The 118,009-nt window shown below is 45.6% G+C and overlaps 3 protein-coding genes across 10 annotated transcripts in view; 2 read left to right on the top strand and 1 right to left on the bottom strand.

Annotated features, from left to right (window-relative positions):
- ZCCHC7 (zinc finger CCHC-type containing 7) overlaps window positions 1-31,195 on the top strand; it is a 249,919-nt gene extending 218,724 nt beyond the window's left edge. For 3 of the 4 annotated variants that reach the window (XM_044265339.1, XM_044265340.1, XM_044265341.1), the window contains exons 6-9: window positions 2,130-2,165; window positions 23,128-23,223; window positions 27,955-28,072; window positions 29,862-31,195. In XM_044265339.1, coding sequence (XP_044121274.1) covers window positions 2,130-2,165; window positions 23,128-23,223; window positions 27,955-28,072; window positions 29,862-30,301 — 690 coding nt within the window. In that variant the 3' untranslated portion in view covers window positions 30,302-31,195. The remainder of the gene's footprint in view (window positions 1-2,129; window positions 2,166-23,127; window positions 23,224-27,954; window positions 28,073-29,861) is intronic. The other variant, XM_044265342.1, reaches the window with a different exon arrangement.
- A 25,657-nt stretch (window positions 31,196-56,852) lies between these two features.
- On the top strand, window positions 56,853-101,504 carry GRHPR (glyoxylate and hydroxypyruvate reductase). 4 transcript variants are annotated; one of them, XM_044265335.1, is made up of 11 exons: window positions 56,853-56,887; window positions 81,723-81,831; window positions 90,891-90,969; window positions 93,726-93,856; window positions 94,858-94,930; window positions 95,457-95,588; window positions 96,816-96,904; window positions 98,046-98,150; window positions 98,838-98,973; window positions 100,239-100,369; window positions 101,165-101,504. In XM_044265335.1, the coding sequence occupies exons 5-11, from the start codon at window positions 94,884-94,886 to the stop codon at window positions 101,284-101,286; spliced, it is 762 nt and encodes a 253-aa protein (XP_044121270.1). In that variant the 5' UTR covers window positions 56,853-56,887; window positions 81,723-81,831; window positions 90,891-90,969; window positions 93,726-93,856; window positions 94,858-94,883; the 3' UTR covers window positions 101,287-101,504. The 4 variants fall into 4 exon arrangements, with proteins under 4 accessions (XP_044121270.1, XP_044121271.1, XP_044121273.1 ...); XM_044265336.1 differs by having other exon boundaries at window positions 56,860-56,887; window positions 81,696-81,831; XM_044265338.1 differs by lacking the exons at window positions 56,853-56,887; window positions 81,723-81,831; window positions 90,891-90,969 and adding an exon at window positions 91,945-92,088 and having other exon boundaries at window positions 95,472-95,588.
- A 1,081-nt stretch (window positions 101,505-102,585) lies between these two features.
- ZBTB5 (zinc finger and BTB domain containing 5) lies at window positions 102,586-116,537 on the bottom strand. Of its 2 annotated transcripts, none has more exons than XM_044265332.1 (2): window positions 116,356-116,537; window positions 102,586-107,053 (listed from the first exon to the last, which is right to left on the bottom strand). In XM_044265332.1, the coding sequence occupies exon 2, from the start codon at window positions 107,047-107,049 to the stop codon at window positions 105,016-105,018; it is 2,034 nt and encodes a 677-aa protein (XP_044121267.1). In that variant the 5' UTR covers window positions 107,050-107,053; window positions 116,356-116,537; the 3' UTR covers window positions 102,586-105,015. The 2 variants fall into 2 exon arrangements, with proteins under 2 accessions (XP_044121267.1, XP_044121269.1); XM_044265334.1 differs by lacking the exon at window positions 116,356-116,537 and adding an exon at window positions 114,973-116,193.
- Window positions 116,538-118,009: the final 1,472 nt, after the last annotated feature.

The raw sequence follows: 118,009 nt of genomic DNA, 5'->3' as shown, positions 1-118,009 counted from the left end.
GACACCATTTTGAGGTGAAAACAATTTCTTCCTTTTAAGCTTACATAGACATATATTAGATAGAAATTAGTAAAGTGAAACTGTCAGTGGGAATGTTGTGTAAAAGTACTTATATGAGTTAAGATAGGGTTTTTTAAAATTGTAATACTATTGTCTAATAAGAAAAGTTTCATGTCTCTCCCTATTAATTTTCTATATCAAGCATCATCTTCATGTACAGAGCAATCAGATGATTGTTCAAAAACCAAGTAATTCTTTCTTTTATTACTAAATTGCTGCAACACAAGAAAAGGTCACATGGTAGAGTGGCATTCTGCCAGTGTATGACAACTCAGTGATTGCGATTTTTCAACCGTATTATTCTGAGGACATTGTGGTAATCAAGAACTATCCATAACTAATGTATAAATAACTGCTTGCTTATCTCTACAGTAATCCAACTCAAATTATATATACACAGCAAAAAGCTTATGATAGAAGATAGGAAATGAATATTTAAAGGTATATTTACATTAGATCTTTGTGTGTAAATATGTTTATTAAAACAAATATGTATGTACAAAAATATGTTTTATTGAGAACGTTTGTAGCCTACAAGTTTGTGGCTATTACTTGATACCTAACATAATCTTTGTCTTCTGAAGCTACTTTTTACTTCTTAAAATAGTTTCCTTTTGATCAGTGTTGGTCATCCAGAAATCACTGTATACAAGTGGCTTTTTTTAGTTAGACACTTTAGTTTGCATGGATATGACATTTCAGTTGGAAAGCTAACCACTAAATAGTCTAATTTACACACCTTTAGATGTAGGATAGTTAAGCTTCAAATACATAAGGGATAAAATCTTCAGCATAGTTAGAACTAGCTACTCTTTTTTTGTCTAATCAGTTATGATGATATAATCAGTAGAGGTTTTCCCACTCAAAAACTATTTTCTGTTATTACCATACCCATATCTTTAGATTGTATGAATTATCTTTGTTAGCTTTGTCACTACCTTGAAAAATAAAGAGGAATAACAAATCAGGTAAAGAATTGTTTCAAAGTGTATGTCAAGGATAATAAAGGTTTGAAAAAGATTCAGTTCATTCCAGTTTTAGGCATGTGTGTGTGTGTACATATATGTATGTATACACACATTTTTAAACAAAAGCTATACATTCACATTTACTTTAGGAACTGCCATTTGCTTAGCTTGGTTTAATATATTTTAGTTACTGCTATAATATAATTATAAAAAATACTTTCTGTCATCAACTGTTCTTTTCCTCAGAAGATGGCAGATCAATAAAACGTAAGAACTTGGTTAGAAAGTGTTTCCCTAACAGAGTCCTAATTTAAGTATAAGAAAAGAAGATTTATTATTTGTATCCACAAGGAATTATCTCCTGTTTTTTGTTTGTTTGTTTTTGCTGCTGTTGTTTGTTGCTTGTGTGTGTTTGTTACCTATTCTAGCTTCAGTAAATCCATATTTTACAAAATCACTGAGATTTTTTTTAAGTTATTTGCCTATAAATGTACAGATAGAGAAGGCACCTTTTAAGGGAAAAGATGTGGACTTCAGATTCTTGAAGCTGTTTTTGTTTTAATTCTCTTTTTACTCTATTTCACAGAGGATTGAAGGTTAGCAGCAAGTGATTTGGTAAAGGATGGCAACAGACATCAGAAATATATAACCACAGTGAAGTCTTCTTTAAAGCTATTAAATTGGTTTTTGTTTGTTTTTGTTTTTGTTTTTTTTATCATACTAGCAAGGTTCAAAATGTTCTTTTTAAAAGGTGTACTTATTGAGTCTTATTGATTTTGACCACTGCTGTTCATTTATCAGTTTAACTGAGTTATGGCTCTTAATCACATCTTAGTGCCCCAAAACTTCTAACCTGAAAAGAAAAAAAGAGAGAGAAAACTTTGTTACTGGCTTTCTGACAATGGCAGGGAGTGTGTTAAACCAGTGTAAAATTCAATTAAACTGTCTAGCCAGGTTTTTGAAGCTGAAATGCAGACCCTTTCTGTTAAGCTTCTTATTTTCCTGTGACCGACACCGGTGGATGCTGGGTTATGCCAAAACCAACAGGCTGTAAAGTACCTTGTTTCATGCTCCCAGCTGATCAATATTTTTATTTTCCAGGCTTGCCCAGAAATCTGGAGGCAGTATCACCTAACGGTGAGTAGAAACACCTTTTTTATTTTCCCAAGACCTAGCCTATTTATCCTTCTCTGAACTGCTGACCATAAAATATAGACAAGCATCTTCTACTGGAAGATAATAAACATCTGAAGAGTTTTTGCACTGAGAAAGCAATAATATACTTTTCCTCTTCTCCCCTGCCCACCAGTCTGTTCTCTATCTTCCTGTTCTGAAAAGATTTTGATTGTTTTTTTTATTACTCACGTCATTTAATGATTACATCATGGTATCTCAGTCTTCCTGGACTACATTCATTAAATTAAAGGGGAAAAGTATGCTGGGAGCCATAGAAAAAATAATAGTAATCAAGTATCTTTAAACTGTTATATTATCTACAGTCCATAAGCACACAATCCATAATATCTTCCATAATCATTTTTCTGGCTTTACTGAAATTTTTAGCACATTTTTTAATGAAACTAAAAAAAGCTCAATGTATCTTTCATATAGAACAATTCAACTGTCATATCCTTAAGTTCCTCTTAACTTACTCAGAGTATATAAACATCTGCTTAATATCATTCAGGTTATTCAATTATCTGGGTTCTTCTTACTCTGAATTTAGGCTAAATAGAAGTAGAAAACATAATTTACTATGGAATCAGTTGACTAGTGCTCAGTGTTACGAAGCTGGTTTTTAATATTCAACTTAAATAATTTCAGTAATTCACCATAGCCCTGGTAGTCATTTTTTCATATAATAAATGTGCTACACTGAGTAAAACACAATAATAAAAACATTGTTCTTATAGTTACACAGTTATAACAGTGTTATAAAAGCTGTTCCTTAAGGTTAACATATCAAAAAGGTTTTGGTTATAGGAATCCAAGTGGCAAAAATAGAAAGACATGTCCTCTTACTGCTCTCCTCCTGTAGCAATAAAAAGTAAACCGTGACTCAAACTACCAATATGTCTATCACAGGCCCAGGACGCAAGGAATAATACATGTTTTCATGAGGAATATGTTTTCATATTCTGTTATCACTGTTAAATCTATGTAAAAATTCTCAATGGAAAGCTATGGTTCCTTCAGTCCCAAATTGGGTTTTGTTAAAATATTTAGTGTTATACCAAAACACACATGAACATGCCCCTGTGTATGTTAAGACACATATCTTACAGATATAACCCATATGGATATATCATGTTTATACTTATGTAGCAGATTTTTTGTCCTCACATGCTGGGGTGAAATCATTGTAGCCTAAACTTGATTGAAATCCAATCATATATTTTTCAACATCATAGTCACTTTTTATAACTACATAGCAGTTTTCTTCATCAGTATTTTTATTAATAGCCTAATGATTTGGCAATTTCATTTCTTTTCCCTTTTCCCCTAAGTTAGAGAATTCCAGCCTTGAAAACTTGAAGTGTGGGAAGTATTGCTCTAAAGACACTCTTTTCATTACTTGCACCTATTTTCTTTTATATAACTATCATAGAAGGATAGAAATCGGTGTTTAGTATAACAGAATTATTGAAGGGTTGTTTGATATTATAGCTTTTGAAAAACATTTTAAAAAGAATAGTTGGGAAAAAACAAGTGAAAACAGAATGAATTTGTCTCTGGGGGAGTTACAATATATTCTGCTTATAAGTATAACATAATCATTTTGAAAGTCTGTTTTTCTGATTAATTTTTCAAAATAATGCTGTAGGTAACTATCATGATTTCTAATTGTCAAGTTTAAATTAATACTTAGTAATTCAGAATTAGTTTACTATGCAAATATAAATGGTAAACTAGTACAGTTACAACGTGTGTCTATGTATCAGTCCGTCTAAAATAAAATCAGTAAATAATTAGGTATATGCAAATCCAAATGTTTGTAATTAAGCAATATTTAATCTTGAATAAAAGCAAGATGCATGGTGAGTTTCATCATCTTCAGCCCTTTTACTAGGCGATGGACTGCCATCTATTGACTTATAGTAGCCCTCACATGTGAATGTGCCATCACTCCGCAATGACCAAGCAATGAAACCTAAGTTAGAATTGCCACTGTATATTCCTTTAAACCAGTCTTCTTAAAACTCTGGAAATTTCCGCATTTAATCATTGATTAATTTTCTTTTACTTGGAAAGGGTCCATTTCTTACCCAAAATGAACTGTGCTTTTGGGGGAATAAGTTGATTAGTGTTTATCCAGTTTGGAAATGCCTACATTGAGAACTTCTCAGTTGCTTTTATCTGCTTTTTATCAGTAAGACCAGAAGGACAGTTAAACAGCTTAAAGTTTGACAACAACTACAATTTAAGGTCTGTTTAGGAATTGCTTTCTTTCTTTAAAATAAAAAGTCTGTAGATTAAATAGAGCATTATTTCTCATATACACAAGAAAGATGGTGAAGTTGATTGGTATAAGTGGACTTGTAAAATGTTCCAAATCAAAAATTTCTTAAGACACATTCTAAAGTAAGAAAATTAAAGAAGGGAAATGTTCATTGTTTTCAGCAGTTAAGTGAGATAAAAATAAAGTCTTCTTAACAGCTTGTATCTGAATACAACCTAAAATAGAACAGCTTCTTAACCAAACTTGACTGGACTTCATTAAAAATAACTAAGACCATCATTCTAAAGGGTACATGCCAATAAAACTCTGATAAAAAGATACTTCATGTATATCTACATAGATTCATATGCATATTATGTATGCATGTTAGAACAACTAATTTAGCTATGTCATTTTTCTAGTATATTTTTCTGGTATATTTTAATGACTATAAACTTGTGCCATATAATTCAATGAATTTAGACAATCACTTTGGAGCCCTGCATGGGAAAAAGAAAAATATATTATTTTTACTTAGCAATTAAGTAATTTCCCCAAATAGTTTATGTATCTACTCCTCCAGAAACGTTTGTAAAGTTTTTTAAATCTTCAATACTATACCACTGTTCTTGTATTTTAATTTCTGTTATATTTTCAGATTTTGGTAGCCTGACTTTGAATATTCTTTTTCATCTTTCAGATAACTCAGTCTAGATAAAATTTTCCCTCTTGAACTATTCAAGAAGGAAAGTCCCTTCCCCCATTCCCTGTCATTTCTAGTCTCATTTATATTAAAAATCCTAGGCCAAAATGGCCACCAACAGAGTTTTACAATCAACAGAATTTTTAACTAGTAAAGGCTATAATTTGACATGCTTTGGACATTTTGTTAATCTTGTTTTTAATCTACTTACTTTAAAAAAAGTAACTAGGAGTTTGCTATTTGGGGGCTGTGTGTGTTAAGAATCAAAAAGGACAATACATCTTTTATGTTTAATTTTGCGCCTGGATTTCTTTGTGTGCTTTGTTAAAATATGTTACAACCTACTATCTTTATAGCTAACAATTTAAATAGAAAGAAAATGTAACTTTTTTGGAAGAATTACCTTTTAAATGTTTCTTTTTATATGGTGTTTGGAATGCCTAGAATTCACACTTAAAAAGTAAAATACTTGCTGTCAGGGAAATGAGGAGAAGTAGGATTTCTTTGCCTTCTTGTCTAGCCTAGTAAAAAGCTGGTGACCGGAATTCAGTAGTAATCCACAATGTCTTACCTGAGCTAGTTGAATGCCAGAGTGTATTTTATGGACCATAATTAACAGTTTCGTTTCCTTTTGCTCCTCAGTTTTTCTCTGCTTACTTGGGAACATCAATCTAGAAATGTGTTTTCTGGGTTTTCACAGTATGGAAATGAGGGTTTTACACTAAAGGAGAATGTTACTCTAAAGCATCCTATGCCATGCCACACAGAAGGTAACCCTAAATGGGAACAGATTTAAATTGAACTCCAGAGCTATGCTCTAGTCCAAAAGGGAGGAATAACAAAGTGGAATTTGGTTGTGAGGCAAAAGGTATCCAAAAGTTTTTATCCTGGAATTGTGATGTAAAATAGTATGGGTAATAGTTTTCTAACTGCCTAACCCTGGAGTGGATTTTTAAAAAATAACTTAAATGAAAAATTGAGTTTCCAGAAGTCAGCCCAAGCCAGAATCTTTTCTTTTTTGCGGGGGAGGGGGTGGAGAACACCTCATTCTCTCTTAATTGAATACGTATTGGGAATCCTAAATCTTTTTCTGAGAGCTCTTTGACTACATAAGCAGAACTGCAAAACCCATAAGAACCCATCCACAAAAGATACGATATGTCCTTTTCCATGGGTGTGTTTAAGAAAATAGAACTGGTTACATACTGTTTTTAAAGTGTTCTATAACTCCAGAATCAAGTGAGAACTAGGCCTCATTCTATTTTGGAACATTTAAATCAACTTTTTGGAGGGTACCTTATCTTGAGGCCTGGCATACAGATTATCATATACAAATTCATCTCAGAGGCTCATATTTTGGTAGTTCAGTTCACTTTGCGGACTTCCTCAAGAACCAGGAATACTCTTGTTTCAACTGTAGGGGTTTTCCCCCCACACAGGATCTGGTATTGCTGCTTCAATGTTTTGATGGGTTAAAAGTTGCTATTGAGATTTTATATCTGTCAATTTTCAGAGATTTAGTTTTCACAATAAATATGCCCTTACTGCTGAAATACTACTAAGGTGAGTGTAATCATGCTGTGATGATTCAGAAGGCACTCAGCTATTTTGTAGTACCTCAAGGCTGTCTTCCCATTGTACTACAAGGTAAATAGGAAAATGCTTTGTTTCAAGTTACTTGGTGTCTGACTAAAAACAATTTCTGAATGAGCACTGATGACTATTTTCTGTTACTCCATGTTCAACATAGATAGAAAAGACATTTGGATAGTGACTAAAACTTTAAAATATTTTTTGGATGGAAAATTTATGTGAATGCTTATATATATATTTAAATACTCACCTTGTTCTTAAAGTGTGTAATGTCAATATTTTGCTAGCAATTTTTACTTCAATCTCACCATGTTTAGAATTTAGTATAAAATGTACTTACTACATTTACAGAGTAGGTCAACTGAGCTTCCTTTCCTTTTTTTTTTTTAATAAATCTTTATTTCACTGGCATGTTGGACCACATTTTTCTAGAACTTATCATTGGAAGCAATTGGAAAATGCAATTTCAGAGCAAATGAAACCTGGAATTATCAATCTCAATAAATGAGATTCATTTAAAAATAAATACAGTTTTCCAAATCATCCAAAAGCCATTTTCTAAAGCTTCTGTGAAAGAAAGAGGAAAAAATGAACATTGTGAATTATAAATGCACATGTTATTTTTCCCCTCACAGTGTTCCTCAGAAATTTAGACATTGTATGTATACAAACTTATTAATGAATGGGAGTAGAATAAAATTTAGATTTGTATAGAATTTATTATTTATTTAGTGACACACATAGGAGAGCCTTCATATATTCTTCTTTTCTACGAAATACTGAGCTGTCATTGCCTTCAGAGAGAATTTCCAACTTTTTGACTTTCAGTATTTTGATGCGAAAATTAATTTGTTTTAAATGAGAAATCAATATGGCATATTTTGAGTAGATTTTTTCTTGTGTTAAGATATTTAATATCAATGCTTTATGACATTAATTCTCTTATAAATTTAAGTATTTCAGATAATCAAACAATGAAAATTATGCAGCAGTCACACAATTTATGAAAGATTCATTATAAATGGTTTGACCTGGGTGCAGCTGTGTTTTTCCCATCTTCTAAATATCTGAAGATGTGTCCTAGTCACTGATCATCGTGTCATTTTTTAGGTAGCGCATGTTGTTCAGTAATAAATTAATTGAACCTAAAGCTCTACTATAAACAGTTAACTTTTTTTATTTGACAAAAAAGTCCCTGTGCCTTTTTGTCTGCCCCTTAGTAGCTGGGGACAAATACCATTGCATTTAGGACTTCCATATTTACTATAGGGGGTTCAGGTTTTACTTCTATTTTAAAAATTTAAGGGAATACTTATTGTGGACTTTTTTTTTTTTCCCCTGTTGGCAAAGATTTCTCCTGAGGTTGATAGAAGGATGCAAATTAATTTGAACTTTTCAGAGCCCTTTCATGTTCCCTAGGTGTAGTCACCTTTACTTACAAAGGAATTATAGTTAGTCATTATAGGGGCAATAGCTTCTTAATACTTACATTCTGTGGTAATAAAATTTTATTTCTAAGTATTTGTAATTTTAATATATAACATTTTTAAAGTATTTTATTCTCCTTAAGAAACACATACATTCTTCACATAATTGCAAATAAAACTACATTTTTTTTTTACTTAAAACTCTACATTTTGAAATAGGACTCTCATTATAACAAAAATCAATATAAACGGGTAGCCTGAGAATGTTCGAAATCCAGTTTAACACTTCATGATGTTATGTAATAAATTATAGTTTAAAAATCTGAAATGCTGAATGATGCCTATTCTTTGTCATGTTAACCATGCATAAAGAGAATAGAAGTATTATGTAGAATAATTTTAGCATATTTAAGTGGTTATCTTTCATATGTATTTTGAACAGGTGATTCATGCCATTCCTTAAATAAATATATTCCACCTGATTGAACTTGTCATAATCTTCCCTGGACATTTTAGTGCAAGAGTAAAAGTAGATAAAGTATACTGGACCAATGATACTTGTATTAAACATCCCTTTTTAGTAGTCATGCATGTAAATGACATGGTAGATTACAGTAATTCCTAACAGGTCTTAAGTATTTAGGAATCACTTAGTTACTCACAGTCATGATCAACCATAACCTTTAAGGGTTTTGGTCAGTCATTTGAATAATCTGCAGGGAAAGACTCCTGAAAGAACCCCTTGACTTGTTGACATGAACAGTCTCTCTGAACTAGTGTTATATTTTCTGTTACGGTGTAAACTGTATTAGTAATCTTAAATTGAATTAAGTTCAAGATTTTAAAAGCCAAATCTCTTAAATGACTAAAAGTTAATGAATCATTAATAAAATCAATCAGATTTTAGACTTGAAGTTCATTTGCCATTTGATCCCCACATATAAGAAAGTCATAAGAGTTATGTTTTTGTACATTTGAAATTATTTTCTTTCAACTACCTTGAACTCAGCAATGGTCATCCAAAACTAATATCCTTGGGGTTTTTTTAAATATCAAAAATATTATATGAGGAAAAATGCTACATATTTAGAGACCATTTAACCAAAATAAATAAATAAATAAAATTTAATACCCTTGGAATTAAAATAGACCTTTGCCTTATCTGGTGTACCAATACACCAATGTAGATCACATTTCAAAACAAGAGTTTCTCCATGGGAATGTTCAGAAACCCATATTAGCTTTGTAAAAAGAATTGATGTGTATAAATCAGTTGGTAATAAAGGTACCACATTATTTTCATGCCTTTTTTCAAAATTCATATGAAGTCAAATCTATTAGATTAATTATAAAATCATCTTTATAACTTTGTAATGTATCTGTGTCTATAAATACTGATATTATGTAAATATTGTTTACATGTATTTGTGGATTACCTCACATTTCTTTTCAGTTAGAGTAACTAAATTTTGGATTGTTCATTAGCTTTGTTTATACAATAAAACCTCAGTTTGTCTTTCTTGGATCTCTCCTGTTTCCTTTTTTTATAGTTACACCTCCTCATATAGTTATTCCTCCTCATTTTACTGAAGTCCTTAAAAAACATGCTATAAAATTGATTTAAAGGGGCAGACTTATTTCTGAGAAAATTACTAGGGAATGTTGTTCTTATTATAATAGAGAAAGGAATGCCAGCTTTGGGATCAGACATTGGCTTATATTCTGGATCTTAAATATACTTAGATGGTCAAACCTAGTTAAAATATTTGACTTCTAAGATCCTTGGTTTCTTCATCTGAAAAATGGGGATAGTGCTTTCTTGTTTTAAGTATGCAATGAGATAATGTAAAGTACTTGGCATAATACCTAGCACCTAGCTCATATTCAACACTGTGTGAGCTCCAATAAAGCAAGCCCATACACACCTCACACCTATACAGATGGCCTCTTGACTAATAGCCCCAACTCAGATTACCAGATTATTATAATGTCTTTTGAAAAGACTGTTAATTTGCCTAAGATGAGGAGATTCATAATGACCTCTTTACTTTCTGTCTCCTAAAAATGTTTCCTTATAGTTACTGAAATCAAAATACTCACAAACACTGTCTTCTGTTAACAAAAGTATTTACCTCACTTTTCATTTACTTACTATTTATGTCTTTTCTAGAAATGTAGGTAACTTTTAAGTACAGCAAATTTAAATTATTTTCTTAATTTGATTTGTCTAAAAATCATAAAGACATTTAAGAAGTAGATCACAAAAATATTTGGGCTACTTTTTCTCCTAATGTACCATATAAAGATACAATGATACCATTTTGAAAATATATACATAATATAATTAATATGTTATAAACATTCGGTTCTTAAGTGGCAACTTCAGTATCATCTGAATATAGTTATCAGGAGCAAATGAAATTACATAAATCTTGAGAATAATGTGAAACTGAACAATTCTCACACACACACACACCAATTATTATACTTTCTGCTAGGGGTAGAGGGTTTATGTTAATCAGATGAGAAAGGAAACAAAATAGCGTATCAGTTTTTTTGTACTTCAGATGAAACTGCTTCATGCCTTCACATGACTGATGCCAGAAACCAGCTTGATTTCACAGCAAGATGCTGAGGTGTAAGAGCTTGGTCACTCTTACAGACTTCCGCTTGTATCCTCTTATATGTCCAGCAAAAAAGGCAACACAAAATTAAGCATTTTCTCAGTGCCTGTGATTTGTATTCTTCCAAAGAGCATTACTATTCCATATTGGTTCTTTATTTTAAGAAAAGCCGGAGCTAGGATAAGGCGTATTGTAAAAGCAAAAAAAAAAAGCATTACTCTCCCCTCTTTAGACAGGCCCTTAGAGCTGTGGAATTCCCTGCCTTTGTGACTGTTGGTTAAGACCATTTCAGGCGAATCAGCACGCTTGCTTGGGGAGGGTGGGGGTATGCTGTGTGTTGTAAGTCAGGTGGAGTTATGGTAAAAATGAAAATCTTGGTGTTTATTTGAATCCTCTGTGTTTTAGCTAATAAATAGAATAGAGCCACAGCTCTGTTATCTTCAGTTTTTCACAGATGGTTTCTATACAGTTGTATGCAAAATATTTAAGCAAATTTGAGTATGTTAAGTACTTCGTACAGTTGGAAGACGTATATTAATGTGGCTTCTCTGTTTTATAGTCCACCCAAATAAACATTCAGATATCCACGGATTCACACATGTACGTATTCTTTTCGGTCCCTTCCCCCCACATCCTGTCTTCACTCCCTTCTTATCCCTCCACCCTGCTTCAAAGCTTGTGGTCCTTTTCCATCCATGTACTAAAAGGTTCTTTGTAAACCAGGCCATTTGTCCATTATTGTTTGGGGTCCAAACAGTGGTAAGATACCCTGTCACCGATCCCGCGTGCTATGAATGGCAGCTCCTCTCCGGACAATTGGCGGAGGGGCCGAGAAATATTCCTGAGAGGATTATTTAACCTTTCAATTTAGAGGGCACAAAGCCTGGCTGATTAATGAACTTTCTGATGGGCGCTGATAAGCGGATCTATTTCTTTATTTCCTCTAAAAGTGATTCCTTCTCCTGTCCATATTACTATAATCTTAAACATAAAATGTGGCAAATAGATTAAAAAACAGCACTAAAGAGTTTATCTGGCTGGCAAACTGAAGGAGCTAAATTAAAATTGGTAATGACAGCAGTGGCTCAGCCTCATATGTGGTTTTTAAATGCACTGTGTATTTTGAAGAGACTTATTCTCCAGCGCGCCTGGTAATGACTGCTTTTGGTGCACAGTCTGGGGCTGGCTTCTGTTATCCCCACCCCAACCCCCCCCCCAAAAAATGAGTTGTGTTATCTGGATGGCTGCAGACACATACGCATCCCCCTTTCTCACTGCATGGGCAGACAAGGTCGATAGCATTACAAGGTATTTGTGGCAGTGCTTGTTTCAGTTTTCAGAGCTGCCAGTTTCCAGGCGGATTTGAATTACAAAAGAAGAAGCTGGCATGAAAATTGAAAGGTTTTATCGGCTGGTCTGAAGCCTCATAGCACATTGCTTATTTATGCAGTCCATTTGCACCAGGAAATATAAAAAGGAAATACATTTTTAAAATAAGGCCATAAAGACCCAGATATGTTTAAGATGGCAAATAAAATATAGATACCTATAATATCTTTCCAGGAAACGATTTTCACTTAATGTTGCACATTACTTCAGAAGGGCATTTATGTTGCTGTCATAAATTTGTGCGTTTGTGTCACTATGTAGGTAGTCTCTGGGGATTAAGAAGGAAGCCTTTGCTAACTTACTTTAAAATTAAAATAGACGGAGGGATAGCTCTGCAGTTCGAGAGCTACATTGGAAATATTTAAATAGGGTGGTAAATTAAACTTAAACTAACATTTTTGCATTCCATGTAAAATTAGCTATGGCCCAGTGAATAAATGCCACTACCTTTGGAGAAAATTGGGATGCTTTTTAAGCCATGAAGATTTGGAGCATTCAGGGAGTGAATTACTGTGATCCTTACTGTCTTGCATATGTTCATTGTTCTCTGCTTACTGAGGTTTTCTTTATTTGTTGGTGGGTTTTTGGGGGGGGCAGGGATGGAGGGTAGGATCTCATTTACAAAAAGAAAAGTCATAAATTAATAAGCTTAATAGCTTCTTTAATGAGACCTGTGCTTCATTTATTTTAGTCTTCAAATATATCATTTTTGAGATTTTTTGCCTAATGCTTAATGTTGTGAATATATAATCTTTTCACTGTTGGGAGTTATACCAACAGTTTACCTCTCTTCGTATTACTTTAGTGTAATCTCAACTTAATAAAAAAGATACACTCATGCAGCCCCTTATACTCTTGGTTACATAAAATGAAGATATACGCATACAAACACACAGTACCAAAAGACCTTGAATAATTAATGGTCTTACCACTGGTCATTTGCAACCTTCAACCCATTGGTTTGTAAAACTTATGAGTATCCAAAAAAGGGATTAAGGAAGAAGTTAGGTGTGTGTAGGAAATATCAAATCAATAAAGCAACACTTTTTATTCTGCTGTAGTTCAAATGAACACTGTTTTAGAATCCATTTTCCAATAAAGCAAATTACTCTCAGCTAAACCATGAGAGATGCAATTTTTTTGCAATTTTCATTTTCACCAGTGTCTGGTACCTTTCTCATGTTTTCATGACCTGGACTAATTATTTCATGTAGTTTTTTTTTTTTTTTTTACCAGAGAAAATATCAAAAGCATACACGTCTGCTGCATGCTAATGATGTGCTGTACATTTTTTCATGAATTTTCATAAGGATTTTTTTCTACGTAGCATGTGTGGCTTAATGATGTAATCACCCGATAGACTAGAAAATGCTCCAAAGGAGACGTTCCGGTCTGTTGTGTACATAATACATGTTTCAAAAATCTGCCTAATTAAGGAATTACCCAATGGATTGGGGGTCTGTTGGGTACATGACATAGTTTTTTAACACATAAAAGATACAGGTATATCATTATATATGGTGCTTTCAATGGCATTTTTGGAATGGGAATTAGTAGCAATGTCTTCTGGAATAGTATTGAATTCTTTTTTTTTTTTTTTTCTACTGAAAAAAATGAAAGCTTAAAAATCTTTATGAAGGAAGCTTTGTTTTAAAATAATTTCAAAGCCATTAGTTTGGAGAGAAAATTCCTCCCAATATTCCTCAAAAGAAATAATACTGTGACTGTTGTCCAGAATGGTGCAAATGGAAGACTGTCCAAAACCATGGTTTGAACAGACCTGGCATCCAGGTCCACAAGTATGAGAACCTGTCACAGAAAAACCCGGGCAAGGGAGGACAGGACTATGGCCTTTTGATCTTGGGGCATATCTTGGTATCTTGGAATCATCATTTTTGTCTTGTCGTAGATTCAGCTTTAGTTCAGTTCACTGCAGAGCTGTTTGCCTAACTTTTAAATTTCTTCCTCTCTTTCCTTTAGGCCCCAGATTTGATTTTTCTTAAATCTGGACCAGTTACATTTTGTTGGCACTTATATTGTAAACAATACTAAAGGAAGGGCATTCATTCCCTCACCCCCCCACCCCCCCACCCCCATACCTTTCATCAAATGGAATGAATTACTTAAAAATCCCATCTGATCTCTAGAGTAAGCAGTAAAAATATCTTTAAAGAGTAAAAAGTATGTATTTTGCTTATTTATTTATTTTAATATGTATTTTAAATTGAAACTTTTTCTGTTCCAATGTTAAATTCTTGCCGTTTGTCACTTCAACCAATGGACTTTCACCATGATGACAAGCTTTTGGTTTGGGGTAACATTTTCTTGAGAAATCCTATTTGATACTTGGGATGGAATTTTTAAATACATAAATGTGGGGGGGAGGCATGTGCTATTAGTGAGTTTACTGAAAGAATAAATTGATTTGGAAATATTTTGAAAGAATAAGGTCCTTCTCAAGCATGAAAAGCATATTGATTTAAGAGGCGTATGAACAAATATGACTTGTTCAGAAAGACTGGTGCTAAGCTCAGTACTGAATGTTACATTTGGTCATGAATACATTCCCTCAAGTACTTAATATATTTGCCTTTTAATACATGTTCATGTAACAAATTGGATTAATAAAAACGTATAGTCTAGTCTTAAAGCTATGTGTGATTATAAAAATAAGTGCATTTTGCATTCACAAGAGTAGAAAATTCCCTTTAATTAGTGAAATTGATTGCTTATCCTATATAGTAATGAGCTTCAACTAGATGCAGACCCTCATTGGATCAAAGTCAGTTTAGATAAGGGCAGCTCAAGGTCACAGAGGGAGATGCCCAGCAGGTTCATTTGCATAAAAAATTACTGTTAGAAATAGGACACTGAGGCAGCTCTGGCGTTTTGATCTCTTGGCCTTTGTCATGGAGATTCCTAGTTGTGAAGGGAGTAAGGCCAGTGTCCCAGATAATGATTAACTGTTTTAATGGCATTCATTCATTCATTCCGCACTAACTACTCATGCAGAAAAAAGGGTTATGTAAAATGACATTAGAAGAAAATCATTTGTAATCGTTGCATCGGGCTGCACTTTGAGGAGACATTAGGAGTAAATCCGTGGCGTGGTAGGCTTATGCTTTATCTTCTGATATTTACTGAGTTTACTGGTGCATGAAAAGCTTTCAGCAAGAATAGCAGATGGGATGGACCTTTCATAGGTAATGCTATCTACCAGGTTATTACTTCTATATATTGATAGTAAAGTAATCTCCAAGATATCACCCTACAAATATAGATTATTTAAATGTCTGTAACCAAAAAAAAAAAAAAAGAAAAAAAAAACCTGCTTTCATAAATAGTTCACTTGGTAACCCATGGGTCAAAGTCTCTAGATAAATTTTTAACTTAAAAAAAAAAGTTCTAAAAGACTACATTCATTCCCTATTTAACTTTTTGTCCACAGCACAGACTGTATGACAGAACCCTGAACTTAGAGCTAGCTAATCAGTGACATATTCTGCTTTAAATTGGACCTTTACTGTTAATTAAAAATAAAGACATGCTCCAAGGCAGAAGTATTGAGTCACAAATTTATATTTCTAACATTTTAAATAGCTGTAAGATTTTTGTTAGATCATAGTATGAAGACTTGTCCACTGGAAATCATTATTGAGTTTTCAGTACTGTATTCTAATACAGAAATGTTCTCTAATTAGGTAAGATCTAGGCTGATTTCATTCCTATTAAGTCCTAGTACATGATAGTTTATTAAAATGAGAGTATGTAGATAGCGTTTGTCATGTCATTTACTAATTAATTATTGTGAAACAGTTTAGAATTTCATAGCACAATATAAATACTGTTGCTATTTTTATTAGTAATAATGGAAGTTTTTAACTGGTGACATTATTCAGATGAATGAACATCCAAATGTTTGCACTACATCCAGTGGCATAAATGAACAGTGGGGCTAAATTTGAGGCTCTTTGAATGAAATTACTATCAAAATAAAATAAGGGTCACCATGAAGCATGCTTTCAAAATCTTGATTAAGAAGGATCTCTTTATCCCTGGTACTATAAAACAGAATCCCTGTTCTCTTTGTATTACTAATTTCTTCCTGATTTTGCCAGAGTATATACCATACTCTCAATGTGAAGTAGGGGAGACACTTAGGAAGCTATATTAATTTATGCACTTTTTAATATGTCAGAGCATAATTTTATAGGTTATCCTCTAATGATACCAAGAAATTGATATCATCAGAGGATAACCTATAAAACCCAAAGCATCCAAATTATTAACAATAACTAAAATGTATTGAATGCTTACTGTGGGCCATGTGCTTTATATGTGGATTACCTCATTATGTTTTTTTTAAGGATTTTATTTATTTATTTGTCAGAGAGAGTTAGCACAGGCAGACAGAGAGGCAGGCAGAGGCAGAGGGAGAAGCAGGCTCCCCGCTGAGCAAGGAGCCCGACTTGGGACTCCATCCCAGGACGCCGAGATCATGACCTGAGCCGAAGGCAGCTGCTTAACCAACTGAGCCACCCAGGCGTCCCAGATTACCTCATTATTAATTTATTAATATTTTATGAACTCTTACTATATGCCTGGCCCTTTTTGGGGTCTGGGATATAGCAGTGAACAAAAACCAGACAAAAATCCCTGCCCTCACAGGGCTTGCTTCCTCCTTGCCTCAAAATGCAAGTGGAAGGACAGACAAACAAGCAAAATATATAGTATGTGAGATGTGAAAAGTGACATTGAGTTTTGTTTTGTTTTTAAGCAGTGAAGCAGGATAGGAAACACCAGCTGGATGGAGCTGTCAGTCTTTTAACAAAGTGATCAGGAAAGCCTTACTAATGTGACCTTTGAGCCAAGATTTGAAAGAGGTGAAGGAGTGCACCATGTTTTTCTGGGCAAAAAGTGATACTGGCAGTTGGAACAACACTAGGACTACCTGTAATTTCCTCAGACTTAGGCAATAAAATAATTTAGAGGAATTCCATAAAACTTTTGCTCTGCATCCTAATCCATAGCAGAGATTTTCAGTATTCAGATTTACTTTAAACACATCTGTTGGCCACATAACTCATTTCCACTCTATGAAATTTTGGAATCTTTAACATCTACTCATTCACCACCTCTTTATTGAGCACTTTGTATGTTCTCGCTTAGGCATTGGCAGACTTCTTCCGTAGAGGGCCAGATAGCAAATAGTTTAGCTTGGCAAGGCCATATGGTCTCTGTCATAACTCTACTCCTTACGGCATGAAAAGTTGCCGTACATAACTGGGTGGTAGGTAGTTCTGTTTTAAATCTTTGAGGAAGCTGCATACTGTTTTCCACATGGTTGCAGCAGTTTGTATTCCTACCAGCAGTGCAAGAGGGTTCCTTTTTCTCAGCATCCTTGCCAACACTTGTTTCTTGTGTTTTTCATTCTAGCCACTCTGAAAGGTGTGAAGTATTATCTCATTGTGGTTTTGATTTGCATTTCCCTGATGATGAGGGATGTTGAGCATCTTTTCCTGTGTCTGTTGGCGTTCTGGATATCTTCTTTGGAGAAATGTCTGATAAGCACTGGGTGATACATGGAATTGCTGAATCACTATATTATACCTGGGAAACTAATACAACACTCTATGTTAACTATACTAGTATTAAAGTAATACAAGAAAAGTAGCCGTAGATAATCTGTAAACAGATGTGCCTGGCTGTGTTCCAGTAAAACTTTATTTTCAGACACTGAATTTTGAATTTCATAGAATTTTCATGTGTTGCGAAATATCCTTTTTTTTCTTTTCTTTCTTTCTTTTTTTTTTATCCATTTAAATGTAAAAGCCATTCTCACCTGTGGGCTCTACAAAAACAGGCAGCAGGCTGGATTTGGCCTATCAACCATAGTTTCCCAATACTTACTCTAGATTCTTGACATAAGAATGCACAGTGGACTAAATAAAGATATCATACCTCATACACCTTACATTCTAGCAAGGGGGAAGCAGATAATAAACAAGAGAAATATGTGAGAAGGTGAGATAGGGAAAGGAAGATCAGGAGTACTGTGGCCTTTATTCTGAGAGTATGTGATGGGAACAAGCCAAGGAGAGTTGTACAGTAGTGTGGCTTTCCTGTGTTCTGCACTCTTAAGGAGAAGCCAATAGTGCCAGGGGGATACATACCATTGGCTCTCCTGTGAGGAAATCCCTATTTTCATCTGTACCAATCAAGGCAAAGTTCCAGTGTTTGGATATCCCTCTTAATTTGGTCCTTATTGGCTCCCCCTTGTCATTACTGCCTGATTTCATCTTGTCCTTTTGCATAGGATTTGAGCCAGTGGAGTTTCTTATTCCAGTGGAATAAACATAGTGAGCATATTTTCCTTCTCCTCAATGAAGCTGGGTATCTTGTCTCAGGGGTAAATTGCCATATATTTGCGTGCACGCGCACACACACACACACACACACACACAAATTTATAAACGTAACTTTTTCGAGAACATTTATTATTGGGGGGGTGGATAATTCTGTTTATCATCAGTTTTTCATTTACCAGCTAGTTACTGAGCACCTTCAATTAGCCTTAGACTAGATTTTCATGCCACTCACAATCTAGTGCCTTCCACTCTGATTGTTAAAGCCCTAAGTGATCTAGTCCTTCTCCATCTCTAGAATCTCCTCTTCTCCCACTCTTCCTTCACCTACTACACTTGCAAATTTACAGATACTTTTCAGATACTTGAATTTGGTAAACCTATGCCCACCTCAGGGGTTTGCATCCCCTGTGCCTCATGCCTTCGGCCTAGAATGCTGTCCCCATTCATTGCATACTTCCGGGAGATGGAAGTGGGACTGGTCACAAAAAATGACCCTCCCAGTGAGAGTTTCTCAAAAATTCAATCTTAAGTCACCACCAGCAACTCTCAATCATATAACTCTGTTTTCATTGCCTGTGTGATGTTTATTACTATCTGATGTTTTGTCAGTTTATCTGTCTTCCACCACGGGAGATGTGAGCAGTGATCTTTTTGTCTCACTTCTCGATTACCTGTTCTATTCTAAGATATCTAGCATGTATTAGGCACTCAGTAATTTTTTATTTAGTAAATCAGTGAAAGAATGCATGTATATGCTCATGCCATGTGCCCAGCACTCTGGTAAATATCACTGATGGGGGCGCCTGGGTGGCTCAGTGGGTTAAAGCCTCTGCCTTCAGCTCAGGTCATGATCCCAGGGTCCTGAGATTGAGGCCTGCATTGGGCTCTCTGTGCAGCAGGAAGTTTGCCTCCTCCTCTCTCTCTGCCTGCTTCTCTGACTACTTGTGATCTCCATCTGTCAAATAAATAAATAAAAATCTTTTAAAAAAAAAAATATCACTGATGGAGGCATCCTTGAACTTGTTCTGCTGTACTTGTCCCTTCCTTTCCCCCATACCCAAACTAGTCTCTTGAAAGTCATCAGCGTACTGTTCTATATTTCTTTCTACTTCTAATAAACCCATTACAATCTGGTTTGCACTTCTACCCCTCAAATAAACTGCTCACGACAGTTTCCAGTTGCCAGCTACTTCCCGATCGCTAATCCAGTGGATTTCATAGTCTTTATCTTATTTAACCCATCAGTAGCTTTTGACAACGTCTTCCGTCATGACACATTGTGTTCTGCCTTCACATCCATGACATATCTCTGGGTTTTATTTCTTTCTCTTAAACCACGTATATGCTCATGGTTGCAATTTTATGTCACATCAGGTTAATACAAAGATGGAAAAATAATTTCTGCTTAACAATTTCATGTCTTCCTGGAATTGTATACCTGAACAAATGTGTGAACCACTGCAGTAAGTGAGTGGTACATTGCTTGTTTGCATCCCTATCAAATCTGTGCTTGACGACCTTCAGCTTGTCTTCATTAATGAACCACATTTTTTTATTGGAGAATATAAGATCTTTTGCTGTGTGTTGTTTTTTTTTTAAGATTTTTATTTATTTATTTGACAGAGAGAGATCACAAGTAGGCAGAGAGGCAGGCAGAGAGAGAGAGAGGAGGAAGCAGGCTCCCTGCTGAGCAGAGAACCCGATGCGGGACTCAATCCCAGGACCCTGAGATCATGACCTGAGCCGAAGGCAGCGGCTTAACCCACTAAGCCACCCAGGTGCCCTGTGTTTTTTTTTTTATTATTATATCCCAATTGGTAAGAGCTGAGGTTGTGAATTCTAGTTTATGTAACCTATATAGTCATTTCCAGTAGAAAAGAACTTCTGGGTTACTTTTACCCTCCAGTTTTCCATTTTGGAAATAGAAACTGAAAGTAAAGTTGTTTGAAAACAGTTTTTATAACCTATAGATAATTTTCTGGTGTCAAGAAAGTAAAACCTCCACAGACCACCTGTTTGCCACCTTAAACAATAGTAACAAAATTAGTTGGCAGAACAGCACTCCTCGTTATTGCATTCCATTGAAGAATGTAAGCAGGGTACGCCTGGCTGGCTCTGTCTGCGGAGTCTGCAGTTCTTGACCTTGGGGTCATAAGTTCAAGCTCTGTGTTGGGTATACTGTTGACCTAAAAAAAAAAAGATAGAAAGAGAGAAAGGGAAAAAGAAAGAGAAAGAGAAAAGAAATAAACTTACCCAAGTTTATACCCCATCCTTAGCTTTCTTCCAGTATCCAAAAGGAGTGGAGTGGGAGGGCAATTAGGTTTTTCTCCTTCTGTTTAAAGCCCCCACTGCCTCAGGGGTTTTGCTCTGTTTTCACCCTTTTCTCTTGTTTTAAACTCCTCCATCTCTACTAGCTTTCTCGGGTGTTCAGATCTCCCTCTCTCTCTCATTCTAATAGCAAACTCCACCAAACCCCCTTCCTAGGTCTTGCTCAGTCTTCTTCTGCCCCTTGTCATTTAGCTTCTCGAAGTAATATATACCTTTTGTTTTATATTTTCAACCTCTGTTCAGTTTTTAAAAATATTTCCTACTGGGATGCCTGGGTGGTTCAGTTGGTTAAGCATCTACCTTTGGCTTAGGTCATGATCCCAGAGTCCTGGGATCAAGTTCCACATCTGGCTCCTTGCTCAGTGGGGAGCCTGCTGCTCCCTCTGCTCATGTTCTCTCTCTCTCTTTCTAATAAATAAATAAAATCTCTAAAAAAATTTTCTTATTGTTAAATGTAACATACATATTAAAAAGTGCATAAAACGTATACAGTTTAGTAAATGAGTTACATAACACACACAGAAGTTCTATAACACCACTGTGTTCAAGAAACAGAAAATTGTGGCTACCCAAAAAGCCTTTGTGAGTTGTTTTCTCCCCCCGGGAGTAACCACCATCCTGGCTTCTGTGGGTTATCATTTCTTGTTCTTCCTTACGGTTTTGTCACCTTTTTATTCACTGCTTCACTCTTCAACCTTTTTGCCTTCTACTCTTTTTTATCTTTCCACTAATTCCAAGATTCTCACACTAAGGTTATCGATGAAAGGTTGACAAATCTAACAGATGTTTCTCAGTTCTGATCTCAGTAAGCCTCTCCTATATTCAACACTGAAGCTCAGTTCATCCTTTTTGAAGCTATTCTCTAAGGTCTTTGACTGTATTCTCCTGTGGTTCTGCCTCCTTCAAAATGTCCTTCTCTGTCCCTTTCTCAGGCTCCTTTGTCTGCCCCTTAAGTGTTGTTGTTCCCGGGTTCTGTCCTACATCACTGCTGCTCATACTGGGTATGGTGATGATGTCCGCTCAGATCACCGTAGTCTCCACTACTATCCAGATTTCTTCCAGATAGACCTGGAAGCTCACACTTGTTCCTTAAGCTTTAATCTCACGTAGACACCTGCCTGGTGGACATCTCTACCAAAATACACAACATCCAAGTTAGACTTCATTATCTTTCCCTCTAATTTGGCTCTTTTTTCCCCCTGCCTTTTCTGAAACAAGTGTTGGTACTACTGCTAATTCACCCAACTTAGAAACCCGAAAAGTATTCCATTTCCTCCTTTCCTTCATTCTGTGTCTTTCCAGTGTTCAAGTGATACTGGTTTTATCACCTCATGGATTTGCCAAATCTGTTCCCTTTTTCCTATCTTGTACTTTACTCTTAGGACTTTAGGTCCTCATCACCTCGCTGACTTTCCTTACAGCCACCTTCTCACTGCATCCAACCTTCTCCTCTCGTACTCACTACCACCACTCCCCTCCACCCCTGCACAACTCCAAGCCCAAATGGTTTTCCAAAATAAAATTCTAACTGTTTGGCTCCTACATGTAAAACTACACTTAAAATGGAAAAGCCCAGATAAACCCCAAGCTCCTTAAGATAATTTATAAGGCCCTCCCTTCTTTGCCCTGCTTTCTCCAGCCTCATTTGTCAAGTTCACCTGGATGTGCGTGTTGTACGTTGTCAGCATGTATGTTCCTTCTCAGTTTCATGCCTTTGTTCATCCTGTCCCTTCTACCTAAGACTTTCCATTTGACTTCTACTTAATCCTTTGAGAGTAGACTTCAGTTTGACACTTCGAAGAAAGCTTTCCCTGACTTCTTCCACCCCATCCGATGATGGGTCTCTCTTGCCACTGCATTCATACCTTGTACATGTTTCTGTCACTGTGCTTATTACATCGTTCTGTCATTATTTATTTATATGTCTGTCACGTTCTACTCACCTCTTGTGCTTCTCTGAGAGACCTGGTACCGAGCACAGTCCTGGGCACAGTGCCGAATGGAATGAGGAGTGAAGGAGAGGAAAGAACACACTGATTTCAAGTCTGAAAGAACGTCTTGTTACACACTTTAACACAGACAACCATCTGGACATGAGGTCCTCACACAAAACTCTAGGAGGCCGTCTCTCTAAGGAGTCTCTTACCGAAAAGGAGCTCTTTGGGAAAGAATCAGGTTTCAATTTTCTTCTAACATGTAATAAACCCTCGCAAATACTCATGTTGCAGACCAAACCTGGACCACCCAAAAAGCCGAAGACCCCTTCTGGACAATCAGCCTTAGTGTATTGCTACAACTGTGGGCAAGAAGGCCATTATGGACACGTAAGTTTGAGTAGTGTTGGGGCATAAAGCATTCTGTTTTGCTGGGAGTGGTTGCCAAAAGATGAAACGAGTATAATTCTAAATGCTTACTTTTTTAATAAACTAACATCCTGAAGTAAGATTTTGTATATTTTCAGCCAGCTGACTTCTCCCATCCCTGCCAGAGTAATATCAGATATCAGAGATATCAGAGCATATTCTTCTAATTATTTTAAATATACAGGAACAAGTTAGGCTAAAACAAACACAGAAGCCATAAAATCAATCAGACAGATAGAAGTAGTCAGCAGAATGGTTACAGTTCTCATGAGTTTGTATATTTGCTATGACTTTGACACAGCCAGATCCTGATTTTAGATTTTCTGTGTAGTTCTCCAGTATCTCCAGTGTTCACACACAGTACCCTTAAATCTTTATCACGCACCTGTAAACCCCGATGCTGGTGAAAAGACAGAGGGGCTGCATCATTGACTAGCCTGCATGCCCCACAAACGTCCACATTCCCTATCCAAACTGCATGTTCCCAGCCCCAACTGAAAGGGCCAAATTATGTGTGTTTCAGGTATGGGGGTGTCAGAGCAGAAGAAACTGGTTGCCATGTGATGGGAGGGAGTCTCCTAGCCAGTTGTCTCACTAAGTGTGAAGCAGCAGCAGCTTATCTCAGAGACAGGCTGCAGTAAGAATCGACTCAGAGTTCTCTTGCATTCTGGGAATCCTGTGGCAGAGGAACAAAGGCGGTGGCACAAAAAGTAGAAAATCTGTATGGAGAAAGACATCCCTAGTCTCCGGGTGGGCTCCTAGCAGCCTAGAAACCAAAATAAACTAAAATCAGATCCAATCTGATGACAAGAGGTGGAAAGCATTCAGTGGGGACAGAGTCCTCAAAATGGGTAGGACTCTGAGCAGTAGGATGGGGGAGGACTGCCCTTTGTGACTTGAATTCTGACCATGCAGACCCTGGGGCTGGAGCTCCGTAGCCTAGGGAGAGAGCAGAATGGCTGGGAGAAGAAAAGGCCGGGGCACCGGGGCACAGTGCATAGGCAGATGAAGTTTTTCTTCTGTGTTGGGGCAGCAGGACCAGGGGGTGAAAGGAGAGAACAGGAAAGTAGGATGGAGCTCTGATCCCCAGTTCCAGTTTTTGCTCTGCTACTGACTTAACCGTGTGACTTGAACAACCGACATTTTCTCTCTGGCCCTCACTTTCTTTATCTACAAAGCAAAGAAGTTGTACAGGGAGATTTCTCAGTACTGACACGGGGATCCTGTTTCCAGTGTGAACAAACCCATAGTACGGTGAAAGGGTGGAGAGACCGTGCAGTGTACTTCCTTCATTTCCATAGAACTCACACTGAAAGCCTTATTAGAGAGCACTTCTTCTTACAAAATTATCATCTCGATCTTTTCCTGCTTTGTGCACTCCTCCTCATTGCCAAAACTCGGATGTTGCCAACACTGTTTAGGAAACCTCTCCACATAAGCATTCCACTGCCACACAGATCACATAGGTGTACAGTTCATGCTTGCTGACCTCTTTAAAGCAAAGGCGTGTGATTTTAGCATTTATGTTTGTTCAATTAAAGAAAAACAATTACAGTTGGACACATACTGGTTACTAGTCACTCCTGCTAATGTAGATAGGAAATATATTTTAAACGTTTGGAATTTATCCCTGAAATCTAGATTTAGATAGTTTCTAATTTACAATAAAGCAAATTTGGCCGCCTCGTCACTGCCATAGATGAAGAACTCTAGATTATTCACACTAATGAAGAAGATCAGTGGTGTGGCTAATCCAGAACAGTAGATAAATTATATAGCCAACTATCAATTGTCTGTGCTAATGGAGGGGACCAGCGATGTGGATAATCAAAATATAATTTACATTTAGCTTTGGAAAATATTTATGGTACTTATAGCTTTGTATAGTCACACCAGTCTAGACCATACAGGATCCAAATGGGAGACTATGCAGATGATTAAAGATGTCTGAGGACCCCTCCCCTTCAGTTTCAGAAATACTGCTCTACAGATGTTACCAAAGAGCCTCTTCCTGTGGAAGATATTCTGAGGTGAATGTGGCACCGCCCTGCCCTGACTCCACTCACTGTCTAGTTGGGGAGGCAGGGACCATCCCAGGCATCTCTGCGGCAGGCAGACTACCATAGGAAACAGTAGGAACTGTAGGCAGAGAGCCTACTCCATGAGCGTGTGAAAGTGTGAGTGGGCGCTGGGAGTGTGTCAGACCTTTAGTACCTCTTTGTAATTTTAATTATTTCTTAATATTTTATGGTTAGAGTCTCTCTTCGTCCATTTAGGCTGCTATAAACAAACTGCCATAGTCTGGGTGGTTTATAAACAACAGAAATTTTGTCTTGGAGTTCTAGAGGCTGGGAAGCCCAAGATCATGCAGAATCGATGTCTGGTGAGGGCTGCCTTCCTCATAGATGACACTTTCTTGTCATGTCCTCACAGGGTGGGACACGCTAGGGAGCTCTTGGCGGAAGGGGCCCTGTTTTATAAGAACAATTAATCCCATTTGTCAGAGCTCCACCGTCAGGACCTGATCACTGCCCAAAGGCTCTACCTCCTAACAGTGTCACATTGGGGGTAAATTTTGGTTGGGGGTGAAGGGAAGGGTACAAACATTCAGACTATAACAGAATCTTAGACCCAAGTCTTGCAAGGATGTCCTTTCTTCTGGGAACTTGGAGCCACCATGGATAGTGATTTATAAAAGTAGTTCTTTATGTTACCATACAGGTTTGCCTTATAACTTGCAGGATCCAAAAAAGCCCCCAAAGATCCAGAAAGTCAACAGCACAGTATCTCTAAAGGTAGTTGGAAGAAGGAAATAATAAAGACCCTAAATTATTAAAATAGAAAACAAAATTAATAACATCAACAAAACCAAAAGTTGGTTCTTTGAAAATATTTTCTTTTCAAAAGAAAAGACTTCTAGAAAAACTACTCAAAGAAAAGGAAAAGGTACAAATAGTGAATAAAAATTATAAATAGTTTAAAATTGTTTAATTATAAGAGAATACTATACAAACTTTATAAAGTTCAAAATTAAGTCTGAAAATACAGATAAAATAAGCAGTTCTACAAAAAAAAAATACTAATTAACCAAAATGACTGAAGAAAAATCTTACGTGGGCCACTAACACTAAAAAAATTAAATTAGTAATCAGAATTCTCTCCCCTGAAATATATCAGACCCAGAGAGTTTTACTTGTTTTACCAAACCTTTATTCAGAAACAGATAATCCAAGGGAACATCACCCAGTTTATTCTGTAAAGCTATTATAAACTAAAGTTCCTTCAAAATTTGTATAGAACGATACTGTTTTTATGAAGTCTGCACACTTCAAACTTACACCATTGTTTATTGTTTATTAGTTGTAAGAGTAAAACATATGAGAATGGCAGGCAGCAACTTTAAGACAGTGGCAGTTTCTGGAAAGGGAAAGAGAGGAATGAGGCATGGGAAAGAGGATTTCAATTGTATTATTAATGCTTTGCTCCTTGGGACAAAAATTGAGGTAAGTTAAGGTAAAATGTTATGATTTGATAAAGCCTAATAGTAGGTACAGATTTCCATTACTTTATACTAAAGTTTGTATTTCGAATGATTCATAATTTTTTTAAACTCTGCAAATTATGTTCCTAAGTGTGTGGCTACCAGCTTGGTCAGATGTCTTTGAATTATAAGTCCAATATATTATGCCAAAGTTACAATAAGTCAACTAAATGTTATGTGGCTGTTTCACATATTTTCTTCATATCTAAGAAGAATTAAACATTTATAAAATACATTTTAAGCAGTATGGCAGAGGACAGAAATGGGGAAGTTCCAAAGGGAAGCCTGTATCAGAGAAAAGAAAATGTGGTTCCAGACATATCAAATGAAAATATATCAATAGGTCATGATAAATAAAGCCTCGTGTATTGGATGTGGCTCAGGCCAAGAGTGTGATTTGGGAAATAGCAGCAGTGGAAAAGCAGCAGTCATGAGAGTGGGAAGCCAGCTTAGGGTAATGAGTGAGAGGCGTGATCTCATCTTGAGTGGGGGTAGTTAACAGAAGATTCCTTTGGGGTGTTTCAGAATTACCCAGTTTCAAGCTATATATAACCCTCCACTGCCATCCTGCTCCCCCCCATAAGAACCACCGCCCTTGTTAGCAGTGAGTGTTGGGTTTAGAAGAAGCCTGCAAACCATTTGTGTGAAGGGAAAAGAGCAAAGGGCTAAAAATGTACACCCACATTTAGGGTGTAAATGTGAAAGGAGAAGCACTTGATAGAAGGCTGTTTGTTGGGAGAGACAGACAAGCAAAGGTCTGAAGCAACATGAGGCCAAATAAAATAAACCCGCTAACAGAGGAACCAGGCAAGTGCAGTGGACATTCAGTCCCCGTTGCTGTCGACTCCGACTGGGGGCGGGGTTTGGCTGGGAAGGTTGAGAAAAGATAAGGATTTCATGGGTACAGAAGGAAAGAAAATCCAAGCCTCAAAGAAGCAAGTAAGCACGGTTGGGTGTGGTTGGGTGTTATTGGATGTGATCTTCCCAGCGTCCCAGTTAAGACTGCACCCTTAGCCAGGTATCCCTGGTGTGGGGCTCATCTCTAACTACAGTGGTTCGTAATCCTGCAGAAAGGTGGTCTGAGCAGTGCCCTGGTAACATCATAATCTCAAATTTGGTAATTTGAAATCATAATTTCAAACAACTTGCAGGAATGTACAGAAAGACGAATGTTTAACCAGACCTTTCCAACATCTCCGTTCATCTACTACTATGATGACAAATACGAAATTCGGGAGAGAGAACAGAGAATAAAACGAAAAGTGAAAGGTATGTTACTGACTTTTTGTGAGATCCACCTTTGCAGTAGTTCCTAAATACCTTCTTCTGCCCTGTCTTTCCCTGCTAAGGGGGTCGTTGGTTAACACAGAAAAGGTTTTTAAATAATTGCCAGAAAAACCAGAACTTTCTTGATCTCCAGAAATCAGGCACCCACCTCAGAAACTGTGTTATGTTCTATTCACAGTAAACATTTTTCTCGCATAATAACCAAAACGTCCAGAACATACTTCCAGCCATGTAGGTATTCAGAGTTTGTAAAGGCTCCTTTGAGATTTTTCTGTTTGGCAAGTAATTATTTTTTCCCTTTGTATATCCCTAATATTTTTCATGGAAAGAAAAGCTTTCTCTGCTAGGTGATTCCTGTTGATCCCTGGAGCTTCTCCAAAGAACTCTGTTCTTACTGACCATGATTACAGCAGAGCTTCCTGTCTACAGCCACCCTCTTGGGTTCCTTTTTTACCGTCACTAACGTAAAGTTCTTCTGTTTTATAATTTGAGCCTACTCTTTCGACTTCTTTCTTCCCATATCCTTCACAATGGTTCACCAAGTTACTTTTGTTGCTTTCAGGACAAAACAGTTCTATATTTTTCAAGTTCACCCATACATTATTAACTCTTTGCAACTTCTTGTTATTCTTTTCTCGACTTTCTCTGAGTTTGGGTCTTCTTCAAAAGGAACTACTTCTCTACTCCTGCATATTTTACATATGACATTTCGTATGAACTTTATCTCAACTATAGAGAGAGAAATTATAGTACATGAAGATATTGATTAGGGAACTAAATTTAAAAACTTAAAAGAAATGCACCAAAATGTCACATCTGAATTAAAAAGATTGTGGCTACTGTTTTATTTTTTATATACTTTTCTGTATTTCCCAGGTTTTCTATAATGAGTCTTGGTAACTTTTATAATGCTAGAAAAACCATTTGTTTTCCCTTTTAACTAGTTAGATTGACAACTCTGTGGCTACTTTGGGTTCTCTATGGTCTACTGGAATTTTTATTTTATGATAAAGTCTATAATTAATTACCTTTGCTCTGTATCCTAGAATTCATTATTTTTTGGTCCCCTAAATACTTGTATTTCCACCTGCTTTTTTATTGGCCACTTTTTTAATCTTTCAAGGTCTTGTTGGCATGCTCATTTTCATCCCTCACTGGAACCTCATCTCCTACTTACCAATTAGAATCACATCCATCAAACACTTAGAGTAAGGGTGCCAAGTCCCAGCAAAATTGAACAGCAGGTCCGGTCCAAAACCTCTAAGATAGCCATGTGTGTGTACTCTCCAGGCCAGTGATGTCCAGTCTGGAGGAAAAATCATCCACGTCTAAGCCCTGTGGCCAGACTTTATCTTCAGAGAGAATTGAAATGTCATATGAGTCTATCAAAAGACCATTTTATACATCTTGTTTCACTTTATCATCAAGGGCTGCTTTCTCACTGCGAGAATTTGAATTGGTCTTCACAAATCTAAGATGTTTACTGCTCTCACTAGTCTTCATCTCCATTGTTCAACCTAATTCAGCTGTATTGAATAGAATAAATATCATTGGATTTCTGGATATTTTCCATTTTTAGCAATCAGATGCAGAACTAGAACCATGCAGTTTTTGGTGAGTGGTTTTACCTTAGTGACGGCTACTTAGAATGTCATATCATAAACGTTGCATTATCTGGTTTCCGTCTCTGCTGAGTTATTTACAGGCCTGTGACAGCTGTGCATGGACTGTCTGGTTGCTGAAAATGCAGAAATACTTTTCTATTTTCCAGAACTTCAGAAGAATGGGGATTTCCCTAGGCAGTTCAAGAGACCTCACATGGAAGTGGCAGATACGCGGTCCCACCATAACAGGAGGAAGAGCCATGCCTCCCGTAAAAATAACAGGTGGCCTCAAGAAAAGAAGGAAACCCAAAAAGAGGCGAGCAGGAGCAATAAAGAGCGTGAGAAACACAGGAAGGTTGACAGGTGTCATGAAGCCGATGAGGACTTCCCCAGGGGCCCCAAACTCCACTCTTCTCCTGGCTCTTTCAAAACCCAGAAGGCTCCCAAGTCCTTCCACCACTCGTCACATTCCCACAAGCCAAGAGAAGACAAGCCGCCCAGAGAGGGCAAGCGGAACAAGCATAAGAAAAAGGAGAGTTACTTGGAGGCCGATGGCAATGATAATTTATTTCTCATTAAGCAGAGGAAAAAGAAGTCTAAGCTGTGAGACAGCTTGTGATTCAGCTTTCTGGTGTTTGTCCGGTCTTCATGCCTAGAACATCCCAGCAAGATCTTTATTATCTGTGATTAAATAAAGTGAATCTTTTGGTTTTGTTTGTCATCTCCTCCATACCTGGAGCTACTGAACAAAGACCATGGAGATCTCCAGTCTCTGTATCCAACAGGTTATTAGATGTAGGGAAAACAAACAAACAGATATACTCAGATTTCCCCTGTTCCTGTCCATCATTTTTACTCAGAATCCTAGGGTAAGAAGAAACAATCTTTTCAAGAAAAAAAAAATTTTTTTAATGTTCTGAAGAAATAAAAGCTCATCAAATATAATCCATCTGCAGTAGAAGTATGAAAATTAAATCCTTGCAGGAGGACAAATTAATTCCAGTATGAAAAATTCGTCAATCTTTTTCAGCATTACTTTTTTCTTTTTTAACATCGGGAAGAGTAAAAGCTATAAAATCTCAATCCAGCTGTTCTCACTCTTGAGGCTGGTGTCAAAATCTTCCAACGGTCAGAACATGAGGCTGAAAGATCCAGGATCAAGGTGTCATCATTGAAGCCCCAAAGAGGCGGAGAATTGGTCCATAGCAAAATACCGGCGCCAATGGCATGAGATAGATTTCCTGGGACAAGTGAAAAAGAGTCATAAAAAATTGTAACGTAATCACAGTGCAACAGTTCTCACCATTTTTACAGCCACACTTCAAGGAGACTGTCACTCAGATGTATAGAGATGGCTACTACTGGCAACTTAAAACACTGTTTTATTTTCACGGGTTTTTTTAACTACCACAAGGCTATACAGAAATTTTTGTACCTGTGAATTTTTTGTACTTATCAAAGCCTAATGTTAGAATCGGAAAAATAAAATGTCTGAAATAGAGTCTGAAATGTCTGTTATGTAACAAGGCAGTGTGAGTTTGGGGGACAAAGGGCATGGTTGGGTTAGACAAGGGACTGAAGTTATACAGGCTCCACGTACCGGGCTCCCAAGGCCCTTGTTGGCCAAGCACTAGCTCTACGCCAGAAGAGAATGAGATGGAGTCAGGTAACCAGGGCAGTTCTATAATGTCGCGTTCTTAGTTTGTGTTTTACTCTCTGTGAAGTACATGAATTGCTGTGTATCTGGTAGGATCCGCCCTCTTACCTTCTGCAGGGAAAGGGAGAGTGTCTCCCCCTAAAATAGCTTCAGCGTCAACTGAAGTCTTCAGCCCACCGCCCTCCTCGTGGCTACCCTGCTCTCAACTAAGTCTAAGTTGTTCTTTGTGTGTTGCTTCATGGCTTCCTAACCTCAGCTGGGCTTGTTTTGACCTTCAGGTAAGTGGCCAGAGTCTTTTACAACCCCACTAAAAGTGACAGTCATGAGAAATGGCTTCACACAGTGATAAATCTGAAATAATTCATGGTAGACCTCATTAAGACCTGGGACAGGCATGGCTTATTTTTGGTGTGGTGTGACTGTCATTGCTTCCACTACAAAGGCGTCTCCTTTCAGGGCAGAGGGGATTCCTTACGTTCTTTCATACATGGCAGATTGTTTGGAGAAAAGAAGAAAAAGGGCTTTTTTTTTTTTTTTTAATTCACTTATGCACATTAGCCTATACCGCCCCCCATTTATTTTTTTTATTTTTTAATTAGACAAGCTCTAGGATATATGCTCTAGGATATAATTTACCCTTCAGGTCCATGCATTTTTTTTTTTATTAAAGATTTTATTGATTTGACAGACAGAGATCACAGGTAGGCAGAGAGGCAGGCAGAGAGAGAGAGAGGAGGAAGCAGGCTCCTTGCTAAGCAGAGCCCAACGTGGGGCTCGATCCCAGGACCCTGAGATCATGACATGAGCTGAAGGCAGAGGCTTCAACCCACTGAGCCACCCAGGCGCCCCAGTCCATGCATTTTTATGCAGACAGGAAAGCAGCTGAGCTGGTTCTACTTGTGGGCTTTGGGGTGGTAGGAAAGAGAAAAACAGGAGCTTCTGCTCCCATTAACTCTTCGTTGCCTTGGCCCTGAGTCTTTCACCACGTGTTCAGTTAAAGTCATTCCATCAGGGACTCACACACTAATTTTCCTTACGAAAATGAGGAGTTAAAAATATAATCGAGATCCCACAATTGAGCAGATAATATTTTACTTGGATAAATACAATTGAGAAGAAGCAGATGACGCAAACAATAAGAATCTGTTCAGTTGCTAAGTTTGAGCAGGCTTGGAGCCTAAGTGAGTCCTTCCCTGGACGATAGCTTGCTTCGTGTGAATCGAATTCTTAGAATCGAATGGAGAGAAACTGCCTCCTGTTCTCTCAGTAGAAAGTCTTGTTTTCATGGTCCGTGCGATTTGCAGTCCCTATTATTCGATCTTTATTTTTGTTATACAAGGGTTACATGTTCATTTGAAGGAAGAAGAAAATTTTAAAAATCATACAGATTCTTACACCCAAAGATAGGTTAGAATTCTTAGTCGACTTTTTTCTATACGTATTTACGTTGTTTTGTAACCTGTTTTTTCAGTTAATGCATTGTAAAAATCTTTTTTTCCAATCCAATATGTGTGGGCATCATTATTTGTAATGGCTCCGGGATACCCCATTGTGTGGCTGCACCATAACTTACCTAACCAGCTTCCTGCTGTTGAACATTTTCGTTGTTTCTAATTTTCATTATCTTAAAAAATTCTATGCACATAGTATCTTCTCTGATTATTCTGTTGTGATAAAATAGAATTTGTGGGTCTAAAAAAATATGCATGTATTTCATGCGCCTTTTAACATATATTGCCAGATTCCATTCCCAAAAAGTCCTAATCCTCCCCAGTCATTTATGCATTCCTGGTAGTGTGTGAGAGAGTTTGTCTTCCCACTCCCACAATAATGGGTTATTGTCATTCCTTTTTCTCTTGGCCTTTCTGATGGGCAGTGAAACACTATTTGTTAGCGCTACAGTGAAAAGAGTGATGTGTGCTATGTGTAAAGAGGCAAGATTAATTGTATATCAATCTGTTGATAAAAGATACGGAGAGAAGCTTCTCATAGGAAATAACCAAAAAGTCCTCTGCCAACAAAAGATTACATACAAAATAAGAGACTTTCATTCCTGCATAGCTGTCTTGATCCCCTGATAGTACCATTTTTTATTTTCACAATTTAGAAGGTACTACTGGCATCTTATGACTAGAGGCCAGGGGTGCTGCTGGGCATCCTGTGTTACACAGGACAGCTCTTCACAACAAAGAAATACCAGCCCCAGATGTCTCACACCAGAAGTAATTCTGCCAGTGAGAAGGGGAGCACAGGTGTCCTGCTACATCCGAAAGTAAGAGCCAGTGTATCCTTCTCTTACAAGGCTTATTCTGTCATCAAACTGTGCTGATATTTGAGAGTTTGGTGTGACATGTCCCATTCATCTAAAATAAGGAGACCAGCTCCATGGCATGAAGGGCTACAGAATTTCTGGACCACTTTGTGGAAGGACAGGGCCACTGGAGATAGCCGGCTGAGGGGAGTTACTTACTGGTCTAACTGGGAAGCAAAAACACTAGGGCATCAAAAAGGGTGTAAGCCCCATTGAGATAAATAATCGTGGCATGAGAACTAAGGGAGTCAGCTGGTGGGGAAGGAAGGAGTTGGAGATTATAATCTAGTGGGACATTCAGTTGGTCAAGAATGTTAGGTTGTAGGAATCATCACTAGGACCCAGGACTAGCATAAGCCCTTAGGTTTTACACTTGGGGTTAACATTCAGAGAAGTATCATTTGTTGGAAGACATGCTCTATTACGCATGCCTTGCAAAGAATCACTTTGCCTGATGAAGCTGTTTCACTGTTGCTCTTTCCAGAGAGAACAACTTAAATTGCTGGTGCCTTTAATGCGTATGTGATGTATACAGTGGACGTTGTACACACCCATCCTAACAGCTTTGGAAATAAATCACTTCTTCTTCTTTTTTTTTTTTAAGATTTTATTTATTTGACAGAGACAGTGAGAGAGGGAACACAAGCAGGGGGAGTGGGAAAGGGAGAAGCAGGCTTCCCGCAAAGCAGGGAGCCCAATGTGGGGCTGATCCCAGGACCCTGAGACCATGACCAGAGCTGTGCCCCGGAAATAAGTCACTTCTTAAACCGCTATTAGGAAGTGTTTCCAGTTAAACTCGATAAGGGAGTGGGGAAGTGAGGCAGGAAAAAGAAGGAATCCAAGCCTTATCAAGTCAAGTCCTGTCCCCCCTATCTTTCCCCCCAAACTACCCCCCCACCAGGAGCATTGAAATCTAAAGGAGCACTAGAGATAGTGTAGGCCACACCTCAAGCTGCCCTATCAAGGGCAAAGGAGCAGAGTGTGTGTGTGTGTGTGTGTGTGTGTGTGATTTTTGTTTTGTTTTAAATCAGTCATTTGAGAGACGCCTGGGTGGCGCAGTTGGTTAAACGACTGCCTCCGGCTCAGGGCGTGATCCTGGAGTCCCGGATCCAGTCCCACATCGGGCTCCCAGCTCCATGGGGAGTCTGCTTCTCCCTCTGACCTTCTCCTCGCTCATTCTCTCTCTCACTGTCTCTCTCTCTCAAATAAATAAAATTAAAAAATAAAAAATAAATAAAAAATAAATAAATAAATCAGTCATTTGAGAGCTGTCCTCAGGAGCCTTTCTCTTAATCTATAGTGACCCTGGCTCGCTCTGCACCCAGGCAAAGTGGGTTCGGCAGCTCGCAGGCAACCTTTGGCAGAAACGCAGGGATGTGAACAAAACATCAGTATCCTCTGCTACAACCCTAATCTCAGAACAGTCCTTCCCACAAAAGGATGTCCACCAAAATAATTTGTTTAAAGACTTTATTTGAGAAAGAGAGAGCATAAGTGGGGTAGAGGGGCAGAGGGAGAGGGAGAAGCAGGCTCCCTGCTGAGCAGGGAGCCCAATGTGGGCTCCATCCCAGGAACTTGAGATCACGACCTAGGCTGAAGGTAGGCACTTAACCAACTAAACCACCCAGGCGCCCTATATTCACTAAAATAGTTTCTTAAGTTACTTTTGAATAGAGAAAAATGCAACCTTATATTTATTATATGTACCCATTTTCTCAATAAGTTTATGAGCATGAGATACCCATATATGACTGCAGCATAAAAGAGTTAGAAGACCAAATATATTGCATTTGTCAGTGTCATCAAAAGCAGTTTCAAGAATTACTACTTCCAGCCAAGATTATAGGGACCAGATTTACCCTCCATCCTGAAACCAGGTAAAAAATATATGAAGTAGTTTTCAAGACGCTGAATGTCAGGGTGCCTGGGTGGCTCAGTTATTAAGCAGCTGCCTTTTCAGCTCAGGTCATGATCCCAGGATCCTGGGATGGAGCCCAGTAGCAGGAAGCCTGCTTCTCTCTCTCCCACTCCCTCTGCTTGTGTTCCCTCTCTCACTGTGTCTCTCTGCCAAAAAAAATAAATAAATAAAACCTTAAAAAAAAAAAGACACTGAAAGCCAGACAAGGAAGTACAGTGAACATTGAGAATCGCCCGATAAGCGAGGTGCACTGTATGGTTGCCCCACCTGACTGCTGAGGGGTTTCCTATTGTGGAGCAAGAAGGGCAAACCCAGGAATAGCCTGGTGGTCCCCTGAGGTAAGGAAACAGAGCTCGGAGTCTGGAAAAGCCAAAGTGTCTTGACTACAGCTCTGATTACCAGAGAGGAAAGAGCTGCACAGAGAGAACCCAGAGATCTGCAGAGGGTCCCTCTCACGTCTTTGGGCTGAGTACTGGTTAGTGTACATATGTGAGGAAATCAACTAAAAGGATTAGAGGAAACTTTCTGGGCCTCATAATGGGCCACAAATTCATTTCTCTTCTCAACAGTCAGAGTGGAAAATCGCATGGTTGCTGTGGCACTGACCACAATACTGAGAAGAGTCTTTGCCTCGGTAATGGGGGAAATTTGCCCCGGTCTAAACTCCTCTGTGGTTCTGCCTAACTCACTTAAAAGCAAGATCTGAACGAATCGGACTGTTTCCAATAACAACCGATTCCAAGAATACAGCTCAAGAATATTTATAGGAATAAAAATATACAGTACTCAATAATTTAAAATTCATGGTGAAATATATGAAAAATGCAGATTAATCTAGTAACAGCAGATCCCTGGTTGCCTGGGAGGTGGGGATGCTTGGAAAGGATGGGAAATAAAGATCACAACGGGGCACAAGAAAACTTGGGGGTTAGTGAGTATGTTCATTATCTTGATTATGATGGTTTCATAAGTGTGTACATGTCAAAGCAAGAACTAGTTTCATAATCTACTGGGAACATTTTAATATTTTTTTCACTGAATTGGAAATAGTCTGAAATAACTGGGCAAGGCCAATGGTCAGTAATCCACAGACCATCTTGTTTTGTTTCCTGCTTTGCTCCTGGGGGGCTAAGAAGAAGAATGTGATCACAAGGCAAGTGTCCAACTGTAGATGCCTGGAGGAAGGTGGTAGTTCTCACATTAGGAATCATGGCTCAGAGGCTTAAGTCTAACTTCCTGGCCTAACATTCAAAGACTTTCAAGCTTCATTTTCTGCAGACTTCACTCCTTTTCCCTCTAGTCCCTTCACCCTTCCAGTCCCGTTGGATGGATGACCTGGCCCTGGACAGGTCATACTTTGCCTATTTTGTTGATTCTGCAGAGAATATCCCATTCCACCTTTATGACTACCTCAGACAACATTAATCCTCCTCTCTTTGGTATTCCTGTTGCCTCCCAAATTATTATTCAACAAATGTTTGCTGTTGACCTTTTCTGTTCCTGGTAGTATTCTTGCTTGAGGTTGACTTGATAGAAATCCCAAGCCTCAGGGGCTGACAAGCAATTAGAGAGACAAACACAAAATGAAGACTGTCATACAGGTAAGGAGTACTGGGATGGATATGTATTTGCCTTCTGGGAAAAGTCCAGAGTCTCTTCTGCCCAGGATCCCTGATCTCTTCTGCCCAGGATCTCCAATGAGTCTTCAGAGCAGAATAAAAATTTCTGGTTAACAGAAGGGGGAAGAGCTCTTCAAGGAGAAGGAACCATGTCATTGGAGGCATGGAGCTCTGAAAGAGCAAGGATGCACCCCTATTAGCTTCTTGGGGTTATGGTAACAAATCACCACAAACTAGATAGCCTAAAGCCATAGAATTTGTTCTCTCACACTTCTGGAAACCAGAAGTCCAAAATCAAGATAGCAGTAGGGTTGGTTCCTTTTGTGTGTGTGTGTGAGATTTTATTTATTTGAGAGAGCACAAGCTGGGGGAGAAAGAAGCAGGCTCCCCATTGAGCAGGGAGCCTGATGTGAGGCTTGATCCTGGGACCCTGAGGTCATGACCTGAGTCACCCAGGCACCCTGGGGGTTAGTTCCTTCTTAATGCTCTGGGGGAGAATCTATTCCTTGCCTCTTTATTACCTCCTGGTGGCAATTGGAATTCCTTGGCTTGTAGACCTATAACTCCAGTCTCTGCCTCCACCTTCTTGCACCCTCTTGGTCTCTGGGTATGTCGGCCTTAGGGCTCACCCTAAGTCCAAGATGATATTATCCCAAGATCCTTAATTATGTGTGCAGAGACTTCATCTCCAAGTAAAGTTTGCATCCATAGGAGCCAGGGTAAACACTTAGCTATCTTTTTGGGGAACATGATCCAAACCACTGCACGCACCAAGAACTGTAAGAAAAATTGTTTCTACCAAGTTGTACCTTGTTTTTATTCCCTGCCTTTTTTGGGGGGGGATGGGGGTGGATACAGTATTTCATCCATTATTTTTCTGTCTGATTTTCCATTCTAACTTATACTTTCCCTAAGACTATTTTAGTTATTCATAATCTCTCATCTTGCATTATCCTGATACCTCAATTCCTTTGTGAAATACGGGCAAGTAAACATGAACTGAAAAGCATCTATCAGATTTGGGGCCATGTGGCTCCTTGGAACATGCGAATGAGCCACCAGGAAGAGGAGAGAATGTATGCCTCTTTTTAAATCCTTGCATAGGAAAGGTTGACAGGACAGAGGATTCTGGCTGCAGTCAGGTTGCTGTTGACATGAAGGTGCTGAAAGAGAGGGGGATGTTGGAAAACTGAAGAAAACTCGAAATGATGGATCCAGAGGGCTGAGCAAAAGGATTTCGAAGCAGGTATGCAGGCAGAGAAACAAGGTGAGGAAATGGTATCCTCGGTGTCTTCCTTTTGACAGAGAATAAGGAAATAGAGGAAAAGGGAGAGGGGAGGTATGGAAGGACCACCAAAGGGAAAGGGAAATGGGGAGGTCTCTGAGGGTCACTGCAGTGGTGCTGGGGACCCAGGGCAGGTTGAAGACCAGGAGTCTCCTATTCACATGAGGAATGGTTCTCTCTAGAAATGCCCAGCTGCCCAAGTGAGGGGAGGAGGAGGGTACACACTCAAAGGAAGGATTTCCCGTGGAAAAATCAGACCATCACTTCCTTCTTTCTGAGTTACCTACTTCACTTTAAATATCAGTTCAATCATAGACTAATAACTAGTCCTTTTACATTTCCACATACACCTCCCAGCCTGTCTGGCTACCAAATATAACTCAGCCTCTTATACATGACAAACCAGTGTAAACACATTGCTAGTCAGATACTACCACAAGGAAATGTGAAATTTTTACTGCTGATAACATGTGACCTCTCTGGGCCTCAGTTTCCTCGTTACAGAATTAGACCAGTGGGATCAGCCTGGATGAGTTCTCAGTACTTCCTGCTCTGATATTCTGTGGTCTAATGGTCATTAGTGGCCCTTGGCTTGATGACCAAAAGTTCAGAACTGCCTCCCTATGGACAACCCTTGGTCTAAGAGCAGCGCACGTCCCAGCCTGCCTGATTGTGCCCCTTGTTTCCAGGCTAGCAACTCATGGCCCTTGCGGTGAGCATTACACTGTCTTCCATGAACAAGCCTCTGAGGACCGTCTTGCTTTGTGCCCATCTTTCTAGCTGCTCTCCCAGGAGTCTTCTGACTAATTCCTCATGGCCCCACAAAGCCACTTGACAGTTATAGTTGGTGATATGTTGGTGATATGTCACACTTAGGTTCATTTTTAGGAAAAGTTTGGTATCCTAATCCCTTGATAAGAAACATAATTCCTCCATTAGACACTGTTTCAATGGGAAACCCCATTTCGGCAGGATTCATCCCCCTCAGAGCCCCCTTTTGAGCACATCGCTGGCCTTAAGTGCTCAGAACTGGCTATTCTATAGAAACTTCTGGAGGAAATTCTCTATGTTTAGCTTACCTGTGATTAAGAGTTTAGTCCCCAAAGTCACAAGAAAGGAAAAGAGGTCACATAAGAAAACAGGAGCCACAGTTCTCACAACAGAATCAGATGGGAACCCATAAAGAGCCCAGAATTTCCACCCCCAACCCATGTCCTGGTCAGGTGTGGCCCACCAGACCTCCACTGAGCTACGACCATCCACTTCCAGAAACACTTCTTGTCCACCAGGTCGTGTGCGGACATTGAGGCCTCCTTCCCCCGGAGGAGCTTTCTCTAGTGGGTGAGACAGATGCACACCCCATTCAGTTCTACAATGAATATTAAAGGATAGTTGCTACATGCCAGGCACTGCACTGAAGCCAAGATCCAGCGATGGTCCAGACAGATAGGATGCCTGCCCTCGTGGGACTCCCAGCCCACAGAGAAAACAGATGCTGTGCAAGTGATTGAGTTCCTGATGTGGAAGAGAGCCTCACGTCACCCGTTGAGAAAATCAAGAGCTTCAAGAGCTAAAGGCCATCTCATCTTGATCCTTTCTCACAGGGCCCAGCATGGGAACTGCTACCGTTAGATTCAGTCAATGCATTTAATTCACTAGTCCCCAACCCCGTTCTGTACATGGTGTTACCAAGACAGGGATGACTAAAGCTTCAGTTCACTGGACTGGAAGGTTTCACTTCTAAATGAAGAGGTCCACAGTGACTCTGTCAGGAAGGTGGCTTCAAGGCTGGACAGGCCGAGTAGGAGCTCACGTTGCAGGCTTTGGAATTACAGAGCTTGCTGGTGGTGCTCCATCAAGCCTCAGACGCACAAAACAAGACCAAACTTTCTAAATTGTCTGTGGGAGGTCTGTCATTCAAATGGAAGCTAAGAGCAAAGAAAATGGAAGTCCACGGACAATGCTGGAGCAGAAACCACCCTCATCTTTCAGAAAACAGCTCCATGTGTACTTCCTTAGAGAAGTTCAGTCCAGGAAGACTAACTTTTTTCCTAATCAAGGTTCACTGCTTTAGAGAGAAAGTCAGTGGGTTTTAGTACTCTCATCTGTCCTACCTCATCATATGTGTTTCTGCCCTCAGAGAGCTTCCATTCTGAGTGGGAGCAAGAAGCCTTGAAATGGATGGCAGTACCTCAAGTTAGAGGCCTAGACATGGGTCTGTGCGGGAAGAAGAGGTCACTTCCAGTGATAGCAGCAGTGGGAACCCAGGAGAACTTCACAGAGGAGGTGGCATCGGAATATGCCCCTGGACCATAGGGAAGACCTTGAGATATAGGATAAGGGGAAATGCATTTCAGGAGAAAGCCAGGGATGGGCAACAGGCTGGCTATAGGAAAATCTAGGCATACTTATGGATGTCATGAGGGTTGGAGGGAGAAGCAGAAAGAAAGGAGGAGGCAGGCTCCCTGCTGAGCAGAGAGCCCAATGTGGGGCTGGATCCCAGGACTCTTGGATCATGACCTGAGCCGAAGGCAGAGGCTCTAACCCACTGAACCACCAAGGTGCCCCAGAACTTTGGTAATTTTATTTTATTCCTGCTTCCTTCATAAAATTCCCCACAGAGCAAAACCAAGAGGAACGTCTCTCAGGTATATTGCCCTGAACACCAAGGCCACTGGAAATGCAGACTTTGGCTTGGTGCGAAGAAGCCCTTCCTGACTGAAGTTTCCATCAGTGGGACAGGCTGCCTGGGAGGCAGTGGGCTTGCAGTCCCTGGAGGTGAGTGACCACAGCTTGGAGGAAATTTGCGTGCCTGTTGAGAGTGGGGCCGAGGGCCAGGAAGAAGCTGCCCAGAGGGGGTCTGCATTCTGGTCACTCCCTTCATACTAGAAATGCTTCTGACAATGAACAGCACTCTCAGGTCCCTGCCTCTTCCTCCTCCCTGCACCCCTCCACCACCCCCAAGTGAAGCATCAGAGGTTGGGGCAGAATGCAGAACCCTGAAATGGAAACCATCTGGGTGCCTTTCTCACCCTTCCTCCACCAGTCCCATCCACACAACCAGCCTTGCCTGGGTAGCCTTTCTGGGAGGGGAGCTTGTCAGACTTGCCCCTGTCTCAGCCTCTGCTCACACTCCACCTCATCCTCCACACCCACCCAAGCAGAGCCCCGGGGTCCCAGGGGATCTACCATCAGCCTGGACAAGCCATGGGTCACCGACCACCTCTCTTCTACACCCTACTAATCATTTCTTCCTGGTGATTTGCATGGCAACCCTCCTGCACTTGGCTGCTCAGGGGAGTTTTCTGGCTTCATTGCCTCAGTTAACATTGGTCTCCTGGGCCACTCTGGATTCCCCTGCCACCCCACCACACACCTAGCCTCTGAAACCTGCCTGTCTGTGCTCTAGGGGGGTCCTTGTCTCTTCACAAGCCTCCCCTTCCCATCAGCAAGCCAGGTTTGTGCACATAGGACCATCCTGCAAGGGATAGGGAGATGCCGTGGAAGGAATCTTGATGTTCTGGTGGGCATCAGAGCTGCGAAGGGCCTAAAAGATAGTCTAGCACACTCTAGGCCACCCTACTTCATTCCCTTCTTACATTAAGCCCCAAGCAAGGAACAGACTTGTGCAAGGTCCTATCTCAAGTCAGAGAAAGAGCCAGGCCTAAACACTGGGGCCCTCTTCCTCCATCCCCTCTATCCCTCTGCTATACTTTGTCAACAGAAAACAGCTTCTCAGCAAACTTCAAGTTAGGAGTGAGTGGAAAAGGTGTTTAGTGTTCAAAATTTGAGTCTTGACAGCTTTGTTCCCTCCAGACACCCTCTCTTCAGCGGGCTATTGTTTACAGGAAGCTCTGGGCATAGCCATGAGCTGGGCAGCACCCTGGGAGCCAGAGGACCGGAGGGAGAAGAGACATCCCTCCTGGCCAGGTGCTCTTGGGCACAGTGGGCTGGGTACCTCCAAAATAACACATCCCCCACAGAGTCACCACGAGGAGCCAGGGAGCCAATGAACACAAAGATACAGGAACCCGACCTGAGGATGGAAAGAAAACTGGGACGGATGTGGGAAGCAGTAGTACTTCATGGAATGGGAGGAGACAGCTGCAAGCCCTCAGGTTCCTGGACCCTCGGGGGCCAACACAAGTTCCAACACTCGCTGTAAAATATTGTCTCAGGGTTCCCACCACAAAAAACCTCTCAAGATCAGAGAGTCACCATTCTACAACTTAGAGGACCTTCAGAAATTATCAAGTCTAGAACCCTTTGTGATACATATGGGAAAACTGATGCCCCAACAGCCTCAAATCCCATAGTGAGTTGGGGCATAGCCAGGACTGGCACCCAGGCGCCTGCCTCCCAGTGTGGGACTCCCCATGAGCTGGGAATGGGGTGTGGGGGCAGGTTTGGAGGAGGCATGAAGCATGGTTGGGGGTTGGGGTTTGCGCCTTTTGGAGTCCTAGGGTCAGCAAGGCACAAACACCACAGAGGAAAGCTGGGGTGTGTAACATCAGACTCCTGAGGCACAGTGGAGAAACCAGTGTGGCTGTGATGGGGAAAGGAGGACTGTGAAAGTGAAATCTGCCGTTTGCGAGGGGAAACTGAAATGTGGTCTCCATGCCATGCAAATGACCTGTGGCCTTCAGTCCTGCACCTGCACAGCTCACCACATACACAACACAGTGATCAGATGGGGCTTGAGTTCCCACGGTTTGTGCTCCAGAGAACAGGAGCAGGGAGTCCTCCCTGGCTCTGGGAAGGATATGCAGGGATGCCCAAGTTCCCTCTGTAGGGTCTGCTGAGCTGAGAGTGGGCGTCCTTTGCACCTGGCTGAGGTGACCCTGCCAGGGACCACCCCTGCTAAGGACAACACTCTGAGTTGTCTGCAATCAGCTCCAGATTCACTGTCCTGCTTATCTCCTGCCACTCCCCCTTTTGTTCTTAACCCCCCCACACCCAGAAACCCTCACATTTTTCACTCCTGTGAGAATTTGCTCATCCTGAGAGAACCTCAAGCAAGAGTACTGAGTTGAGTTCACCTTTGTATTCTAGAACCCACACCCTTTGCTTGGCCCCATGGAGACCAGGGATGGCAAATGTCAGGCATGCCTGCTGCCACCCTCCCAATCAGAGCCCAGGGCAGACATGGCTAATCCGCCACGATTACGTTCCCCTTGGCATCTCAGAAGGCCTCACTCCTCAATACAGGCTCTGCCTGGGCAGCCAAGATGCGCTCTCTTGACGATGCTGGTGACCATCCCTGTGGTGGGGCAATACAGGCAGAGCTCGGAGCGCAGCTAGGGGCTACTGGCCCCTCAGAGATTTGGCTCCAACCCCTGGTCTGTGCTTTCTGTGGCTCCTTAGAAGTTTCTCTTGCAGCCCTCATGCTCCCTCGGCTACACTCCCAAAACAATGCAGACTGGGAATGCGGAGTCTTTCTCAGCCTGCGTGTGCGCACACACATACATATTCACCCACAAATACATTCACATATGCTCGCACAGGTATACACACTTGCAATACACACACTCATACTCATGTGTATATACACATCCATACATGCTCACACGTGTGTGCATGTTTACACATCCACTCGCCTATGCACACATCACACACACAAACACGCTTGCATTAAACACTTTGTGAGTTTCTGGAAGCTCAGAGAAGATTTGGGGGCCGCAGGGAGATGTTCCATTACACAGAGCGTAGCTTCTGACTGTCCTTGTGGTTCCCTCTACCCACTCTCTCTGTCTCCTCCCCATCTCTTCCCTCCATTCCTCTAGCACCGCCCCACCCCAGTGTCAAATTTTTGTCCCTTTGTCTCGGACAGCCATTCTGCCACCTGCCCTGGAGCTGGAGACAGTCCATAGCTGTCCCTGCAGATCTCAATTCACCAAACAGTGTCTTTCCCCGAGAGCAGTTTCAATGACCTGTTTCTCCATCATGTTTCAAATATCGTTACACATAAGCGGATGGCTGTGACGAAGGACATTTGTCTACAGCTCTCCATTTCCCATCCTAAACTAACACAGTTCAACAGTAAACACCGTTTTTTGGTCTCTACTCAGTGCCTGGGCTCTTTGCCGGGTGTTGCAGATACAGAGACGGCGTGGTTCCCAAAAGCACACCCGGCCTAATGGCAAAAGCAGACACATAAAATGAGGAGTGAAAGATATGATTAATGTCATCCCTGGAGGCAAAGGAACAGCTTCCTGGCCATGATAGGAAGGGTGACCAAATGCCAGGAGAACAAGACTGGGGAGGTCATCTCAGCAGGAGGCACAGCACGGGTAAGGACAGAGGGGGGGAGCTCAGGTGGCGCCCGCACTGGATGGAGGACGGTGGGCTCAGAAGCAGTGTGGGGAGAGAGAACAGAGGCCAGGCTGTGCCAAGGCGCAGGGGCTGGGCTGTGACTGCCTCCTGCCGACGATGGGGCCCCTGGGCCACTTACGAAGGTCACAGTTTGAAGGGGAGCCGGATCGCAGACGTCTTCCCTTGGTCCGGCTGAGCTGTGTGCCCTTCTCCATTTATTCAGGATCAGAGTCTCCCGCAAACACACTCAGAGGCACCCAGGTTCTGAGTGCAGTCACCGTAGATTAGTTTGACCTGTACTTGAACTTCATCTCCATGGAATCGTGCAGGAGGAGCTCCTTTTACCTCTGCTTCTTTAGCTCAGCCTGTCTGTGAGATTCACCCAGGGGTAGAATCTTGCCGAGCTTTGTTTCAGACATGGAGAGTTGGGGCACTAAACTTGGAGGAGCCCAAACTTAACCCAACGGTTTCCTAATCACCCCACTGCAGAAGCTGGGCTCTCATGAAAATTAGCTTTTATCCTCTTCCCTCAAAAGCTTACACAGAACATAAGCCTCAAGGACCACAATGTATAGCGCTGCCCCCACCCACACTGAGCAGCAAGGGTCTCACTCCAGTCCCCGACTTAAGAGACTCTATTAAACCCAGGGTGGATTTTCTATGCCCAGTGGTTTTCCATTTCGTCTTTTAATTTCTACTTTAAGGACTTAATTTTAACAAAGGAGCCCAATTACCACCACGCTTTAAAATGAACTTGTTTAGGGGACTTAAAAACAGGCTTTAGAATATGGAGCTTTAATTAACTTTGGAAAACGGTAGTGAAACAGTCCCTGTGCCCCATCTTATGCTTTACGAAGGCAAGAACGGGAGGCCTTGGCCAACCCCTGGAACTACCCTGGGAGCTTTAATGTTCCCCGTGCCCAGGTTGCAAGGTCATTAGAATCTGTAGGACTGGGAACCAGACACCACGATAGTTTTCTAAGCTCTCAGGCGATTCCAACGGGAAGTGCATCAGAGGCTGAGAATCTCTGATTAACAACCGTCCGCAGTGGATGGCATGAGAGACTGGAAGAGAGGGAAACAGGATACAGCTGAGAGACCGAGGTCTTCACATTCAACCTTCAGCTTTGGAAGGAACCAAGGGGGCCAGCAGCCAAGCCAGGTGATGCCAAGGGACATTTCCAGCCTCTACAGAAGAGTTCTGTTAATGGGCTGAACTGTTCTCCAAAAGTCACATGGTGAAGTCTTAACCCCCTTGCCCCAGTGCCTCAGAAGGCGACTATTTAGGGACGGGGTCCTTCAAGAGATAATTACAGTAAAATGAGGCTGTTGGGATAGGCTTAATCCAGTCTGACTGGTGTCCTTGTAAAAAAAGGAAATGGGACCAAGAGACACCAGAGGACACAAACACAGAGGGACAACCCTGCGAAGAGGTGGCCAGAGGACAACCATCCACAAGCCAAGGAAAGAGGCCTCAATCAAATCCTGCCAGCGCCTTGATCTTGCACTTCTGGCCTCCAGAAGTGTGAGAAAATGCACTCCTGTTGTCTAAGCCCCCCAGTCTGTGGTATCATGTTATCGCAGAGCTAGGAAACTCATACAAGTTCCATTTCAGCTCTTTGGCCACATGTGAAAATTCTCACAAGGTTCACTCCTCCCACCCAGTATCTCCACAAACCACAAACGCCTTTAAAGAATTATCTATTATGTCCATGGAATATTCTTTATGGCTGTAGATATTGGAGATGGCCAACCGTGGAACACTAGAGAAGTAAATGATAGCAATAAGTTCAACTGAGCATGAAGAAGCACTTACGTTATCAAGATTTCTAAAGTTGCACATTCAGCATGACCTCACACCTGTGCAGAAATGCACTGATCTTGATCAAGAACCCCACCCAGAGATCTTCTGACCCCACCCCAGGATTCAAGGCATGTGTCTACTTTCTCTGATCTCCAGATCCCAAGTTACCCACAGGTAACCAGCCCCTCCCCAACACACACAGACCCACAAAGGATCTTCTAGCTTCCCAGTTATGGCTCAACCTACCCAACTGTATCCCAGACTCATGAAGTATTTTAAAATGTGGTGTAGAAAGGTTGGAAGTTAATATGATACACACACAGGCAGTTGGTACCTGGTTTGTGGAGCTGGGAGGGGCGGGGGCAGGAGGCTTGGTTCTGACTTAAGTTGGAAGCATAGAATCAGGGGAGGCTTTGCCTGAGAGGCAGCTCTTAAACTAGAGCTCAAAGGTGAAGGCAGAATGAAGGAGGGGAGAAAGAACATCTCATGCATGTTCGTTCAAAGGCTCCGAGGCAGGCCAGTGGAGGATGCATCCAGGTGGAGAAAGTGGAGGGCCCTGACCAGGGCTGGGGTGTAGAGTGTGGTGAGACAAGGGCCGGGATGGGGCCTCCGGGCTGCAGAGGGAGTTGTAGTGATTTCCTTAAGGTTCCTAGCATAGTGGGTCAAGGGCAGCCTGTGTTGTCCATATCTCAGAGAAAGGTTGGGTAGCCTTGCCAGCTGTGGGATGCAGGGGAGAGCAGGTGGGATGGAGGTGGCCCTCAAGTTCACATGAGATAGGAAGTCCCAAGTCACTGTACTTTGGGATACAGATGGATAGGCCAGGCACAGGCTAGACTACACTGTGTGTGTGTGTGTGTGTGTGTGTGTGTAAGGTGAATACTAATAGGGAGCTTAACCTTTAGGAACAAAAGAACACAGACATGTGTCCTGGGGTGGGGGGGGAGAGTGAGGGGATTTCAGGACAAGGTCTTTGTTTGTGGCCTTGAACTCAGGCCAGCTCAGAGGTTCTTAGCTGATCTGTTTTCCCTATGTTTTTCTAAGATCAGACTGGGAAGGACTCTTAGAGATTCCCCTCCTCCTTCTGCTTTATTTTGTTTCATAATGACTGGTCATTGTCCCCACCCCACCCTCACCCCAATTTACAGAGGGCAACACTGAGGCCCAGAAAGGGAAGAGAGCTGAAGAGGAAGGGGAATGTGGGAGGGTTAAGTAATGGAACCCAAGCAGGTAAGGGGTCTGGCAGGTGTCCATGGCAGGTGTCCAAAGCTTAGCGTGGGGCCAGCAGACCCACTGGGGCTCACTTCAGAGCAGGCTGGACTGGGAGGCCCTCAGAAGGCACCCTGCTGCTGCTGCCTGGAGAAGCCCCTGAACCAGTCATTGCAGGAGTGTGACCAGGGTAAAACCCAGAAACGCGCCTGGTACATTCACAGCAATCAGCAGCAGCTCCTGCTGAATTTCTGTGGGGTATTTTGGTTGGGGTTTTTGTTTTTGTTTTTTCAATTATCCAGATTAGTGTTCAGTGGATTCCTGTGTTTAAAGAGCTCCCACTTAATAAGAGCAGCTGTCAAAGTGGAAGTGGGCATATGTAGGGTTTGCCCACTAGCTGGAGTGCTCAATGGGCAGAAGCCAATGGGGCTCCCCCAAACCCCACCCTCCACCTTCCCAGGAATTAATTTCTCCTTACTGTGTAAACAACAGAGCTTGGTAAATGCAACTCTCTCTTTCATGTGTAAGTTCAAGATCTGCTTTCATGATGATCTGGGACCCCAAGAACCAGCCGTCTTCTCTCAGTGGAGCCACACCCTGGTTCCTGATGCTGAAGGGACTGGACAGGCAAGTTCGAGACCACTGGGGTGGGGTGGGGGCTTTGGAAGGAAGACAGGGAACAAAGGTGTGCATGAATCAAGACGTGAGTCTGTTCAGCCGCTCAGGCATCATTTGCTCAGCGTCTCCAACCTAGAGGAATGCCCCACAGAGCAGACATCCTCATTGTGCACCTCCAGACCTTTACCTCTCCCCCGGCATCCCTTTCTCCCACCTCCCTCTCCCCCGGCATCCCTTTCTCCCACCTCCCTATCCATCAGTGTCCTACCATGCACTGCAGCCAGCTCAGCCATACCGTGGCCAGATGAGAGCGCAGCACAGTCCTTTCAGGATTGCTGCACAAATTCCGCAGTCCCCTCCACCATCAGGCCCATCTCATTCTTCCACCAGCCACACGGCCTCTGCGGTCCCCCAGTGCTTTGCACATTTGTATGCTTGGCCTCAGAACAGTAAGCCTTGAAGTTGCAGAACGAAATGCATTCTAAGATCCATTTTCTTAAATGAAAATAGAACTGCCGGTTAGATAGATAGGTGTGTGGATATTTAGGAATGTGTGCATATACATAGAGGAATATGTCTTTTTGTAGATTCATAGAAAAAAAATGGAAGGATACATATCAAACCATTCCTCTTGCTTATCTCTAGACAGTGGGTTTACTGTCATATCAAGTATTGTTTGAATGTATTATGAGCATGTATTCTCCTTTTAAGATTTTAACTGATGTTTCTGACAAAGAGAAATTTCCTGCGTTTACATCTGTCATCTTCCTGGCTGGACCTGCCTCTGTCCCCCAGTGTCAGACACAGCATGAAGTGGACAAGCATTTTTAGGTGAAGGCCACACAGTGAAAGGGTCAGCCCTGGCCATCCCTCCATGAGGCAAGGATGCGAGGCTGTTCACTGCTGCATCGCCTGGAAGGGCACTCACTAGGGGGTTCTCACTAAATATTTGTGAATGAATGAATGAATGAAGAGATGGATGAATGAATACCCTATCTGAGTGATCACAGATTCTGAATTTGTGGATCTGAATTGATTTTTTAATGCATTAACATTAGGAATCTAAGGAGACCCTGAATTAGAGGGTACCAACTGAACAGAACATAGAAATGTGTTATCACTAGGCTTTTTTTTTTTTCCTTTAAAGATTATTTATTTATTTATTTGCCAGAGAGAGAGAGAGAGTATGCGCAGGCAGACAGAGTGGCAGGCAGAGGCAGAGGGAGAAGCAGGCTCCCTGCTGAGCAAGGAGCCCGATGTGGGACTCGATCCCAGGACGCTGGGATCATGACCTGAGCCAAAGGCAGCTGCTTCACCAACTGAGCCACCCAGGCATCACTATTTTTTTTTTTTTCATTATGAAGTAGCAGAACTAGTATTTCAGGAGTTTGAAAAATAGATAAAAGGAGAAAAAAGTATAATTGCACCACCCTAATGCAACCGATATGTATTTTCTGCAGTACCTTCGGAGTATGGGAGTGTGTGCCCATCTATTTTTTTTTAAGATTTATTTATTTATTTTAGGAAAGGAAAGAATGTGTGGGAGTGGGAGAGGACAGAGGGAGAAGGAGAGAGAGAATCTCAAGCAGACTACCCACTGAGCATGAAGCCGCACATGACCCTGAGATCATGACTTGAGCCGATAGCAAGAGTCGGATGCTTAACCGGGTAGTCCCGTCGGATGCCACCCAGGTACTCCATGTGCCATCTCTCTTATCTACATGTCACATGGTGGACTGCTCACTCAATTTTGCACTGTTTTTTTTTTTAAACTTACTGTTATACTCTAAGAATTCTTTTTAACCTATTATAAAGTCCCCAAACTATTATTTTATGAGTGAAATCAACTCCATTAAGAGGACATAAATAATTTATTTAGCCAATCATCTGTTGTTATTATTATATTATATATATTATATTATATCATATATAATAATATAATTTATATTATATTGAGCATTATAAGGTCCTTTTTGTATTATAGCACTGTATTAATTTTTTTTCATTACTAGCTCTTGCCCACTGTCTTCATAATTTTACTCTGGGGTACCATTCAGAGATTCTTGGGCACCACAAATCTGTGTCCCCAGAAGCAGAGGAGAGATGAATAATCTCAAATCTCTTAGCTGGGTGGTAAACTTTGTTACCAGTCTGCACAAGATAAGGAGCTTGTATTAGAGATTAAAGCAGCACGCTGTTATCTTCACTGAAAAAGTCTAGCTATGAGAAAAAAAAAAGTGTATTTTGTTTATTACAGACAAGTAATTTGTGTGGTGGGGTTTTGGAAGAGAAAACCAGTCCCTCCAAGAGCCTGGTGCTGTGCCAGGGCCTTCCCTTGTAGCAACATACAGAGGACGCCCTGCCTCACAGCTGCTCCTGTGCCTATGAGCATTTGCTTTGTGTTCTGCCAGGGTGCAAGAGTCTTTGCAGGTTATAGACCTCCCATGCACTGTCATTTACAAGTAGGAACAGCCAAGGCTGCCCCGAGAAGGGAGGAGAGCCAGGGCAACTCAATTATCAGGGGCCATGGTAACAATTGTACTGGGGACAGCTCTCATAAGACCCTTAGAATATTGTTAAATGCAGCACTTTTACGAGTGAATGCCAATTATTCTCAAAACTCAAAAAAGAGGAATAAGACCATCAGGCAAAGGAAGGATTCAGGGGATTTGGAGCTGAGAAGTGACACGGTCAGGTTTTCATGTTTGAAGGAGCAAACTACTCCATGGAGAGTAGAGGGGATGAGACCAAAGTTGAGGAGTTTAGTGGGAAGGTCAAGACTAGAACAGCAGCCTCTGTCTTCCTCATGGGAGGAGCATATGCCCCAAGCCCTGGACTATGAACTTGGTCTTGTGACTTACTTTGGTTAGTGGAATGGGGCAGAAGTGACTAGATACCAGTTCTGAGCCTTGACCTCAACAGGCCTCACATGTTCTGCTTGCTCTCTTGTGCATCTGCCATCCCCCAGAGAAGGACGTGTCCAGCTAGACTGCTGATCCTGAAGGATGACAGACCCGTGGAGCAGAGCTGCCGCCACTGCTTGCAGCCCCACAAATGAGCCCATCTGAGGTCAGTAGAGCTTCGAGGCCATGTGAAGGCACTGCCTGCTGTTGTAGGCTGCTGAGATGCTGTGATGGTTCGCTAGAAAGCATTGCTTTGGGAATAGGGAGCTGATACAGAGGCAATGGGAAGAAGTAAGCAAAACCAAGAAGTAATTCAGAAAGCAGGTGGTGTTAGTGATCTCCTGGGTGGAACTGACTGTGACTCAGGGTAGCTGACGCAGTGTCAGAGGACTCGGAGTTGAAGGTGCAGGGCCTGTGATGGAGAGCACAGAAAGAGGAGGACAGGAAGTGATGTCCTACATCAGACTTACACCCGTGGCTTTCTCTCCTTTCCTCTGACTTCCTCGTTTTCCTTGATTCCCAAGGAGACCAGGGCCTGTGTCTGTCAGGATGAGTCCCTAAGGGGCTTATCTACTGGGCAGGGTGACATGCATCCCTGCCATCCTTAGTGTCCCCGTGGCCTCTGGCTCTGCAGGAACATCTCCTCCATTCCAGACCCCTTAGGACAAACAAACCCTGATTTGGACAGGGCATTGAGCCAGACTTCCCAGCCATGGGAGCTACTCAGGAAAGACCCTGCTGACTTCCCAGGGCTTCCTGCAGAGAAAGAAGTCTATTCTCATTACTTTCATTTACTTAAAATACTTGCTTTGCAGCAGTGAAACTGCCCAAAATATTCACTTCTTTATTTCCAACTAGACAAACTGAACTCAATTTGCATTGGATAATTATTTTCAATTAAGTGATAACAATCCTGTTTCATGCAAAAATAATCTGTTCCAAAGGCCAAATAGTTTATCCCATCCAAGAAATGAGGAGGCAGGAACAGGAGGAGGCCTTTAGTGTCCTCCCCATGTGGGTGGAGGGATAGAGGCCCCAGCCAAGCCCCTCATGGGTCAAGTCTGCCCAGAGGGCCAAGTGAGATCAGTAGCCTGTTCTGTCCTTGGACGCCCCTTGTCCTGCATCTCCTCTCTTCTGCTTTGAACTAACAAGGAGGTACCTCCTAAGAGCTGCCAGGTGCTGGAAGAGGCAGCTAGTACAGAGAAAGGCCCAGGCCAGCATCAGGAGACCAGAGTTCTGATCTGGCTGTGTGTCCCTGGGCGGGTCACCCCCACTCTGGGCCTCCGGATCCCACTCTGTAAGGGAGCAGTGAGGTTAGTTGTACAAGGCTGCTTCAGCTCAGAGGCTGAGTTCTGTGATTCTGTCCCCGTCATCCAGAGCTACCTAGCTCTGAAGCCGGGTTTTTATAGGGGAACCAGTCCAGCAGCCAATGCCCTCTTTCTGGGAGCTCTGTGTGCTGCCGGGGTGGAGGTCCGGCCCTGTCAGATGGAAGAAGCTCGGGCTGAGTTCTGAAGCCTCATTCAGGAACAGCTTGTACAAGCCTGCTCATGTGTCCAGGAGCAAATAGCGTCTAGCCAGGGCCTTTTCAGAGCTAGGTCACCGACTCTTAAAAGACAGCAGAGATGAGAAATATCCTGAGGTGTTGTCTTTGGGCAAATTCTCCCACGCCTGTGGCAACAGAGTGCTCGTTCCTGGCCCACAACCCTTTGCCACGTCAGCTCTCCTAGGAAGCTCCCCACCTCCGCGGGACAGGAGCTGTGTGCTGGGTGCGCCAGGCCCTTCTGAGTTGTGTCTATTGCTGACCTCAATCACTGCCCAGTCAGGCATTCAAATCAAGTTTAAAGCAGCCAGACAGCACAGCCCAGCTAGGCCCATCCCCCCATACTTCCCGATACCAGATATTTCAAATTCCTCCGGGGAAACCCTCTATCCACTGAAGGAGCTGCTGAGGACGTCTCCCACCAATGCCTTTTCCTTCTCCCCAAGGTTCCATTTTCATTACAAGTCTAAAGGAGGGTTCATTTATACTTGTGTGTTGAGAAAGCTTCATGAAGACACTCCTTTAAATCCATGCACTGGTAATCATACATGAACTTGATGAGATTTACCAAACAACAACAGCAACAGCATGCACAGCCCAGAAACCTCTTCCCCAAGCTGAGGTGGCTCAGCTGTGGCCACCATGGAGCTCCAGCTCTGGGCAAGTGACAGCAGACCCCTTGGGCTCCCTCTGGTCTTCTGTCCCACAGCATCTTCCCCAGGGGACCTCCAGGAGGCCTGGGGAACAATTTGGGAGAAAGACAAAGATAGCAAATCAGCATGTGTGGGGCTGTTTTTACACAACACTCAGCCCCAAAGAAGAAGATCAGTGTTTGCGCTGGGTTGCGGGGGACAGGTGTATCAAATTTTTGATATATCAACTGATGTGAATGGTTTATTCAATAATATTTATTCACATGGGAAGATGTTTGGGTATATATTACTCAGTGAAAATCAAAATCACAATGCATATAGTCCTATTCTTGGGGAAAAAAAGAAAAAGTACCTTCCTGCCCATTTTCCTCTTGTTACTTACAGTTTTAAAAAATGAGGATTGAGGTGGTCCAAACAAAAAACTGATGTGAATTTTTGTTTCCAATACTTCAAATATTTGATGCTTCAGGAGCAGGTGGTTCAAGAAACTTAACGACCAAATGAAACCAAACCAAAAAACCAACAACGTTGTGTTTTATGATTCGAAACCCAAAGCTCTGGTGTGTGAAATTCACCACCTACCCAAAAAGCCTGAAACTCTGGAGGCCTCCAAGCATCAGCTGTGTGCCCTCAGCCCTTGATCTGAAGGCTACTGCCCAGAAGGGAACCAGTTTCTCTCTACCTTCCTCCAGCTCCTAAGACAAGTAGAATCCTCCAGGCTGGAGAAGAAGAGGAATGGAGGGGAAGCAAGAGGCTGGTGGGGCTTCTGAGAAGGGTCCTTGTGTCTGGCCCCTCAGCCCCTCAGCCAGGGCTTGGCCTAGAGGCAGAGGCTCATGGCCCCATGAGCTGGGGGTTCTGAGAGCAGGGAGGCCCTGCTCCTCAGCTGGGGTGACGGCTGAAGCAATGGGCTGAGATGACTGCATGGAATGTTCGAACAAACCCCTCCAACCCGGGACAGCCTTAGAGGCTGAGCAGGAGAGCCAAAGGACCACAGTGTGTCCAAGAGATGCCCAGCCATCCTCCTGCCTTTCCAGCCATGGCCAGCGCTCCTCAGAGCTCCATCAGGCGGGCTGTTGGATGGCCCGGGGTGTGGAAGCAGGACAGCAAGCCTCTGTGTGGGGCACTTTTCTGTATTCACTGGTGTGTAACTGTCCTACAGCCCTAGGAACTAAGTGTTCTCATCACTTACAGATGAGGAAACCACAGCTCACAGTAGCACAGAGTGCAATTCAGGGTGTGGTCTGATTTCTGTGGGCTTCCCCTGACTTCAACACCCCCATTCTATTCTCTATTCGGTGGGGACAAAAAGAACTGAGTTGGCAGTGCCATAGATAGCATTTGCCCTTGGCAGAGCCCAGGGCGGCAAAGCCAGACCAGGGGAGGGAAAGAAGAAACCACCAGAGCCATCCTATCTCTTAAGTACAGTTTTCTGTATTCAAATGAGATGGCACATTCTCCATGAATAAAATTACAGTTCCCAAAGGGATCACGCCCAATTTAAATGTATAAGAGGCTATTAACGGGCCAGGCCGGCTATTAGAATTTAGCTCACGTCATTTGTGCTGTGGTTCTGCTGTGATGCCAGGGGCCTAGAGATATTGGGGGCATGAGCCACACTAGGCCAACCTGCCTTGAGGACCCCCAGTGTCTAACGTCTGGGTCCTCAGGGGGGCTGGGTGCTGAGGACCAGGGTGTGGAGGTGGGGGGAATCCAAGGAGCTCTGATGTCCACTCCTGAAAGTTAGTAAGCTTTCTTCTGTCTCTCTCAGAACTGGCCCCAGCCCCCTGTGACCCAGCTGACTGACCTTGACAAACCCTGCTGATTCTTAAAGCAGACCTTGACTGGAGTACAGCCAACAAGTGGTCCCGAGGATCAACAGCTGAGGAAGGGAGTGGAGACAGCAGGCGTGCACAGAGGGAAAGTCAATCTGCAGGCAGGTTTAACAACTTCGGGTCTCCTAAGCTAAAACGGACTGTATCAAGGTGTCCCCAGTTTCAGGGAACTGAGCTGACAGGACTTTAGCAGCTCACATAGGTCAGTCCCCAGATCTGGACAGCCCTGGGAAGGGGGATGGCCTTGGGCTGGGTGAGTCCCTCCTTCCTTGAACGCACACTATCTCTTTGAGTTCCCTCTTTCAATTCTTTGCATTATATATCCAGGCAAGGGATTGCTGGACCATATGGGAATTCTAGGTTTATGTTTTTGAGAAGGTGCTACACTGTTTCCCACTGCAGCTGCCCCATTTTTGTCGGACAGCTCTGACCACGACAAAACTCTTTTAGGTTGTGCTGGACTCTGCCTCCCCATGACTTCCTGCACTGCCTCTGGCTTTGCCTCCAGAGTCACATGTCCTGCATCTGCCCACTGGGCCCTGGTTGGCCCCCCGGGCTGTCTTTGCTCTGGGCAGGTCTCCCCCAGTTCCCATGCCCCCAAGGTTGGCTCTCCCTGCACACATACTCCCAGGGCCCCGCTCTAAGAGCCCCCTGCACAGAAGCACATTTTCTCTTGAGAAGCACTCCCATTTGGGAGCCTCCATTCTACCCTGTTGAGGGGAGAAGCAGTCTCAGAATTGGGAATGAACCGTCCATAGCACCTGACTTAGCCCACCCCACCTTCTAGCTGTTTTTCTTCCTATCACCTACCGACTCTGTGCCCCTCAGCCACACCAGCCTCTGTCTGCTGGCCCCTCAGCTCAGAGCCCATCTCATTCCTGCCACCTAGGTCTCTGCTCAAACATCACCTTCACGGGAATACCTTTGCTGGCCTCCTGGAATGACAAGCCTCCCCATGGACCTTGTCACCTCACCCTGCTCAGCTTCCTTCACCAAGCTCACCACCGTCCTCCAGGACATAAGTCCACCAGACTGGGTCCTGGCTCGTTCACAACTGCATCATAATGCCGGCAATGGTGCCTGGCACAGGGGAGATACCCAGTGGCAGCTGTGGCGTGAATGGATAATGTCAGAAACCCTGCCCACAGGCTCTGCTCTCTGCTTCTGGCCTGGGAGTCTGGGCCCTGTGTGTGGCCCTGGAAAAGGCCCCTCCTCTTGGGGACTCACTTCCCCTCTACTCTAGGGCATGACCTTGACCAAATCGCCCTGATTTCTCTCCCTGCTTTTCTGAGGCTTCTAAGTGCATCACCCCTGCTAACAAAGAAAATGATCTGTGAACAGAGGTACAAATGTATCCTTCTAAAAAATTCTGAAGACATTTTACCCGTTTGAAGAGGTAACATAGATTTAAGTTTGTTTGTTTATTTATTTATTTATTCTAGTAATCTCTACAGCCAGTGTGGGGCTTGAACTCACGACCCAGAGATCAAGAGTTGCACGCTCTTCTGACTGAGCCAGCCAGGGACCCTGAAGAGGTAATGTAAATTTAAAATATAAAAATTTTACTCTGCTCTGTCATTTTCTTAGATGAGATGGAACGTTCCTCCAATACTCAAAAATCTTTTAAACGTCTGACTTCAGTTTTTGAAGAGACTAAGGCTATCTCTTCATCATTCCGGAAGGTTCCTGATTTCACCATCCTGACACATTTTCACCTTACTCAGACCATCCCAGTGGGATAGTGTGTGTGTGGTGGGAGGGTCATAGCATCAGCAAGAGCAACAATCACAAAACAAATAGGATAGAACAAAAGTGTATTTCAGTGGTGGCGAGGTGGTGTCCTTAGCTCCTCCAGTGGATCTCCCAAGGCAGCTGTGTTCAATGTCAAACCCACGTGTGTTCTCACCTGCCACGCTTTCAGTGCCCATGGGAACTGGGCTGTGGTAGTCTTTACTGCAAAACAGCGAAGCCAGTCCAGGCCCAGGGCTGTGGACTGGAAGGGCAGCACGGATGCTGCCCCGCATTCATTGGGGCACTCAGCCCACAGGAGTCTGAGGCCCAGGGTGGTGCAAGTGAGGAACGTGCTCTCCTGGCTGGGGAAACAGAGTCTGCCCTGGGAGGGAGCGCCTCCTTCATCTCTGATCCTTGAATGTCCCCTGGTCCATGACCTTACTGGAAGCTGAGCGCCCAGTAGGAGGAATACTGGACACAACTTAGTAGATGTTAGTCCATGTTCTGTCTTTGCCACCATGTGTGAACAAGGCACACCTTGACTCTTGCCCTCACTTTCCCCATTGATAAACCAAGAGCGTTAGAAATCATATTTTCTAAATTTCTCTGTGTACGATTTTTCCTTTATTCCTGGCCTTGCAGCCCCTGGAGTGAGGGGAAGCCAAAATCCCCAGGGTCATGTCATACGGTGACCCTGTCCTCACTGAGCTCAAAGTTTGGATAAAGAGGTGAATGTGGGTGTGAATACTACATGGTTGGGGGGAGACTTGTGTGGTCCAAGGAAGTGTTCTGGAAGCTCAGAATGGAGGGTCTTCTCCAGCTGAGGAGCCCAGAGGGGCTCGCTGGAAGAGGCAGGACTAGAGCTGAGCCTGTAATGTTTGGAGGATGTGCACAGGCTGAGACAGAAGGGAAGAGAATTTCTGCAGAGGCAGATGGGGTGGGAGACTCAGCATCCCTCAGCGAGTCCAGCAAATGGTTCAGGGGAAAAAACAAATGAAGTTCATGGTGCCCCAGTATTCTGGAGTGGGGAAGACAGTTGTTTGGGCTTTGCTCATCTGTGGCATCAAAGTGTGAAGAAAGGATTTTTTTTGCCCCATGTCAAAGTGGTCTTTGACTACAATAGGGGCTTGTTCTGATAGTGGCATGAATGATAGGGTAGAATCCTCCAAAAAAGAAGTTGAGGGGCCCATTGCCACCTCCAGAATGAGAGCCTTGAGTGGGACCAGACTGCACTTTATTTTATGAAAAGTCATTTTTCATAAGTAGCATAAGACCATCACAGGAAATTTGAAAAAGAGAAAAGGGGAAAAATAAAATTACCCCCATACATCCCTTAATACCACCCCTGAGATCCTGGGTGTGTTTCCATTTAGAATTTTCCATAAGTGTGGGTGGGCATGGGCTGTGTATATTTTCTGCATATCCCATGGTAGAGATCATATTTCATGCACATGGTTATCCAACTTTTTCCATGTGTTTCCCCATCCCCTCTCAGTAACACCTTTGTACCCATTAGCTATTGCTGAATAACAACCCAAGTCAAAATTCATGGTTAAAACAAGTTTTATTATTGTTCTTGAGTCTGTGGATCAAACAGGCCATTCTACAGGTCTGAGCAGGCTTAGTTAGTCTTGACTGGGGGTGTTGATGCATCTGGGTCCAGCTGGTGGCTCAGCTGGTTGGTCTAAAATAGCCTCACTCACATGTCTGATGGCTGGGCAACCACTGTCTGGGCAGCAAGGGTGACTGCACCATGGGTCTTACCTGCCATCACATTCTGTTGGTCAAAGCAAGTCTTGTGAGCATCCAGAGTCAGAGCAAGAGGGAGTACAAATTTCAGGGTCAAGGACATGGATATAAGGAGGTCAGTAACTGCAGCATCAAAGCTTGCCATCAACCTACCGCGTTCCTCATTTTCATAGCTGCCATGCTGCACAGCAGTAGAGGTTTTCATAGATGCACCATTACATGGGGACGTACCACATTCAATTTGTTTAATATTTTCTCTAATAACACCTAAACAATCAATGTGTTACTATTTCCCAACCTTAATAAAAAAAAGCTCCAAGGTTATGGGGCACCTGGCTGGCTCAGTTGGAAGAGCATGTGACTTTTGATCACAAGCTTGTGAATTCGAGGCCCATGTAGGATATAGAGATTTCTAAAAAAAAAAATTTAATTAAAAAACCCCCGAAGTTTAAATGAGAAGATGGAGCCAAAGTCTTCCCCAGGCCCCATATAAGCAACACCACCTGCAGACCTTACTATGTTCTTCATCTGGCCAAATTCAAATGTGTCTATTCTCAGAGCAAGTACTAGCTGTCGAAACCATTTACAAGAGTCCCTTTCCATCTCTGGGCCTTACTTTTCCATCTATAAAACTAGAGGGTTAGACTAAATGGCTGGGGTGGCGGGGTGGGGGTGGGGGGTGTTGGAAAAGAACTGCATTTGGCAAACAGTTTCACTCAGGTCGAAATGTCACAGAGGTATCTGTGACATCCTTCTTATGTGTACTTTTAAATACACGAGAAACACACAAAGCACACCTGTATCATTCTCCCTGCCCTGTAGTGACCCACCTTTAAGAAATGGTGTGTACGGAGCAGAAGGGGCAGTAAGGGGGGTTGCCGGCTGGCGGGGCTGAGCGTGATGTTAGATGGGCGTTTCCAGGCCAGGCAGCCATCACAGGGCTGCCGATGACGGCTGGTCTCTGTTCAGTGTCTTGTCTTGTAATCTCAACATGTATTTGTGACCTTGCTCCATGTTCATTGTCTGTAAAATGCACCATAAAATTTAATTCCTGTGGTTTGCAGCTGAGCAGAGGAGCTTTTAAAAGAAAGGTGTGTGCGTTCTAGCTCATGAGCTCTTGTTCTCATTTTAAAAGAGTTGAGTTTATTAGAGCAATTTTAGATTTCATTTCAGTTTTAGATTCAACCTAGTAAAATTGGGAGGAACGTACACAGAGTTCCCACATACCCCATTTCCGACGAAGGCACAGTCCCCCTCACTACCAACGCCCTGCACCAGAATGGTTTGTTCTCCACCGAGGACAGACCGGCGCTGCCACGTCATCGTCACCCGGAGTCCGTACTGCCCGCCAGGCTCCTCTCTTCTCTTGTACATTCTCTGGGTCCAGACCAATGTATCATGACACGCGTCTACCATGACAGTGCCTCCAGAGTAGCTTCATGGCCAGACAAGTCCTCGTGCTCTGCCTATTCACCCCTCCCCGCCCCACCCCCACCACCGCTCCTCTTTCTACTGTCTCCATAGTTGTGCCTTGACCAGAAGGTCAGAGTGTTGGAATCGTGCGGGATGTAGCCTCTCAGACTGGCTTCTTTCGCTTCCTGACCTGCACTCAAGTTTCCCCCACGTCTGTCCGTGGCTTGATCGCTCATTTCTTTCTAGTGCTGAACACCATTCCCTTGTCTGGATGGGCCACGGTTGACTCACCCAGTCACCTCCTCCAGGACCTCTGGGTGGCTTTCAGATTGGAGCAGTTGTGAATAAAGCTGCTAGAAACATCCGGGTGTAGCTTTTTGTGTGGACGTCTGTGTCCACCTCCTCCGGGTCAAGGGCAAGGAGCTCGAATGCAGGACTGCATGGTGAGACCATGTTTGGTTTTGGAAGAAACCGCTGAACTGCCTTCCAAAGCGGCTGCCGCATTCTGCGCTCCCACCAGTAGTGTGAGGGTTCCCGCCGCCCCACGTCCTGGCCAGCATTTGCTGTGGTCAGTGCTCCAGATTGGGGCCATGTTAATAGGTGTGTAAGGGTATCTTATTGTCTGAATTTGCATTTCCCTCATGACATATGGTGTGGAGCACCTTTTCACAGGCTTATTTGCCATCTGTGTATCTCCTTTGGTGAGGTGTCTGTTAAGGTCTTTGGGCCATTTTTTCATTGGATTGTTTGTTTTCTTACTGCTGAGTTTCAAGAGTGCTTTGGATATTTTGGATACAATTCCTTTATCAGAGAGGTCTTTTGCAAATGTTTTCTCCCAGTCAGTGGCTTCTCTTCTAATTCTCTTATTACTGTCTTCCCTAAAGCAGAAGTTTCTAATTTTAATAAAGACCTGCTTATCAATTCTTTCTTTCATGGATTATATTTCTGGTGTTGTATCTAAAAAGGCATCACAATATCCAAGTTCATCTAGGTTTTCTCTTCCAATTATTCTCTTTCTCTTAGTGGTAAAATGTAAATAATAGGAAAAGAAAGTCATACAAAATTCTACTTCTTAGGGATGAATATCGATAGAATTTTGGTGTAATATCCTTTCAAATATGCGCTTGGGTTCACACATTTACTTACATAAATGGTCCCGTTGTCCCCATTTTACCAGTTTGCAATTCTGTTTTTTTTATACTTAAAAATATATCATACATATTTTCCATAATAATATATTTATTTAATTTTTATATATTTGTTTTTCAGGTTCCAAAAGTAAATATGTTCATTCTACAGTTTAATTACAGAAATACACAATGCAGAAAGTGAAAGCTTTCCAACATCTTTAATGGCATCTTTATGCTTTCCACATCTTTTTGAGTCAATATTATAAATATTTATTTCTGTAGAAAATTATCCATTTTGTAAACCTTTCAAATCTATTAACTTAATCTCAAAATCGATTAACTTAGTCTTAAACACAAACCCCTACCATACGTAAAATCTATCACCATTCTTTGCGTCTGTCCGAGGAATTCTTCACACAGTTCTCTCCACCTTCTCCACCTTCCAACATCAACCTTTTCTTCAAAAGGTCCTGCTAAAATGTGGCCTCCAAGTTCTTTGGACAAACTAAGTCTCCCCTATCTCTGCCCCGACACACTCCTTCCTATGGTGTGAAGGTCGCTTCTCTCGTGAATGCCCCTCAACAACACAGAGGCAGCGGAAAGGAATGGGAAGAATGCAGCCAGAGCAGGGCTTGAGTCTGAGTCTTGCCACTTTGTCGCTGGGGACCTTAGGCCCTCATTTCACTTGAGCTCCAGTGTTCTCCTCTGTAAAATGGGAAAATGATCACACCTACCTCTCAGGGTTAAAGTAAGAGTTAAATGACCCACTGCAGGGAAGGTCCCCGATGCTCATTATTCTATGTGATGTGCAAATGTAGCCCTTGCCAGCTTCCAAGAGCAGAGTCCAGAGCCAGGGTCTCAAGAGCCCCAGGAAACACTGACTTGAAATCCACAATGGAAGCCCTGAGAGGCCACGTACAGAACCTGGCAGGTGGATGTACACCACCACCCAGCTGATTTTCCCTTCTGTTGGACAAGCCCTAAAGTGCCAAGAGGGCCCAGGATACTGGGGGAGTGTTATTTTCTTAAACTCTCATGGGTTGCCTGGCTTGGCCTCCCGCCTGAGGAGTGGCAGAAGACCCAAAAAAGTTGAAATCATCGACTCAAAGGGTTATTTCTATTCATAGCAGTATTATCCACAATAGCCAGAATATGGAATTAACCCCAGCATCCCCCATGGATGAATGGATAAATGAAATGTAGTACAGATACACACAATGGAATACTATTCAGTCTCAAAAAGGAAGGGAATTCTGACACATATTATAACTTGGATGAACCTTGAGAACATTATGCTAAGTAAGATAAGCCAGTCACCCAAAGACAAATACTGTATGATTCCACTTATATGAAGTTACCTAGAGTAGTTAAATTCATAAAGACAGAAAGCAGGAGGGCGGTTGCCACGGCTCAAGAGAAGGATTAGTAGAGAATTACTGTTTAATGGGTATAGAATTTCAATTTTGCAAGATGTTAAGAGTCCTGGAGATGGATGCCGGTGATGGTTTCACAATAATATGAAAGTAATTAACGCCACTGAACTCTACCCCTAAAAATAGTTAAAATGGTAAATTTTCTGTTGTGTGTATTTTACCACAACTGAGAAAATGTTTTGGGGGGCCTTCTAGTTGCCCAAGCTGGGGATTTCCACACCACTACCTAGAGAACCGTGTCCAGTGGGCACCAAGGGCACGGAGCCTGCGCCCCACTCCCTTCTCCACGTGGCAAATGCCAAGGAGATAGGAGCCTCTGTCCCAGCTTCCTCCCAGCTCTGATAAACTAAGATGAGAACTAGAGAGAATGGAAACGTGGGCTTTAAAAAAGTAGATAGAGAATTAAAAATACAATTGAAAATCACGCTCACTATTCCAAGATTAAAAACATTCTTTAGAACCTGGGTTTTATTAGCCGACATGCTTCCTGCATCGCACGGGAGGGAGGAAGCCAGGTCACCGGTGCTCTCTGTAGGGGGCAAGCAGGTGAAATGATTATGAAATATGTCAAATAAATGGTCCTTTTTTCTCCCCAGGAGATAAGGAAAGGTAATTTGGTCTGTCAGTCGCGCACACAGAAGACGTCATGGTCAACTGCATTAATACTGACTACTTTGTCCAGAGTCACAGAGCTAAAAGAAATTACAGAATCTTTCTCCTGTGAATTCTGGCATGACTCTCAGCAGACCTTTCCCCACCTGAATTCACAAGAGAGATGAATAATAAAAGGGAGGGCCTACAGTGGGACCCAGAACCTGCAGCTGGCTATCTGGGCATGGTGGCCAGAGCCAAGCTGCTTTCCTCTGCTCCCAAGACCCCCTCTCCCAGCCAGCCCCTCCAGCCTCCCAGGTCACCGCGCCCTTCTTGGGTCCTGTTTCAGCCAGAACAAACCCTAGCTCTTTCCTGTGGATGGCCCGTCAGTTCTCTGCCCTGTTCCTCCCTTATCGGCACTGTGAAGGCCCATCTCCCAGCCAATGTCAGACTACCTCCCTGTCCTCTGAGACCACTCCCCACTTCGAAATGCTTACTTCTTTCTGCAGTTGTTAGGGGAATGTTGTGTCTAGATCTTCTTTCCCCAAACACCCCAGGCTTCCTGGAGGACAGAGCTAGGCAGCTTCCCCTCCTTTCTAGCCCAGGGTCTGTCCATTACCAGTAGAAGGGATGAGTTCATGAAGTCTCTGCAAGTTTTCTCTTTTATAATCTAACGAAAGGATATATATGATAGGTTTTTTCTTTTCTTTCTTTCTTCCTTTGGAATTGGTAGTGGCGAAGGGGTGTGCTGGCCAGGCTGGGGTGGACACTGGAAGGCTCTCGAAAACCAACTCTCGAAAACCCACTGTCAAGTTGCTGAGTTGTAGGAGGCAGGCTTCACTTTCACGCCCTGCCACAGTGGGGTGGGTCAGGGAGCCCAACCCCAGATCCCTACGCAGTGGCTTGACAAAGTCCCTGCCCTTTTCTGTTTTTGCAGACTTGTCAGTTTTGGGAACAGTGAAACCTCTTTTGACATAGCTATATTACCTCATGTAATAAGGTACTGCATTATTTTTAGAATGTTCTACCCAATTTTGTTATCAGTGAATTATGTATTAACATTTTAAGAAAATGAATATTTGCCCAGCAACTTAAGCTAAATCTTTTTTTTTTAAAGAATGTTATTTATTTATTTGAGAGAGGGACAGTGAGAGAGAGCATGGTCAGAGAAGGTCAGAGGGAGAAGCAGACTCCCCACAGACCTGGGAGCCTGATGCGGAACTCCATCCTAGGACTCTGGGATCATGACCCGAGCCAAAGGCAGTTGCTTAACCAACTGAGCCACCCAGGTGCCCTAAGCTAAATCTTTAAATATGTATTTATTCCTTTTTTTTTTTTTTCAAATGCACGTCCGTTTTCTTCTGCAGATGAGGAAGACACATTTGGAGCCTTCTGTACAAAGGTACAAAAGCTGCTCCAAGAGCAGCGTTTGCAGGGGGCTGGGAAAGACCTGGAACGCGAGGCCCACAGCATGTCGCAGAGACCGGGGCCTCACTGGTGACTGGGGAGGGCCACCGTCACACTGTTGCAGCTTGGTAGAATGTGGAATGAGGGGAGGCGGGTGCAGCTGAGAGTCACATGGGTGAGGGTACATGAATGTGAAACCAGCACCTGGAGGGGTATGGCTTTAAGAAATAAACCTCATTGGGTCACCTGGGTAGCTCAGTGGGTTAAGCATCCAACTCTTGATCTCAGGAGCATAAGTGCAAGCCCCATGTTATGCTCCATAACATGCATGAAGCCTACTTAAAAATAGAGAGAGAGAGAGGAAGGAAGGAAGGAAAGAAGGGAGGGAGGGAGGAAGGAAGGAAACCTCTTGCCACATCTGGGTGGTTTGGTGAAGCCTCCCAGAGGACAGTAAACCTAGCCCCATGAGACCCAGACTCCCCAGTGTATTTGTCCTTGGGCCAGTGGCAGGCTTAAGTCGCCTCTGGTCCCTGGGTTTATAGTAAGGAGGTGGTGCTGTGTTCACCCAAGGACCTTCCTGCCCTACCTTGGCCCTCACTGTCAGCCTGTGAATCACACAGAGGTTGCCCCAAATCTCTAATCCACATAGCAAGGGGAGGTGATAGCCATTCTGGCTCCAGGACATACAGGGGAGAGGTGCCAACTCCCTCCCAGTGTGCCCTGCAGATGGAGATGTCCAGTAACTGTCTACACCAGGAATCAGCAAACTCAGGCCTGTCCAAATCCTGTCAGGTACCTGTTTTTGTATGGCTTGAGGGCTAAGAATGAGTTTTACATTTTGAAATGGCTGGAGACAATAAAAAATAATATTTTGTGACACAGGAATATTATATAAGATTACAGTATCTATAAAGTTTTATTGAAACACATTCAAATTCATTCATTTACACATTGTCTGTGGCACTTCTGTGCTACAATGGCAGAGTAGTTGTGATGGAGACTATGTGGCCTTAAAGGCTAAAATATTTACGCTCTGGATCTTTATAGAAAAAGTTTGTCAGCCCTTCCTTGATCTACAATACTTTTCTGTGGGTGTTAGAAGCAAAATATTCTTCTTCTTCTTTTTAAATATTTTATTAATTTCAAAGAGAGAGAGTGAGTGAGAGAAAGAGAAAGCATGGGCAGGGGGAGAGGAGGAGGCAGACCCCCCCGCTGAGCAGGGAGCCCATGGGACTCCATCCCAGGACCCTGGGATCATGATGTGAGCTGAAGGCAGATGCTTAACCAACTGAATCACTCAAATATCCCAAGGGGAATTTTCTTTTAACAGACTAGATGGGATTTCCCATTTTTCTGTTCTAGTGAGATGTAAGTGTAACTCACTTAATAAACACTTAAGCACTTTCTTGGTTGGGTCACTAAGTAAACAGAGATAAATCAGATCTAGTTCCTACCCTGAACAGGCAGATGTGTATGTATGTAAAGTGCAGTATAGAGCTCCACAGTGTATATTTTTTACAATATACCTGGAAGCTTAAAGGAGGGAGTGACTAACTCTGCCTGGCGAAATCAAGGAGGGCTTCTGAGAGGAAGTGATGAGTGAACATCATTACTGCATTCAGCTGGACAGACTGTGTATTGTAGAAATCAAGGGCACCCCCTACAGTTGTGTACCATAAACCTGAGTCAGTCTTGAAGGACTCTTAATTGAAAGTGAGAGATCGTTAACTCACTCAGGCCTATCAAGGAATCCAGTGCCTTCTGAAAAGTAGGAGTCTGCGTGCAACAAGGCAAGACTTGATGTGGGGGATCAGGTGGTGCTGTAGGGCCCTGTCTCTCCCAATCTCTTGGAGGAACCCCACTTTGTCCCAGGGACTATAGAATAATCCCAGAAAAAGATACTGATTGGCTACTTGAGGTCACATGTCCACTCCTAAACCAATCACGGTGCTGAGGAGGCAAGGCAGAGCCATCCTTGAGATCATCTACCTCAGAGGGCCAGAGTCAGAGGACAGAGCCTTCACCATGGACAGCCTCACTGAGTTGGAGACAAGTGGTTCTCTCAAGGAAACTTGCAAACAAAACCACACATCCAGCACAGAAAGTCAGAAAGACCTCTTCCAAAAGACCAGACAGGAAAAGTTTGTAACCGAGACATTGCCAGGTCTATCCCTAAGGCCTCTACAATGCATGAGAAAATCACCAGCAGTGGCCCTTGAGATGTACCCCGGACAGCCCTGCCCATTCCAGCTCAGGAGGACTGGTGCCCTCTGAACACAGCGTAGGAAGAGAAAGCAGGTATTCCTTTCCCCACCTTCTCCGGGCTGTTAGAGCCCCATGGGTGATTGGAGTCCTCTTATTTGATCCATGGAACACTTTGTTTTTATTTATTTATTTAAGTTTTTTTTTTTCATTATTAGAGAGAGAGTGTGTGTGCACATGAGGGGGGGGGAGGGGCAAGAGGGAGAACCAGGCTCCCCGCTGAACAGGCAGCCCAATGCAGGTCTTCATCCCAGGACCCTAGGATTATGACCTGAGCTGAGACAGATGCTTAACTGACTACACCACCCAGGTGTCCCAAGGAGCACTTTAAAATGACAAAACCAGCCACTGACTGGGAGAAAATATTTGCAAAGACCTCTCTGATAAAGGAATTATATCCAAAATACCCAAAGCACTCTTGAAACTCAGCAATAAGAAAACAATCCAATGAAAAAATGGCCTAAAGACCTTAACAGACACCTCACCAAAGGAGATACACAGATGGCAAATAAGCCCGTGAAAAGACACTCCACACCATATGTCATGAGGGAAATGCAAATTCAGACAATAAGATACCCTTACACACCTATTAACATGGCCCCAATCTGGAGCACTGACCACAGCAAATGTTGTTGAGGACGTGGGGCGGCGGGAACCCTCACACTGCTGGTGGGAGCACAGAATGCAGCAGCTGCTTTGGAAGGCAGTTCGGCGGTTTCTTCCAAAACCAAACATGGTCTCACCATGCAGTCCTGCATTCGAGCTCCTTGCCCTTGACCCGGAGGAGGTGGACACAGACGTCCACACAAAAAGCTACACCCGGATGTTTCTAGCAGCTTTATTCACAACTGCTCCAATCTGAAAGCCACCCAGAGGTCCTGGAGGAGGTGACTGGGTGAGTCAACCGTGGCCCATCCAGACAAGGGAATGGTGTTCAGCACTAGAAAGAAATGAGCGATCAAGCCACGGACAGACGTGGGGGAAACTTGAGTGCAGGTCAGGAAGCGAAAGAAGCCAGTCCGAGAGGCTACATCCCGCACGATTCCAACACTCTGACCTTCTGGTCAAGGCACAACTATGGAGACAGTAGAAAGAGGAGCGGTGGTGGGGGTGGGGCGGGGAGGGGTGAATAGGCAGAGCACGAGGACTTGTCTGGCCATGAAGCTACTCTGGAGGCACTGTCATGGTAGACGCGTGTCATGATTCATTGGTCCGGACCCAGAGAATGTGCAAGAGAAGAGAGGAGCCTGGCGGGCAGTACGGACTCCGGGTGACGATGACGTGGCAGCGCCGGTCTGTCCTCGGTGGAGAGCGAACCATGGTGTGAGTGTTGTTGGGAAGGGTTGTACATGTGGAGGCAAAAGGCATATGGGAACTCTACCTTCCTCTCCATTTTGTTGTAAACCTAAAACTGTTAAAAAAAAAAAGTCTTCAAAAATTAATTTGAAAAAGAAATGAAAGCTTATTGGAGCACTTCTCTTGCAGGTGGTTCTCAGGACGAATCTTGTCGGAGTTTCTTGTAACAGTTCATGTCCATGTTTTCCCAGAGCTCAGGAAAAACAAAGTTTTTTCAATTAATTTTAAACACTTAGAATAATTCCAGTGCCAAGCCTTGATTTAAAAAAAAAAAAAAGAAGGGGCGCCTGGGTGGCTCAATGGGTTAAGCCTCTGCCTTTGTCTCAGGTCATGGTCTCAGGGTCCTGGGATCAAGCCCTGCATCGGGCTCTCTGTTCAGTGGGGAGCCTGCTTCCCCCTCTCTCTCTGCCTGCCTCTCTGCCTACTTGTGATCTCTCTCTCTCTGTCAAATAAATAAATAAAATCTTAAAAAAAAACAACAACAACAAGATAAAGTGCATTTATCGAAAATCAAGAGCTAATATCACACTTGTACTCATGATAAGACACAAAGCTCTAGTCTGGAGGGATTCAGAATCAAGTCAGAATTAAGACAAATGTTGTCAGTTAGGTGTCAGCAATGCTAGTTGCTATAACAAACAAACACCCAAATCTTAAAGGCTTCCCACAATAGCAGTTTATTACTTATTCACAAAAAGGAGGATGAGCATTCCTGGTCAGTGGGCACCTCCTATGTTGCCTTTTGGTGATTGAAACTCTCTCTGCCTCTGGCTCTCCCATTGCCTCGAACCCCTGCTACATCGTCTGTCCGAAGACAAAAGAAAGAGAGAAAGGAATCCCATGGGAAGTCTTATGGGTCCGGCAGGGAAGCCCAATACATCACTTTCACCCAAAATCCAATGGCCAGCACCCGGTCACAGGCCATACCTACCTGTGAGGGGGCCTGGGAGGTACCATGTTGTTCTGCGCCCGACAGGAAAAGGACACGGGTGATAATACAGCTAAGACTGCTCCCTCTCGTCTCCAGGACTGTTTTACAAGTCACTGGTCCTCTCTGCACATTTGGCTGGCAGGCAGCGACTGCGCCTGAGCACCAGTGATTATAAAGATGTCCCAGTGTCAGAGATTTAAAATGTGAAAAACTTAAAGACAATGAAATATTATATATGAATACTGGATGAACTTATACGAAATGCTGTATTTGTCATAGCCCAAGGATGAGTGAGGACTGTCCAGCCGTGATCCCAAAGGCAAAAAGCATAAAAGAGAGACTTAATTACATAAAAATGAAAACTCCCTCACATCAAAAAAGAAAATTAAAAGCAGAAGAACCTACAGAAGGGGGAGCGGATATTTGTAATATGTGTGATAAAGAATTAGTAGGCTCACTATTTTAAGAACCCTTACAAATCAATAGTGAAAAAGATGAACACTCCAAGATAAAAATGGACAAAGAACTGTAACAGGAAATTAAAGAAGAACTAAAAATGGTTAAATATGTTAAATATAAAACTATTTGGTAGTCAAAGAAATGCAAATTGAAATTCCAGTATGCTACCCTTTTTTTTTTTTAACCACTAAGTGGACAGAGATCTGAAAATTGATAATGGTGTTTGCAAAACCTGGAAAATAGAGACCATTACCCTTCAGAAAACAATATAAAGGAGATGATACGCATTGTCATTATATAATGATTTCCCATCATGTTTAGGGCTGTGGATAAGATCTTAAGTCCATGCATGCCCGTTAACCCAGCAGCCCCACTTCTGGAATCTCTCCCAAGGGAAGAAATGAAGATATCTTAAAGATATACATATGAGGCTGTTAATCACAAGGGGCTTTAAAATTTAGTTTTTACTAAAGTTATACATGCACATAATTTTCAGAGTACAAAAATTCTACATGGTTTATTAGGAAAATTAGCAATTCCTTGAAGCCCCTCCCATACCCTACCTGCCCCACCCCCTCCATCTCACCCTATACCCCCTCTTTCTCAGTCCCAGACTTGCTGCTTTCAGTCCTTTTGGTATTTACTGTGTTTCCTCTAAATAACATGTTTACTTGCTACTACTTGATTTCTCATTTTTTGTCATTATATAATGATTTCCCATCATGGAAAGGGAGGATTTTGTCTCTCTCCAACCCCCTGCCCTTAGACACATCCCCCACAGAACATGCACATACCTCTCCCTGCCTCCTTCATCAGCCTCTCAGTACAGTTGTTTGTAATTCTGATTAGATCAATATTCATTATTCGCCTGCTTATGACTATAAATCTGTTGTCAAAAGAGCCATAGAATACTACCTCCCCCTCCCAATAATATTTTGTTTTCCCTGGAGTTAACAGTTAACTTATTCTTTTCATTGACTTATTTTGCCTATATTGATCACCAGTTTAACCACAATTTCTTCCAATGAAAATATTGAACATATTACTATTCCATCATGTTCTGGCTTCCACTGAGGCAATCTGAAATATCTATTGCCATTTTGAGCCATAATCCTTTGTGTCAAATCTACTTTTTCTCTGCAAACCTGTAAGATCTTTTCTCTGTCCCCCTACCCTTTATTAAGGCCCGTTCCCAGCTTCGAGATAATCAGCAGCCCCGCCTTTGGGGGCCTCTTCATGGTTCTGTGCTATACATCAGCTTCTTTTCTAAGTTTGGGATTTGTCTTTCTTGGGCTTTTTAAGTCCATCAACTTTCCAACTTCCAAATTGCTGTGGCTAATGATTCCTCTATTGTCCTCCTCCTCTTTGTGTGTGTTTCTTTGTTTCTTTTTAAATCATGCTACTATAGTTTGGGGAGAAAGTAAAATTGAACCAAGGTTGGGTCTTTGGAGTCTTGCTTTGGGGCAGGTGGGGGGTCCCAATCTCACAGTTCTCTCAAAACCAGCTGGAGTTCAGCTGGGAGGCATATACGCTCAGAGCAAAATAATGACTAAAGTGTCCAAACTAAGAAAATTTTAAAAAATACAATAAATCCCAAAACAATATAAAGGAGATGATACAAAACAAAATCAACAAAATAAAACACAAAAATGCAATGGCAACCAACAAAGCCAAGAGCTGATTCTATGAATAGACAAAGCAGACACATCTTGGGGAAGACTGATCAAGGAAAAGAAAGCTACAGTAAGTAACATCATAAATGAAAAGAATAACACAACTACAGTTAAAATGGAGGTTTAAAAGATGAGATTAAGACAGCCAAATATCTGAAGATTTTGCTTTTGCATGTCACCGTATTTGCAAATAAGATTATTATTAAAATTTAAAAAGTAAGAGAATGCTCTCAACCACTTCAAGCCAACAAATTTGAAGTCTTAGAAATAGGTAAAGTCCTACCAAAACTGGGGGAAAGTGTTCTCAATAGTCCTAAAACTACAAAAGAAATTGAAGCAATAATTGAAAACTTTCCACAAAGAAAACTCAAAGCTCAGATGGTTTTAGAGGTGAATTCTACCAATATTTCAAGGAATAGATAATCCCAGTTATATATGAATTCTTTCAGGAAACAGAAAAATAAGAAATACTCCAAATTCATTCTTTGAGGTCAGTATCATCTAAATACCAAAATTAGACAACTTAAAACACGAGAAAGGAAAATTATAGACCCATTTAACTCATGAGTATAGGGATAATAATCCTAAATAATATTATTAAAATAATCCAGTGGTGTATGAAAAAGATAACCTATCATAACCAAGTTGAATTTATACTAGGAATACAAAGATGGGTTAATATTAGAACATCTAGGGATTCCTGGGTGGCTCAGTTGGTTAAGTGTCTGCCTTCAGCTTAGGTCATGACCCTGGGATCCTGGGTCCAGGTCCTGAGATTGAGTCCCACATCAGGCTCTTTGCCCAGTGGGGAGGCTGCTTCTCACTCTGCCTGCTCCTCCCCCTGCTTGTGCTCTCTCTCACACAAATAAATATATTCTTTTAAAAAAATTAGAACATCTATAATGGTAAATTACCATATTGATAAATTAAAGAGGAAAAAACATATGATAACCTAAGTAGATGCAGAAAGGCATTTGACAAAAGTATATACAGATATACTTGGGAGATACTGTGGGTTTGGTTCCAGACCACCATAATAGAAGTGAATATCACAATAAAATGAGTCATATTAATTCTTTTGTTTCCCAGTGCGTATAAAAGTTGTGTTTATACTATACTGCAGTCTATTAAGTGTGCAATAGTATTACATCTAAAAAAATGTACGTAATTTAAAAATACTTTATCAAGGTACCTGGGTGGCTCAGTTGGTTAAGCGTTTGCCGTTGGCTCAGGTCATGACCCCAGGGTCCTGGGGTCAAGTCCTGCATGGCGCTCCTTGCTCAGCAGGGAGCCTGCTTCTCTCTCTCCTTCTGCCCCCACTCATGCTTGCTCTCCCTCTCTAGTGTGCTCCCTCTCAAATAAATACAATCTTTAAAAAAAAAACTAAAAAATAAAAATACTTTATTGCTGGGGCACCTGGGTGGCTCAGTGGGTTGAACCTCTGCCTTCAGCTCGGATCATGATCTCAGGGTCCTGGGATCGAGCCCTGCATCAGGCTCTCTGCTCAGGGGGGAGCCTACTTCCCCCCTCTCTCTGCCTGCCTCTCTGCCTACTTGTGGCCTCTCTGTTAAATAAGTAAATAAAATATTTTTTTTAAAAAAACTTTATTGCTAAAAATGCTAACCACCATCTGAACTTTCAGCGAGTCATAACGACCGATCACTGATTGCTGTAACAAATAAAATGGTAATGAAAAAGCTTGGAATAGTGCAATAATTACCAGAATGTGACCCAAAGCCACAAAGTGAGCAAATGCTGTTGGAAAATGGCACCAATAGACTTGCTTGACAAAGGGCTGCAACAAACCTTCTACTTCTAAGAAACATGGTATCTGTGAACTGCAGTAACGTGGAGAGCGCAAAAACAAGGTATGCCTGCACTGACCGATGGAAAACCTCTAAGCCGGCTAAAAATACAAGGAAATTTCTGTAACCTAAAAGAAAAAACTGTAAGGAAACATTATTTGATATATGAACAATAGAAACAATTCCTTTTTAAAATGATTTTATTTATTTCAGTGAGAGAGGGAAAACATGTGCAAGAAATGAGGAGGACAGAGGGCTAGGGAGACAGAGAATGACTCCTTGAGCAGAATCCCCACTGAATGTGGAGCCCAACGTGGGCCTTCCTCCCAGAACCCTGAGATCATGACCCAGGCTGATATTAAGAGTTGGCCACCCAGGGGCTCCTGGGTGGCTCAGTGGGTTAAAGCCTCTGCCTTCGGCTTGGGACATGATCCCAGGGTCCTGGGATTGAACCCCGCATCGGGATCTCTGCTCAGTGGGGAGCTTGCTTCCCTCTCTCTCTCTGCCTGCTTCTCTGCCTACTTGTAATTTCTGTCAAATAAATAAATAAAGTCTTAAAAAAAAAAATAGAGTTGGCCACCCAACCGATGGAACCACCCAAGCACCTCTTCCTTTTTTTTTTTTTTTTTTTAAAGGTTTTATTTTTAACGTCATCTAGACATTCAACAGGGGCTGGAACGTACAACCCTGAGATCAAGGCTCACCTGCTCCACCGACTGAGTCAGTCAGGCACCCCAAAATGTTTCCTTTAAAATCAGGAAAGGACAGGGGCTCCTGGGTGGCTCAGTTTGTTAAGTATCTAACTTGATCTCAGGGTCATGAGTTCAAGCCCCACACTGGGCATGGGGTCTACGTAAAAGAAAAAAAAATCAGGAAAAAATAAGGATGTTCCTGGTTGCCTTTTTTATTCAACATTGCACTTCTGAATTTATTTTTCTCAAATAAATTAAAACATTTAATGGCAGAAGTTTTTAAATAGAGGTGCCTGGGTGTCTCAGTCAGTTAAGTGTCTGCCTTTGACTAAGGTCGTGATCTTCTGGTCTTGGAATCTAACCCTGCATTGGATCCCTGCTCAGCAGGAAGTCTTCTTGTCCCCCTCCCTCTGCCCCTTAGCCCTGCTCATGCGCTCTTTCTCTCCCTCTCTCTCTAGCTCTGTTCTCTCTTGTTCAAATAAATAAATAAAATCTTAAAAAAAAAAAAAAAGCAGGGGGTACCCAGGTGGCTCAGTGGGTTAAGCCTCTGCCTTCAGCTCAGGTCATGATCTCAGGGTCCTGGGATCAAGCCCTGCATTGGGCTCTCTGCTCGGTGGGGAGCCTGCTTCCTCCTCTCTCTCTGCCTGCCTCTCTGCCAGCTTGAGATCTCTCTTTCTGTCAAATAAATAAATAAAATCTTTAAAAAAAAAAAAAAGCAGCTGGAGGGAAAATATAATACATTTTCTTTTTTTAAAGTTTTTAAATAAATTAATAGAACTTAAAAAAAGGGTATGCACTTTTTTAAAAAAGATTTTATTTATTTATTTTTCAGAGAGAGAGAGCACAAAGCAGGGGAGCAGCAGGCAGAGGGAGAAGCAGACTCCTAGCTGAGCAGGGAACCCCACATGGGGCTTGATCCCAGGATCCTGGGATCATGGCCTGAGCCAAAGGCAGACCCTTAACTGACTAAGTCACCCAGGCATCCCAATAAATGGTATACATTTGAAAAGAAAGAGATAGGGGTGCCTGGGTGGCTCAGTGGGTTGGGCCTCTGCCTTCGGCTTGGGTCATAATCTCAGGGTCCTGGGATCAAGCCCCACATCGGGCTTTCTGCTCGGCGGGGAGCCTGCTTCCCTACTTCTCTCTCCGCCTACCTCTCTGCCCCCTTGTGATCTCTGTCTGTCAAGTAAATAAATGAAATATTTAAAAAGAAAGAAAGAAAGGTAAACTCTCATTATTTGAAAATGATATGACTATCCCTCTAGAAAACCCAAGGGAATCTGCAGACCAATTATTGGTTAACAACATCACTGGATATAAAATCAATAGGCAAAAGTCAATGAAATTCATAGTCATTAAAGTAGAAACACAGGGGTGCCTGGGTGGCCCAGTCTTTAAGCGCCTGTCTTCAGCTCAGGTCATAATCCTAGAGTCCTGGGATCCAGCCCCGCATCTCCCTCTCCCACTCCCCCTGCTTGTACTCCCTCTCTCTCTGTCTTTCTTTCTGTCAAGTAAATATATAAAATCTTTAAAATAAAATAAAGGAGAAACACAAATGGTAAATAAACTTAGGAAAATATGTTCCACCTTTGTAGTCATCTGGGAAATTCAGTTTTATGCTTACCAGCTTAGCAAATATTTTTTTAAAAATCTGACAACAGCAAATACTGGAGAAGAGCTGAATTAAGCAGAAAGCTCATAGGGTTCTGGGAAGAGTCACTGTTACAACCACCGTGAGAAGCCATTGGTACCATCTCGCCAAGTTCAGTCTAAGATGCCTTGAATCCAGAGGTTTGATACTAATGTACATGTTCCAGAAAATCTGAGTGTGTACAAAGAAACATTTATAAAAGTACTTATGGCAAAATTGTTTATAATGACAAAGAAATCTTAAGTGTTGATTCATAAGAGAATGAGTAAAATTAGTGCATTCGGAAAAAAGAAAAATAAAATACTGAGTAAAAAAGGAAGATATAGAAGGAGAGCATTCTACTCGAAATTCCAACATCCCACCCCCACCTCCCTGACTTTATTTTTCTCCTTTGCTCCTCTCGCATTCTAACATACCATAATTTATCGAAAACCAAATTTCAACTATAATTCATAAATTTTGTTTACTGTTTAGTTTATCCCATGGACTGTATCTGCCATGAGAACAATGATCTTTGTTTGTCTATTTTGTTCACCGATATTTCCAGGGTTTCAAACGATACCTAACATACAGCAGGTACTCAGTAAATATTTGTTGAGTGAATACTAGATGGTAGGAAACCACATACTGAAAGCTGAAAAACATGCATAACGATACTACTTAACATTTGCAGATAAACAGTTCTGGTTCGGTTTCCCCCTGTGACAGAGGTAGGGCATTGGATCAGGAAGGGATGCCAGGAAACTTCAAGCGTCCCTGTATGGCTTTATCTTCTAAGCTGGGCAGTGGAGACGGGAGTATTTATTACACAATGATTGACAATTTTTGCATGATGGAAAAAAATTCACCTTACAACTTTTTTTTAGTAAATAGGAACAAGCAGCACCTGCAGTGGTTCTTAGAGTTTCTAAGGGTTTTCCCACATGATCTCATGGGTTGAGAATACAGAAGGGGCTTCCTTAGGCCAGCTCAGAGCAGGGTGGGGCCTGGGACTGAGGGTTCTTCCAGATCTGCTGAGGGGGAAACCCCAGCCAGAGACAGAGGAAAGGGCAGCCCAGGGGTCACAGCTCCTGGATATGGGGGGGGCAGGTTGCGTGAGAAGGGGGCATTGTCTTGCCCTGTCCTCACCTGGGAGTTGGGGACTGCCATAGCAAAGGGGGCCTGGCTTCCTCTCCCCAGAGACCAGAGGCTTGCTGCGGGGTGTCCCTGTCAGGGACGCTCCCCTGGGGCAGCCCTGGGTTCTGTGTTAGGAAACCCGGCAGTTGTCCCAGCTCTGAATCTGGGTCCCTGTGACTTCTCCCTGCTCAGTCTCCTCTCCTCCCCAGGATAATAAGACAGTAAGTAACCACCCGGTTTTGTCTCCTTCTGGGCTGCTATGAGGATCAAATATTAAGCAAAGAAAACTTTCCTGAGCCAGAGAACCAGAGTCTCAACACAGTTTCACATTTTCTCCTTTTTTTTTTTTTTAAATTTTATTTATTTATTCGACAGACAGAGATCCCAAGTAGGCAGAGACGCAGGCAGAGAGAGAGGTGGAAGCAGACTCCCTGCTGAGCAGAGAGCCCGATATGGGGCTCGATCCCAGGACCCTGAGATCATGATCTGAGCCAAAGGCAGAGGCTTTAATCCACTGAGCCACCCAGGCGACCCCCAAATGATCATTTTTATTGGCTGAAGAATCATTAAGGACTCAAGTGTATTTACTAACTCACCCTCTGTTGTTCTAAGTTGAGTGCGGGGACCATTTCCCTGAACTATAAACAACCCTGTAATTAACATCCTTATGCTCTTTAAGTTTTGCTTTGCTTTTTTTGGAATTAGTTCGTTAGGATAAATCCCAGAGGAAATAACTAGTGGAAGTGTATAAAGGGTCCTTATGGTTCTCGATGGTTTGTCAAAGTGCCCTTTCCCAAGTGGGGGGCCCTGCGGACCTGGAGGTGTATACAGGACCTCCTGTGTCTGATGCCAAGAAGTGTCTCTCCTGCCACGCGTAATTCAGAATGCACCAAACTCAAGGCTGATCCTGACAAAAGATGAGAAAAGACACATTTGCTTGAAAAATACCCTACTTGGCAATATCGTAAATCCAGTTTACAGCTCACGTAACTGGACAGCCTTGAATTCTTTGTTTCCTGACATACATTTCTAAAGGTGGGAGAATTCAGACAAAATGAGCCTTTATGAATATTTAATATTTCATAACATATTTACTGTGCACATTTAAAGTACTTACAAAATGCTCCCACACTGGGCTAGTTTGGCCCCATCATTTCTACCATTCAGGCACTTTTAATTGTTTATTTCCCCCCCAAACAAGTAAGTGTTGTTCTAACTCTCATGCCTGCAACTCCAGGCCTGTGAGGTCCCTCTGTAACGCAGGAAGGAACCAGCTCATAGCCAAATGCTTCACTTGCTAGGAATTTGCTTTCTGCCAGGTACTTTCTTGTGTTATTTTGTTTAATTGTTGATTCTATTAGATTAGTACAATCGCCTCACTTTACCTATAAGGAAACAGAGATGCAAGTCATGGGGATCGAGTCACTATGGACATAGCTGGTGTGCTCAAAGAACTGGTGTCCAGAAGCAGGACACCTGCCCCCAGCTCTGTCCCCGCCTCTAGGTTATCATTTGGTTCTTCTGGACCTCGTCTCTGTCCAAGAGAAGCCAAGCGCTAAGGATGGGCACCGTCATTTGGGTTCCTCCCTGGCCCCCCGGGGAGGACCATTTTTTGAGCATAAACTGAACTCGGGCCCTGCTGGCCCTGGATCCCCAGGAGCCCAGGAGCCCACTGCTCTCTGCCGTGGGACACAGGCCTGGGGCTGGGCTAGGTCACCTCTGTGGCCTCTGACCTCTGACCGCAGTTCCCTCCTCTGTAAAGTGGGGATGATGGTGACTAGCTGAGCGCGTTGTTAGAAGAGGCCCCACTGCAAGAGAGGAGCTGCGGGAGCTCCCAACTGTGACTCCTGCGTGCTGGGGAGCTGGGCCTCACACCCACAGCCAAACACACCAGCAGGAAGAGGGTATCAGGCTGCAAGCGGGGGGTGCTGGGAGGGAACCAGCAGAGCCAGAGTTGGCACTAGCTTTCTGGAGTGATCCGAACTGCTGTCTGCAGCTGGAACTTCCATTTAGAAGCTGGGCAGGAGACGAGGCGGAGGGAGCAGCCGGCGGGCTCCAGGCGCCCAGCACATCTTAGGGAGCTCTGCCGGCCCTTTCTGCCCAATGACAAGGGCCCGCACTCATTCATTTGATAAATACGTATTGAGCATCTGGCATTGCTCTCCCAGCAGGAGATGTGTGTTGAACAAGCAGATCCTCTGCCCTCAGAGTTTATGTTCTGGTGGAGAATAGACTGAAACAGGACCATAAACAAAAAACAGGATATATCCAATTAGTGGTGAGCGCTAAGGGGAGAAATGAAGCAGGCTGAGGGGCGTGGGGCGTGTACGGTGGGGTGCCATCAGGAAAGTCTGCTGAAGGGCTGGCTGGAGAGTGAGATCTGCAGGGAAGGGAATTCCAGGCCAAGGTCCCGGGCGAGCAGGAGCCCAGGACCTGACAGTCTAAGACAAGAGGGAAGTGGGAGAAGAGGGGAGTGTGGGCTGTGTGGGTTGGGGTGTGGCTCTGGGATTACCCCCAGGGAGACAAGCCACCTGGAAGAGGCCCCCCACAGGGCCAGGCAAGACAAGGACGGGTCCAGAGGCTACTGCAGATGGCTACTGCAGATGGCGCTTGGACCAGGGTAGAGGCAGCAGAGGGGAGAAGTCAGGTTCTAGGTGCACATTAAGGTAGAGCCAAGAGAAGTCTTTGTTGAGCTGGACTCTGCCTTCCACAACCCTCTTGGGGCCACAGGATAGTAGCCTTTCCTGTAACCTCACCAAGTGGCACCTGGGAGTCTCCTCATTCCTCAGGTGATTGCAGAAATAAGACTTTAAAACCTTCCCTTTGGATCCCCCACATCCCTCCCACCCCCAAATAAAACTAAATGTAATCCCCAGATGAAAAGCTCCACCCCCTGGGGACGGAGGCAGGATTAGATGAGATTTGTTGACTTCCAGTTTAGATGCTTTCCATAAATTAATTACAGAGGAAAGCTGGGAGGGAGGTCTTGGGACAGCTCTTTCGTCTTCCAGGACCACGGGCTGCTGCCTGCGGCTTGGGAGCCACTGGGACTCCTGATTTCTGGCTGAAGGTTGTGCTCTCTGCCCCTGCGGGTTAAGTAGCTTCATCACCAGGGAGAACATGGGAGAACACTGGGGCTTTGGTCTTTCTCCTCAGGGCAATGGGGAGCCATGAAAGGTGGCAGGCATGGAAGGGGCAGGCTGGAGGTCAGGAGGTCCAGGTGGGGCCTTGAAGGGAGGGAGGGAGAAAGGGAAGAGGAGTCAACTCGAGAGGGTGAGTTGAGCCCACCTCCCTGAGCTCCTCCTAGTCAACTGTGGCTCTGCCCTTTGGGCCCAGACCTGATGCCCAGTTCGTCCGGGCCCTGGGCTCCTCTCTGTGTGTAGACAGCAGTCTCTTGGGGCCCAAGTCAGGCCAACAACTCATTTCTGAACAGTTTGAGCTAAATATCATAGTTCCACTTCTCCTGAGCTCTTTGTCCCTCCTTGTCCCAGATCAGGGTTTTCAGCCCAAACAGCAGCAGGTGAGCGAGGGACTTCCAGAAGCGGTTTGTGGGACTTTTGCTGAAACAGTTGAGCAACCTTCATGTGCAGCGTGTAGGGAGCCGACTCATCCCTCCGAGCTCCATGCTCCCCCTTGGCCTGTCTTCAATCAGGGATGGGGCCTTGGTGCTCATCTACATAGAAAACGGGGTGACCTTGGCCTTCCAGCAGTGGACCCGAGCTCCTCTCTCAGGTCCTGCTCAAACCCTTTCCCTCAGCAGAACCTGCATGTCCCATTCTATGTCACATGGTGAGGACATGTCACCTCCTCCTCTAGGAAACTATACTCAGCCCAGATCTCCTTGGATGGGCTGACTGATGGTAGGCAGGGAGTAAGGAAACCCAGCTCCCTGGCCTGGGGTTTCAACAACCCTGAGATATAACTTACACCCCCAGAAACCAAACACCCCACCCAAGCCCTCTGTGGGACTAGGCCAGAAATGGCACCACTGGCCTTCCTTCCATTCCCCTCCAGTGACTGTCTCCTTCCTAGGCTCATTCTGGGGACACCTATTGGATAAACCACTTGCATGGGATCTGATTCTCAGCTAAGAGCCTGCTCCCGGGGAACTGACTGAAAAAGCTTCCATGCTTTTATTCCTGCTGTTTCCTTTTCTTAGACCATCAGCCACGGCAGCTTCCTTACAAAGTAGACTGCCGCCTGCCAGGTCCCACATAGCCTCTCCTCCTGCAGGGAACCTTCCAGTGGGCTGGCCCTGCCCCCGAGGTCCTGAGGAGCAGGATGACCAGCCCAGGCTCTGGGGAGATGGCCCCCTCTCCTTGGCTCCACCCCGTTGAGCCCACAGTCTAGTTGGCACATGGACCTGTGCCACGCCCAACCCCACACCCTTCCCAGGCCTCCGTAGCTCCATCTGTTTAATGGCAGTGCTGGCCTCTCGTCCTTGCCGTAGCTGAGCTCAGCCATCAAGAGAGCTCATTCCAGAATGAACCTCCCTTCCCTGCTCCCAGAACCAAACACTCCAACAGTTACAGCTTGTTACTAAGTCCCAGCCATGCCCTGAGAAGGTTTAAGGAAATGGCTCTGGTTTAAAAAAAAAAAAAATCCCCAGCAGAAATAACACTTTCCCACCATAGGAAGTCCTAGAAATCGATTACATTAATGTTCAGTGACCTTTTCCTTTTCCGTTCCCACCAAAGCACATTCCTGGCATCTGTGCACCAGCTGGTGTGGCCGGCAGCTGGGTGACAGGTCTCTGCCCAGAAGGCAGAATGGTGGCCCAGATGCCAGCTTGTGGGTCCACATGGAGCCTTGGGGCAGCACAGCAGCTGGTGCAGGGGGAGGGCTTTGTTAAGCCAAATCGTCCTGGGTGGGAACCTGAGTCTGGACACCAAGAGGCCTGGGCAGGTCACTGCTCTGCCTGGAGCCTGCTGGTGACCCAGGCAGGTTACTGTTTCCTGCCCACCATTGCAGGGAGCCCCCTCACAGAGAACATGTTTACGGACTGTCCACCCCAACTGGACCCCCCCCCCCGTGTGTGCTGGTGCTGATGGAGCTCCTGGTTCGTGGGGAAGTGGACAAGGTAAGGCGTGAGGGTCGGAGGAGAGGGCTGTGTATGGTACGGGTCACTCACACACACCAGAGGCTTACAGCCAGCATCCCAGGCTGTAGAGGGGGCTCTGGGCAGAAGCAGAAGCTCCAAGAGATGCCCTGAGGCTGTGGATAAATCGGTCCCTGGGGAGGTGGCGGAAGGAGCCACTGGGGCTGGCCAGGGGCTTGGATGAAGGCAGTCATGGGTGTTGTGCTCAAATGCTTAGGTGTCACTCTTTCCTGGGCTTGAGGCCTGGCTCAAATCTGGTAAACTGGGGAAACTCTTTCTGTCTCTCTGTGTCTGTTTTTTTGAGGAATAGTAACAGTGCCCACTGTCAGGCCTGTTTGGTGGTGAAGATCCCATCGCCTGAAGCCTGACAGAGCTGGGCTCAGTCCTAGGTGAACATGGCTCCCCTGTGCACAAGTGTCCAGGCCAAGGTCCTCTGCTTTCCAGAAGAGCTGGCCCAGAGGCTGAGAAAGGGGAGGTCACTTCCTGAGCCAGATGGAGAGCAGCAGAGTTGAAAGTCCAGGATGAGCCAGGTCTGCTTCGAGAACTGGCTGACCCCTCATTCTTCCCTTGGCCCTGGTGGGTCTCCTGAAAGCCTGTGGGACAAGTCCTGCTAAGCCTCCCTTCCTTCCTCAAAGAGGCCACAGCCCCCACTCCAGCCTGCAGGACCACACACTCACCCTCTCCCTGGGGACATGCCTCACTGGGAAATGAAATTCAAACACATTTCCCGAAGGCCTGGGCTGGCCAAGGGGGCCCAGCTAGACTCTGCTACCCTCTGTGGCCAGGGCTCGGGCCTTCTGTATGGTAGCCTCGGTTTCCGGCCATCAGATAGGATCCCAGGCAGGGGCCAGGATGAAAGCTGCATTGAGCCTAGCTTGGTGCACATTGTCAGGGAAGTTCTTTTTCTTCTCTGGGCCTTAGTTTCCATATCTGTATAATGGGTGAGCAAGAGATCTCTGCCTCTTCTGAGTCATTATAACTATTGTCCTCTGGGCCAGAGAGGTGAGGGAAGCACAGACCAGAATCCAGGTGTCCTGCCGCCCAGGCCAGGGGTCTAGGACCAGGCAAATGAGCAGAGGGAGACTTCTGGGTGATGGGCTGTCAGGCCCTGAGACCGTGAAGAAGAACAAACATCTTGGGTGTTTCGAACCCAGCCCCTGGCTTCCTGCATGCGCCCACCAATACGTACCCTTCTTTGAGCACAAGCCACAGGAAGGCACTCCATCCGGGAGGGGACAAGTGGATGACCTAAATTGGAACCTGGTTCTGCCCCTTACGAGCTGTGCAACCTTGGGCAAGTCACTTTGCTGATCTGTGTCTTAGTTTCCTCATCTGTAAAATGGGGGTCCTAAGATCTGCCTCATTGGCCTTTGCAGGGATTAAGTAAACCTGTGTGCGGGAAGCCCCTGGCACGGATCAAACACTCACTATGTGGAAGCTCCCTTTCCTTGGGGCCTCTTCACCTCCTCCTGTATCATCCTCTGTCTCATCTTACACTGCCCATCCCAGCTGCTTTTGCTTCTCTTCCCTTTCACCGATGCCCATGCTTGCCAGCCTCCCCGCCTCTAGGCACTGCGTCGGTTCTGCCAGGAACACGGTTACTCCCTCTCTCATTCCCACAGCTTATTGCCTTCATTGTTCAGTTCAAATGCCACTTCCTCCAGGAAGGCTCCCCTTCTGTGCCAGCAGACAGGAACAGATAATATGGGCAGCCGAAGGGGCAACTCTCTGCCCACCGTGACCTCTACTTTCTGCCTGGGTCAGAATCCAACACACCGAGCCTTTCTCTCCCCCACCCCGCAGTACACAAAAGTGCCCACTAGGTGGTGATACAATGACGATGTCCCCGCGGGGATGAGCAACCAGGGAGGCCATTGAGGCGCCACCGCCAGCATCATTTCTGCATTCCCTCAACAAATGTTTCCTGAGGCCTGAGGAAGCCGGCAGGACCAGGACGACAGTGGCAAACAAAGCAACAAAGGCCCTGCTCTCAAGAAGCTTATGCTCTAATGGCAGGAGGTAGAGAAAAGACACAACAAATAAGGAAGGCAAGCAAGAAAACCATGGGACAGAGGCGAAGGCTGCACAGAAAGTGACCAAGTGAGCATTTCTTCAGGGAACAGAAGGATCTGTCATCAGAATGTCACTTAGAAGCTCAGAGAACGGCCAGGCCGAGCTGGAAGTTTCCCTAGCCTCTTGCACCTCAAAGTGTGCTCTGTGGATCAGCAGCGGTAGGTGGGAGCTTATAGGAAATGCAGAGTCCCAGGTCTCGCCCCAGTCTCCTGAATTAGAATCTGCATTTTAACCAGATCCCCAGGTAATGTGTGCGCACGTGAAAGTGAGAAGCTCTGCTCCGGTCCAGAGCTGTAGGGGTGACCCACAGCCGTGGGCCAAATCCGGCTACCCACTCTCATACAACAAGGGTCTTGTTTAAAAAGGGACAGCCAGGGACACCTGGCTGGCTCACTCAGAGGAGCGTGCGACCCTTGATCTCGGGGTCCTGAGTTCAAGCCCTATGTTTTTGTGTAGAGATTACTTAAATAATTTTTTTAAAGGTTTTATTTATTTATTTGTCAGAGAGAGAGAGAGCACAAGGAGGAGAGGTAGGCAGAGGGAGAAGCAGACTACCCTGCTGAGCAGGGAGCTCGATGCGGGGCTCCATCCCAGGACCCTGGGATCATGACCTGAGCCAAAGGCAGACGCTTAACTGACTGAGTCACCTAGGCACCCCTAAAATAAGTAATTTTTTTTTATTCCAAAGAATAATACACTTTATGACACATGAAAATTACATGTACTTCAAATTTCAATACCTGTAGATAAAGTTATATTGGAACACAGCCTCGCCCATTTGTTTAGACTGTCTGCGGCTGCTCTCAGGCTATGACGGCAAAGCCAAGTGGTGCCACAGAGACCACAGGGCCCACAAAGCCTCATATATATACTACTGGGCTCTTTGTAGAAAAAGCTTCCCGATCCCTGGTCAAGTGCATCCTCCTCAGATGAGAAATCAGGGCTCAGAGAGTAGAGGAGCTTGTCAAGGCCTCCTAGGAGCCCTGTTCATACTTCCATTCACCACTCAAGGACCTGTTTGCAGAGCCTCTGGTTTGAGCCCTTAAACCTTTTCTGCATTTGCAGTGATAGTTTTGTTGAAAAGTTTCTTGTCTAAGATTTATGAGGTACTTAAGACATTTCAATGAGATTTTCATTTCAATTGAAGCCAGTTTGAAGTCTAGAATGAGATGTGGGTACCCATAGGAGAACCGGGTTCCTTTTACTAGAGTGTACTTGACTGATAGTAGGACTTTTTCTGAGAAAGTGGGGCCCCCAGGGCTCCTGAAGGGAGGAGAGGGTTTCGAGGGGGTCAGTGCAGGAAACAGGAAGGAGTTTTTCCTGCCTCATCCCATGCACAAATTGAGGGGTTCCTGGACCTGGTGGGGGTGCTATGAGGCTTTGAGCTGGGCTGGCAGCTGAGCACCGATCTCAAGTCCCCAAGTCCTTCCTTGTCATCTCCATTATGAGTTTGGTGGTCTTGGTACTGGCAGGCGAGCAGGCACTAGAGGGGCCACCAGAGAGCACAGAAGTCAAGGTCTGGGCTGGGGCTGGGGATGCCCCTCAGAGCGGCTCTGCCTGCTCGTGCCCGTCTATGGTGGCCACGGTCCTCAGGCTCTAGAGTAATTTCAGTACTTAGGTTTAAGTATCAGCTCGGCCACTTACTAGCTGTGAGACCTTGGGCAAGTTTCTTAACCTTTCTGGGCCTCAGTTTCCTCATCTGCAAAATGGGAATACTAAGAGCACCCCTCTGCAGAGACTGCTGTGAGGCCTGCATGCGGTGACATGAAGGACAGCCACAGACACACCGCAGGCACTCAGTAAGCGTTAGCTCTAATAACATGTTGGAATAATATTACCAATCATTTGTTGCATGAACAGCTGGGCAGCACGTAACCCTGAATCAGAGCTCTGACTAGCATTTCTGGGCACCTGCATTGTGCCCCCAACTTGCGGGCACTTTTCTTTATGCTTCCTCTTGCCGTCCTTCCCCATCACTGAGGAGGCAGCCATACTCCCTGCCTCCCAGCCTGCGGCTGCTCCCCAGTGGTTCTAGCTCCAGGTGTCTCTGGGATGCCTGCCCAGGCTGAGTCACTCTATGCCTGAGTGGGTGGGGAGGGGGGAGGGGACTAGGTTGCAAGGTCAGCAGGGGGGTGCTGCAGGAGGCCCCCAACCCAGGGGACCAAGGCTGGATTCTAGCCAGGGCTGGGAGTAACAGAGGAGCAGAGAGTCAGGCAGGCCCCCAGGACAGCTGGTCAGGGCTCAGGAGGGTTACTGGGTTGGCTCAGGTTCAAGGTTCAAGGTTCAAGATTCCAGAGGCTGGAGTGGGGACAAATCTTAGAGATGGGGTAGCCAGTAGCTAGAAAAGATCCCGAGGACCAAGGAGACCCCCAGCTAGGCTGACCTAATCCAAGACCCCTGAGTCCTCTACACCCCCCTGACCAAGGGCAGGAGGGGTCCAGGGCCTAGAGCAGGGGAGGGGGTTGTAGGGGGAAAGTGCTGTGGGGGGTGAAGCCGGGGAGGCAGGCAGTACCTGACATGGACATGGGCATGACTTGGGCCTATTGTCTTCCTCTGACCAAAGAGGTGAGGATCAAAGTCAATCCCATTTGGCCAACATTTCCCATGCACTTCCATGCTCTGGCCCTGGGCTCAGTGAGCACCGACCACCATGACATCCAGTGGTCGGTCCCCATTCTGTGGTTTGGAAACCAAGGATCCATCAGAGGTGATTTGCCTGGCTAGTTCGTGGGCGAAGCAGATATTCTGAGCCAGCCCGGTTCTCGCAAAGCCTCGGAAATGAAACAGGCCGCAGGCCCTGAACTCTGCTTCTGAAGGGGCCCTAAGGGGCCCTGAGAAGCGTCCTCACCTCTGTTAGTGTACGCCTGCATAACAAATAACCACAAAGCAACAGCCCTTTACTACCTCACATATGACCAGTCACGTAAGACTGGCTAGAGAGCTGAACAGAGCAGAATATCAAGGCAGAAATAGCCCCGAATAGATGCAAATTTAGTATAGGGTAGTGGGAGGGCCTGGCTTGCTTCATTAGAAGTGTTGAACAACGTGCTAGTTATTGGAAAATAAATACAGATCAAAATTTCAGTAAAAAAAATTAAACCATAAAGGTATCAGGCCTAGAAAGCATAAGATATATTTAAAAAAAATAAATAAACTAAACTAAACCCAATATGAAAAAGACTCCTGCAGGGCGCCTGACTGACCCAGTCTGTTAGCCTCTGCCTTCAGCTCAGGTCCTGATCTCAGGGTCCTGGGATCAAGCCCCGCATTGGGCTCCCTGCTCAGCAGGGACCCTGCTTCTCTTCTTCCTCTGTCCCTTTCTCCTGCTTGTGCTCTCTGTCTCTCAAGCAAATAAATAAGATCTTTAAAAAAAGGAAAAAGAAAAAGACCCCGTGACTGCATGACCAATGGAATATGGCAGAAGGGACATAGCACTGTGCCCAGGCTCAGACTTTAAGAGGCTGAGAGCTTCCTCCTTCTGTTTCTTGGAATAGCTCAGGTTTGGAGCCCAGGCTCTGGGGTGGGGGCTGGGGGGAGTCCCGGCCACAGGCAGCGGTCCTGTGTAGATGTCCAGACCAGCAGCCTAGCCGAGGGCCCAGCTGACAGCCAGCATCGATGAGCAGACATAGGAGTGAGTCCAGCCCAGCCACCATTGGTCTCCATGCGAGAGCCTAAAAAGCAGCTCTGTCCAGAACCATAAGAGATGATATTAAAATGATGGTTGTTGCTTTAAGCCACTGTTTTGAAATAATTCATTACACAGCAATAGACACCTGATACACTCCGTGTGACAAAATGTAGAAGCCATAAAGAATCAAAAATGTCTGCATTAAAAATAATTAACAAAAGCATAAGATTAACACCAACTGCGGAAAAGACCATGTATGCACTCGTATTACAGACAGAGGACTAATTTCCTTATTGCACAGATAGTGCCTGCAAATCACTAAGACGAAGGTGCCTAGCTTATCTGCATAGGCAAAGCATTCCAGGAGACGGTTTATAGAAAAACAAGTGCTTTCATACGTTACTGGTAAGAGTATATACTGAACAACTGTGAAAAGCATTTTACCAGAATCTGTCAAAATTTCTAGTGCATATATTTTCTGACCCAGCAATTTTGCTTCTAGGAATTTCTCCTACATCTGCAGTTACACCTGCACACAATGACATCTACCAAAGGTTCTTCTCTGGGGCATCATCATAGTAAAAGGTGGAAAAACAAGCTAAGTGTCCTTTGATAGGGAATTGTTCATTGCTTATGGTTCGCTCATACAGTGCAGTGCTCTGCATCAATAAAAAGAATGACGTGTATTGATGTGGAATGGCCACCTAGATACACCATTCGGCAAAAAACCGGGCGATGCCAAGTGTGGGTACAGACTGCCATTTCTGTGAAAGGATATGCATATTCTTGTAGATGTTAAAACCATCTGGAAAGATGTCACTGTTTCTGGGGAGAGGATCTGAGTCGGGGGACCGGGGAGAAGAGAAAAGATTCCAGCTTATATCCTCGTGTGCCTTTGGAAGTTTGCATCTTGTGCATTCATGAATTACTCCAAAATTAAAACATTCATTTAAAAATAGTACTTGAATAACTGGTTAACCATCTGGGACATCCAGGTGAGCACCTCCTCAAACCATATACACAAAATGTTCCAAATGGATTCAATGGAAAAGTGAAATTAGAAAAGTCCTACAAAATCTCCTTTTCATACTGTCATTCTGAACTTCCGTGTGCTCTGAGTCTCGATCTCCCTGCCAGAACGAGGGCCCTGGCTCTCAGTTACCCAGGTGTCTCCTGGGCTGCCAATTGCCTGCTGCTGACTCTGGAACTATGGCTCCACCTGTCCCTGACCTTCGGACCCCACCTCCCTCCTGGGCTCTGGAAACTCAGAACTCTCCTAGGCATCCTGAACTTATTCCTTGCCAGGGTGAACTCAGCCACCTCTCCCTTGCCTTCCCCAACCACTGTACCTCTTCCTGGATGGATAGTGACAGTCAATGTGACAGCCATCTCCAAGAGTCTCTCTAAGCCAATACCTTAACTGTAGCTCCTCACTTGTCCTCTTTACCTTCTGTTATAGACTGAAATGTTTGTGTCCCCCCCATCCCATTCATATTTCACAATCCTCATGCCCAATGTGATGGTATTATGAGGCGCAAAAATGAGAGTGGCGCCCTCACGAGTGGGATTAGTGTCCTTTTAAGAAAGACCCCAGAGAGCTCCCTTGCCTCTTCCATGCTGTGAGGACCAGCAAGAAGACAACCGTCTATGAATTAGGAAGCCCTCACCAGACACCAAATCTGCCTGTGCCCTGACCTTGAGTTTCCGCCTTTAGAACTATGTTAAATAAATATTTTTGTTTAAGCCACCCAATGGGGCACCGGGGTGGCTCAGTTGGTTGGGCATTTGCCTTTGGCTTGGGTCATCATCCCAGCGTCCTGGGATCAAGTCCTGCATCAGGCTCCCCGCTCAGCAGGCAGCCTGCTTCTCCCTCTCCCTCGGTCTGCAGCTTCCCCTGCTCTCTCTTTCTGTCAAATTAAAAAAAAAAAACAAACTTAAAGAAAAAAAGCCACCCAATATATGACATTTTGTGATAGCAGCCCTAACAAATTAAGACTCCCTGTCCACTCGCACAGGCTTGCACAGTGGTTAAGAGCCTAGGTCTGGAGTCGGTGCTGGGTCTGGAGTCCGGGTGCTGGAGCTTGAATGTAAGCCCTGCCCCCTAGTAGCTGTATGACCTTAAGCAAATAGTTTCAGCACTCTTTTCTTTTTTTTTTTTTTTAGATATTATTTTTAGGTAATCTCTACACCCAATGTAGGGCTCCAACCCACAACACCGAGACCAAGAGTCGCACGCTCCACTAATCGAGCTAGCCAGACTCCCTGAACTTCATCATGCTTGCCCTCAATTTCCTCATCTGTGATGTGGGCACTACTCATGGGTTGTTGAGACGTGTAAATTTGTGAGTTGCCCTGTCCAATGCCTGGAACTTAGTAAGAGCTCATCAGTATCAGCGACTCATTCCATTGATGAGTTGTACCCAGTGAAGCCCTCTCCAGCTCAGATCCTTTCTCTCCCTACCATTTCACAGGTTCCCTCCTCACTGACCTTCAGCCGGCTCTCTTTTCTGGCTCATACCTACGGCCCAGTAGGACTTCTGGAGCACCAGAGGGTGCTCTGCCTTAGGGGCGGCCCATTAATGGGTCATGCCCCTTCCCACCCCCCAGGGACAGGCTTACCCAGTGTCCTCCCATGCCCTGGGGTGAGGGAGGAGCTGCGCGCAGGCATCATCATTGAGTAACAGAGTTTGGAGCCACCTGGCTGTGTCATTCTCCCAAGGGCCTTGCGGGAGACAGAAAAACACCTCGTTGTGTCAATGTTTGAACTATTTCAGAAATTGTCCCTGAGATGGCCCTGCAGTGCAGATAACCATCTGTGGGTTAGACATTTATTAATGTGTAACTTCGGGGGATGGCAGGGTGCAGCTCTGGCTGGGCCTGCAAATGGCGCAGAGGGCCAGCTCTGGCCTCTCCAGTGACTTGCTGTGTGAACCCAAGCTGGGCTTGTCACCTCTCCATGCCTGTCCCTGGTTCCTGTGTGGACCCTGAGGGGGAAGAAATGGATTCAGATAAAACAGGCAGGGAAGAGACCGCTAGGCTGGGCTTCTGTCCCCTGGGTGCTCCTCTGCCTGGGCCCCTCTCACTTATCTTCGGCTGGACTTCTGCCTCTCCATTTCTGACCAACTGCCAGCCTCAGGGCACCAGGGCGTGGGTCCGCATTTGTCAGGCACAGACTCTGTACGTTACACGCTGTGGGAGCACACCGGACCATACATAGTTCATCCTTTCAACAAACCATGACACCATTTCATAGATGAGGAAACTGAGGCACACAGAAGTTTAATGACCTGTGGTCAGTGTGGGCTCCAGAGCCTGATCTCCTCACCTCTCCCCTCCACAGCCTCCGCGCTTGTGAGGACCTGCCATGGCTCAGGGCCCCGCCAACGTTACCGGTTTAATCATCACAATGACCCTGACAGGTAAGTGCTCCTTACCCCATTCTGTAACCACGGAACTGAGGCTGAGAAAGATGATGTGAAGGACACAGCTTGTAAGTGGCAGAGCTGGGATCAGACCCAGGGACATTATTGGGCTGTAAAGCCCAGGTCTGCCCGTGACTCCACATGGCCCTCTCCAGCACCCTGGCCCTGGCCCTGGCCCTCCAGCCCTCCAGCCTGCAGCCCTCCAGCCGGCCTGCAGCAGTCTTCATACCAGGTGGCCCGCAACCAATTAACCAATTAAACTCCCCCCACAGCTGTGGGTTTCATATGGGAGAGTTATGCCAGCTACTAAAGGGGCCATGCCTGGGTTCAGACTGCCCTGGTCCGGCCTCCTGAGTATATAAGGCAGAGGCCTGGCTCAGAGCCCAGTCTGTGACCAAAGACCACTGCGTGGAACAGTGTGACCATAAGGGAACAGACCTAGCAAGGACCACTGGGGCGCTTAGGTCCTGGGAATTAGGATGGTCCCCAATCGAGACACAGACACGCTCTCACAGCTACAGGCATCCCTACAGACGTCCACACATATTCACACAGGACTCTCCTGGACGCCCCTTTACCCACCCCAACTCCAACTCCAGACACGCCTGCCAATCCCTGAGCTTCTGTGGCAGTGAGTGCTCAGAGGCCAAGGCCCCCCAGAACAAGTCCCAGTTCCATGAGGGCTTGATCACGCACACACAGTATCACGAGGCACACACTTAGGGCGCCACAGTTCACCCTATAGAGTCACACTGTCACTGCCACTCCCTGCACACACACAGCCTCCGCTCCTCGAGGCCAACAGGCTCCCTCTGCCTGCCCTCCAACGCCCCCTCAACCTTTCCCCCTCTCTATCGCCCCCACTCACCTCCCTCCTCAACCTCAACCTCCTCAACCCTCCCCGCCCCTGCTGCCTCTCCCTCCCCAGCTCGCCCAGCTCAAGCCCCGCCCCTTCCGAGGCCCCGCCCCGCCTTCCGTGGCGTCCCGGCCTGCGTCTGGCGTTCCGGGTCAGTGTCCCGCGGCTGCCAGGTGGATGAGGCCAGTGAGACTCATGAAGGTGTTCGTCACCCGCAGGATCCCCCCCGACGGCTGGGCGGCGCTCGCCCGGGCAGCAGAGTAAGAGCCCCGCTCCCCCGCGGCACGCCGAGTCCCCGGGCCCGGCCCGGGGTCGGGGGTGGTGTCGGGGAAGGGGCTGCGGAGCCCAAGCCCTCCCCTGGCTGCCCGCACCCCGCACACAGGGTGACTCAGCGTCTTTAGGCGGCCCGGGGCGGGTTGGGGGCGGCATCCTTACACCCTACTTATTTTTGGTGGGGAGGGCCCGGCGGCGCAAGGACCGGAGGGAGCCGGATCCTGCGCTTGCGTCTTAGCCGGCCTTGCCAAGTCGTGCCTGGCCTGGACGGTTATGGAGTTTGGGGAGGCTTAAAGAAAGTTCTCTATGGCCTAGCCTTGTCCAATCCTGTTGCAGTGACACAACTTTTTGCGGGCACTTTTTGCAGGGCCCGCAATTCCCCTGGGCACGTGCAGTGCAGTGCGGGTGAATGGAAAGGCCTGGGGAGAAGGGAGGCGGAGGGTGATGCAAGATCCAAGCTGTTAATCCTTTACCCTAGAGCTCACTTTTGGCAGGGTCAGGAACCTTCGCAGTCACTGGCCTGGTCCCTTTGGACAGTTGGCAGGGGCTTCTTGTGACCCTTAAACTGAAGATCATATGCTAGGTTTTCAAGTGCTTCATAGACATAAATGCTTAATCCTTGCAACACTCTGAAGTTGGTCCTATAATTCCCATTTTACAGATGAGCAAACTGGGAGAGGTTAAGTGCCTTGCCCAGAGTCACAGCTGCAGTATGGCTGAGCTGGGATTTAAACTCAGCTCTGTCTGACCGCGGTGGAAGCACTGTGTCCTCCAGGTCTGCGCTGCCAGTGTCCGGCAGCGAGAAGGTAGAACCCAGGCTCAGAAACCAGGGCCATGCAAAGAGATTTGTTTGTTTTGTTCAGTGTAACGAAACCTTTGCTGCCCGCCTGCCAAGTTGCAGGCACTGAGGAGGAAGGGAGAGGGCAGAAGGCAGCTGTAGCATTGAGTGCTGTGCCCATGGGAAGGAGGCTGCAAGGAGGCCTGTGCCCAGGCTTGGTCTGCCAGGTGCTACAGCAAGGGCCTCTGGGAGGCATCAGCCGCAGTCCTGTGTGTTGCCACATGTGATGGGGCACTGATTTACATGGCAAGGACTGGGAGGCTTGGCAGCTCCCCTGGAAGCACCTCCATGGCTCACGAGCTGTGGCAGAAGCATGCCCTCAAACTCCTCCACGTTGCGTTGCTTTGATCTTGGCCTTCCTGGCAGGGTGCAAGTCGGAGACTTTCCCGTTGCATGGACCCCCAAGGACAGGACGTTCAAGCCTCAGCTGGTGCAGGAATGGCCCGCCTCAAACCGGGGCTCCCCACTGGCCATGAGGCCTCCTGTGAGGGAGATCAGGTTCTTCCTTGCTTTGAGCTGAGAGCTGTCCCCATGACTTTCTCCTTTTAGTCCAGGCTCTTGTCAGGCCTTGGTGACCTCCACTCTGTGACAGCCCTTTACAGCCACCCTCTTGGGGCAGTTCTGAGGCCGCCCGTGCCTGACCTTGACCCAGGGGTCCTGAGGTGGGAGCAAGCAGAAGGCAGTGGTTCTCACTCTGAGAGGGAGTGTAGTCCCAGGGGGTCTCTGGGAGTCTGGGGGCATCTGTGGCGCTGCCTTGCTTCTGAGTGGTCTTTCTTGTGTCTTCAGCTGTGAGGTAGAGCATTGGGATTCGGATGAGCCAATCCCCGCCAAGGAGCTGGAGCGAGGTGTGGCGGGGGCCCATGGCCTGCTTTGCCTCCTCACTGATCGAGTGGACAAGAGGCTTCTGGATGCTGCAGGTGTGTGCTGGGCAGGGCTGGGGAGGGTTCTGAGGGCGTCTTGGCCCCATAGGACATATCAGTCCGCTACGGCTGGCTCCTTACACACGGCTGGCTCCTCACACACGCCTGCAGGGACCTGTCTGAGTTCCAAAGGCATTCACTGCCAAACTAGTCCTGAGGAAGCGAGTGTGTGCAGTTCTGTGTGGCACAGGCATTGCTCCCCTCCTGGCCGCAAAGCCCTGGAGGGAGCTAGGAGGGCAAAGACTGTAGTGTGGAGGGGGCGCCTGAGTCCCTAGGCCCTCATCCAGCCCTGCCCCAGCCTTGCTTTATGACCTGGAGAAAGTCCCTGTCTCTTCTGGGCTCATTTGTATCGTGCAGGAGGGCCCAGCTCAGGGCCAGGCACCAGCAGGCACCCAGAATGTGTTAGCTCCAGCCATGGGGTCCAGCCCTGGACCAGGGCAAATGTCACTCTAGAAAGCTCTTGGGAGGAAAGGCTCAGACATCGAGGCTGCTGGATGGGGAGGGCCTGCGTGAGTCCGTGCCGAGCCAGTCCATGCCCCAGCCTTGGCCCTGGAGCTTTCCACGCCCTGCCCCGTGAAGAGTGTGTGTGAGGGTCGCGCCCCAGCCAAATCTCAGTGGACACTTCAGTGTGTCCACAGCAAGGCCCCAGGGGCGGTCATAGGAGGCCGGAGGCTCACTGAGGGAGAGTCCCGTGGGTGAGCGTGGAGGTCTGAGTGTCTGAGGCCTTGAGGCGAACCACAGCTCTGTCACTCGGCAGCCTGTGACTGGGGCCGGCCACCTCCGCTCCCTGAGCTGCAGAGTCTGTCCACAGAGGAGTCACGTCAGATTATCGAGTCTGTCAGGTAGGGTTGCTTAGGATTCTAGCCCAGGAACAGAGATGTCAGCCTTTCCTCTTGTTCTCAAAAAATAGGAATAAGCAGATGGCCCCATGATATCCCCGGGGGTGTGGGCTGGACTCCAGGAGGAGAGATACAAACAATGCTCTTTCTGCACCATAGGATCCAATCTCAGAGTCATCAGCACCATGTCTGTCGGCCTTGACCACTTGGCTTTGGAGGAAATCAAGAAGCGGTAAAAGCAGCTTATGCTCTGGAAGGGCCAGGGGAGAGGGCCGGCCCCCAGAGCGGGAAAGGGCACTGAGTATTCATTTGCTCGTACCCCCCTCCGCCCCCCAGTGAGACTGTGAGGGGCCTGCCCGTTCGCTCTGTCTGTGTGAGCACAGGGCAGTTACGACAGGCCGCGAACGGTCAGACGCTGTGGGTAATTTACCTACATCTCGTTCAGCCTGGTGGCTGATCTTGACCACAACCCCTTGAAGTAGGAAAGGTTCGTATTATTATTAATTCTCCCATTAAGTGAGGAGATTCAGAAAGGGCGAGTAGTAATTTGCCCCAGACTTGGGGCCCTGATCTTTCATCTTCGTGTCCTGCGCCAGGCGGGAGATAAGCAAACCGGAAGGAGGGCAGACGGTTCCTGAGTGCTCCTTTACAGCTCGGAGCTTCCTGGTGGGCAGTGCAAAGAGGGAGGAGAGCAGCGGCATGGAGAGGTCCCAGAGGTAGAAATTGGTGAAGGTGCCTGAGGCCTGTGTTGCCACCAGATCTTTGCTTCGTAGCGGCATCCGTGTGGGCTACACCCCAGATGTCTTGACAGACACCACGGCAGAACTTGCCATGTCCCTGCTGCTCACCACCTGTCGCCGCTTGCCAGAAGCCATGGAGGAGGTGAAGAAGTGAGTGAACTCCAATGGGAAAGTTGCTATGCTAGGCAGCTGTGTGCCTGAGACCCTGGCGTCCCCCTGGCCTGGATGTGATCCCTGTCCCCAGGGGGGCCTCTTCTAGTGAGCAGGGACAGACCCAGCCAGACTGATGAGGGGCAGAGCTGAGCTGAAGACACTTGTGTGTGAATGGTGGCTTTGAGGGAAAATCGTGAGGGAGAAGGATAGGGATAGATAGATCAGTCCTGCCCGGTTGGGGAGGAAGTAGGGGCAGGGGCAGGAGCATGGAGTGTAGGCTTCCCCTGAGAAGTAGCCAGTGGGCATCGTCGCTCGTAATGCATCAATGCCAGCAGCTCGGAAAGCTGACAGTGGTTTCACAAATCCTTTGGTAGCGAGACCTGGCCAGAAATGACAGGAGGCCATTGAAGGCTTTTATTTCTCTCCCTCTGTGTGAATGTTCATGCTTTGCCGCCGGTAAACCCATGTGTTTGATAACAGGCAGCACCCTAGATACTGCTGAGGGTATGGGATAGAACAGACAATATGCACCAGGAAACTTTTCTGAAACTTTTCTGAAATCGGAAAATTGCAATGTCTGCTGGGTCTGTGTATCCAGGCTTAGGGAGGGCACTACAGCTGCTGGGAGGTGGGCAGATGGGCCAGTGTAGGCCCTCGGAGCTTGTGGACCAGGGGCTGAGGCAGACACTGAGAGGAGCATATCCTGCTCACCCTGCTGCCCCAGGAGTCGGCACCCTTCTCAGAGGTGGCTTAAGGCAGCTCTATCCCCTTCCTGTGCACCCAGGGCCGTGGGGTGGGCCTGGGGCTTTACTTTGTGTTGCTTCCCTGGGGCACTGGGAATATTGGTTTTGGAATCCCAGATCCTGAGTTCACAGCCTGCTGCTCCCACCTCTGCCCTGGCTGGGTGTGACCTCAGGGAGGCCGCCCTTGCTGGTCTCGGTTTCCCCATCTGCAAAATGGGATGAGAACTTCAAAGGCCGCTCCCAGCCCTCAGAGGCTGTGCCGTCCAGTGCCATTAAGGGAAGAGTCATTCGAGAGCTGCTCATCCACAGCGCTCAGTGGCTGTGGTGTAACTCGTGCTACGGGCTGTCCTGTGGGCTGGAGAGCAGAGTCTTCTACCTCTTGGGCCCCAGCCCCTGCCCCGGGGTCCCGGGTCTGTGTGTTCACAGAGAGCCTTCATCTTTGCCTGAAGCTGAACTCTGACCTCCCCACCCTTCCCCACAGCGGTGGCTGGAGCGCGTGGAAACCCCTGTGGATGTGTGGCTATGGACTCACGCAAAGCACCGTGGGCATCATCGGGCTGGGGCGCATCGGTGAGGCCCCCACCTTCCCGCTGGCCCGCCCCAGCAACCTTGGTGTCGCCTGTGTCTCTGGTGCCCGGGGTCTGGGTGTTGACCATCCTTTGGAAAGAGTGGCCACCCTGGGCTGTTCCCAGTGCACTTTGCATGCAGTAGGGCCATCTAATGGACAGACCCCGCTTCCTTAAACACAGGCAAAAGCAAAAAATAAAAGAAATGAAAGCAAGAGTTCCTTAGGAACTTGCTAGGTGATGGAAGCAGGTTGAGTCGGGATTCTTTATGGTCACAGCTCCAAACAGAATGGAGGAAAGCAGTAATGGCCAGGTTGGGGCCTTGAGGAGGGCTTCCTCAAGGCTGAGCTCCCCCAAGCCTGCCGGAAGGCATTTTGCTCGTAAAGCTTTAACTTGGGAACCAGAGGATCCGGGGGCAGAGCTTACCTGTGATTCTGCAGACGGGCCAGAGCTAGTTTTCTCCCAGGGGTCCCTGCTTGGAGAAGTCTGGCCTGAAGGCTTGAGCTCAGCCAGGCAGCTGTCTGTGGTTCTCCGGCATCTTCCTGGTCCAGAGGCGAGGGCAAGGGTGGAAAGGGTGGACAGTCTGACCAGCTAGCAGTGCCTCTCCCGCTGGAGAGTTGTTTGGAGGAACCCACCAGCTTTGGGGCACATTCTGATTCTGGAAACCCAGCAACCCAAGCCTGTCTTGAGCAGGACATGTGACAATGTCTTAAAAGCTTTGGGGTGAGTTGGCAGTTTGGCCATGCCACTGGAAAGTCCTAAGAAGTCCTGGGCTGCGTTAATAAAAGCAAACAGTCCAGAAGGAGGGAGGGGACTGCTTTGTCAGACTACTCTTGGGGTGCCAGGTCCAGTTCTCAGGGATGGTTAGCAAATGGCTCTCAAGGTACCCAGGGCCAAGTCATAGCCACAGAGGAGCTCTGGTGCTGTCTCCAGGTCTCTGAAGGGCCGTCACATGGCCCCCCAAGGGCAGCATGGGCCTCTGGGGGGCTGGCTACACTGGGACAGGACCAGTTAAAGTCAGAAGTGTGCTGATGGAAGGACACCCCCCCACCCCCACCCCAGGGACTCTCTGTCCCTGGAGCTGCTGAGTTCTGCTCCTGCCCTCTGAGGGGTTGGGGACAAGCCAGGACTCTCTTTGCCTCCAGGCCAGGCCATTGCTCGGCGTCTGAAGCCATTTGGCATCCAAAGATTCCTGTACACGGGGCGCCAGCCCAGGCCTCAGGAAGCTGCAGAATTCCAGGCTGAGTTTGGTAAGTAAAACCTTGATTTCCGTAGGAGCCCCATCTGAGCCCAGTAGAGGGGTGTCTGTTTCCGTAGTGGCAGCATCTCGGACAGGTGTAGCTGGGGCCCGTGGTGTCGTGGTGTCGCTCAGGTACTAGCTAACCTAGCTAACTGGGGCCCGGTCAGAGCGCGCAGGGATACACCCAGGCCACACAGGGAGTTCTCACCTTGCCTGAGAGCTCTCCAGGCTTCCCTTCTCTCAGAGTTCCTTGTCACCACTGTTGCTGCCTGGGCTGAGCACCAGGGATGGTGACAGATATAAGGGATTGCTGGGAACTTTGACACCCAGTTTCTCTAATAAACCGGTGAGCACTGTTCCCCAGCCTTGTGTCCCATGGATCTAGCCCCCCGTCAGGGGGCATAGTGTTGTGAGCAGAGGGCAGCTGGATTTTAGCCATTCCTCACCCCCTTGGCACACTGGGGCCTTCCCGGCCCTCTCTGGCCTTAGTTTCCCCATCTGTAAGACCAGAGGGCTGGATAAATGATGCAGTATACCAGGAGCCCACCAGGAGGGATAGTTATAAGAGGTTTTGCGGGGACGCAAGGCCTTCAGGAAGCATCTTGGGAGTTTGGCAGGGGGAGGCGAGGGTCTCCCATCCTTTTTTGCTGTCTCCATCCTGGGACTTGGCGTCTCACGGAGCCCTGCCCTTCCCCAGTGTCCACCCCCAGGCTGGCCGCTGAGTCTGATTTCATCATCGTGGCCTGCTCCTTAACCCCTGCAACCAAGGGGCTCTGCAACAAGGACTTCTTCCAGCAGATGAAGAGCACAGCCGTGTTTGTCAACATCAGCAGGTTCACTGCGGCCGCCCAAGCTCCCTGGGGCCCCGAGAAAGCATAGAGGGGGGCTGTCCCTGCTGCCGTGATCCCCGTGGGTTGTCCGTGACACCTTGGGTGGAGGCTCCCCCTCTAAACCGACCCATCAGCCAGACCCAGCTCAGAAGTCCAGTAAAGGCCACCAGAGAGTGCCCTGGGCTGGGAGGAGTCGCCGCCAGAGCAGGTGTGGCTTGTCTGTCTGGCCGTAGCACGTGGCAGACTTGGCTCGGGGAGCGGAGGCATGATAGCAACGAGTTACCAGCCAACCTCGGGCAGCCTGTGTTCTCTACTGCGAAGAGTTGGGTGTAACGATCTTAGCAGCCCTTTGGAGGCCAACCACTAAGTCTGGGCCTGAGTTAGTGACAGCTTGAACCTTGGTGCTTCTGGAAAGATAAACTCAAACCCAACTTAATTCGGTTTACCACAGTGTCCCCAGGGTGCCTTCAGGCCACTGGGCATGTTACGGAGGCAGACCTCCCCTTTCTGCTGCTCCAGACACAGCCTGGTTGGTGCCCTTTGAACCTGCTTAAGTCAGTTTGGAGGCAAGTAAAGGCAAATGAAGGGATTTCATGGGGTCCCCCTCATGTCACTCCAGAGGCCCCTGTACTTATAAATGTCTAGCCACAAAGGAGGTGACCTGGAGGGGGCGTGAAACATGCGGGGGTGCAGGGCTCGTGCTGAGCATGTCTCAGTCTCCTTGTGCAGAGCACCTGCATGAACCCAGGACTGCGCGGGGTCCTGTGCATTGTTGCTGACTGCACAAGTATTACTTTGGGTGCAGCATGAAGTCTTGAGCCAATCGTTAGTGACAATTCAGTGGCTCAGTCACAGGAGGGAGGGCTGCTGACTCGGATGTAAGACAACTCGATGCCATGGTTCCTGCACGTTCTCAGGCCGACACCCCTGGACAGGGCCCCACACTGATGCAGATCGGAGGCCCTGTTCCAGCACTAGTGGGTCGGTAAGCTCTCATCCTCCCAGCACGCCTAGGAGTGGGGTGTATTCTCCCTGTCTTACAGATGAAGGTTACACCCTGGCCCAAGGTCACATAGCTACCAAGTGGTAGGGCTGGGCTTCTCAGTGTTTCTGTACAGACTTACTGTAAGAAGTAGCTTATCAGACTTTCTGCTTTAAGAGTCAGTGTCTGGTCCCGTGGGGAAATCCATTCCGTGGGTGGTTCTGTCGTAGAGGCAGCCTGCGGGGAGGGAGCTCGGGGGCAGCCAAGGCACCACTGTCCTTCCCAGGGGAGAAGTGGTGAACCAGGACGACCTGTACGAGGCCTTGACTAGCGGGCAGATTGCGGCTGCTGGGCTGGATGTGACGACCCCGGAACCGCTGCCCACAGACCACCCGCTCCTGACCCTGAAGAACTGCGGTGAGAACTGTGATTTCCCGATGCGGAGTCACCCGGGCCCGAGGGAGTTAGAGGTGGTCTGGAGGTGCTGGGTGCAGAGCTGCCGTGAGCGGCACCAAGCACGGGGACACAGGCAGACGGGAGATATTGAGGCTGTTAGTGACACCGGAACACTGCAACACGGGGCGGGGCATCCTAAGCACTGATGCTGTGGGGCTGAGGATCACACCTGGATGCTTCTTAGCCTCCCCAGCTACTCTACCTGGTTAACAGCTCTTAATATATTAAGTTCTGTCTCCCCAGGGAGCTAGTGTGCCGTCTCCAGACTCATAGGGGCTGAGCCAGTCCCTGTCTTTTGTGTACACCCTGGGATGGAACCCCACACAGAAGGTCCTTAGCTGCCTGTCCATGGGGAATGCCCCATTATTGTAGCCCTTGGAAATTCCGCTGTCCCCACCATCCTCACCAGGCTGAAAGAAGGAACATTGGCCCTCACGTCTGGGCTGTTGCCCACCGCTGGGAAAACCATCCCATCCCCCCAGGCCCAGCACTTCAGCTCAATGCCATGGATACTGCTTTTGAAAGGTGCTCTTTGGGGACAAGTGACCTCACTCGTATCTGGGTTTCCATAGCCCCCAGTCCCTGTATCATTCCCCTGACCCTCAGCCCCATAGGAGTGGAGCGCATAAGGACAGTGGCCAAATCAAAGAGCACTAAGCAGGTTCTCTTTATTCTGACAGCCCCTGGTCAGGAAAACAGGGTCCACTTTAAGACTCTGGAAACACCCTTACCTCCCTCTGTTCCTCCCCTTTCCAGTGATCCTGCCCCACATTGGTAGCGCCACCTATGGAACCCGAAACACCATGTCCTTGTTGGCAGCTAACAACTTGCTGGCTGGCCTGCGAGGGGAGCCGATGCCCAGGGAGCTCAAGCTGTAGCGACAGGAGCCGCTGAGGGTCAGGAGGCCCATTGTGCCCCTGGAGTCTGTCAGCGGAGGCTTGATCTGGACCCACAGGACGGGAGCCAAGGGAAAAAAGTCTGATCTGTTCTGATCCTGCAGAAGGAAGACTGGTGCTGACACACAGGCTTGCTGCTTTTGTGGTTGGAAACATCTGAGCCAAAAGTATGTGATCCTATTAAATAATTCTCTGAGACAGTGTGGGCCCGTAACTGGGAGAAGCTAACAAGGGCATCTGCTTACCTTTCTAAAATCAGGGCATCTGGTGATGTGTGGGCTCTGCTCTGCCCCCAACCCTCCCCCGCAACCCCTGCCAGCATGTGAGCTATTAGACCTGTCCAAACCACCTTACCCCTCATGTCCTCCTCGACTCCTTCAATTGTCCCTCACCGGGGTGGGACAACCATGACCCAGTGGTGACCATGGCACTTGGTATCTAGACCATCCAATTGATATACATGGCCAAGAGAACCAGGTAAGGTCACAGTACTCTTAATGTTTTGGCCAAGAATAATTGGCAGTAGGTGAGTTTAATATTTTTTTTTTCTAAAGATTCCATTTATTTACTTGACAGAGAGATCACAAGTAGGCAGAGAGACAGGCAGAGAGAGGGAGGGAAGCAGGCCCCCCCCACCGAGCAGAGAGCCCGATGCGGGGCTCGATCCCAGGACCCTGAGATCATGCATGACCTGAGCTGAAGGCAGAGGCTCAACCCACCGAGCCGCCCAGGCGTCCCGGTGAGTTTAATTTTTATTTAAAATCCGTTTCAGCACCTTCACACTTTGCTCTCTTTGTCCATCCCCTCCGCCCCTGCCCCCAGGTGGATGCCCTTGTTCAGATCACCACCTGGCTTACTGCTTTACTCCTCCTGAGGCCAGGCCTCCTGCATGGCCAGAGCCCTGCTCCTGCCGAGGGATTCAGGTTCCTGCTCCTCCCCATGGCCAAGCCGGCACTTGGCACTTGGCCGGCAGATGGAGCTTTCACCCCGGCAGGCAGGTATGGGAGCAGGAGAAAGCGCAGGGTGAAGCAGGCTGTCCGAGAGGAGGACTGGGTGTGCTGAGAACACCGTGGCTTCAGCCCAAAGACAGAGTGCAGGGAGAGCAGAGGGACTGAATTGAGGGCAGTGACAAGACTTGTGATGGACACCATTAAGAGTATTTTGGAGGAGGTTTGGTTTTTTTAAAAAAGTACTGGTCGAAGCAGGGTTAGGGGAGAAAGCCATACTTCCCTTTTTTCTTTCAACCTTAATAACCTAAGCAAAGAAAAAACACGTAGTTAGTTAGAGGCATGAATGTGACAAATTTTTTATTTTAAAATCTCGAATTTTGACCAGCATAGCACCACTGACTTGGGTGCCCTGATAGAACCTTGTGACTTGCCCACCAGAAATGACCATGCCAGGCTATAATTAAGGCTAACCAATCAAAATTCAGGTACCCAAAACCAGTTCTAATTCAGGTAGAAACTATGGATCACAGGAACCCTGAGACTGGTTTTGCAGGGAACCTCTGAATTATTTTTAAGTTTTATAGCATGTATGAGGACACTGGCCCAAAAGCTTGCTTCTCACATGTAGAGACCGATCAACTAAGAGGTAGATGAGAGATTCCAGACTCCATCTAGCAGTGGAGAGATGGGGCTCCAGGCGCTGTATCAGAGACAGTCCCTAAAGCCAGGACCACTGAGGCTGAACTGAGGTGAGGTGCAGCTGCCCGGCCTCTCCCCGCCAAGATGGAAGGGAAGGAAGGAGAGTACCCCTGCTCTTCCCGCTGCCACTGGCTCCTCTCCCCAGGCCCAGGCAAGGACTCTCTTGTGTTCCACCTTGACCCACCTGCCTCCCAAGGTTAATCTTCCCATAAGATGCTGGTCCCCACATCTAGTATAGGTGTGGATAAGGAACCCCCCCACATCCAATCAGAACACGACTCTAACAACAGCCGCACGCACAATTGCATTTCACATGTGATCCCGTTATCCTCCAGCAGTCTCTTTCCCACGTCTGCTGGAAAGGAGAGGAATCACAGAAGTTTCCTTTTTGGCTTTCCTCCCTGGGAATCCGTTCACAGGAGATGCTAAGCCTGACTATGAACAATGTGAATTTATCCACAGACATATGTGTAACTGCACACACTAGATTAAGGGGAGAAAACGCATGCTGATTGTTTTGGGCTACACGTACTTTGCTTTCTAAACAGTTCTAAGTAAGAACCGAAGGACTTCTTTTGATTATGCACAGTGGTTTGGTGTCTCTGAAAGAGCTGTGTAAAACATGAACTCATGTTCGTGCATGAATTAAGCGGAATCCGTGAGCTCTCCAGAGACCCCCGGATGCACATAAGCCTGGGCTGGGCTTTGCACAGGTGCCACTGGCAGCCCTGAGAAGCGAGGCAGCGGAATCCACGGAGGCCCCGGGCAGCGGCCCAACTGTGTCCTCCATCTCAGGTGCTACTCGGTGACTTCCATGCTCTGGGCTCCCAAACTTTCTTATAAAGTCTGGAAAATATTTATCTGGGAATAACACTACTATGTTTGGATTTTAAACAATTTGAAACATTCTTGGTCTTAGGTTGGGGCAACAATGATAAAAGCTCAGGGTCTAGACTTTAAGACTACAGTATAGAAAAGTGATAAACCCACGGTGGAAAGAGATTAGCATCATTTTTGGTTAGTTTTCAACAGAAACAGTTAATGCAGGCCTGGACAAGAATGCCACGCGGGGCAGGGAGCGCAGAGAAGCAAAGCAGAGAGCCGGCCTGTTGCAGGTGAGATGTGTCAGGCTGGACGGGACCCCAAAGCCCGGACCCAGCGAAGGGTGAATGCGCCATGAAAAGATCCCACAAAACAGGACTCCACATTATTAGAACAAAGACAAACACTAGCTCTTCTCTGACTTCCAAACATGGAACTGTAACATATGTAATACAGGTTGGGTAAAATACCGCTAAAACAGCACATATAGAAACAACACCTTACTTGCCACTCCCTACAGTCCATACTCCATTTACAACTGTGTTTTTAAAACCAAGAAAAACTGTTAAAACATCTAGCCAGCAGTAGTGTTTTCAAAAGTATGTACACCTAACAGTCCAGAGAATGCTCGCTCTGGACCCAGTGTCAGCACCATCAAAGTGCAGTGCCTGTGACTGCAGTGGAGACGAAAATTAAAAATACAGTACTGAGGCCTAGGCCTAGCTCATGATACACTTTAAAGCATTCGTGGCGGACAGGCATGTCCTCAAGGGCCTTCCTTTCAGACAGGCACAAGCTCGCCACTGGTTACACGTAAGTGCGTTCTGCATCGCTGTACAGGTATATAATATTCCCTTCAGAGGATATAGGAAAGTTACTTAATGCTTCAGAGTTTTACAAAAATTGCTAAAAAAATTTTTTTGCACTTCCATTTTTAATTTTTTAAATGTGCCACTTTTAACGCCATGAATTACAAACTACTTTCTGACTGCTTTACTCAGCCCTAAGGAAGAACTCGGTTTCAGGGATCACGTCCCTCTCCAAAAGCCTGCATCTCGCTCCGAGAAGCAGCAGCGGCACCAGTGCTCCGCGTGTGAATTCTCCACTTACTAGTCACCGGAATTTGCACGAGCCGTCGGGGGGACCGGAAGCCTCAAGCCCGAAGGTGTTTACCACCAACCAGAAGAGCCGGCCGCTTCAGTCGGACAACGGGCACCGGCCTGACATCGAGGGGTCGGGGTTAGAGCAAAGTGCTGGGGAGGTTGCTGCTCTGCCAGCGCAGGCACGTGGTCTTTGAGTGTTTATACAGGTGGCTGGACTGACTGAACCTCTTGCCGCACTTGAGGCAGGCGTAGGGCTTTTCCCCTGTGTGAACTCGGATGTGCTTCTTGCAATCCGTCAGGGTCAGAAAAGTCTTGCAGCAGATTTTGCAGGCGTACTTGCGAGCGCCCTCTACAACCAAGACGTTGTGCTCTGACAAGGCCTTCTTGCACTTGGACAGGACATCGGCGGATGCCCTGGTCAACTGTGGAGGGCCGGGCTGCGAAGGATGGCCATTTTCAAAGGAGGACGTGGCCGCGTTCATCATTAGCTGGGAACTGGCTGAGTTTTCTGGGATCTGTGAGCTCCTGACAGACGTTACAACTGGCATTTTGGGAGCTATGCGTCGGTAGTATGGAAAGTTACTGGCTCCTCCTCTCGGGGAGCCCATCATGACCCTGGAGAAGGAGGAGTGGAGACCCAAACCAGACCTGGAAAAGTCCATCCCAAACTGTTCTCCTCCTTGGTAGCCTGAGGTCTGCACGCAGGGCAGGCCCATCACTTCTTGCATAGGCCTGACGAAATGGGAGTCTGCAGGCTCGCTGAACGGGTTCTCCACGTGAGAGCCAGGGGCCGAAGAGGGCCCGCCCGCAGGCCCAGCCTCTGGACTCAACAAATAAGGGGCCTCCCCCTCCAGCCTACAGTCACTAGTAGTGTTTGGGATATTATCATCATTGTTCTGACTCGCACTAAAGTTACTCCCTCTGCTCTTGTTAAGAAAATTTGAAATGCTGAAAGTGGATTTGTGCTCCAGGTTATTCGTGACTTCCAAAATATGGATGTCACCTACCCTGTCCGTGCTAGACTGGGGATCTGAAAAACTCCGATCGCTACTTTCAGGGCTGAGGTCTATCTTCTCGGCACTGACCACAACCCCTTCCACTTCCACGGATTCGCTGCCCTCTGCTTGGGAGGTCACATCGCTCACTTCATCCTGAGGCTCAGGAGAGCTCAGGGGCTCCGACTTAACCACCACTCTCATGTGCTCCTTCTCTCCAAGGCCAACCTCGGGATTTTCACATTGAAAACCACTTTTCTCGGCGGCAGCTTCCTGCTCAAAACTAGTCTCAACCTGAGTTGCACGAGAGGCCATGGACAACTGGGCCATGTTGCCAGCAGTATTGTCGGACTGGCTGGGCACCTGGGCGTCTTCTTGAGCACCAAAAGACTGGTCAAACATGATGGCACTGTCTTCCTGGTTGTCGGCCATTCCGTCAGCCTTAGGGTTGTCCACGATTTTCAGGGAGTCGGGTGAAAAGAACTCCTCCCGAGAGTGAACCCCTGATGGCCCATTCTCTGGCGTGACGTCAGCAATGGAAGACTCATCCATGGCAGGCCGGAGGCGCTGCCTGGCCCGCTCCTCTGCGGACTGCTTGCGCTTATGAAGGCGTCTCATGGGGAAGGGCGTCCGTTGGTCCAGGTTACTGCGCAGCGAGGAGCTCATGGGGGCCGGCTGCTCTTCACCACTCTGGCTGGAATTGAGGGCTGAGCTCACGATGCTTAGCCCCAGCTGCTGCAGCATAAAGGAGCGCTGCATGCGGGCACTCTGCTCCTGGACGCGCTCGCTTGGGGGAGACATGGGCAGCGTCCTTGTCGTTAAGTAATGTTTACATGCCTTAACAACAGAGTTCAAATGCAGGTGAGAGGCTGCCAATAAGACATCCATAACATTGCTCTCCCCCAGCATGAGCGTGGAGGTGTACATCATGTCAATCAGTGCGGCAAAGGCCTCCGCTGTCACTACCTCGCTGTCCAGCTGGATCATGTTCATGGTCTGATCTCCCTCTGCCACTGAGAAGAGGGCTCGGAAATGCGTGCTGCATGCCGCCAGTACCGAGCGGTGGGCTTTAAAATGTCTGTTCCCCACAACAATGACACAATCACAGAGCTGCCCATGAAGTCTCTGGTAGTTCAGCTGCTGGAAGATCTGTTCAAAGTGTCCAGGAAAATCCATGATCCTATAGAAAGAACAAAGAAAGAAAGCATTAAGACCTTAGAAAAGCTGAAGCCAAAGTCAGAGCACAGAGGATGTGATGAAAAGAGACGTGGACAGCCAAGCTTGGACTTTTTTTTTTTTTTTTAAGATTTTATTTATTTGACAGAGCGAGATCACAAGTAGGCAGAGAAGCAAGCAGAGAGAGAGAGGAGGAAACAGGCTCCCTGCCAAGCAGAGAGCCTGATGCGGGATTCGATCCCAGGACCCTGAAATCATGACCTGAGCCGAAGGCAGAGGCTTAACCCACTGAGCCACCCAGGCACCCAAGCTTGGACCTTTTAAAGCTTTTGATATTTCTCATGATGGCACACAGACTAAAAACCTGTCAAATAAGGAACAAATGCCAATTCAGCTAACAACCCCGGAAGCAAGAAGACACCTGGTCTCAGCTACTGGCTGTTTACAGGCTCCCCTTCACTCTTCGCAGGACCCACTTTTAACACTTAGGGACCCATGTTAGAAAACACCAAAGTGTAAGTGGTGGAATGGCTATCCTATGGACATGAATTACAATTCTGCACTCCCTAAGGACAGTGAATAACCTCCATGAAATTCCATTCTTTTAGCAACCTTAAGAGTGAGAGGGGCAGATCAGTATTAGTGGGTAAGGTTTCCAGTTACAGAGGACGGTAGATTGCACACATGCATTTGCCCCCATTAAAAGGAGGCTAAAGTTTCTGGATTTGCAGTTTTTTCAAAGATACAATCCCACAAGGAAGAGAACAATCAGTAGCATTTTGGTAGCAGGTGAGCAGGTAAAGGAATGAGTGCAAACTGACTCAGCATACCCAGAGAGCTAAATGCAAACCTGGCAGCGGAGAAAACCACCTGACTTACATAGAAGCCCCCTACCCACCCAAAGTCTCAGGAATTGGCTGCAGGGGTGCCAGGGGAAGCAGACTAAAGGTGGTGCCAAGACAGAAGGACTGGCTGGATATCTAATAAAGAAACAACCTACTGGAAGCTCTAGGAGAGCTCTTATGTGCTGGGCTTAGGGACCTACCTGCATCCCCATGACTGTTTCAGGGAAGCAAAGAAGAAGGGTTTTGTTTTGTTTTTTCTGTTTTTTACTTCTCTATTGACAGGCTAGTTGCTGATTTATCCACCTAACATGACTATGCATAAAGTGGGTTGAGATAATTCACAAATGGGAAATCAGACTGCTATCAGAAAAGGAGAAAGACAGTCAGAGAGCCTACATGAGATACTAGGCAACAAAGTGATATGGTCAGTATAAAGGACAACCCACACCTAATTCATGTTTCATGTTCTTTATAAAAACTAGTCGCTTGAAATAAGGCAATGTGTAAAGCAGACTGTACTTTCCAAGAGGCCTGGCCACACTAAGATCACCCATCAGCATGCTTTCTTGCAGTGTGACGCTGGCACTCCTCTCATCGAGAGGTGGGGTCCGTGTTCATTCGCCTTGAAGCCAGACAAATCTAGGACCACGGCAGAAATTACAGTGTTTTTCTTCCATTCCCACTGACTTGGGAGCTGGGCCGTAAAAGGCAGCAGAGCTTTTGCCTGCTCTTTCTGGCTTGCTCTTGGAACTCAGCCGCCCATGCCATGAGGAAGCCTAGCTGAAGCCTAGGTGACAGCTGGCACTCACTCCCAGGCAGGAGTGTGCCTTCAACCCCATGACAGACCGTAAGAGTCATCTAGCTGAGCCCAGGCAACCCCTAGAACTGCTCAAGGTAGTAATGATTTTTGTCTCAAGCCATGGAACACTGAATAGAAGTGAGCTGTTACACAGCACCAAGTGACTACAGTAACGTGAGGCTTGTTAATGCTTCCTCACAGACAAAGAGTCAAACACTTTAAATACTACCTCCAAGGGACACTTTTTCTTGTGGGTGGGGGGCAGTCAGCCTACTAGGTCTTTGGGGGAAATCACTTCTCACCCATTTTTAGTGCTTGTGGTGCAGACCAGACTGCCCTGAACCTCTGAGTTTCAGGAGTGAACAAATAATCCAGGGAGATCTGGCCCTATGACTCCGGTGATTATTTTAGATGGGTATGTGACCCAGCCATGCCAACTAGCATCTGCCCTGGGACTCTCTTCACCCAGCTTGCAAGTTACAAGATAAATGTGAGTCAGCACTGATGGTGGCCACTGTTGCCTGTCTAAAAAGGAAGCCAATACAAAAGAAAGCAATACCCCCAAAACAATGTCCTGATGACAGCAAGACCCTGGGATCCAGCCATGACTGTAAGTGCCATCACCTAGGATTTCCTATTTCATGAGCCAGTGAATTCCCCTTTTATCTTAACCTGGTCAAGATAAACGTAAGGTTTAAAACAACTTCAGAAAAACCTAAGTAACATGGCTATCTTAAAACCTTGGTGGATCTAGAAGGGGTATTAAAAAAAAAATTCCGTTAGTTTGGGAGATATAAAATGTGTTACTTTCAGCTCTGATGGAAGAGAATCGTGAATCAAGATCATGATTATTCAAAACTCCCAAGCATATGTAGCCAACTCAGAGGTCCAGTGTAAAAGCCATAAAAAAAAGAGCTCGAGCTGGAAAAATATGTGCTTTACCAAGAGCTATTGTCTGAAGCCTTCATGCCAAGGAAAAAAGCTTCAGGTCTCTTTAAAAGATTTCAAAATGTGACAATCTGAGTCTATAGAGTTGGAAGAGATACAGCAAGTAATCTACCAATCTGTATATGTCTGACTCATAGCAAGTATACACTACAATATTTGTTATCTGCAGGAACAGATTTTTAGTAATTTCCAAACTAAATACAATTAAGAAAATACACTTATACCACTGCTCATTTTATTAACATGAATAATCAAGAGCTGACTGTTTTCTCAATAGATTTACTTTCCTAATAATGCTTTACTTAGACTAATAAAAAAGTTCATTTGTGTTCTAGGAGAATAAACCAATTAATAGCACATTTTAAACTATTTGACTTATATATTGACTTACCCACATGCTTTTCAATAATATACTGACTTGGTAAGGAAAAGCGCACCTACACTCAAATACCATCTAATACCGTATCGAGTGATTTGCTGCCTGTATGCCAGGCAGGCCCTGCAAAGTTGCCACCTGCAGGAAGTGTCTTAACAGTCTAAGGGACTCTTAACATTCAATATCCCTAATCTAGATAAGACCCTAGCAGAAAAGAATAATCAAAAAGAACTTTTCCTTCACTTTTAGAGATGATGTAAACAAAAATAAGTGTAAGCGAACAAAACTAGGCAAGGTCCCAGACAAGCAGTCTAGGATTTCTGACAGAGCTCCAAGTCCTGGAGTCCTGGAACGTTTGCCCATTGTTCTGATTTGACTAAGTGGAAGTAGGGAATGGCCAGGACTAGGTGGACACACAGGTGCCAGCGTCAACCCCAGAACTCGATCTGTCAGCATTGACTCATTTTATCATCTCTGTTTCTGCTCTGTCAGGGCTGGCTCAGAAACTGGACAGATCAGGTCTAGGAAAAAGGGACTGTATCAAGGACTAAAAAGCATGAACTCAAGCCAGAGCCCGATCCCTTACCATCTCCCCTACCCTCCAACTCTCCCTGCTCTGCCACCTTGTTTTCCAGTTCAAAATTCCTGGCGATTAGCTGACCTAGAACTTCATGATTCTGTTTGAATAAGGAAATGTATTAGTGCCCTACTTACATTCCTAGTGCAAACTCAAAATGCTGTTTCTACTAAAACAGCTTTTTGAGGGCAGGGATTGCATTTTCTCTCTCCCCCTGCAGTGTCTGATACACAGCTCATTAAATGATTTACTGAACGAGCACGGACTGTATAATGATGAACGACAACACCATATTGCCCAACAGTCATTTTCCTGAGAGTCCCAACTACTCTAAAATCAGCCAAAACTCAGAAAGTCTCTGAATATCCAAAATAAAGATCAAAGTCTACGTATAAAGAGTTCCTCATAGGAAAGCCCCTCAAGCATTTACAGTCTTTTGTCTTAAACAAAAAAAATTCAAGTTTTTCTAGTTTCCTAACTGATTAAAGATGAGCAACAGCAATTCCAGAATGAGGGCAAGAGGCGGCTCCACGTTGACAGCTGCAAAAAAAGGGCAACAGCTGACCCACTAAAGGAGAAAAGCCCAGCAACTTGGGAGCCCTGTACTGGAGGCGCTACACAACCCTAGAGATCACAGCAGCCCATGAAGGTGCTTGTGTAACTGGTATACAAATTCATTCATTCCATGTTTGGAAGTGCTTGCTTTGCTCAAGGTTAAGTGCTATGGAACAGAGACTGATATAGCATAGTCCTGTCACGGGTGCTTACTGGAAACACGACACCTACAAATAACTATTACCAAGTGAAGAGCACTAACTGCCACCTGAGTTGAAGTGTGCTCAGTGGCTCAGAGAAGGCAGACGTTATTTCCAGCTTCTTGGTGGCCCTGACAACAGAACTGGGTACAAGTTTGCACTTGGATAAAAGGAGCTATAAAATACATTCCACACGGAGGCAAAAGTGGGTAGAGGTTTGAGGTGGGGGAGGCAGCGCCATCTGTTCTGGCTGGAGAGCAGGTAAGGCTAGAAAGGCAGGTATTGGATAGTGAATGCTCATAACTGATATTAACGATCACCACATGTTGTCGGAAAAGTTAACAAAGAGGCATATAATTTTCAACTGAAGACTATCATCACTTTTCAGGTAACTTTTGTAAAAAAAATTTGTTCAAATTCCATTTTTGATGGCTTGAGCACAATAAGAATCAGGGTTCTTGGTTGCAACAACAGTTTCTATAGCTAACCTAAGCATAACAGTAAGCTGCTGAAAGAACTGATGGCAAGACTGGACACCTGAGCTTGAACTGCGCAGCAGGAACCATCTGGCCAGAATGCTGTCTCTGCGTGTGCTGGCCACAGCCACTTCTACAAGAATGCTTACGCTACAGGGGACCGAATCTCCCCTTCCCTTCGTTATTGTTTCAGTTCTCGAATACATGTCTTTTTTTTTTTTTTTAAGATTTTATTTATTTGACAGAGATCACAAGTAGGCAGAGAGGCAGGCAGAGAGAGAGTGAGAGAGGGAAGCAGGCTCCCCGCTGAGCAGAGAGCCCGATGTGGGACTCGATCCCAGGACCCTAAGATCATGACCTGAGCCGAAGGCAGTGGCCTAACCCACTGAGCCACCCAGGCACCCTCGAATACATGTCTTTTTTAACATTGTGTGAGATGAAATGGAAAGTACACGTGAAGTAATTGCGCTGCACACTAAAATGCAATGCAAGGAAAAGTCCTTGTGCAGTTTCTGAATTGTAAGCTAAACTAATTGCCTTTTTTTTTTTTTAAAGATTTTATTTATTTGTCAGAGAGAGAGGGAGAGAGAGCGAGCACAGGCAGACAGAGAGGCAGGCAGAGGCAGAGGGAGAAGCAGGCTCCCCGCCGAGCAAGGAGCCCAATGCGGGACTCGATCCCAGGACGCTGAGATCATGACCTGAGCCAAAGGCAGCTGCTTAACCAACTGAGCCACCCAGGCGTCCCAACTAATTGCCTTTTTAATGGAGCACCATTATAACTTGGAAGAGGAACGATAAATTATGGTTATTTTAGACATTTAGACTTGGGTATTTGCCAGACATTCTTTAAGGAGGAATGAAATGAGCTTGTCATTTCAAGGAAAACAACTTACATTATATTATATATATAATAATACATTATAGTATTTGTTGCCTATGATTAAATTTCAGCTTTCAGGTAAAAATTGGAATTTTGGAAAATTTATATATGTCACTGAGAGTTTCCCAGCTTCCCAGTGCTCAAACCCAGTGAGATCACTGGTGATATTAATAGAATGTGATTTTTTTATATTATAAATGCATCAACATTTGGAAGATCTGCATAAGCCAGTGAATGAGTATGTTCTAAATGACCAATGTTATAAAGTGTGATGTTAAAAAATAAGTTATGGATTAAAAAAATTCAAAGTGCAAGATACAAACTAATGTATTTTAATGTAACAGAATACAAAAAGTTTGTTGACATGGTTTCAGATTACACATTGCTACCAACCAAGCACTTAAGAAAATACCATTTGCTGAGCTCTGTTACAGTATCAAAATATCCAGAGTTATTTGAAAAAGTTACTAAAATACTCTTCCCTTTCCCAAGTACCTATTTGTGTGACTCTAGGTGTTTTTTGGTATACTTTAATCAAGACTGTATCACAACAAATTGAATACAAAAGCAGGTAAGAGAATCCACCTGTCTTCTATTAACCTAGACATGGAAGAGATTTTCAAAGAAATGTAAATCAATACCACTGAGCATCCTGGTGCCCAGATCTTGGATTCAAATACAATTTTCAACAAAAGGAATTAGTGCTCTTTGGAGAAATGGCTGATTCTAGTACTGGGGCTGAAAATATACAAGATAAGCCTGCAGTATCTCACAGTGTCAAAAACTCAGGAAATGCTTCAAACAAACAAACCTGAAAGGGACATGGGACCCAAAAGAAGCGCTCCCAAAGGCCAAAACTGGAACAACGTGAGCAAAAAGATAAATAAAATAGTATTGGATTATACTCCAATATATAAATATCCATAGATCCATACTGATATAGACTGCTTACATAAATAAATGGGAGAGAAGTGTCAAATCTCCTGTGCAGAAAAATCCCAAGTAAATTACATACATACTCTACCCTCAAAGAGATGGATGGAGCCCAAGTCCCAGCTCCTTGATATGAGCTGTGCATAGAGCCTTCCTTCCAGGGTACAGCACAATATGCCTATTACAGTACAAAAAAATCAGTACTCCAACACAATTCCTAATCTGTTGGAGCTGTCAGAAAGATAAATCAAAGCTTTTAGCATATATATGTATAACTAATCAAATGAAAGGCTCCCCCTCAAATTGGACCTTGAGATGAAAAGCCACTATTCAGTGATGAAAATGATGAAAACAACTGTAAGAGCCACAGTTCACTCAGAAACAGCTGGTTTGTTAGCATATGAGAAGTTCACTTCATACTCAGACAAAAGGTGCAGTGTAGTGTTACATTGCAGCCCACCTGCTACACTAACAAAATTTGGCTCCTACTGTTCAATGTCCATATTTGAGAAATGTTCAGTACAGTAAAAGAGAAATATGTTTAAAACTGACAGAAGAGAGAAGTATTTGTTCACAACAAATATACATTTAAAAAATACAAGTTGAAAGCTAACACTGACTCAATACCTTAAATTTTCTTTTTCCCCTTCCAAGGAGAAACAGGAAAATTCAAGATACTGTGTGGGCACTACAGCAAGCTTTATCTCACTCTACGTAAGACAGTTTTAAGTTGCACCCCCACCGAAGAATTCCAATTCAATATAATTCATGTTAACTACTTTATTTTTTTAAATATTTTTAATTTTATTATTATTTTTTAGGGGAGGGAAAGGCAGAGGGAGAGAGAGAATCTTAAACAGGCTCCATCCCACCCAGGCTCAATCTCACTGCGCCTAGTCTGAGATCATGACCTGAGCCTAAATCAAGTTAGGCACTTATCTGAGCCACCCAGGTACCTCAGTGCTCAGTACTTTAACTATTAAAATATTCGGATGCATCTTTTTATCAAAGTGGTTTTTTAAAATGACTTCACCTTCTTGTAACAGTATTTCAACAAAGTCTCTTTTGAGAGCACTGATCTCTAAATTTAGGAAAACACCCTATTTTTATTTAGATGCTTTTCTTCCAAATCTTATCACATTAAGAATTTTGCTAGAGCTACCTCAATTAACCAGAATACAGCTTGCCAGCATCCCCAGCTAACTACGTTTTGACAAGTTTTAGAACAAAAAGGAGCACATCAAAAACAAGACTTCAGAACTCTAAAAAGTCTGGGTTCATTTATTCAGCAAAACACAAAGGCCCAGAACAGGTCCCCAACCAGTTAGTCTTACCTGGCAGGTCACCAAGCTGGCAGTGGTGCCCAGGCCAGTCTTCCCAAGTTTGCTGCAATTTCCAGCTGGAGTTAAAGCAATAGCAGCAGGCCTTCCCTTGGCTTAGAAGCCATTCTCTAAAACTTTTTTTTTTCTGCGCAACTGGTCTCTTCCCCCACCTCGGCTCTTTTAGCTTGCTGCCAACCACCCTCCTCTCGGAAATCGCAGGATTAGCAAATGAAAGCAAGCTCTGGAGGACAACTAGGCGGCCAGCACACCTATTTTAGTGATCTAAGGCTCAAAAGTCTGCACAAGAATAACAAATCATCAATGACTAACGCATAGCAGTCTCTTCAACCTCTAAAGATCCCAGTATCGTCTACTTACTACAACCAAAAAGTATATGAATGCATTAGGGGAAAAGTTTTGTCTCCAATTTTGAAGGCGAAGGGTTCCTTCTATTCATTCAAATTAACCAGAACCGAAGCACATTACTTACTGATCAAGACTTTACTGTTCTTTTTCGTAAACATTTTTCTCCGAATAAACACTTAGGATTTGTCTCCTATAGAGAACTTAGTTCCTTACAATACTCTCCACCAGGGCAGAATGCAGACTGACTTTATAATAACCTTTTTTTCCCTGTTTTTTTCTTTTGTAATGCAAAAGACTGACCTTCCCCCCTCCCCCCTCCCCTTTAATTCACTGCCCGATGTTAACATTTACGTCCAAATCTGTCCTTCAAACAAGGGGAAGAGGGGGAACGGCTGTTTTTACCGCTCCAACCCCCACAGCTCCTAGCACGAAGCCTGGAAAAAGTGGACATTCAATAAATGCCCAGAAACAGTTCAGTTCTCAGATAACAAGCTGGGGCATTCCAAAAGGCTGGCTCCACCCCTGCAGGGTCAACCGCCGGTCCCGATTCCAGACCGCCTTGGTCTCACTCGGGTGAAAGAAAACCTCGACGCTCACAGACCCAGGAAGAGGGCAACGAAACCACCCTACCCCATCCCGCTGGGCGGCAGATCCTCTGTTAACCCGCCGGCCTGTAGGTCCTGGGCCTTGCCCACCTCATCCCGGCAACCAACGCCGCCAGCCCGCGTCTCCGTGGGGGCAAGAGCCCCCGCCCCACCCCGCAGACAGCCTGGCGTCGGGACCTGGGGGACGCCTGCGCAGAAGAACCCGCCTCCCACCCGCCTGGCCCCTCGGCTCCGAGGGGTAACAATACCCCTTCAGAAAGACCGGCAGGGTAGGCGGGGGTCACCCGTCCGCGTCTGCGCGCGCCCCGACGCCTAGGAGCGAGCCGGCTCGCGCTGCCCGCCTAGCTCTCCCGGAGCTCAACGGTCTCCCACGTGAGCGCGCCCGCGCGCTCCACCGCCGCCGGTGCTGACAGGGTCGCCTCACCTGAGCCGGGCTCCGCCCCCCTGCTCGCTGGAGGAGGCGGTGACCCTTCTCCGATCCGGCCTGACAGAGTCGGAGGAGGCGGGAACGTCCAGGCCGGCGTCTCCGCGATGGGATTTCCTCCCCCTTCCGCCCACCCCGCCTCTCGTCCCTCAGCTCCTTCAGCCCGTTCGCCGCCGCACTCTGAGAACACCGCGGCGGCGGCGGACAGTAAACGGAAGTGACGCCCGCGAAAGAGCCTACTCCGCTCCATTCCTCCAGCCCCCGGCCGAGCTGCAGCCAATGAGAAGGGGCGGGGGCGGGGCCGGGGCAGAAGGGCAGCCAGCCGGCGCGCGGAATCCGGAGGAATTTACTCGGCTCCCCGGAACGCCGACCAATCGACGACCGCAGGAGCTCGCTGTGTTTACTACCGACCGAATCCGTGAGCGCTGTGACCAATCACCATTTGCCTTACAACACGTAAAACTGTTATCAAACGCCTTTTAAGGCGGGATTTATCACTAAGCGGCTCTAGGTTTGGACTGTAGAAAAGAGACCGTGGGCTGCAGCCAATCGAGAGCCGTTATGGTTGAGGTAAGCGGGTTTTCCGCCTCATTGTGCCAATCCCAGTCGCGGCTGCCTGCGGTCTGCGCAAGCCGCGAGGCCAGGCCGCCGGGGAGTGTGTCCCACCATTGGCTGGACCTGAAGGATTTCCCCACCCTCGCGGCGGCTGGCAGCTCCGTGACCGCCCGCTCGCTCCCCGAATCCCACAGCCGCAGCGGGCCGGAGCTCGATACCCTCCCATCTCGCAAGCTTTGGGAAAAATAAAATCCCGAGACGCTGTGTGGTTGAATTAGCCCAAAATCCAGGCTAAGATCGCTGACCCCAAAATACGGTCCGTCTGACAGCACTTTGGTCGATCCCGCCCCACGTCCGGTTCCGGCGGCGGCGTCTCCCACCGCGGGTGCCCGAGAAGTCCGGCGGGGGTCCCTTCGCTCCGCAGTCGGTGCTGCAGGTGGGATCCGCCTGCCGGCTCCAGAACCGATGTGCAAGGCTCGCGCGGACTTACGCGGGACGCTGTCAGAAGAGAGCCGGCTCCGGGGCGGCTCCCGAGCTCCCCGGCAAGCTCGGATGCAGAGCCCGAGCAGCGTCCCGGGGTCGCCGGGCCCTGGGCGGGGAGGAAGCCCTCCTTCCTCTGCGAAGAGAGAAGCAAGCCCGTGAGGGGCCTTCCGGCGGGAGCTGTGCGTGGCTCGGGAGACAAAGGCAGGCTGGCGATCGCCGTTGGGTTCTTTTCGGGCAGGGGTGGGGTGGGGTGGGGCGAGGGTAGGGGGAGACTTTTAAAAATGGAGCACCCCATTTCTTAAGAACTTAATACCTAAGTACCATTATGGCTGATCCATCCATTCGGGCGTTATAGGTTGGAAAAGTTGCCCTTTGGATTTATTTCTTTAAGGCCTCAATGAAGTCTGATGATAAATTGTGTTAAGATTGCTTGACGTTTTAGAGCCTCCACACGTATTTTACTGCAGATTGAGCAGTAAAATTATATGTATGGAATTCTGACAATAACCTAGGCCATGTGAGAGGTCTTTTCATATACAGGATCCTTACAAAAATGCTGTGAGCTAGGTACCTCGGATTTACAAACTGGAAAAAATTAAAAAGATCTATGTATTTA

The sequence above is a fragment of the Neovison vison genome, chromosome 9 (assembly GCF_020171115.1).
Source record: "Neovison vison isolate M4711 chromosome 9, ASM_NN_V1, whole genome shotgun sequence".
Classification (NCBI taxonomy): Eukaryota; Metazoa; Chordata; class Mammalia; order Carnivora; family Mustelidae; genus Neogale; species Neogale vison.
The sequence above is the reverse complement of the archived record's forward strand: the minus strand, read 5'-3'. Positions and strand labels throughout refer to the sequence as shown.

Excerpts from the sequence above, each read along its gene's own strand:
- GRHPR (XM_044265337.1), top strand. The coding sequence starts at position 92,006 with ATGAGGCCAGTGAGACTCATGAAGGTGTTCGTCACCCGCAGGATCCCC. Across the intron at positions 96,905-98,045 it reads CATCGGGCTGGGGCGCATCG|GCCAGGCCATTGCTCGGCGT; the intron begins GTGAGGCCCCCA and ends CTTTGCCTCCAG. Across the intron at positions 98,974-100,238 it reads GTGTTTGTCAACATCAGCAG|GGGAGAAGTGGTGAACCAGG; the intron begins GTTCACTGCGGC and ends TGTCCTTCCCAG.
- ZBTB5 (XM_044265332.1), bottom strand. The coding sequence starts at position 107,049 with ATGGATTTTCCTGGACACTTTGAACAGATCTTCCAGCAGCTGAACTAC.